The sequence below is a fragment of the Cuculus canorus genome, chromosome 2 (genome assembly GCF_017976375.1).
Source record: "Cuculus canorus isolate bCucCan1 chromosome 2, bCucCan1.pri, whole genome shotgun sequence".
In the NCBI taxonomy this organism is placed as follows: Eukaryota; Metazoa; Chordata; class Aves; order Cuculiformes; family Cuculidae; genus Cuculus; species Cuculus canorus.
The window spans coordinates 143,553,655-143,672,055 of NC_071402.1; the positions used below are offsets into that span (position 1 = coordinate 143,553,655).

Below are 118,401 nucleotides of genomic sequence, written 5' to 3' on the forward strand. Positions count from 1 at the left end.
GGTTAACCATGAGGCTGTGCCTTGAATCTGGCCTTACACATGGCTGTCAAGTGTGGGGGGCCCTCCAGACACAGGGAGCTAGGCTAGCAAACTAGGAGTCTCTTTGGAAGCTGCAGCAGGCAGTGCTGTCCCCTATTTCTGCTAAGAAGTAGAGGGCTCTGTGGGATGGCAAACCTGGTGACACCCTCAGACTGTGGAGCAAGCACTGGGGTTAGTAGCAGCAAAAGCCCCAGACAAACCACAGACCCAAAGAAACCCCAACCCAATCTATATTTGTTGCTTCATCTGGGAAGCAATTGGAGAATGCAGTTCTGTTCTTCCTTTTCTTGATGTGTTTTGTCCTAAGAATTAATGAACAACAATGTAACAGTCTTCAAAGAAGGATGAGATCCCAGTTCTTTCTACTTCCGTGTCAACCTCTCCAAAAAGCTGGAAAAATAAGCCCCTGACTGATGTTCTGGGGCTTTATTTTTTTCTAGCCACTCTGTTCCATGTCCATTTTTTATTGCATTTTTTAGAATTCCATCCCCTGGGCCATGTAAAACAAAGCACCTTCCGTAGGGCTTCTGCTGCACTTCAGCTGCTGCACGCAGCGGATGTGGGGAGGAGGAGGAGGGCTGTTGAGTTTGCAGGAGCCATGTACTCCCAGTGCCCCTTAACTGTGTTGGGGCTATGTGACCAGCCACAAGGGCAAAAGGGCTCCAGAGAGGGGCCTGGATGATTTTCCTGGGAATGACAATGGTGTGTAATTAGGGGGAAACATGTTCTACAGAAGAAGCTGTGCAGTTTGTCCTGGGACAGAGCCAGTGACTCACAACCAGGCCTTTTGGTTATTCAGTTTCATTCTAGTGTGTGAACTGTTCCCCATTTTGTGCTCTTGGGATCCAGGTGGGAACTCATGGCTCCTACAGGCTGCCTGGTTTCTCCCGTTCTCTGCTCCTGTTTGAGTCAAGCTCTGTGTGTTGCTCTGATTTGCACCATCGCTCCTCTGTTGCTCATTTTCACTTAACCCCAAGGAATACATAGCCAGAGATCCAAGCCTTACATGTGTACATGAATCCTTTTTTCTGTACAAACAGGAGTTGAAACATCTCAAAAGAGCCTGATTTTCCCAATTATATGGTAATGCATCAATAGAATCAACATTGATAATTTTGCTGTTATGTATATTATTCTTTTCATAACCATGTTTCTTTTAACTGAGTTTTAAAATCTGTTTTTAATATTGTCTCAGGATATTCACATCTTCGGTGTGTTTACTGGCCAGGGAATGATTCAGTTCTCTTTAATGTAGTATCTCAGATGGCCGATGTCTGCTCTACATTTGCAAAGTGAATGTGGATTTATTTGGATTTAACTTTAATAGTTACAGGTCACATTGCAGAAACCACTGCTTTGAAAAGTTAAGGATAAATGTTGGACAGTTGATAAAAATAATAATGATAATTCTAATTTTTCTTCAGCCACCTGTGCAAAAATAAACACGACGTGCTGTGTTATTGAATTCCCTATTATTTATTCCCTCTAGCGCCACTGGAAAGCATAAAGCCAGGTATTTTTACCACTAGTATTCTTCAGTATTACAGATATAGGGGTCAATCCATCCTTTTAAGTAGCTATCTGCAGAATGTTTCAAACCATGAGGAATATTTGCTCAAGTCTGCCTTTTCTGGACAGGGAGAGGGGAGGACATGTGTGACTAAAGTTGACGCAGTAACATGCCGGGACGCCGTGTTTCTTGGGCCATCTGCCTGGGACCTGTCTTCTGGGATTTGCTCTACCAGCCTCAACTCTTGAGCATCCCCAAATACCACAAAATATGAACCAATGTGGCAAGGTGGAGAGGTGTACATGGGCTGAGGGGATGGAGGGGGCAACTGTGAGGGGCTGACTCTGTTTACCATTTGAGCTGCATGCAGTTTTATGTGACCTCAAATGTTTCACAATCCCCATTCCTCTCTTCTGCAGCTGTAACAGGGGAATAATAACACTTCCTCCCCTTTCTCTGCTTCCTACTCTGCTTTTGGCACACGACTAATAGAAGAGAGCTTGATCTCAGTTGGAATCTATCAGTGCTACTGACATGTTAATAATACTAGCAGAAACGTTTCCTCTTTCCTTTGCACTGACAAAGCTCTGCACAGGGTAGCAGCTCCCAACATGTCAGCTCAGAGCGTATTCACTTTCAACCCCAAATCTGAGGCGTTTTCCGGAGACAAGACAGAGAGCATACAAAATTCAGACTGACTTTTAGGGTTATAAAAAAAGAGAAGCAGTCATAACATGCTTCATTTTGATGGCCATCCAGTTATTGCATAAAAACCTCTGAAATATCCTCAGCTTCTTGGCTGCTTGCATGGTGTAAAACCTTGTGCGGTTGAGTGAGAGTTTCAATGATTTTCTGTCTAGAAGCTCCCCCGGTAGATGTCAGGTCCTGGAGAGGACAGGCAAAGCTGGAGCATGTTGCCTCAGCAACACGGATGTAATTGAGGAGATTTTGTGTCTTGAAGGAAAACCCCAAAGTTAATGCTAGTTTCTATAGAAGTTGTACGGCATCAGGCACCTGGAGCTGCCCAGAGAGAGCTCCCTCTGGGACATGGGATCCCATTCTTTCCAGCTCTGCTCAGGAGTCACCCAGCAGCAGATTGGTTTCCCATAGAGGAAGCCTGAGAAAGTCTGAGGATAACATAAGGTTGTGGAAGGATTTCCTAAAGATGACTTGCGATTAATGCTTTTGGTCTGAATTTGAAAATCTCTTTCCTTATTGCTTTTAGTCATATAAAAACATCTCCTTAGTTGCTCTGGCTTTTACATAATTGATAATTTATAAATCTCTAATGACTTACAAGATTTCTTGAAGTTTTCCAATAATAATAAATACAAATGTTTATTCAAGCAGATTAAAAAGTCGGGCAGATCATATTAACTTGTTTAACTGCTGCTGATAGCTGTATTATCTCCTTTTCAGTAGAACTGAAGTTAAAGCTCTGTAAATAGTTTTAAAATACACAAACGCTATTCTAGCAGAGGCGAAAGCCAAAGACTCAGAAAGGCAGTTTGGCTTTCATAGTTATTGCCAGCCTCAAATGTCAATACCCAAGGAGAGGCAACAAACTCATACTCTGTGTTTTCCTCCTTGTGGACAGACTAGATGGATTCTACAGTGCACAAAACATGAGGTGTAGCTGTGTAACTCATGTACAAACCGTTACTATTTATTATTGGTGCGGCTGAGGCATGCAAACCAGTGGAGGAAATAGCTGGCACATCTTCATTAATTCCTTCTGGTTCGAAAGTAGTTTTCAGGAAGTAATTCTCCAAGACCTTGGCTACACACACAGTGCATTTATTTGGAGTTGGCAAGGGCACCAGAAACTATATAGTTCATAGAGCCCTCGTTTCTTTGGATCCCGAAGGTGTTTATCAAAACTGATTTTTAGACAGATTGGAGCCACACACATACACGGTACCACTCCTATGACACTTGCTCGTGTCTTGAAACACTTTAGGTTTAATTATAACCCCCATCCACCCTGTGAATAAGCTTCAGAAATTGCCCAGTGGCATTAAGGGTTGTTTTGAGAATGAAGAGCTGTCCACCTTAGCACGTCAAATGAATGTTGGCTTCGCAGGTTTGGTTGGTTTTTTTTTTTCTCCAAGTCATTTGAATGTAACTTATCTTTTCCTCTATATGGTGACTATTTGACTTGTGACCTCAAAGATACTTTTCTTGTTGCTTTGAGATCTAGCCATGACTAAAAGCAGAAGTTTAGATATATATTCAGACTTTTTTGTCTGAGAAATAGACTGAAAAACTTGAATCAGTCTCTCTCATGAGATGGCCTGATTTCATGCAGTACAGCAGGGCCAGAAATAACATGAGAACAGCTTTTCTCACAGTATTTCGGTAGTTCTTTTCTGGCCATTGCCAAAAGCAGGATGTGAAGACATGCATGAACATTAAAGCAAACTCTTATTAGAATAGTTCAAGTTCCTTTTGCATTGTGGTAAAAATTTGTGTCACTTTTTATTCTATTCAAACTATTTCAACCCTTTCAGTACTTCAAAAACCCATCAGTGTTTTTTCTTAATAAATCATTCTGCTACTTTAAATGTGATTTGTGGGTTTTCATCTTTTTTCGTTGTTTTTTTTTTTTTTTTTTTAAACACAGGCCAAAAATATGACAAAGTGCTCAGAGCCAAATTGCACATTCGATTGTACGCATAAATGTCGGCTATCCTGTTGGCTATCCCATTGGCTTTGCAAGCATTCTTTGTTTGTGTAATATTAACCATCCAGTAAGTGTTTGCTGGATTGGGACAGAAGCTGCCCTTGGATGACCAGGGGAAGACTGCAGCTGCCTTCAGTGGGGAAGTGCCCCAGGGCATTAGGACAAAATCAGTTTCAGGTTTGCATAATTAAATTGTTTCCTTCAAAGCTGTCAACAAACTGAGGTGCCTGTCACTTCACAGCATTTCCACAAAGTAGCAAAACAGTATAAAGTTACCTGCTTCAGCTGCCAGGGTAAACACTGGGAATAAGCGCAAGCACAAAGCAGGGGCACTGCCTGCTCCTGTGTGCCCCTCCAGTGTGGGATGTGCCTGGAGCAGGCAGCCCGTGCAGGGTCAGGGCAGATCTTGGTGCTGTGCCTGCCCTGTCCTGGCAGTGCCTGTAGTGGTACTTATGCCACTGTCATGAAGCGCTCCTGCAGCTTTTCAGAGCCATAGTCTAAGCATGCTCTCCCTGGACAGTGGCTTGGCCCCTCCTGGAGAGAGGCTCTCCACCTGCACCAGAGCCACGGTGGCATCAGCAGGGGTTATGTCCTCTCTGCAGAGCAAGGCTTTGTGCATTGTCTGAACATGGGTGCTTCTCAGGGTGCAGTGGAGGTTAGCAAAGCCTTGTTGGACTTCACCTTCTCCACTAGGTTGAAGCAAGGCAGTCTGTTTTAATAGACCAGGGCAAGCCTTGCTTGCCTATGTTTCCTCTTCTCCAGTTCAATAAGGGAAGAAACATGGGGCTGTGGTGAAGAGATTGTCCATGCAACACCTCCAGGGGTACCCTGCTGCCACTGGCAGGCTTTACCTGATGAGGAGCTAGGCACCTCACACATAAACGAGGTTCTCCAACCAGACAGAAAGTGAACAACTTTGGACTGCGCAGGACAGCAGTGGAACCCCAGATCTCCTTGACTGATCTGTTCACTAGCTGATAAACTCCAGATCACAACATATAACCAAGTGGTTGGCTCATGCACTTGGTCTTCATAAGAAAGCTGTCACCCCAACAGGTCTTCAGTGGAATGGGTCAAACCATGGTTACACATCGAGAAGAGACCTCCACTTCTTGTGCTGAGACTCTCCCCAAGGACAGCTGAGCTATCAGTGTCTTGCTCCAGATGGGTGAATCAGAGAGTAAAAATAATTGCCTGGCAAGCCACAAAAATCCTAGGACCTCAGATCGAGAGCATATTTTAGGAAAAGCCAAATCCTAGTAAAGTGTTTTTCTGTTCACCTGTCTCCAGACAATAACAGGGCTAAACCCACCTGTCTACAAACTATCAGAGTTGAAAATCAACTTCCTTCTCAACATTTGTTGACTCTCCTTCAGGGGCCTATAATATCTGCCTCCATGGGTAGGGATGCAGGTATCTGTGGAGGAACAGATGCATAGTTAACATACTGCTGGCGTATATTTAAGGCACCTTTGAGGAGGACACCCTCAATAGCTGCTGGGCCTCCTGTAGTTCAGTGAACTCAACTGTGAGACCTTTTTCAATGTTGTCAAAGCCACTGTCCTGTAAAAGGCTGTGACTGAGGTGTCTGTGCCCGCTTGGAACATGCCCTCCAAAAAAATAGGCACTTTGATTCATGTCTATGTTTATGTGGGAGACTCTCCACGTACTGAGCCATTAGGTCCCAGCTAAGGTAATTCTGTCTGGCAGCAGCACTATATAGTTTGCAATGAACATTTAGAAACCGGCCAAGGCATTTAATTTTTTACACAAAAGATCCAGCTTTTTAAGGTTCTTACCCATGGAGCTAATTCAAGCAGTCCTCATACCTCAGTCCTTCCTTGGATGGACTCTGCAGCCCTGGACCAGGTGGCTGATAATACAGAAATGCTGAAAATGCCTGGAAAGGACTCAGTCATGTCAATCGTCTCCAATGAAGGTAGCAGTCACAAACACATAGATTTGCCAAAAGTGCCTGGCTAGTTCCAAGAAGCCTTCATTTGTTTGCATTGCTAATCTTCCAGAGACTGGGGCTGCTCGGAGAGATATCAAGCCTTCTGTAAGCTTTCTTTTACCCCGCTTCTGTTGGGATCTGCAGGACAGCAGCCATCTGAGAAGGTTTTGGGAGACTGCACAGTTATCAGACTGAGACAGAAGGAAATCATCTGAGCTGGAGGCAAGGCAGCCCATAGAGCTAAACACACATTTTCATTCTGCAATTCCTCTTGCTTCCCCCATGGCTCAGCTGCTTGTCAAGACCGGCAAACTCAAGGCCCCGCTGTAGCAGGGTCTGGACAGGATGGAGGGATACCCCTGAAGCTGCATGCCCATGAACTTCAGTGAATGCTGTGACACGAGGAAGGCACGGGACTCCCTGATCATGTCGGGATCCCCCACTGCAAGAAAAATTTCTGTAAGGGTTTTTTTTAGGTTCCTTCTCATAGCAGAGTGAGGAGGGTAATCTGTATTGACATATACTTTTAAGGCTTTATGGAAAGGGGAGCAGCATGAAGGTAGTATATGGTGTACAGGGCACATGCCCTTATCCTGGGTGGAAGAAGCACTGTTTCATATGCCTCACTGTCTGGAATGATTCCCTAAAAGAGGGTTGTCTTTGGACCTGGCAATCTGGTTGCCATCCCACCATGTAGCATCCCCAAATCTTCATTTATCAAGCTAAGAAACTAATCTTTCTTTGCTTCTTAACAAAGTCCTTCCTTAATAAGTCATTCTTTTCACATTGGTCCCTTCTACATGGTGACCAACGTGTCTCCCAGCAGCTGATGATGCAGCTGCACCCATGTGGACCCTGCAACAAGAGCAAGGTGAGAAACAGAGTGTGTGAGTGCAGTTGCGTTGCCCCAGTGCGCCCAAGGCTGGACCATCTGGAGTACCTGCACATCAGTGGCAGATGTGAGAATCACTAGGAGTCACTTCTACATTCTTCCCCTAACATATTCCTTGGGCAGGAATGATATCCTTCAATTAGTCCTTGGATTTTTTTAAGCTATTACATATCACCTAGAGCTGCCCAAGGGAACTGTTCCTGATCAGAGCAGGCTGAGTTTGCAGCACATCCTCAGCCGCTAGGAGCTCTCCAGAAGCAGCCTACAGCCCCCTTTGGCTCTCACTCAGCTGTTTTGCCATCATTTCACTTGCAGTTATTTAAGACATGTTTATTCACATCACACTTGCTGCTGGCCAACTCAAAATGTTACCTGCCCCAGCAAAGTGAGATTTCACATATCTTTCTGCAAAACTTACTAAAACCTTGAAGGGATACCTGCAGGTGGCAGCCACTTTTTGTAACTGAACTCCTTCCACATTCTTATGACTTTGTACAACTGCTACTAGTTGATTACAGAAGAAAAAACTTGTTACTTTGTTGGCCTGTTTCATTTTAGAAATGTAAATCTGGTGGACTTTTGACAATTACTAACTTTCACATTGGATTAAATTCTTAGACAGTTTTATTGTTTCATTCTGCAGGGTTTTCCAGGGTTTTCTTTGGCTGGGTCAGCCTTTCTAAACTGCCACTTAGATTTGCTATGAAAATATATGCCTCCCTGCATTCAGTGCACAGCCTGCCAGATGCACAGTGGAAGCCCAGAGCCCACACTGCTTAGCAGGTCCGTGGCCAGCACTGCAGGGTGCTTACAAATCTCCAGTGGGCCTGTGGCACTGACAAACTCCATGAAGAAGCTCTGTGCTCAATCTCAGCCCTTTCAGGAATATAGACACTTACTTCAGGTTGTAAAGAGATGCGTCACAGCCCTAAAGTTGCTTCTGGAGTTTTGGCCAACACATTCTAAAGCCTCAGCATCACAGCTACTTTTTTGCCCTAGTTGTAATGATTGTCCATTAGAGGAACGGTGGTTTCCAGGGCATGAGGGTCCTATCTCATGTTGGCTTTCTCTGACAGAGACTCTGAGATTTGCAGTGTCTGAGGGTGCTGTGGGGCACTTGAGCCTGCATTTACACCCCGAAGAGCAAGGACGTACATGGTAGAGTACAGAGTATTCTCCTCTTAAAGCTGATATATATTTCAGTTCTTTGGGATGGTAACTGTGGATGTGGCAGTCGTGTAGGAGAGAAGACACATGATTCAAATTCAGTTCTAGCAAAAGTTAGAGTGATTTCTGTTACACATTCCTACAAAGTTCAGAACAGATTAAGTGGTTATTAGATATCAGTAATTGCAAGCAGAACGAAAATCATAACGTAGATCTCAGTAACTCTGTCGGTTTAGAAATGTCAACAGTAATAAGTCTACACTGATACTTGTAGAGTCTTAAGACTGGTGAAAACGAGCATGTCCATGCAATGGAAGTGTCTTAGAGATATGCAGGAATCTGCAAAGCAGCATGGGGGAACTAGAAGTAGTTCTGTCTTGATTTTGTTGTTTTGGTGTTGGTTTTTTAAGACTGAATTTGGAAAGAATTAGACCTCAGTTTCTTCAGGGAAATCACTCTTCTTTGTTTTGTATCTCTTCACGCCACATGAGATCAAGTGCTTGGCAGTCACCTATATTCATCAGTTGCTGTGCTGAAAAACATGCACCTAGTCATTACATTCTGGGAAGCATACCAAGGCTGGCCCACAGATGTCCGCTTTTTCCTAAATATTTTCCCTTTTACATGACACGCCACCACAGACAGTTGTGGAATGGGCTGGAAGGACACATCAATCTGACCATAACTTCTGCTTCTGAACATATTTTGCCCCTCATCTGCAAGTGCACATGGAATATTTCTCTCCAAGAGAATGTTTCCTCTCCTAACCTCACACAGGGGTAAGGACTCAGGACTCTGTTTTCCAAGTATTGTAATTAAAAAAGAAAGTCAGTCATAAGTGGGTTCAATGAAGGTCTGCAGATCAAGACTGACAGCTATGAGGACAGGAATTTTCCATATACTGGGCAAACAGAACACAAAAAGTGGCAATCCACTGCAGTATCACACCCGTTGTGACCAAGCACAGTTATCAAGGATGGTGTGACTTTGGTTATCAAACTGAAGCAACACTGATCTCTCAGAACATTAGGTGCCATTTTTTCTTTTGTTTGGTTGCTCCATGGAAAGTGGGCAGAAAAGACCCACTGGTTTAATACATAGCATCATCCACCAGCGGATCTCAGTTTGGCCCTAATCAATTCTAGTCCCACAATGAAGGTTTACTAAACTGCTGATCATCTACCACCAGCCTCCTTCTACTCTTTTTTTTTTTTTACTTTTTGAGTGTCTGTTTGTCCCAATATGGGTTCCCCCACCCTTCCGTCACTGGAAGTTTTAATGCTGAGTGAAAAACCACGAACAGCCTTTGAACGTGTTCTGCCAAGTCTCTTTACAGTACAATACTGGCAAGAGTGAAACACTGGGGCCAGGCAAATATGCAAGCTTCATCACATTAAAGGAAGCAGAGCAGCACAGTTATTGCATCATTCTATGGCTTCCCAGACATTGTTGTTATTTTTTCATTACTGCGACAGAACTGCACTTGGTGCTTTTTGCTGAAGAGCCAAGGAGGCCCCAAAAGGCTGTCGATTGGAGAAGGGAATGTGGCAACTGAAAAGACGAGTGGTTTACTGCTTTAATTTTATAGCACAGCCTTTACCATCCTGTGGTAGAGGGAACCAGCAACGTGATCTGTGTTCACATTTTTTTAAAAGAAGACACGTAGCCAGATGCTTAAAACTATTTGCTTGTTCAAGACAAGTTATTTGGAAATTTAACTACTACTGAATCAATCAACATTTTTCAGCAGTAAATCATTTCAATTCCATATCATATGCTTTTAATTTTGTCAGCATCTGTAACTTTTTAATTACCATTTTTACTAAGGCCTTTTTTTTCAGAAGCAGTACACAAATCCCTAGTTATTTTATCTGGGTATTAGAAGATGCGGTTCAAGAGTAGGCCATTGGAGCAAAATTCTGCTGCCAGAAGCACTCACTGAATCACCAGTGCCCTGTGTTGCTGTCCTGCATTCACCAAACCCCTTGAAGAAGTGGGGTCTGTCACAGCATGGCTGGTCAAAACCTTATCACCAAGACTGTAATGAACAATTTGCTCCTGCCAAAGTTTCTAGGCAGATTCTCACCTCATGAAGAGAAGCTTTGAAGGCACTCCAGGATCCTGACACAATGGTGAGTTGACTGAAAACTGCTGTTTTACAACCTATTGTTCCATGGTTCAGCATTAGTATAATGTCATTCTTCTGGCCCTTCTCCAATACGCACTCAAAATGACAAGCAAAGGTTCTGCCTGGCCAGCTACTATCTTGTCACCATGTCAGGATTTCCAAATGATGGAAGAAAATCTGTTAAATTCGCAAATATGATTTTGTGCCACTGGAGAAATGCAAAGGTGATAGGATTAGGCCACATCACATAATTTGGTATTGGTAGCCAAAGTCAAAACTTCCTTATGTGAGCTTTTGAACCTTTCAGAAAGAAAACATTTGCGCTCGAAGTAGAATTGATTACAGTTGTTGTAGAAGAAAGATCAAGCAGCTGAATGGTACTGTGCTCCATGTAGACTAGGATAAAACGCATAACTTGCCAATGACAACAACTGGAAAAAAGGGAGGAACTTGCCAGCTGAAAGGTATCTGGCAGATAGCACATAAACAAGTCGAGAGGATAAACACAAGCCATGGCAATGCTGTTCATGGAAATCCTTCCCAGCAAGTCATGATTATTAGTTAACTGATAACTAGGCAATAAGATGAAAAGCACATATGTAAAATTGCACTCAAGGAAAAAAACATAAAAATGGATGACTTTTGGCTGGCTTCAATAGGTAAAGCAGGAAAATATTGAAAATTGAGGAATGTCTTTGTTTGAGCAGAGGAGGGAACAATAATTGGTAACATTTCCTTCAGAAACGGTGCAATGGCTACGGCTGCAGACATGCTGGTCCTGGCATGTGCCAGATCACTGAGCAGCAGATGATTAGGTTGTCTGAATTGAGAAGCGGCCAAGATGTGACATTGCTTCCTTCTGTTGTTCTGGGTCCTGAGCAGTTTGTGGCAAAGCTTAAGTGACTAAAGAAGAGACAAACCACAATTTACAGTGGGGGAGACGTTAGCTTCTGACTCGGGAAATAAACTCTGCAAACAGCCCGCATGGAAACTTGAATACTGCTGCTGAAGAGACACGTTACACGTTTCCATCGCAGTCATCCTGCTGTCATGTGTAAAACAAAGATTATTTTTGGTGGAAATGTGCAAGGAACAACTATTTAATTTATTATGAGATGAAATTCTTTAACATATTATCTAGTTCAGCCTCCTGGGACGGTTCACATCTGACCTCCGGCATCAGCAGCTCATTCAATTCATTTTAAGAGACATGGAATGAAAGAGGTATCTTGCTTTCACACAAAGTGATCAGTTAGCCTAAAGCAAATTAGTGAGCCAATTCTCAAGGCAGCCCTGTGAATCTCAAGCTCATTTACTCACCAAAGAAAAGTTTTGGTGACGGAGCAAAATAACAAAGCCCCTAATATATCGCAGATCCGTTGCACCCAGGCTGTGAAGTTTATATTTCCCTTACAACTTGGAGACAATATTGTGTGTTAGAACACATGCACTTGTCATTAGCATGAACATTAAGAGGAAATGAACATAAATCCCAGATTCAAATGTGTAGTTTGAACATCCTGGGACAATTAAATTATTGATAATGGCTATCTGTCACCAAGCAATAAATCATAAAGTCATGGAGTGGTAGAAGAAAAGCTATCTTGCTGCTGACAGATGCGCTGACTGAAAGATGTGGTGGGCCTTTAAGGTTCCAGAAATAATTGCATGAAGGTGAAAGATTCGTCTCCTGCTTTTTTTCTCATCAACTATAGTATTTCCATATTCAAAACAACAGTTCCTTGTGACAACGTTTCTTACTTGGCCTCTAGGTTTTCTGACAATTTTAATGAAAAAGAAACAAAGCTGAAAATGAGCAGCCAGTGAAGATCAAGCCCAGATTTACGGTTGTTAAGTTGGAGCACGGAGCTCCATGCAGAGATGGAAGCTGGCTCCCAAAATTGTGAAAAGTGACAGACACTCTCTGCTGACAGCAACATCAATGTAAATAAACTGAAAAGAAACCCCTATTGCAAGACTGTGAAAACAGAGAATTGCATTGAGAAAACAAGGAGGGAGCAGACTGGCCGGGCGATGGCAAGTGAACAGGAGAGAGGCTGATCCTCCTTTTTAAGTCACTTTATTTTTGCAACTAGAATAAGACTCTGTATTGAGTTTGTACATCAAATTGCTCTGCACAGAATATGTTATAATATTGAGCTCCAGTGCTCCGTATAACTGTGTTTCCTAAGGGGCTACAGGCTTATGTTGAGAAGTACCAGCCAGTGGAAGAGAAAGGAGTGAAGGCATTTCTCTTCCAGTCATAGGAGCCGGGGAGTGGGAGCTGGCTGGTGCCCGATTATAAGCAGTGGGAATGCCAGACCTGGGCAGCTGCGGCTGCTCAAGTCAGTGCCAGGGCTTGAATAGGCTGGTGGGCACTGCCAGGAGGAGTGTGTGAGCAGCGAGTGGGACCCAGCTTTGTGAGGAAGCCTTTCAGAGGGCTGCAGTGCTGTGAAACTCAACACAGCTCTGTGGAGAAAGTGGAAGCTTTTCAAATGTACATGCTGTACTGTACTCCACTGCTTGGAGAGGCCAGGGATCACATTCATTTATTCGTTTTCCAGCAACTAAATGTCTTTGTATTAATTACACGGAATTCACCAGTTTTGGCCAAAACAGATTTTTATTTTTTCTTTAATAGTTATCCTTCGCCTGTACGGCGATTTGTATCAATTTCAGCATTTCTTTTTGTACAGAACTTAAAAACTGCAGGCATGATAAAGAAAATAGCACAAATAAATCAACTGAAGTCCGAGCTCTCAATGTAAAGACTTCAGATCAACCACCCAGAGGCATAAGGGGTACCAGCGTGAGTGAGAGTGGCAAGGTGAGGCCATTTCATTGTCAGGAACATGATATTTATTGTCCTGACACCTGTATCATGAAGTTAAGTTCACTTCAGAACTTATTCCATTTGAAATCCATACTGAATAGTCAACGCCTTGGGAGCTCATGTTAAGGACAACAGTTATTGTCAGGGAGTTTTTTTCCCTTAATTTCCCCTCAATAGCGTTTTAGGTAAGTAAAACTGTGATAAACTACTTGTATCCATAGCTTCTCTCACAGAAAAGACAAAAATAAAATCAAGTCTCTCCTCTTCCAAATGAATTTGGCAATTAGCATTTATTTCAGAAGTAATTTTGAGTATAGCTATGAAGCACATCATACTATAACAACTGTGACATGTGTATAAGTATATATTTATTCACAAAAACATACTAGGTCTATGGCTGGAAAATACCTAAGATAGTATTTACTTCGTCACTGGTTGCTGATGGAACTTGTGACAACCTTACGACCATGTTGGTTTTTACATTGATCAAAAAATACTACCTGGATTAATATTTTGACCTCCTCACTGTCAGCACCTGTGCGCAGCTTGTTTCCTTTAAAATACTCTCCACACCTTCCCTAAGGGCTAAATGCAATCTTCCTTTTTTAGAACTGCTTTATTCTAAATTGAAATTTTAAATGAACCTTCTCTGGAGGTTCTCCAGAGAAAACACAAATAAAAAGTTGGATTGTATTAGAAGCTTCTGTTAGCAGTAAAATTAGTTGCTTTGAGTAGCCATGCTAGCTAGAAGAAAAACAATTAACTTGCAAACTGCTTCCAAACCAAGAAAATTATTAATTACTAAGTAAAAAAATAATTCAGAAGTGAATACTTGACAAACACAAGTTATTTAAACATTTGGGTTTTTTTTCAATTTTGTCAGCAGTCTGTGCTTGTAATTAAGACATTACTGCTCTCAAGGAAATGCTTTAGTTTTATACAGTGGGTCTGCAATCTATAACATCATAGAATCATAGAATCACTTGGTTGGAAAAGACCTTAGAGATCATCGAGTCCTGCCATACCTGTCCAGTACTAAACCACATCCCTGAGCCTTCATCTACACATCTTTTAAATACCTGCAGGGATAGCGACTCAATCACTTCCTTGGGCAGTCTCTGCCAGTGCCCGATAACCCTTTTGGTGAAGAAATTTTTCCTGATGTGTAATCTGAACCTCACCTATGCAACTTGAGGCCATTTCCTCTTGTCTTATCGGTCATTGTTTATCCGATTACTGAAAGCAACTCTAATTCTGAATATAATTTTATCCAGAAAAATGAAGTAACTACATCAATACAATGTTGCCTTCAATTTAAAAACAGAAAAACAAAATAAGATAATGTGTGTATGTAAATGTAATTCTCCACTTTTCATTTACAGATGGTAAAACTAAACTTGAGTTACACACATGACAATTAAAACACATTTCACCAGCTACTTATAAAATTAAGCACTATTTTGTTTGATGTTGGTAGAAACAGGAAATTTAGAGTGAGATGTCTACTGCTACAGCTGTTTGCAGTCCTTATATAACACCAGATGTGAGATTGATGTATCTCTATTTTTGTCTTCTCCTGTGAATTGCAAGTGATCAAACAGGCAAAAACATAATGACAGTATGATTGGACAAGTTTAGCATGAAGGGAATTGTTCAAGACATTCATAAATCACTGCACTACCACACACAGTGAAGGAAAACTTATTGTAATGTCACAGATATGCAAACTCATTTGTATCTACAATGAATTTCAAATGCAAGTGTATTAATTCTAGAAAAAGGCTTTGACATCTTAACCAATAGCCTTTTGGAAGATGTGATGCTAAAGGACAGACAAAACTAGATGTGAGTGTTTCACAAAAACTGGATGCGACGAAGCAGTAATGTAAAACCAAACAATTTTCCACAGATTTATTTCTGTTATTAAGTTACCCTCATATAATGAGCTCTGGTATGAAATGCAGATGCTAGAAGGAGTAATAATGTACTTAAATGCAGTGCCATTGCAAAACAAGTGTGTTGGTAAAAGCTGCTAAAGCATCAGCCGTACTTAGCTTTTTCTATCGCTAGAGCCAATCTCCGAATGTTTGCTATGCAACCAGCTGCTGCCTCCTGCAGAGTTTCATCTGTAGAGCCTACCATAGCCAGTAGGAGCTAGTAAAAATGCAAAAGAGAAAGAGTATAAGAAAAACTAAAAAAGTATGCAATTATTTAAATAATATTCAAATTCTATCTAGAATAATTGCATGTAATTGCATGTATTTACTCACATACATAGCAAATAAAATATTAAAAATATATTAACAGCACTGTATTCTATATATGTGTGTACATATATATACTTTTGTAAACCTGAATTTATTAACATACACATAGAGCACAACACTTTATAATTTATCATATTTGTACCTGTAATTTGATAATTTCATATCTGATCTTCTGTTTATTGTATCATGCCTGTCTATCGGTTCTAATGGGCTTTTTTCTTGTAAGTCAAAATTGCATACGCTTTAATTGGAATTGTGCTTCGCCCCGAGATACACCAGTATATTTGTACACACTCAAGATTTTTAATAAACAAGGCATACTTTTTTTTGTTTTGGCCTTGATTGTGAAACTGTGTGGTCGGACCCTCGTGTCCCACTGACTGCAGCAGGTTTCTTTATTGTCACAGAAAACCACTCACATTAAATTCTTTGAGGGATACAGATCTGGGCATATCAGTCTTAAACATTTGCATGTAAAAGTAAGAAACAAAAGCTTAAAAAGGGCGCCAAACTTTTGGAGCCAATTCAGCTTTTCAGTCATGTGTAGTAGATCCTTTACGCTGGAAGTCATCCAGTTTTTTTCAGTGGAAACGCCCTTGGAGGAAGGTATTATTCAACACAAGGGTGGCATAAGCCAGGCTTTCATGATAAAACATTTTTATATATTGGTAAAACATTAATAACGGATTTGGATCTCACTTCCTCAGTGTGTTGCAAGTCAGTGATGCAACTGCAAATGCAATATATGCTGGAAAACAGAAGACTCTTGCTTAGCTTAAGTCAGTTTCATGCAGTCCTCAGATTTCTGAAAATCTGCCAAGCTTAGTGTGCATTCAGGTATTTTGAAGCTCAGACAGCTCTCATTAAAACCTGTATTTTCAGTCTACGGTACTTAGGATTCTGCGTTCACCCAAACAATGTCGAGTCAAACCACAGAGAAATCTGTTATCACTCAACTCTGGTGCATATTTTTCATACAGCTAAAATACTACATAAAATTATGAACTGCTAAATATAAAAGCATAAATTGAACGCAGACACCAAATTCGTATGCTACCTTTTTCTAACCTTCCTGCAATAGTGAGGCATGGGCCACAGCTGCACACATATGGCATTTGCTTATAAAGATCAAAGCGTTTTATACTTGAGGAAGTATTTGTGTTAGCCAAATGTACAAAACAAGCATCTTGCCAGTCACCTTTCACCCTTTGACCTCTACATGTAACTTGTAAGGGTGTCTGTGATGAGCCTGAATGATGTCAACAAGAGTATTATATAAATTAAGCATTAATAATAATTTTTTATAGTAATTCTTGTTATCATTTCCATTAACGTAATCAGATATCTCTGTATCAATAGCTAGACAAGAATTCTTGAAGTCTGAACACTCCTAGAGAGATATGAGACAGTTAAAATGACAGGAGCATAAATGATATGAGAAAGCTTTATAGTGTTATACTTTATATCCTTACATGCTATTTGCATGCAAATATTGGGCCAGGGGCAGCAACCAGAGAAGTCAGTGGAAGTCTCACCACTGACTTCAACTGGCAGGAAGACGAAGCAGCACATCTCTGTGTAGTATAAAGCCACTCTACAAAGCACAAAGATCACAGTGCAATCCTTATCAGATGCTTAACTTCTTTTTTTTTCCTTAAGAAGTATTGCTGGATGGAATTTTTCCACCAGCTGATTTCTCCTCAGCTTAAAGTGTTTCTTTGGGCGCCTCACAACTTTTTTGTACAATTTACAGAGGAAAACTGGTATAGATAGTTCATATCCCTGACTCAAAACCAAAAATATGTGTGCACATGCCATTCATATGGTGATTTTCGTAAAGCCATAGTTTTCAAATCTGGAGGCAAGGACACTATATGCCTTATATGATTATTCTCTGCATCTTCACAGACCCAGTGAAAGGCTTTTTCAGTGTGTGTGTGGAACTCAAGCTTTCATAATAATTTCAGCATGAGACTTGTTATCAGTTTGTAAGAGCAGAAGTTCATCACAAAACATGTTTTGGAGATACAGTATCTAATAGAAGTAGAGCAAAAAGCAAAACTAGACCTTTGCTTTTATTATGACTACACTAGGACTTGATCCAAGGTTATTTATTTCTTTTAACCAGCACTTCTTCTTAGGCTCAGAAAAATAAGGAAAATAGATATTTTTATGTCACTTCCCATGCAGAGCTCAATATTAAAGCCATAACAAGGGGGGAGGTGGGAGGGGGAGGGAAGGGAGAACTGTGCCCTTTGTTGCAGAAGTAATTTGGAAAATCGGCATTTGGTATCAAAACACAGCCTACTTACTACACAAGACTGGTTAAAAAGTACCCAAATAGATGTCTAAAGAATTAGTAGTACAAATGCAACCAATGCAAACAGCAATTTTTATACAGGTAGCAAATACTGACTTTTTTCTTTCTGAGTTCAGGAGATCAAGGATCAGTTCCTCTCTGATTCATTGTTCTAAATCACTTGCCAGTGGTAACATCCATACGAACTGCCACGTCATACAAAATCCTGTACTACACTGTGTCTCAGGATTTTCACAATACGACTTCAAAGAATTATTCTTGGAAACACAGCCTAATACAGTAGCTGCCTCTGTGGAATGAGGATATACAGCAGCATTTGTCAGTCAACCTACTCCTTTTGTGCTAACGAAGTGGCAGCTGAGGAGAAGATTATTGAAAACGCAAAATATTTCAATATAAGTGGATAAATCCATATTTAGGAATCTAACTTTGAAGATTTTTATATAAATCTTGTCTTAAAGGAAATAAAATTTTATTCTTTCTGTATGTACCAGGAAAGTTGTAATTCTTCCACTCTCTGACTGTCACTCCTTGACCTTTTCATGGGTTCAGTTCAATTACTGGCAATTTGGGTCATCCAGTTCAGCTATGGAAACATGTTCATAGACCATAACCACATATCAGATAGATTTGACAAATCCAAGAACTTTTTTTTATTCCAGTGCACCAGTGCAATATAACATGTTCTTTTTCTTGGTTCAATGCCCTTGAACTTCTTGTCTCCCTTCCCTTTTTACTGTTCAGGTATTGTTTTCTGACACATGTAAATGTTAGCAGATGTGAGAAGCAGTAAAAAAGCATGTGGTATAAATGCTTCTTTCTGGCACATAAGAGGCACTTTCCACAGACAGAGAAAGCATTTGCAGCACTATGTAGCCTTCATTTTCTGTTGGCAGGTATCTATATTCTAAGGCGACAGTCCAAAATTTTTTGCACAGTTAGCATGTCATACCAGCAAATAAGCACAAATACAAGCTGTTTGGAGAACGTACAGAGCATATGTAGCATTTCTGGGTTCCAAAAGCAAAAGCAATCCACAGCCAAATCATTTAAATATTCAGAACAATTAAGAAGATTTTGCTACTGCTATCCCAGCTTTAAAATAGCACAGAATTGTGATACTATATTAGGACTGCACAATCACAGAGTAATTCAGAATGGAAGCGATCTTAGGAGGTCTCTAGTCCAATGTCATACTCAAAGCGGAGTCAGCTACAAGGTAGATCAGGTTGCTCGGAGTTTTATCCAGCCTGATCTTGAAAACCTCCAGCTATGGAGGTGGCACAGCCTCTTTGGGGAACCTATTGTAGTGTTTGACTGTCCTTACAGAGAGAAAGGTTTTCCCTACACTCAGAGACTCATTTCAGTTTGTGCCTGTTGTCTCTCATCCTCTTGCTGTGCATCACTGTGGAAAGCCTAGCTCCATGTTTTTTATGACTGACCTCCTTGTAGGTGATAGAAAGCTGCTATTAAGCTTGCTTGAAGCGCTCTCTTCTCCAGGCTAAAACAGCCCAGTTTCCTTATTTTCTTCTCATAGAGCAAGTGCTTAACCATCCTGGTGGTCCTCCACTAATCCTTATCTTTCCCATATTGGAGGGCTGAAGTTGGGTGCAGTGTTCTGGATGTGGTCTAATAAGTACTAAGGGGACCAATCACTTCCCTCCATCTCCTTGCTGTGCTTCTGCCCATGCAGCCCAGTATTGTGTCTTCTTTCCTGTCAGAACACACTGCTGGCTCATGTTCTGCTTGCTCCCTACCAAAATCTCTATGCCCTTTCCAGGAAAACTGCTCCTCAGCCATTCAGTCCCTAGCCTGTATCACTGCAAGTGCAAGCAAAGTCCTTCTCAGGTGCAAGACTTTGCATTTCATCCTTGCTGAATTTCATAATGTTCCTGTTGGCTGTCTCCCACTCTGTCTAGGCATCTCTGAACGGCAGTCCTTACCTTGACTGTAACAAAACTGTGCCTCCTGCCCAAACTTGTGATTCGGTATCACTTCAAACTTTATAAGTACACAGTCCATTGCCTTCCCTAGGTCACTGACAAACATGTTAAATGGGACAGGTCCCAACAGGGATAGCCCTTTGGCACTATCCCTGTCACCAGTTCCCAGGTAGAGTACAAACTATTAACTACTACCCTCTGAGCTGGATCATCCAAACATATTTAATCCATTTAGTGGTTCACACATCTAGAGTATCATACAGCCTAACTTGGACAGAAGGATGCTTTGGAAACAGTGTTGAAAAGCTTGCTAAGGCCAAGGCAAAAAAATGTGCTGCCCAGGTACAGCATTAGAGGGGCTACAAGAAAGCTGTGAAGGGACTTTTTACAAGGCCATGTAGTGATAGGACAGGGAGGAATGGCTTTAAGTTGGAAGGGGGAAGATTTAGATTAGACATTAGGAAGAAATTCTTCATTATGAGGGTGGTGAGGCACTGGCACAGGTTGCCCAGGGACGTTGTGGCTGCCCCATCCCTTGAGGTGTTCTAGGCCAGGTTGGATGGGGCCTTGAGCAGCCTGGTCTAGTGGGATGTGTCCTGCCAATGGCAGGGGAGTTGGAACTGGATGATCTTTAAGGCCCCTTCCAACCCAAACCATTCTACAATTCTATGATTTTAAAGCAGAAAAAGCAAAGACAAGTTTTGCAAAAATAAATCCTGAATCTGACAGAATCCAAGATATTAGTGATGCTCCATATATGGGTACAATAACTTTTAAGTACTCAGTTTCCTTTGGTCACAGTCATTGCAGCTTCCAGGCTCATAGGTGGGAAGCAGGAAACATAGGAAGCAGTGATTTAGAAAATACAGTTTTTCATATCTTAATTTTTAAATAAAGGATTAGTCATGCGATATTTGTACAACAAGTTTTCCAAAACAGTGGAAAGTGTAGAATAATAGTGCTGGAAAGAGGTTGCCTTGTTCATATAAAACAGATAAAAGAACAGCCTATTCAATACTCTGGCGTCCTGCAAACATGAATGCAAACAATGCATAAAGAATAACTATAAAATAATATTTAATGCCCTTTTTGTGGCTTCTTTCTATTGTTTGCACTTAAAAAGATATTTTGTTTGATTTTTTTCTACTCAGAAGGAAATATGGACAAACTCCTTCAAATAGATTCATATCTATACTGGGAAGCTAGTCAGAGTTCACATAGAGCTTAACATTCTTGGAACTAAAGACATTTACTTCAGTACAACTGCGGCTTCTATCCGCTGTGCTGGTGATGACATCTCGTAGATTGACACAGCATTTCCAGTTGGTGGCAGGACTTGCCATTTTTTTAAAAAATTTAGATTTAGTATCTGACTTCTTTTACATGCAACATTTCCTAAAGGATGCTAAATTTCTAGCACTGTGATTTTCTAATTGTATAACAATTCTTTTCCAAAAAAGACATTTCTCACATGCTTTTTATAAATCTAACCTAAAAGAAAAAAATACTTTAAATAAAAGCATATGGTAGAAACTTATCCAAGAAAGTATCAGTCTAGATTCAGCCAGCATTTTGCTAACTTTCAACACCATATTCCACACTGGAAAATATTAAAGCACCTACTTTGAGTGTTATGTTACACATATTACTATGAAAATACTTCTCATAAAATCGGATTATAAATAATAAAACACACGTCATAATAAAAGCATAATGAAGGTTAAGCTAAGTCACTATTTCTAAACTAAAATTCAGGCCAATTTAATGATTTTCTTTTTTAGCTGAGTGAAACGCAAGACAACATGTGCCATGCACAGCCCCATAAGAAGAAGATGCTTGTTTAAGTTTTACAGTATTTTCTATTTTTTTTTTTTTTCTCAGGTGGCACAGAGAGTATAGATTTCAGACATAAAGCCCTGTATGCCAGGGAACACTCTGAGCTAGCAGATATAAAAAATTTCAGAACCAAGAAATTCCAGTAAAGGCAAAAGATGGGCAGGACAGACACCTACTATGCTGATACCCTCTCATATAAGTTCTCTCCTCCCTGGGACTAAAGTCAGAGCAAGCCTTGGCATAGCCTAGTTCAATCACTTTGAATGTAAAAAGGTGGAAACTGAAGCTCTCTGGCCATGGTGTGACAAATTCTAGTAAGATTGCACCTGATTTGTTTTCCTCTTATGCCTGTCTTTCCTCTTCTTTCTCCCATGAAACACATCTCATTCTGGCAGCCGTGGAAAAGAGATAACAAACTTTGGGAGACACTCAAGCATGACTGGGGCACGAGAGGGTGCAGAGGACGCAGCTTGGACTAAGGTACACTTGAACGTGGTGGCAGTCAGCAGGTTGGCCAGAAGCTGTTTCTTCTTTCTCTGCTTTCCCTTTCTCCCTCAGAAAACAAGTGAAAGTGTACCAGGGGTAGGCAAACCTCTGCACTCCCTGCAAACAGGTGCAGGTCACATTAGAATGAGAACAAACTTGTCTACAAGTGCACTTCCAGATATTAAACCGTGTCACCTATCTCAGGATTTAAAACAAGTGACTTGTCCTCTTGTTGGGACAAGAAAGTTGTTACTTTCTGCTGACTGCCTGTGACAAAACAGCTATTGGTAAGCTGAATCTCACAAAATGCTGGGACAAGGGAGAAAGACGACTACGGCTTGATAGACCCAGTGAAGTATTCCGACCATCTTATTACTGGTACCTTACTGTGAGATGTTTACTCTTTCTTTAGAATACGCAGCCTCAGTGAACTTGAACTGATTTTATGTAATGATGGGTTTGAAGTATAGAATCCTTCTGAGTACAGCTTCATTTTTTATGGCGTGTTTTTTTTTTTGTTTGGTTTTGTTTGTTTTTCCTACCTGCTATCTGTCCCTTTCTGTCTATTATTTTGTTTAGTCACCTCCTGTATTAGAACTAAGCCAAAAGGTATCTGGGACAAGGAACATATTTCTCCAACACATCTGAATTTTGCCTGCTACAATGGGGATAGCACTCTTGAAACAAAATCTGCTTTAGTTCACACTAATAAAGTACAAAATAAGAATATAGTTCTCATACTCTCCACGAAGGTTCAACATGGTACTGCATTGCTTTGGAAAAATACACACAACCCAACTGCCTAGCAAGAATTATAATACAGTACACATTTGAAGTACACATACATGCTTGCAAGTTTTTATAAATATATATAAAATATGAATAAACCCTGCATCTCTCTCTCCACCTCATCTGCATTAATTGTCTATTTCTAACAAAATTATTTAGAGGAGGATGACCCCCTTCTGTGCAAAGACATAATAAATGGGCAGAGAACTCTAAATATCAGTGACAAAGAGGAAGTAAAGAAAATGCTAAATGGTGAAACATTAAATACTTTTAGAACTGTAAACTTGCAGTTCATTTTAAAATACAGTAAGTTTAAAGTTTTTCCTATCTCAAGTTTTTACTTATAGGAATTCAGAAGGCTATTTCCAACAATTTCAGACATATGTCTAACTAAATAGAAACATACCATGCAAATGTAGTGTAGCTAAATAAAGCTAGTAAAAAAAAATATTTCTCATCTTTGTTTAAAAGGTACAATTATATGTAACCAATTGGAGGCCTTAAAGACAGATAGCTTGAATCTACATTCAGCTGTAAGAAGTTTGGTGCAATATTAAGAAAGAATTCAATCATCATGAACATTCCAATGTACAAAGAGTCTTATGGGATATGAAATTGATCCCACAAAAAGCAACAGGCAGATCTGATAATCCAGAAGTGATGAATCCCAGGGTCTTAGAGCATACTTTTATTTGAACCACTTTCTCTGTTTTGTTTTTATTTCATTGTAGTTTTCAAGAGAAGATTAACATATAAAAGGCTTTTGGTGGGATGGAGAGAATAAAGAACTTTTTCATAATCTCAACAGAATGACATTTCAAAAAAAAATTTCTTTTCAATTCTCTGGAGATTCATTTTATTAAGATTAAAACAGGATCCTGCTTAATTACCACATGTAATGGACATTCAAAACAGTAAACTTATGTCATAGATGTTCCTTTCCTTTCATAATTTAGTTTGGCTCAGCAACATGCTGAGGACTGTCCTTCCTTTATATTGCTTTCACCCTGATCAATCTTTCCTGTTTTTTATTTCCTGTTCCTTTTCTACACTTACCAGCTTTTTTCACATTTTGCTTTCTATTTCATTTTACAGGACCATAACTTTTAACCTCGCCTTTCCTCCCCCAAATATTACTGAGGAGGTAGTATAGGAAAAAAGAAAGAATTTCTAAATCAGTTTTCGTTTTCACAAATTTTGTTAACATTATTATCATTATGAATACTGTCATTTTGTATGTCTGTCTCTCTCTAACAGTCATATGAAGTTTATAGGAAAGTTAAGCAGAAGCACTTGCAAATAAACTGTCAGCAGCAAGTCAGAGGAAAAAAAAGGTTTAATCTGTCCATTAACCTCACACACTGAAAGGTTCTGCCTGACTTTCCAGCAATACCCTGAAATCACGATGTCTTTTCTCCCCCCTAGTTCATCTGACATTCCTGAAGTGCACTATAGTTAGTCTGTCTTTGAAAACAACACTGAACTGCAGCAAAGAGACCTCTCAGTTTCCAGGCTAGTGACAGAGTTTGCAATGTTTAGCTCAAGTTGTATCTTATCCCGAGAATAGGGTACAAAATCTGATTAGTATTTTAAAAGCATGATAGACCTACTTGTACGGGTGAACTGACTTCAAACTCTCTCCTGTATTCAATTCCAAGTATTGATTTTAATCTCTAAAGTTAATACAGCTTCAGGTCCAATGATCTAAGTGTATATCTCTGTGCCTATATATGATGGTTATAATCAAAACCAGTGGAGTGCTTTAGCTAGTAGACCTTACATATCAAAGTCTGGGGATATAAGAAGGATGTTCTTACTGTAGACCCATACAGTAGCATTTATTTCAAATAATGAGTCACGGTATTTTAAAGCTGGAGTTTTTGTGACATGCAAGAAGATCGATCTATAATCTCATATTTTTAGATATATGGTTGACGACACTGCATACATTTACATGAACTGGAAGATAAGTGGTATTGTTTGACTTATACTCTGGTTTTAGACCACTAAATGTACTAAAAAATGTTCATTTAGAATATAAATAAAACAAGAGATTGTATGAACACAGCTTAGCTTTATTCATACAAATATGAAACTCTGAATGTGATGAAGGAAGAACTGAGCTACAGCTGTTTGTGGGTACAGGTCTATGTAGAGTCCACATATTCATTCATATCTGTAGATTTAAATGTGTAATATCAAGAATTAAATATATATCATATCAGAAACAAAAATGAAAGCAGCACATGAGCACATAGTGCAAGTTACTTTTCAAGATTGTCAAACTGCTTCTTTTTTGTCATTAGAGAAAAACATAAGACAGAAATCATTGTATATGAAGGAGTCAACCTCGTGTAAACAACCCTAATTTCTGAGTCACTTGGGCATTGCTTTACGCACAGTCTGATATAGTGACCATAAAATATACTTACTTGTGCTGGAAACTTGTATGCTTTCTTAAAGTTTGTGCTGTGGAAAAACAATGCACACATTGTGACAGGTAAATGCTTTGGCTTTTTTTTGTTATTAAAAACATAGGGAGTGGCTTGAATTAGCACTTCATTCAGATCATGTCCAACCAAAGTATTTGTTATTTGCATATAGGAGTTATTTGCATATTTGCAGATACTTTCCAAAAAAATAAATAAAACATGTCCCTAAAAAGCACTCAAGGACTCACTCTGGTCACAAACTGCTTAAGTAGCTGCTGGATTTTGGAAGCTCCATCAGATTAGAGATTTTCAAAGATGCTGTGTAGCCTGCAAGCAAGCAGTAATATCTGATTGACCGACTGTAAGGAGCTAATCCAGTCTAATGACTGTAGGATTTGTGCTGATTGCACAATACAATGTAAAGAGATAAAAACAGCAAACAGACCTGTATTCATCCCACATACCTTTGGTCAAGGTAAGACAGTACGCAAGAACTGGTGAAAGACAGGACCTCCAGAGGGGAATTCTGGTTTTAAATGTTCTAAATAACTCCTGGAGATCTTCAATTGCAATTCATAACCTGACCTTCCCCTCACCCAAGTCAGGACAGAATTTTTATCAGCCTCATGACCCCTGCAGCCTTGTCAGGTCTGTAGATCTTATGCCAAAGTACCAAGCACTGACCAGGAATATTATCACTAAAGTCCGTCCCATAATCTACACATTGCAAATGGACTTCTTAGCATCTTTACCTTGAAAGTGACAGCAATAACGTGCTGTACTATTTAAAGATACAGCAGAGTGCTCTTTGAAATTGTGACATAAAAGACATTACAATGATTGGGGCTTGAAGCCAGTTTGAACCAAGTGATGGATTCTCCAGAAAAAGAAGAAAAAATTTTACATAGGTGACAGCAATGAATGCATAATTTGGTACATTAAAGACTCTCGAGTGACAAATAAGCTTCTATTTACACATATGTATACATCTATATATGTATGTATATAAATATATATATTGTTCTTTGTAATTCTTACATTCATCTTCTTTGAATAGCTCTTTACATACAAGGAAACTATTTTTGATCAGCTGAATGCCAAAAACAATTACCTGGCATTCTGCCCTTGTGCATTAGGCCTGGCATCTCTCAATCAAGAAAATGAATTTTAATATCTGACAATTTAGCTAAGACATTATTCCATAAACATAGAAATATTTTAATATTAATCTTTCCTATTATTGCCAAATTAGAAGAAAGAAACATTTCACAGAGTGTCCAAGGATAAGTCTCACGCAGGGAGCTAAAACAATTGCAAGAAGCTATTCTCTGTATTTCTGTGGTTTGGAAATAGTGCCAAGTCGGAAGGAAAAGACATTCTCTGCATTTTCTAAAGCAAGATAAATACAGAAAAGAAATATAGATGAAAGATGGAACTGCTGTCTATGGCCTCTGCCAGATTCCTTGGCTTTTTGGCACAGCTATTGAAGCTGGCACACTTAGCCAGTAGCAATCTTTTCCATTAAAAGGAGCAGCATATATTTTGGTTTAACATACTTGTTTGTGCATTTTTAAGCTTCAAAAATGTCTATTTAAATTTTTTTTTAATGATTCCTTCTGCACAGTTGGCTGCAATTGCACTTATTTGAAGCGGCTCATTTATCACTAAAAGAGCTGCAGGGCACAGCCACTGTTAAACAGCTCCAACAAACCTACAGCTTAGCGGGACAAGCATCTTTTTATAAGAGTAAAAGGTGTTCCAAATGTGCCAAGAGGAGCTTTGTGCCAGCCTCTAGGTTTGCTATCCAAGCGTTACTAAATTAGAGATCTCCTGAAGCACAGACTTTGGGCAAAGATAAGCTGATCTCCCTTAGGCTGCTGTTTTTTCCTGTCTGGGATCAGCCAGATTTTAACCGAACACTTGTTACATATCATAAACTTCAGTAATGTGAAATTTTGAAAAATCATTTAAATTCTGAACCTTAACGTACACTGAAGCTGACAATTCATTATCTTTGGCTATGGTACAAAAGCAAAATGTTTTTACATGTAAGCACCCCTATTTTATGAATGGTGAAATTTTGCTTATTAAAAAGGTAGTCTTACTAGTTTCTGCTTTCTGGAGTTGAAACTGCAAGGAAAATGTACACACCTAGCAGTTGCTAACACAATAGAAATTGCAGTGGCATAACATTGTCAATTTTCATTAATCCTTCTGAAATGAAACAAAACATACCAGTATTTCACTTAGTTTATGGAATATCTCTCTCATATCTGAAATTTTAATATGTGATGTGATCAAGACATTTGTTGGTAAAGGGACTGGGCATACTTTCTGTAGCCAACAGAATTGCAGAAATTTTGCCATCTAGTGCCCTCTTTCTTCATGTCCAAGAACTGTAAAAACTAATTCATAACAAGCAACAGGCATCAGCTTGGAGTATGTGCCAAACATGCTGTACCTCCAGCCTGAACTGTGGAGCCTGAATAGAGCCGACCATGACAGTTAAAAAGTGAGTTCTTCTCAAATTAAAATAAATATATAAATGTAAAATATGCAAATACATACTATAGTGCCCCAATAATAATATTATTGTGTAGATACATGAAATACTTTATTAATTTATAAAGATCTTACCTTAAACTTTGCTTAACAATGTAAAACTACATTCTGTATTCAATGTTCTCACCAAAGGCCACACAAACAAAGAAACAACCCTACATGCAAATTGTCCTAAAAAAGTAGGAGCCCAGTGCTATTGCATTTAATTTTCTAGATTTCAGATATATATGGTTTGTGCCAAAAAGTCTTTTTTAGAATGTTTTCAGTAGAAATCACTGAAAATTGTCTTCCATATTTTATAATTCACACCTATTTATTTTACAAAGGTGGCCTTAGGGAAGTCTTTTCACGTAAAAAAAATTAGACAAAACTTATTGTATGATAAGAAGACAGGAAGAAAACTGATGGATTAATTAAAAAATATATATATTCAGACATAAGAATACATGAATCAAGTCTCACTCTTAGGAGCATGAGTCTCTGCTTTGCCTGCCTTAATGTACCAAGCACTTGAAATCAGGCTTTCAGCATCCCTAGTGTCATTCCTATAAGCTACAACAATTGATATTCTGGAAGGCATATGTTAATAATTTGTAATATTGACAAAACAGAGTATTTCCACATTGTGAAAATAGAATCATAGAATCATTAATGTTGGAAAAGACCTCTCAAATTATCAAGTCCAACCATCAGCTTGACACCACAATCCCTACTAAACCATGACCCAAAGTGCCACATCTACATGTTTTTTGAACACTTCCAGTGAAGGACTCTCTACCACTTCCCTGGGTAGCCTGTTCTGATGCTTCATCACTCTTTCAGAAAAGAAATTTTTCCTAATATCCAATCTAAACTTCCCCTGGCACAACTTGAGGCCACTTCCTCTCATCCTATTGCTAGTTACTTGGGAGAATAGACCAGCACCCACCCCGCTACCACCTCCTTTCTGGTAGCTGTGGAAAGCGATCTGGTCTTCTCTGAGCCCCTTCTTCTCCAGAATAAACGGCACCAGTTCCCTCAGTCGCTCCTCATAAGACTTGTGCTCCAGACTCTTCAACAGTTTTGTTGCCCTTCTGTGGACACGCTTCAGAACCTCAATGTCCTTCTTAACTGAGGGGCCCAAAACTGAACACAGGATTCAAGATACAGCCTCACCAGCGCAGAGTACAGGGGAACAATCACTTCCCTAGTCCTGCTGGCCACACCATTTCTGATACAAGTCAGGATGCTGTTGGCCTTCTTGGCCACCTGGACATACTGCTACCTCATGTTCAGCTGGCTGCCGGACCAGCATGCTCATTTATGTTTTACTTAGGATAAACTGCAGCTATGGAATTAGCAGTAATCGTATCTTGGTTTGCTTGAACTATTAAATATGTTCAATACAAATATTTTATTTTTCTACCATTCCATTCTTATCTGTTTGTTCACCACCATCTTGTTGTGTGCTACATTTAAATTGAAAGTTTTCTGGGGTTGTCTTCTTCTTATGTCTGTATACGTTGCTGCCCAGTCAAAGTGAGGTCTTTATCTGCAATCAATGGCTTTAAGCATCATTACAGTAAACAGAAATAAATTAATAAATAGAAAAAAACAATACCTTGTACAATTCCATTATTTAATTAGCTCAATGCACAAAATTCAAGTCAAAGCATCAAAAGACCCTCATATGAGATACTGGAAATCACCTCACTAGAAAGATTTCCCTAAATGTTTTAGAATATTAATGTATCATTGATCAGGTGCTTACAAATGTAGAATTTCATTGGCAGGCACCACAGGCAATTTTTAGCTTCATACTTTACAATCAAAGCTACTGGTATAATTTTCATAGATCTTAATCTAGTTGTGTCTATGTATTTCAAAAGTATTTGCCACTTTCTCAGCTAGTGAATTCCTTCAGTTTTCTAATGAATCATATCTCTGCCAGACCTAGAGACTTCCATTGTGAAAAGAAATTATTTTGTTTCAAAGGCATTACAAGAAGAGTTAGTGTATTGGTCTCCTAAAATTTTCCTCTCTAAAATGATAAAATGCTTGATTTTGTGTCTGCTTTTAAATTTTTAATTATTCTTACAAAAATGAGAGCTAACTCATCTGACACAACAATTCAAATGTGATTTAATCTCCTGTAAAAAAAAATCAACTTACATGACAAGGTCTAAGTTTACTAGTGATTTACATAAAAAATATTACCTAATTTTCACTCCTGTGCATGAAGGCCAACATGCGACGGTCTAACTTGGAGAATACTTTCCAAAAAGACATGGAAATCAAAGTAGAAAATTGGCTGAATATGACCTTTGAGGGCAATACTGTGGCCAACACAAAAAATTAAAATCTCTGATGTTCAAACTGAGCTTATATAGAAAGAGGGAAGTTATGTAATCTGTTTTAAGTATTCATACGGATAATACTAGAATAATGAACTCTGTTCTGAAGTATATTGAAATTCAGTCCAAAAGGGAAGTTAAAAACACGAGACTTTCAGAACTGACACACAAATATAATTAAAGAATTAAAAAGATAAAGAATCCATCACAGATTACACTTGCTAACCTAATTAAAAAGATGAGAATACGACAAGTAATTTCATCTTACTCAGTAAGAATGTATCTGAGAACAGAAGTTATGTAGGGCTTCTCAGTATACTAAACAATAGTATCATACATGCACTTGCATAAGTTAAAGCTAGACAAAACTTAGGCTACAAATAAGGTGCAAATGCTTTTATGGGAAAGCTATTTAACTACTGGAATAAGTTGTGATGGCTCTAGTGGATTTTCCATCACTGGAATTTTTTCAAGTAAAGAGTCAGTGTTTTTTCTAAAATGATATACTCTATTCCAAACAGAAACAAATTGAAGTAATGTCTCTTGTTTGTTACAGCTATCTCCAGTCTTGAATTCAGGTTGATGCCTGTTCCTTAGTCTGAAAATTTCCCCTGTATTCTAATGTCCCACATGTCATTACTGAGTCTTTGAAAATACAAATCTCTTTCCAGCCACAAACCATGAATTTTTACTTCGGAAAGAAGAATATTTTCTAGTGTCTGGTAGAAAGAAAGCATTGATTCATCTGTTCACAGGTCATAACCATTGTTCTGCTCTCAGTTATAAGAACTGTGAGTACGGACTGGAACATAAAAGAAAAACTTCATAAAACTGCATTTCTAAACTTCCTCCAAAATTCACCCTATTTGTCTACTCAGAATTTCATATGGCAGCGGGACATACACCAGTATTTTGAACCTTTTTTGTCACATAGCCTTGCTTGAGAAAACTGAATGTATATTGGGTGCAGCCATGAATAGGTGAAAACTTTGAACGCTGGTTTTCTTTCACAACTGTGTGTATATACTTGTTTTGTGATTAACTGTTTGCAGTAGTGGCAAAATGTGAAATATGAGAATCTGGCTGAAATTACTTTCCCTATATATTTTTATTCCTGGTTTCTTGGACAGAAACATGTATACACATTTTGCGTAGTGAATGGTCAGAAAGTCTGATGGTCTGAGAAAGTCTCTGACCAGCTGTTTAAGCACTCCACAACTGTGTCATTCATGCAGAGTAAATGTTTCCCTGAAGCATCAGACTTCCTTCGCATGCAAACATAGCACATGAACATGTGCAGAAGAACACCTGGAATTAGGCATGTACTGCAACCTAGTCAGAACTATAGTAGCTATGACGTTAATCCAACTGGGCATGATTACTGAAACACCAGCTATCTGGTAAAAGGATGAAAAAATATCAGAGGAACCCAAACAAATTTTCCAGAAGTAGAAATATGGTTTGTCCTGGAAAAAGCTGCACATACCAATCCCTACATAAATAAAAAGTATGCTCTCAGTCAGCTGTTTACTGGAGAGGATAGAACAGTGACAATATCCAGACATTCTGTCATCACTGAGAAGCGTGGTGCAAAGATACGCAGTAGCCCAGACACAGTGCTGCAACTACCATCTCAACCTGTGCCAGGCAGACCAACTGAACAGATCAGGCAAGATTCAGCACTGTAGTGACTCAGCAACTAAAGCTCAGCAACTTGAGCAACTAAATCTCCTCCACCCAATCTCCTTGCCATCTAAGAATGCCTCTTTAGCCTTTCTGAAACTCCAGTAACTGATTCTTGGTGGTAATCTCTACAATTTCAGCATAGAAGTCAAGTTCATTAGTGCTCGTGGACAGGCCGGCTGTGCCATGAGCTGTCATGGTGTACATGTCAATCTTCTTTTGGTTCTGTTCAGCTCTTGAAACACAGAACAAAAGCACTCTGGAGAAACTATCATAGGTCTAACAGAACATATTTTCTCAGAGTGACCACGACATTTTATTTATTATATGGATGTCTTCACATAAGAACCACTATGTCTCACTGATCTAATATATTCTCCAAAAAGGCCTGTTTGTTGCTTCACTTTTGTTTTGCCACTCAGGTATAACACAATATATAAATATAAGAAAGTGGTTGGAAATATCACAGCAGGATAATTGCCCTAATTAAAACTAGACTTTATTTAGGGTTAGAAACTCTAGATGACCATAGGTATTGTTCTGTTGTGGGTGTGAGGATTCCATTCCCTGAAATATAGGGGCAAAATCAAACTACACACTTTATTAAAAAAAGGATATGCCTATACTGCAGTCACCGTACTAAAATAAGGCAAATCATCTGACACTGGAGTCCATGCTGCCAAAGCTAAACAGGTAAGAAAGCTGAAGATAGCTCAAGTGAGCTAGTTCTGATGACTGCTCACTGAACTTTCATCACTTTATGGCCTAGGGAGATCAGATGACCAAGGTCTAGGTTTTTCACAGTTTATTAACACGGATCTCTGAGTCATGTTAACTTCAACACATACACTGGTATTGAATTCTCTCTGGCTATATTCTAGTTAAAAAGAAAATATGTTTTGAAATATGCTCTGATATTCTGATTTCCAATTGTTCATATGTTATCGTGGGTCCCGTTAGAATTATAGAATAGTTAGTGTTGGAAGGAGCCTTAAAGATAAATTTAGTTCCAACCTCCCTGCCATGGGCAGGGACATCTCACTAGCTCAGGCTGCCCAGGGCCCCATCCAACCTGGCCCTTGAACACCCTCCAGAGATGGGGCATCCACAACCTCCCTGGGCAACTTGTGCCAGTGTCTCACTACTCTCACAGTGAAGAAATTCTTCCTTATGTCTAGTCTAAATCTGCCCCTCTCCATTTTATACCCATTCCCCCTGGTCCTATCCCACAAGCCTTTACGAATATGCCCCTCTCCAGCTTTCCTGTAGGCCCCCTTCAGATACTGGAAAGTCATTGTAAGATCTCCTCTGGGCCTTCTCTTCTCCAGGCTGAACAAACCCAACTCTCTCAGCCTGTCCTTGTAGGGAAAGGTGCTCCTGCCCTGTGATCATCTTTGTAGCCCTCCTCTGGAAACCATTCCAACAGCTCCATATCCTTCTTACATTGAGGATTACAGGAACTGGACACAGTATTTCAGATGAGGTTCTCACAAGAGAGGAATAGAGGGCAGAATCACTTCCCTCGACCTGCTGGCCACACTTCTTTTGATGCAGCCCAGGATACGGTTGGCCTTCTGGGCCGCGGAGCGCCACATTGCCAGCTCATGTGGAGCTTCTCATCGACCAGCACCCACAAGTCCTTCTCTGCAGGGCTGCTCTTGGTTCTGCACCTACAATTTTTTTTTTGACACAGACTGGAATTCATGCATCCAGGTTTGGTCTTAATGTGTAATCAGTATGTGACCAGGCTTTGCACCTGTACGTAAGATCTGGGAACTGCTCCAGAGTCCTAATGTTTAGACTTGCCCGTTTTATTATTTGCCCTTATGTTAAGGATTTCTTAAAGACTTAAAGGAATAAAGCTTTAACGACAGCTCCATTTCTACTTATGTTAGAACAAAGTTTCCATAAAATGCTATTTTAAATACCTGGATATTTAAAACCGACAAAATATTATTTATGAATTACGTTTTTTGGTTTTAGATATAATTACGTTCATATTCTCAAATGAAATGTCTGCAGCATCTGTAATTTGACACTTCCATGAATGTTTACTTGAATGTAATGGGAAAACAATCACACAGAAAAGTTAAATATGTGCATGTAGCTTACCTACTTATTTGTAGCCTCTTAGCTCTAATTATGGGATGTGTTTAAAGAATTTCTTCAGCTGGATTGATTTCTTGCAATAATTAATATCTTCTGATTTTTAAAAGTATCCAACTTGTTTTCAAGGCTTTTTACAATTGTAAATAGTTACCTCCTCACTGTTATACATTTGCTGGGTGAACCTGGGACTTCAGATTCTACACTATACACACTCATTTCAGTAGGACATGATACCAAAAGATAGTTTCTTGAAGGACCTGGGCCAGACCTCTTCTTAAAGATTTCATTATTCAGTACAATTTGACTGTGCATTGGCTGACAGTCTTGGTAAAGACCTCATCAACCATATAATTAGTTGATTAGTTTATCTGGAAAACCACGCTCCACACAGACCTCCATTATTTTTGATTTTTAGAGGACTAGCAAGAACTACTCCTTCAGGCAAATTATTCTTCCAAGGATACTTCTTTTTTTTCACTGCCAGCAAGAAAAATGGGCAGAGAGGAAATCAATGTTTCTTTCCCAGCTAAGTTCACAAATCACCCTCCTGGTTCTGAAGAGATTCTAGTCTATGAAACCAAACAGCTTATGGCATGAATCAACAGGTGCCAGCTTTTTAAGGTTAGAAGTGACTCCACTGATATTCTGAATCACTTCAAAAAATCTTTCCCCCTTCCAAAATACTTTCCAAGGCTTTTGCTATGTGATACTTAGCAGGTATGAAGAATTATGCTAGGTCCTTCATGGCAATATGCAGTCACAGGTGTTTTTATCTTAACACTCTTTAACCTCTTGATGATGTTAGGTTGCATTGTAAAGATTCATTACAGAATCAGTTTTGTTTGCAGTCAGACTGCTTTCCCCCAAAAAAACTGAGTTCTTGAGAACTACAGAGGAGGATTAGTCAAGACTCATGGAATTCTGAAATACTTTAAGGTATGTGGGATAGCACTGCATCTCTTAGTCACATACATTTGTAGCCCTGACCTAAAATCAAGTTAATTTTCTGTTCACAGAATGAATATTTTATTTCTGACTGATACTGAGTATGAATATGAGTATTTTATTTTCTGAATGAATATTTCTGAATGAATATAATATTTCTAAATGAAATATGAATGAAAATTTCTGAATATAATATTTCTGAATGAATATTTCTGAATGAATATAATAAATATTTTATTTCTGAGTGATTCTGAGTGGAATTCAGACACTTGATCCTAACACATCTCCCTAAGTGTCTAAACAGAGTGATTAAAACTGTTCATCTGACAGTCTTTCTTTTGAGATAGCCATCTCACTAAGTACAGCCATGAAGGATTCTGCCACGTTAGACAGGGTGACTGTTTCTGGATAGTGAATGGGAAAGCCCATTATCACAACTATGGCTAATTTCCCTAATTGAATATACCCTGGGTATAGCTCAATAAAGTGAAGAAGCTGGAGAATATTCCTTAATTACCAAAAGATAGTGAAGAAGTGGTTTGCAAAGATCAGTCATTATTTTCCACACTTCCTATTTATCCTCATTAACCACAGAATCATTTGGATTGGAAGGTATCTCAGGAGGTTATTTAGTCCAACCTCCTGGTCAAAGCAAGGTCAACACTGGTCTGAGTCCAGATTCATGATGGATTTGTTAAGTTAGGACTCTAAATTCCCTTGGATGGAGATTCCACAGCCTCTTTGGGGAACTGCTCCAGTTCTTCATTACCCTTTCCTTATATCTAGATGGGACCCATCAGATTCAATTTATGACCATTGTCTGCTGTCCTCCTACTATGCACTTCAGTATAGTCCTGCCTTTGCCGCACTGACAAATTTGTCTTAGATGCCCAATAGGCTGCTATTAGGCACTGCTGCCCAAAAGCCTTCTTTCTCAAAAGCTGTTAAGCTCAGTTCCCTCACAATTCTAATGTGCTTCAGTCCCATCTGTTTTCAAGGCCCTGCACTGGACTTGGAGCCCAAACCAAACACGGTACTCTGATGTGATTTAGTAAATTGCTAAGTCACCACCTCTTGCGATTTTCATCAATCCTCTATAATATATATCCCTTAACATATTACAGTCCTTCCAGAATATTGTCAATATTGACACACAGCTTGCATATGATGCTGCCTATATTCAAAGCAATTCTGCAGATTGTTTTCTGTTAAGCTGTTGAGAATCTCTGTCATTTTTGCTTTCACATCGTCTTACCAACAAAAAAACATGTTCCTCTGAGCACTGACTTGATCTTTGGGAAGAGAAAGCCAGATCTGGTGAATAGCGTGGGAGTTCATGCACAGTGATATTGTTATTAGGTAAAAACTGCTTCACAGACAAAGCATTGTGGGCTGGTGCACACCAACATTTTCCAGTCGAGGTTAGGAAAATGTCTATATTTTAACAGGCATCCACTCATACTAAGTGAAGTAATCAAGCTGAGCCTTGTCTCACTGTGACAGGTTAAAACATGCTCTGTATCCATCTCTTTGTCTCTTCCCTCCTACTCTTCTTGTCTTAGTCTTGTTTTCTTTGTATTGGACCTTGTATATTATTCTGTGCTGTATAGTCAATATACTGCAACTGTTATGGGAAGATGTTAATTTCCAGCACTATTCCTTTGTATCACTCTATCTTCATGTGTCCCCAAATTCAGGTACACTAATTTCCTAGGTGACTTTGTGCATACTTGACAACTATCCATTAAGACAACCCAATTTCTTTTGCAAAAGTCACTTGCGAATGACAAAATGCTGATGCAGTATCACTACCAGCCTAGGTCAAAGTCAGATACTCTGGAGGTGAATGTCCACATCAGACTTTCACTCTCATCAACCATCTAGCTGTAGTATCTTTAGCAATGGAAATACCATTCCCTAATTCACTACTGAACGAAACACTTTTAGGATAGCGTTCACAAAATCTGAGATACACAGAACCATTCAAGAACTATTTCAAATGAAAGATTTCTCCTTTCAACCAAATCCTTTTAAGAATTTGAACTCCAAATAAGAAAAATCTTCCACCTCACCTTCACCGCTCCATTCTCATGCATGGTTATACAGTTGTTGGGATCCTCTGACAGCTGATATAAAGCCTGAGCCGTAGCTCTATGAACTGATGGATCATTTGACTTCAAGTAACGTACTAAAGAAGCTATAGCCTTGGTCTCTCCAAAGGTAACTCTATTCCTCCCCCATGTGCAACACTGGGAAATGGCCTCTGCTAAGTGACGTCTTAATTTGTCATTGTTCTGAAGAATATAAAAACATAATAAATTAAAGAAAACATAATAAACAAAAAATTTCATAGGAAAGCAGAATTGTATTAACAAACAGCTTTAAAGCATCTCAATTTAACTGCAGTACAATTAAAAACTGGATAGAGCCGTAAGGCATGGCGCCTTATTATTGTTTTTGCTAGAACTGCTGTGAATTTTTATGTTATTTTAAAGGTGCTTTTAGAATGACTGGAAATTAGATAAGATTAGTGTTAAAATGTAACATGTAGGCCTATCATTAAGATTCTCAGCATGGTTCAAATTTCCTGTTCTGTTGACCCTTTGTGCTTTTTTTCATACAGCAGCTGTGAAAAAAAGCAATATTCAGCCGCAATGACTATTAAAATGAAGCTCATCTTCCAAAGCAATTTTAGTAGCAGCCACAGAGTGTTTTAACGTCCAATATACATCTCACAGAGTAAGGATTCTACAGCTCTTTCTTGTAGCTGCTGCCAAATGTACTGCTCTTGACAGAAACTTTTAGATGGGTATGGCATAGACTGACACAGGAAATTCAGGTACTTAGCATTATGTGTTTAGATGTTACTTACCGTGTTTGTTAGTTTGGACAACAGAGGGACGACTCCATGTTCTGTTATAACAGCCAAATTTTCTTCATCTTTAGCTATACCTGTAATGGCTGCACATACACTTGTTAAAACTTCCTTATTCTTTGATTTTAGCAAATTGACTACCAGTTCCAAGCCACCAACAAAGGATCGAACCATTTCCCCAGCATCCTAAATGAGAATCAAAAGAAACATTATTTTAAAGTATTCAATCTGTATTCATATGCAAATGTTAAGTAAAGAGATTGGCATGACATACTTATTCAAAACTGCAGCTATTGCTGTATTGCCTTTACCAAGAAATATGTCTGATTTGGAACTCGAAGCTCTCTTGATTGACATATGAGAGTTACATTGTTTTACATACCAATATATAGACATAAATTCCATGCTTAAATAAAAGTATCAAGTGTCATTTTAGATACCACAGGGTATTCTTTACAGCCTCAAGCTGTCACTCCAGAAAGGTTGACAAGTTTCCCTTTATCTGTATCATATCTGCCAGGGGTGCCTCAACACACCTCCGGGCATCTAAAACAGCAATAGACACCTCTGTTTAGGTCTCTCATACTGTCTTCTATTTCCTACATTAAGTCTGATAATTAAGACAAGAAATGGCATTGTTATTTTTTTGTAGTGATGCAAATAAGTATTCAGATATATTTAAAAGGGGAGGTTGCACAAGTCATGACCAGCAAATTATGAGAAGAACCATGTTGCACCTCAGAGTATGAACAGTCAATGCACAATATGTCCCTAAAAGTATACTACACGACTCTGGCAAAATGTCTAAGTACGCACCTAGAAAGAAATAGAAAACTAAATAGCGTGCCTTATCTTGACTACAATACACAAGATCTGGTCCATTTTTTCTGTTTTGAAGATTTTATAGTAAAATTAGAAGAGACCTAGAGAAAAATGACAATAATCATCAATAATCAAAGGCAGGGAGCTGCTCTGTAGAAGGAATGACTAGGCAATTAGGACACTCAAGGATGTAAAAGAGAATGAGTGTTAAGAGTAGAAGTCTACAGAATCTTGTGTAGGATGATCTCTTCTAGAAGAACAGGGAGCATCAGATGAAATTAGCAAGTGGCATGTTCAGAATAAAAGTTCTTTTCAAATAAAGTATAGTTAAGATGTTTCAAGTTCTTGAAAGCAGGACTGCACTGGCTGTTAACAAGTTCACACGTTCAGAAAAATTAACTAGACAAATTCACAAAGAAAAAAAAGCCATTAAAGGTTATTCAATATAAAAGTATTCCTTCTGATTTAGAAAGTTTCTGAGAACATAGATTTCTTGAAGGTGGAAGTACCATTCTGGGAGAGGAACCATGGCTATATGTTGCCCTTTTATTCCACCTTTCCTTTGGCATCCCTTGTGACTAGTAAGAGAACAGAATACTGTGTCAGTGAAACTTTGGTCTGACACAGCACTGACTGTTTTCACACACACTCCTGTGTTTATTAGTCAACTCATATTATCAAGAACACACTTACATGTCAATGTGGAAAACAGAGAAAACCAGCAGTTTTGGCACTGTGAGACTGAACACACAGGTATGGGATTAATTTCATTCTCAAGCAAAGAGGAACTGGCAGTATCTGATAAAGTGACATACAGCATAGAGTACTTCATGTATCCTCAAAAACACATAGAATATAAAACTAAGTTTAGTTTATGCACAAATTCTTAACTGATTAAGTTACATAGTCACTGACTTAATGCTGTACACCAAGACTCATTGCACTCGGTTAAAGTGAGATGTTTCAATAAAAATGTATCTCTTTTTTTGGTAACATGTTCCATCATGTCAGATTACATTATTCTAGACAATGTCTTTTTAGTTTCTACTCGAGAGGGCCCATCAATTACTTTAGTTGAGTAGACGTCTATACTAATCATAGATATTTGGATTTTATCAGGACTTCTTTATACAATCTATAATCCAGCCTGATATTTTTTTGTTAGTTTATTCAACTTCAGCTGTGGATCTGGAAGAGAAGTGGTTCTCTTGAGTTCTTTGTCTGATGAGTAGAGAGACCAGCAAATGACTAATTCTGGCTAACATAAGATTCTGTAGAAAACATAAGATCTAAGGAAGGCAAATGAAGTACTGATTGTGAAAAAGATAGGTCAGAAACCACTGTGGACAAGAGCTTCATATGTTTTTTTAAAGTTCATCTAACTTTTATGGAACTAATTACTAAAATCATGACATTAGAAGCCAAAATTGCGCCCTTTGGCAAAGGGTGCTGAAAACAGGAACTGAAAATAGATCAGAGAAGATTTTTTGGGACATCATGTGTGGCACAACTGCAGGTGATGACAAGCTGTTACAAACTACTGGAAAGGAGAGTATAGGATTGACCAAATGGTCAGCAGTAGCTTGTAGAAAAATATTTAGCCTGTGCACCTCAGCAATGGTAAATGGGCTGGTATGGAAAGAAAAGCCTGCAAGTGGAACTTCTTTCAATTGCTTCCATTAACAGTTCAATAGCAGAATTTTGAATAAAAATTACCAGATGCTCCCCTGAAACCCTTTTGGACTGAAAGGTCATAGGACTTCATGAAAGTGCAAACATGGATAGTATGAACTTTTATAGGGTTAGGGAGTGACCTTGAGACCAAGGATGGTTTTGATTATATTTATTTCTTTTCGGGGGCTGATTTATGAACAGTGTAGGGTTCAGATGTATTGTGTTAGCTTTGCTGAGCAAATCCATCAAAATCCTTATGGATCTGGTAAATAAAAATTCCAGAATCATAGAATCATAGAATCATAGAATCACTAAGTTGGAAGGGACCCACTGGGTCATCGAGTCCAACCATTCCTAACGCTCCCTAAACCATGCACCTCAGCAGCTCATCCACCCATCCCTTAAACACCTCCAGGGAACGTGACTCAACCACCTCCCTGGGCAGCCTCTGCCAGTGCCCAATGACCCCTTCCGTGAAAAATTTTTTCCTCATGTCCAGCCTGAACCTCCCCTGGCGGAGCTTCAGGCCATTCCCCCTCGTCCTGTCCCCTGTCACTTGGGAGAAGAGGCCAGCTCCCTCCTCTCCACAACCTCCTTTCAGGTAGTTGTAGAGAGCAATAAGGTCTCCCCTTAGCCTCCTCTTCTCCAGGCTAAACAACCCCAGCTCTCTCAGCCGCTCCTCATAAGACTTGTTCTCTAGCCTCCTCACCAGCTTCATTGCTCTTCTCTGGACACACTCCAGAGCCTCAACATCCTTCTTGTGGTGAGGGGCCCAGAACTCAACACAGTACTCAAGGTGTGGTCTCACCAGTGCTGAGTACAGAGGGAGAATAACCTCCCTGGACCTGCTGGTCACACCGTTTCTGATACAAGCCAAGATGCCATTGGTCTTCTTGGCCACTTGGGCACATCGCTGGCTCATGTTCAGTCGGCTGACAATCAGCACCCCCAGGTCCTTCTCCTCTAGGCAGTTTTCTAGCCAGACTTCTCCTAGTCTGTAGCACTGCATAGGGTTGTTGTGCCCCAAGTGCAGGACCCAGCATTTGGCCTTATTAAACCTCATGCCATTGGTCTCAGCCCAGTGGTCCAGCCTGTTCAGGTCCCTTTGCAGAGCCTCCCTACCCTCGATCAGATCCACGCTTCCACCCAGCTTAGTATCATCTGCAAACTTGCTAAGGGTGCACACAATGCCTTCATTCAGGTCATAGATAAAGACATTGAACAGGGCTGGACCCAGTACCGAGCCCTGAGGAACCCCACTTGTATCTGGTCTCCAGCTGGAGTTAACTCCATTTACCACCACTGTCTCGGCCCAGCCATCCAGTCAGTTTTCAACCCAGGAAAGCGTGCGCCTGTCCAGGCCAGAGGCAGGCAGTTTTGTGTCAAAGGCTTTACTGAAGTCCAAGAAGACTACACCCACAGCCTTCCCGTCATCCAGCAGTTGAGTCACTTTGTCATAGAAGGCGATCAGGTTAGTTTGGCAAGACATGCCTTTCATGAACCCGTGTTGACCTGGGCCTGATCACCTGGTTCTCCTTGCATGTGTTTCATGATAGCACTCAAGATCACCTGTTCCATGACTTTCCCCAGCACTGAGGTCAGACTGACAGGCCTGTTAGTTCCCTGGATCCTCCCTGCAACCCTTCTTGTAGATGGGCACAACATCAGCCAGCCCCCGTCTAGTGGAAACTTCCCCAGTCATCCAGGACCGCTGGAAGATTATGGAAAGGGGTTGGAAAGCACATCTGCCAGCTCCTTCAATAACTCTTGGGTGGATCCCCATCCGGGCCCCATAGACTTGTGGGTGTCTAGCTGAGCAAGCAAGTCTCTAACCACCTCCTCTTGGAATCATGGGAGCCTCATTCTGATTCTCTAACTCTTGGGTTTGTACACAGGGCAAACAACTTCCCGTACTGTTAAAGCCTGAGGCAAAGAAGGCATTAAGTACCTCAGCCTTGTCCTCATCCCTTGTCACTGTTGTTCCTTCTGCACCCAATAGGGACTGAATATTCTCCCTAGTCCTCCTTTTCTTGTTAATGTATTTGTAGAAAGATTTTTTTATTATCTTTCACAGACTAGCCAGTTTGATTTCTAAGCTGGCCCTTAGCCCTCCTGATTTTTTCCTGCACGATCTCACTTCACTCCCTGTAGTCCACCCCAGACACCTGTCCCTCTTCCAAAGCTCATAGACATTCCTTTTCTTTGTGATGTCTCTCAAGATATCCCTACTCAACCAAGCTGGTTTTTTCCCCGCTGGCTCCTTTTTCGGAACATGGGGATGGCTTGCTTCCGAGCTGCTAGGATTTCATTTTTGCAGCCCTCGTGGGCTCCCTTGCCCTTAAGGACTGTCTCCCGTGGACTTTGCTAACCAGCCTTCTGAACAGTCCAAAGTCTGCCCTCTGGAAGTTTAATGTGACTGTTTTGCTAATACCCCTTCTTCATCTCACCTAAAACTGAACACCCTATCATCTCAATATGGCTTTGTCCCAGGCATCCTCCAATCATCACATCCCACGCAAGGCCTTCTCTGTTCACAAACAGCAGGTCCAGGAGGGCACCCTCCCTTGTTGGCTCACTCACCAGTTGTGTGAGGAAGTTGTCTTCCACAAACTCCAGGAACCTCCTAGACTGCTTCTTTTCTGCTGTATTGTACTTCCAGCAGACATCCGGAAGATTGAAGTCTCCCACGAGGACAAGAGGTAGCGATCTAGAAGACTATCCCCGCTGTTGTATAGAAGAGCTTCATCAGTTGCTTCTTCTTGGCTGAGTGTTCTGTAGCGACTCCCATCATAATAATCTGCCTTCTTGTGGGCTCCTCTGATTTATAACCCACAGGCACTCAGTCCTTTCCTCACCGTAGTTTATACCCCGCATGGCTGCACTCCAGTTATACGAGTCATCCCACCATGTTTCTGTGATGGCAACGACATCGTAGTCACACTTGCCCTACAACAGCTTCCAACTCCTCCTTCTTATTGCCCATGCTGCGTGCATTGGTGGTAAATGCAACTTCAGCTGGGCTGCGAACCTTCGGCCTTCATAAAGGGAATAGAGTTCATTCCCGATTGACTGGTCCTTGGAATAACTAAACTTCACAGTGCCAGTTTCATCCTTACTGTCCCAGGTATAATCGCCCCCACTTGCTCTGAGGTGATGTACTGGCGATCCTTTCCAGCACACCATCTCTCAGTCACTGGAGTCCCTTGCAGGCTCACTCCCACTAGCCTGGTCTTGTCCCCCTCCCCCTTCACATCTAGTTTAAGCTCTATTTAAGAGCATAAGCTAGATTTTTCTAAGGACTTTTACGTCCTGTGTCTAGGAGGTCGAGTGTGTCCCATCCCTAGTGAGAAAGGCTAGGGGTGCGTGGGTCACCTCATGATCAAAGAACCCAAAAGCCTTTCTCCTCATACCAGGCTTGGAGGCCAGGCATTAATCAACTGTTTATCTCTGACCTCCTGCTTCTCATTCCTTAGTACTGGATGGAACTAAACACTACTTGTGCCCCAGAGCCCTCCAACGTTCTCCCCAGAGTCCTGCAGTCTCTCTTGATGGCTTTCAGCTTTCTGCACTGTAAGTCATCATTGCCTATTTGAAAATACATACTAAAGGGTAATAATCTGTCTCCTTTACCAAGGAAGGAAGTTTTCTAGTACATCCTTCACTGATGCCCTCGGTAAGCAGCAGGACCTCCCTGTGGAGTGGGTCCGGTCTGCAGATGGGTCCCTCTGTTCCTTTTAGAAAGGAATCCCCTAAGACGATCACTCTCCCCTTCTTATTTACTGATGGATGTTTTTATGGTCATCTGAGGATGGTGCAGCCTAGGGAATGTTTCTAGGCTGTGGGAAGCCATCTTCTTCATCCGTAGGGATGGGTTCCACCTGCAGCGCTTCAGAAGATGCTGCAGTTCATCTTTTTAGTTCTGTGTCTAAATGCCAAAGAGATTCAGCTGTGATGTTTCCATCTCACAGAAAGCAAAAGCAGTGGGTAGGCTCTTCAGGAACAAACCATTTTCCACCACAGACAGTGCAGTTCTTGAGACTGGAAGGGAGAGTTTAAAGCAATGTAAGTGTGAGTGTCAAAACCAGAAGCCCAGCATGGTGGAAAAAAGGGTAGTATCCTAGAGCAAGCTTCATGCTGAAGTCCTCAAAACCCAGAATGAACAAATAACAGAGGTCCTTACAGAAATTAAAGACAGGATCTAATGTTCACGCAGAAGGAGGAAATACATGTTTGTGACTCAGAGAAGCAGCTGAAAGAAACAGGGAAGGAAGGGCAGTGCTCCACCACTTCTATTGCCATGCTGTAGCTGCATGTAAGGGAGGTGGATTAGAGCATGTTTCCCATGAATACACCAGCATAAAAGTTTCTCTATCATTGCTAATGTATACATATGACAATGTAAAAGTATCTAACAATCACTTGAATTAAAAAAATGTTCTTTATATCAGTGTTGATGTCTGGCTTAAAGTTTTAAAATTTGACCAAAGTGGGCTAAAGTGGGTTACAGAGCAAGATTTCTACACAGAAATTTCTCATTTATATATATTAGAAGGCTAGACAGCTAAATGAGCAGACACAGGAGAAGGAAAGAAAATGAGATATTTTACATTTACTTCAATTCCCTGAAACTTTCTACAGTAGTGTAGAAACTACCTTTTGTCCTAAATATTGGTTCAACAAATAAGAAAGACTTCTATTCAACAGGTAAACTCTACAGTAAAATGCCTAAGATTTGAAAGGGGCCCTGTCATTCATGAAATGGTTCTGCTTTTCTGCATGGTTCAGCTATGTATCATTATTATTCATGAATCTTGAAAGACGTTTCATGAAGAGATAAGATAAACTACATAACCATCTTAATTTTAAATTTTTCTACCTGTACACACTTTCTTTCTGGGTGATTATACCCTACTTGTTACATTTCTCTTCTGACAAGCTTATGCTTTCCATGTTTTGTAAAGGAGTACAGTCCAATTAAACTGATGGAATAATACATAATCCAGCAGTAAGTGAAAAAAAAGAAGTTTCAGTAATCATCTGCGAAACCGCTAAACACAAGGACAGAATCCTCTACCAGTGCTGAAAAGCAACGGAAAGCTACAGAAACCACATGTCAGGAAGTTTCCCAATGTGATTGGTGGGTGTAGCCTAGTGATCTGTGCCAGACAAAGAGAAAAAAAAACAACAAAAAAGCAAAGAAACAAGAATCTGAAGAACAATGAGCAGGACTAAAATGAGAGCTTTAAAATCCATTATGTTGCTTACAAGATCTCCTCTCCTCTTTTAAAAGAAATTTAAACAAATGCAATCTTTATGGTATTCCTTAGCAAAACCACATACTTGCTTTTGTACAGTAACCTTCTACTTTTTTTTTTTTTTTATTGGAAGATGTGCACCTATTATATACAATTGCTATACTTTAAAGATATTTAAAGAAGAAATTAAATGAAGTTGTGCCTGTAATTGTGAAGATCTGGATTAAATTCTTTTGATTATATATTGCTTGAGTATACATGTATTAATGATCAGATAGCTGCTCGCACTGTAAAATCTAAAATAATTTCTGTGATTTTAGTTTCTGAATCCTCTTGAGCATTTTCATTTATACTTATTTTTGTAACACAAGAGAAGAAAATATAATGTGGCTTTGGAAATCTTCTTTGCACTTTTTGTTTTCACATAGGGAAAAATACAGTCTTTAAATTCCACCTTTCTAAATTAATTGACATACAGTTTTTGGGTTTTGTGAGACTTAACCCCAAAAGTTTTGTCCTTTCCAGCTATTACTGTGTGCTTTCATATCTACCCGTAGTCCTTAAACTTTACTGTAGAAATGTAAATGCCAATGTCTCAAAGTCCGGATAGTTTAGTATTAGGTAATAAACACGATTTTGATACTGAGATTGAAGTGGGAAGTGTTCCATTTCCAGCCCAATACTACATTTATCCTTTGGTATTACATACTGCAAACACTAGTATATTAATATAGCCATTAAATACATTTACTTCTTTAATGTTACATACGAAATGATCCTACAAGTGTTTTGAAAAGCTTAGAGAACATCTTAGATGCAGCTACACAAAAACAACCTGAAAAGAAAGGAAGAAGCGGCATTTATGTGGGTTTTAGGTAATTTACTCCCTCTTACCTATTGTGACAAAAACCTTACTTCTTTCTTAGTTGTTGTAACAAGGCTACTCAGTTAGAATAAGGCAGAAAAAAAAAAAAGTAATGGGTAAAAAAGTAAGTTAAGCCTAAGAAATGTCCTTATAGATAAAAGCACTGACAAAATCACTCCCCTAATAAGCAATAAAATAAATAATTTTATTATATAACGTTCTGAGTGTGTGTTAATGATAACTTGACTGCTTCTGTTTTAATAATATATTCTGAACTGAAACAAAGTAGAGGCCAAACACAAAGACATTTGAAGAAGTAATAAGACATTTAAAAATCAGAGGGCGGGAAGAACGCTTTACAGTATTAACAGGAAAATATCTTCATTATAAGTCTCCATCATGACAGATAGGAAGAAATATAGATAGTGAAACTACATTTTAAGTGGCTGAAGAAAAACAAGGAAGAAGGTAACAGGATTTCAATGCCTTCACATGATCACATCTTCTAACTAGTGGGCAAAGTTTATCCTCAGAAAGTATGATAAATATTTCAAAACTGGATTCAAAGGGAGGAGTTTGCAATCACATCAGTAACAGCAAAAAAAAAAGGTATCTGGCATAGATGTTTAGGGCCAGCAAAGTTACCTGTTGTGCTAATAAATGCCTCATTCTGCTGCATTTTTAATCACATATATTCATCTTGTGAAACTGCATGACTATTTGCAAAATTTAGTTAACTTTCCCTTTTCACTTTATTTCTGCATTTTGCTTCTGCCAAGAGCAGAAATACTGTGAGACAGACCAACTTTACCCATAATTTTTTAATTAGGAGCAGAAAGCATTATGATATTTGCAGAAAGACAGACTTGGAAAAATCACTTGATCTTTGCAGTATTTATACAAGGAGAGCATTTGGGTTTTTTGAGTTTTCTTGTCATCGCATTATATGTTTTTTTTGTGGTTGTTTTCATTAAGTAACTGAAGTTCATCAGCCTTAAGTTGAGACATACAGTTCTTGTAAAAGAACTGCTGAATTCTATTGTAACTGAATTCCTTTCTTATGCCTTCCAAAGTGAATACTGTTTCTTTATTTGAAAGATTTAAAGCTAAACACTGTATTACAAACCCACATTGTGTTTATCTTTCAAAAATACTCCACTCAAAAGATAAAAGTTTTCTCCACTAAAACAAGCTCAGTATTAGACTTTTAGAACATCTTAAAAAGCTTAAGTTGTCAAAGCTAATTTGTCAGATTGAATTGTTTTTGCCCCAAAAAAGTGATGCCGTGGCTGTGCAAAATAAACTTAAGTTATCAAGAGTCATCTTTAAAACTACCTTTTTCTTCAATGAAGGAAGCTGTCCATTTCCATCCCCCATGACCAACTGAATACTTATCACTCCTAATGCACAGCCTAATTTTAAAATTCAAATAAGGAAACATAATAGATATATTTCTTTATTATAGCTGTTCAGTGAGAAATGGAAACATACAATTTATATAATGAATTTCCATAGTTTTCTTATTAAGAAGTAATAATTTTCTTGTTAATAATAATATTAATCAAATTGCTTTATATTTAAAGGCTTATTTATTTCTGCCTATACAGCTGTGGAGGCTTTAACTACAGCAGAAGTGATGAAGAAACACTTTGTGAGATGAGACTACTTCGCTACTATCACAACTCTTCTGTGTTAGGAAAATAACAGCAGAAAATCAACATGCATTTGCCTGTCCTTTTCACCTCACTGAAGCAGCTAAAGTCAGAGCAAAAAAGCAGAGCACCTTTACGATGGGTAAGATTCTACTCCATTCCTGGAAGAGCAGAATTCCTTACTCCTGGCTCTTCAGGGGATCTGACCACTGTACAGTTAAATACTTGGCAAGTGCATTGCTATCAGTAGTTTCAAGAAACAAAAGCAAGTCCATTAGCCAAGTGCACAGCCCAAGAAAGGATGCAACGCAATGTTCTCTAAAGACGGTAGGTAGGGGAAATCTAAATAATCAATCACGCAACTTTCAGTAGTCCCTTTGTCTATTGGTTTTCTTACTTTTCAGTCTGGTAGACTACACCTACTTTCCTCCTCCTCACAACTCTCACTGAAGTTCAGTCCTGAGTAAAATACCAAAATCCTAATTTTTGTTCACAAAGTAGTGAAACTACTAATATCAAAAGTCCTTTGAGGTCACGGTAGAGAAAATATCATTATTTCCTTTAGATTATTTTTTAAAAGCATTTTAATAATGGAACTATGAGAAATAGATAAACGAATAATTAGAAAAACTAAACATTATTTCCATTGGATTTGGATTGAATTGAATCCAAGTAAGTGTCTAGGCAAACTTCTTGTATTAATATATTGTGAGATAGCATCACTAACACATAGTTTAATACTGTAGAGACACAGGACAGCAATATTGGAATGTTCTGAGGACATTCTAGCTAAAAATCTATGCAGTGACAACACAAACTAATAAATTGTATGTAACAATTATTGTTTGTGTCATTGCAACTCTAGCAGAATTCCATAAATTACAGTGGTATATGAGAAGTAAATAATATCATATTGTACCACTTAGAGTACAGACCACTGAGAATCTGAAAAGCAAGCGTGAAGTAAAAAATATGTTATAGTTCAATCAAAAGCTTCTGCGCTAGATAAAATGATCGCTTGAAATTTTCTGGTTTATATTATACAGCAATGAGACACAATGATCTCCCACGCTCTTTTCTTGCCTTAAAAATCTATAGAAGTCCACATGGCAAGTGAGATGGAAAAAAAGGAAAAAAAACGTGAGGATGGACAAGGAGAAAAAAAAGAGATGAAATAGAAGAAATGTGAGGAGGATGGGGTTTAAAATTTTTCTATAGATTTTTTAAATCTAATTAGCAAGCCTAATTTAAAAGTACAGAAGCTACATGACAAGCTGTTGACTAGCATGTGTAGCTATTACAAACTAAGCTACAAGTAAAACCGGTCCAATGCTTTCCAGTGGAACAGTATATCCATCAGAAAATGCTAATGGAATGGAACCAAAAATCTTCCATAGAACCACAATGCTTCTTGAAAGGTTTTGACAGAAACCAGGCAGAAAGGCAGGCTAAATCACCACCATGCCTTCTTCATCTTTTCTCTTGTCAAGCCAGATGGCTGGTGAGTAGCTGCCAGGCTGATTGGCTTCTGGTTTTCACACGAATCCCTGGACTTCTTGCCTGATGGGCTGCCAAACTAAGCTGGAAAGCCAGGTCTCCAGGAGCTCCTAAGCTTTTTGGCTGTTTATGGTCTCCAAGCTCTCAGGCAGCTGCTTTGCATGCAACTTAGACTTGATGGGCCCCAGTGAGAGAGCCAGGTTTTATGCTCCTAGTTTCCCAGCTTTCAGGTTATGTGTTTTAACAGGAACTGGACTCCTACAATTTGTACACATTAAGGACATCAGGGGAATTTACGTCAGTTCATTCAGATTTTCAGAGTAAGATGTCTATAGGAGGCCCAAACAACCCTGACAGTTGGATTCACTACACTTCTAGGCAGCCTGTGATCAAAATCATTGGATAGGCTGGTTCATGCAATGGCAAGTGTGGCAGCCAGCTATGGATTCACAAGCCAAGCTTGGCTTCCTGGCTTCCTACAATCTTCAAGATCCTGGTGCTCTGGGAAGGCCTGAGGGAAAAGCCAAAAAATTCCTTTTTGTTTCTTCTATAGTACTCTTTTGAAGGTTAGTCCATAACAATGCTTAAATTTTGGAAAGTCTACATGCAGATATCAGGGATTAAAAAACTGCTTGAAAATGAGATCAAATATAGAGAAGTAAGTAATGATTGATGTTAAAAACGATAATGTCTAGAGAAACGAATAGGAAAATGGAAAGAGAGCAGTAGAGCACTAAGTTTGAACTGCCAAGGTTTCTGTATAGAATTTCAAAAAGCATAGCAAGGAAAACAAAGAAACTGGAAAATGCTGTACACACTTAAGCAGAGAATTTTTACATTATAGGTTTAACCAAAGAATGGTAGGAAAACAAAAAAGGATTGGTACTACTTAAGTAAAATTTTTCAAATACAATCCAAATTTACAAACAGTGTTTTATACATACAGTTACATTAAAATTTCCATAACAAGAAAAGTCTATATAAGAATCCTAAATAGCATGAATCATCAACAGTGTATTTTCCACTCACAGGTTAATTGCAGACTGCTAGGTGCAGGAGAAGACCCTTACTCGGTATACAAGACTTTTTCAAGAGTGAAAGCTACTTGACCTTCACACATACCAATCTCATGTCCTTTGCCTATTAAACCTGGTATAGTTTTGATTTGTGGGGATTTGGGGGTCAGCACGGACATTCTCCTTCCCTGAATGTGGGAAATAAACAGATAACTTCAGATGGCTGATCATCCTTCATTACACTCATGAAATTCCACTGCACACTTGAAAGAGATGCAATAACTTGGGGGGCAGGCAGGATCATACTTTATCAGAAAGGTGTGAGATGTTATTTTCAAGTGCATTTTAAGAGAATAGAATAACTTTCTCTCTCTCTTTGCTCAAATACCCAGCCTCAGTCTGTTTATTTAAATTATTTTGACAGACTGGCTTCCTGGAATTCTTTAAGAAAGCCTTTAGAGCTGTAGCTATAGCAAAGGCTAAAACTGAATCTTTGAAAGTTGAAAAGTGATATGCAAGCACAGACAAAGGACAGAGAAAAAAAACGATGCCTGACATTACTATTCCTACTCTAAAATATGCACTCAAGACTCCACTAAATATTAGCATGGAAAATAACCTCTACAACCTTCTCCTTTTCCCTTTTCCCTTGCCCTTCCTTTCTCTTCAAGACATACTATTGAAAAGTTACTCTGTGAGGAAACAAGTGTTTTCATACAAACTCAAGCTGGCAGCGTTCCTCTTATTTGCACAATCGCTTTGGATGAATTTTATCATAGTTCAAATAACATCTTCATAGAGTTTCTCTAAATTTTTCTGCTGGGCTGATGTATGGTGGGAGAACACTATAAATACTGTTTTTTAAAGACACATCATAACCAAATATTGCTGCTCCACCATCAGCAGAATTGAGTGGATGTTTCTTAGTCATTTCTCATAATCATTTGTGCTTCTTGGACAGAGCACTTACACTTTGTCATTACCAATGTGCCTGTAGTAGTAACTTTTCCTTTTGGAACTAAGGAACTAATTAATATTAATCTGCTACTATCAAGGTAGTTCCTTTGAATAAATTACATTCTTGTCTCTTTAAGTCTTATAATTTGAAGAAATATATTAACTAATTTTTACAAAATCATGAGTTATTTGTCTAAGACTTACAAGTACCACTCACAGGTGCTGTGCTGATTTTCTCAGGAGAGTTTTACCACTCAAATTATATCACTGCCAGCCTACCTGTGATCTCTTGACTCTACAAGAAATTCTTAAGGCTAAAAATATTTAGAACTAATGCTGGCATACAGAAGTGGTGATTGATATCAAACCAACATTATGGCTGCCAGAGCTGTAACAGTTTATGCACTACAGTGTACAATTTATATCCTCTGTTTAAAAGTCTTAGATCTGTCACTGACCTATATCATATGGCTATAACATACAATATAATTTAGCTACATCATACTGATACAATTATATTCTATGGGAAGTACTCTGAACCAGCTACCAAAATATAACTGTTGACATATATAATCTAGGGCTGTGGGAACTCGGGTTTTGCTCTCTATGCCATTAACTTCCTGTCGTAACAGCAGGCAAACTAGTTAGACCTAAAAGCCCAATCATGTCTAGCACCTAAACATCCTCAGAATTAACATCTTGGCTTTTCATAACTCATACACCCCTAACTGTAAAACAGAAAAGGCAGACTTTACGATCTTAAACAGATTGTGGAAAGAGTAAGTGCATGGGGGATAATCATGTACACACATACTATGACAGTAACAGCTCTAAAAGCAGGACAGATTACCTTCTCAGATTTTATAAATATCAGAGAAAATAACATTTAAGTTGGAAAAGTCTGGCAGAAAAATGGATGGTACACCACATTGTTATAAAAAATTTGTTTCTGATACTGACGAGTTCATCTACAAACCTCCGCATTACAGAAGAGAACATCTACAGCTTCCACAGAACATAAAAAAAAAAACCAAATCCAGATTCAAAGCTCACAGCTATTTGAAACACAGTTTGCAGTCCCAAGTACAGGCTTGGAAAAGCCGGAATGCACATAATCCTTTTAAAGTCACATACTTATTCCTGCTTTTGAATCAAGCACTGCAGAAACCAAACCGTGCTCCTTGGAAGATCATGTAAATTGTTTGCTACTATTAACTTTGAAGAAAAAAATTCAAAATTTTGTTTAGTTAGAAATAGATACTGCACTTCCACAGTGTGGCTATAATCGGTGCTTTATACATATTTCTCTCCATTCAGTGTCAAAGGAAAGGGTATTATTGGTAGGTTTGTTTCAATGTGCCACTCTGCCTCAGTCTCACACAAAGGACTCTTTGTGGGGTCACAGATTAGCATTTGGGCAGGCAGCCAAGAGACATGAAAGGAGGATGACTACACTAAGGATGTACATAGCTTACACTCATTGAATATCCAGGGGGAAAAAAAACATGAAAAAAACCCAAGTAGTCTATAGTTTCAGTAGCTGTCCTCTATCCCCTTAGTTTTTGAAAAAGTGCTTTTAACAGAAGCTCTAGCAATGTGGAGTTTTACTCTGGCATTACAGTATTACCTTAGTACCGAGATAAAGTAAAATTTAACATTCAGTTATAACAATATTGTTCAAGAGAGAGTATAGTCATTTCTTGACAGAGGAGATATACATGCACCCCATCATTAAGTAACAAAAATCTGTATTATACTAGACTGTATGTTAAAAAAAAAAAAGATGGAAAGATAATTCAGAATAACCAGCATGTTTTAAATACAAGCAAGCCACCCTCGTAGCAATTCTTGTGAAGGAACAGAAAATGCTTAAGTTTCAAAAATCAAGACCAAATGTTCTCGCTGTACTTTCATCCATATTCTGTATCTACATCCACTCATCTATATAAACTAACAGCAAACATGCAGCGCTCAGTTTCAAACACTGCCTCCAAAGGATGCTAAGGATATGTAGCACTTTGAAGGAATTCCATTCTTTACATAGTCAGGATCTCAAACAATATATGTGAGGATATATATTTGAGGTATATTAGAGAGAACATGCATAAGTTGCATTAAGTACAGAGGTAAATTAGAAATAGAAGATGTTACTGTACAAGGATTAAGGATAAAAGTCTACTTAGTATTCTAGAAACTTTTAAAAGGAAATAAAACCTTCCTCATTTATTTTACCACAGGTCAACGGTAGGAATTCACTGAAGATAACTTACAGCTTACACTCACCATTTTATCTCTATTTGGAAACTGACACAGAATAAATGAATAGCTTAGTGAATGAATAGCACAACAACCAGTATTCATAACTGGCACTTTTTGTTGGCAGTCTCAGCAGAAAATCTAAGGATTACATTGGCACCAAGTCTGAAATACGCTCTGAAACCAAACTAGGGTCTCTTGAGAACATAGCTGAAGTACCTCATAGTGGAGAACCACTACAACTACCAATGCTACTTACATCCCGCGAGTAGAAGCTTTCTGTTTTCATCATTGTCAGATTGTGAGCATGCTTTCTTTAAGAACAGTAAATTTGGTCATGATAAGTTATTAAAATATATTTTCCAAATACAGTAAGCACTGTAAAAGCAGAACAGAATGCTACAATGAGTTCTAGATGGAGGTCTATTCACTTTTGGAAAGTGAATACATCTTTTTTTTTTTTTTTTTTTAAGGAGTTAACAGAATGATAAAAAGAGAGTGCAAGTAGGAAAGAGCCAAGTATTGCTAGAAGCCACCCAAATATAAAAATTATATGTAAGTACATTTATAACAAAATTATTATTTTAAATACTTTCATACCTTAGCATTTTCAATGCAAGGACAAATAGCCCAAGCTGCACTTGCTTGAACATCTGGATTAGGATTTTTCAACAATGACCATAACAAACGAACTCCATCTAAACGGTCAATTATCCTATTGAAAAAACCAGACCAAAAAAAAAAAGAGATAATTAATTATGGAGCAGACAATGCTACATTTTAAATTATAACAGTTTGGTTTGAACATTGCTTTAAGAAATATTACTATTATTTTCTTTAACATACAGTTTTGATTTTTATAAGGGCTTGTGTTTTATTTCCAGCTAATCACCATCAACATATTTAGTAAACATTGCTTAGTAAAGCAGATGGGGGTGAACAAATGATGTAAAGATGGAATACGTTTAATAATTAAATCTCATTAATGTTGCTTACTTTTTTCTCAGCACTGTCATTTAAATTGCTCATAAAAGATAAAGTAAAAAACCCTACATTATAACCAGAACTCATATAAATGTGAAAACAAGCATGTGACTTTTTAACGATCTGCATGCAAAGTGAAATCTGAATTCAAGCATACTGGCTTCTTTCATATAGTAACAAACACTTTCCAAAACAAATATTTATGCCCAAAACTATGTACTTAACTTTTTCTTCAGTCTATGTTTAATGTATTTACCTTACTCTATGACATATTTTAAAATACTATGTTTCTAATCTAGCATTAGAAATTAAAATGGTCACACCACAGTGCATCCTTTGTTGGGTACGAATAAGGTGTAACTTGTTTCCCATGCGTTCCTTACCAACAAGACTAACACTGAACACTGTTATAATTACTTAAACACACTGTAATCAAAGTATCTCCATGACTAGCTGAAAAATGAATTATCATCAGAATCATCTCTACACCATCTGCGTTATGTTTACATATCAATCAGGCTTGGGGGTCATAATTTCACATTAGGGTCCAGCAAATACCTTAAACGGAAAGGAAGGTCAAACAAAACTTAATAGCGTTTACAAACATGCCTTTCTTTTTTCAAAAAGATATGTTAAACCCAAAGCAGATGAGCTGAAGATAAAGAAAAGCAAATGTACTCTCATTTTCTAACCTCAAAAGTAAAAATGTAATAGTATACAAAAAAATCTACATCTTTAGTGTGCTTACAAAATTGCACAAAATATCTCATCTGTGTTCACAATAATAAGTTTGTCAGGAACCTTTTAAACTAATTCTAAAATCAGCTTTGTATGTAATCCTACCATAATTTAAAGCAGGAAAAATAATTAAGGACATAAACTCTGTCTAAAATAACTAAGGATTTTATTCATAACACTTTTATGCAAACAGGTTAAACAACTTTGCACAAAGCTATGGTTGAGACATTTTAAGATATTTAATATCTGTTAATTTTAATACAGCTTACTTTACATACTCTGCTCCAAATCAACTGCAAGAAAGTAATCATTCGAAGGCCAAATTCAGAAATCTTAATGCATCAAAATAAAACAGCATGACCAAAGGCTACACAGTTACATTTGTATGTTCAACATAGCAAGGATGACTTAAGTAAAAGCTTCAAAACAAGGTTTTAAATCCCTCCAAACTCCCAGCATATTTAAGCAATTTTAACATTACATTCCTGTCATTTCAGAAGGCACATGGATTTTTTTTCCTAGATTGGAATTAATTAAAAAAGAACCCATGAATCCTTCTTCTAGTCAAGCAGAGTACTGACCATCTACCAACACAAGGTACTTCCTCCCAAGAGGGGCTAAATATAAATGACCCAGCTCCAACCAGTATATAAAAACCAAGAGACAGAAGACAAACACTGAGCTCAGATTTTTCCACCACACTTAAAAAACCAACCTCTAGGCTGATTTATCTTTCCCTTCTATTTTCTTTTTAAAGCTTCATTTTCAATTTAAAGTTTACTTTCATTTTCATTTCAGTTTTCTTGTCTTCCCTCCATCTTTTTCTCACTCCATGATTCATTTTCTAAAAAAGAGTTTTGCCTTTTGCTTGATGACTAGACAGACCAGTTGCCTTACATCCAAGAGAATATCTCAGAACATCTGGAAGTGTATTCCTCCACCCATATAACACGTACAAAATCAAACTAAAAACCAGTATAGCAAAACAAACAAACTTCCAATGGAAATTGCTCGTCACTGATCATTGCATTCTCTCAGTTGCACTAGATTAACTCAAATGAAAAGAATTCTACATACAAGAATGATGCTCTTAAATTCTCATATTGGAAGACTCCTTAGTGCACAATCACCATGCAAGAACAAAACCTTTTATTTTCATCTTGCTGAAAACATATATTTTGCCTATTAAAGAAAGCATTGATAAATGAGTTACTAATCCTTTCTCAGTTCAATTTTTTTATCTTTCTATGTTTTCACTTCACAATGTAGCAGATGAAGAAATTGGGTGTTAAACAGGCACACCTGCTATAAGAGTAAAGGGAACGCTAAAATAAACGTCCATGAAAAATGCTTCCTCTACAAAAGTGCTTAGATGTTAGTTTCCTTTCTATGTGAAGATTCCTTTTTAAAATGGACAAAAATTCACATTCAGGTTTCTTTACAAATAAACAAGAAGATGGGAAAATAGGCCTATAATGCTTAAGATTTCAGCTCTGATATCATTACACTGAACAATATTTTTATTTGCTTTTATTTATACTTTTTGTATTTAATTTTCTTCCCAAAATTTCTATAAGATTATTAGGAGGATGCTGTAATAAAGCTACTTACCACAATAATACAGGCAATCATACCTTAAAATTTTTTTTAAGGCATTCAATTCTGCCTTGATCCCTAGCTAGCACATTAGTGGTTACAGTCACTTAAATTATATATTTCATTAAAATTAGTTGACATTGTGATGATAAAATTGAACTACAGTTAAACTTATTAGAACAGCCACTCATGGGACTGTTAAAGGATAGTTCTTTTAATAAAGACAGAGAACGTTTCCTTTGAAAGCTGAAGGGAATCTCATAAAAGCTGAAAAAATACAACATTTATCTGATATTAAAAAAAAAGTTAATATATAGTAATATTTAAAAGTTCAAATATTTAACTCCTTTATAGAATAGCTGAACTACATGTACATTATGTACCTAATGTATAGAATGCTACTATCAAAATCTTAACAAGCATGAAAGTCACCGAAAGTAGAAATGTAAACTTTATTATAGGTAATTGCTGTCTTGTGTTTCTCTGTAAGTACATAAAAATATATAGATACACAGAGCTAAGAAGCAAGATTCCAGATTCTGAACTACTGTTGCTCTATACCTTAACACAGCAGAAGTATCTCACAATACACCTGGACCAACATGGCCATCGGCCACCTCTTCTGATTCAAAGCTCTGTGCCTTATCATAGACTGTTCTTACTTGATGACTGGTACGATTTAGAATGAAGTGTAAATTACTCTGCTCCTCAAAATAACCCAAAGTGCTTGTACTGGCAGTGAGAAATAGCCGGAGTGAAGAGGCACTGCTGCACTGGCCAGACTTCGTTAGTGCAGAGATGAAGGGGTATGCCGCTGACATCACTCCTACAAAAAGGCAACTGCAAGGTGTATGAGCAAAATATCTTCCTTGTTTCCACACAGAACAGCTGATATTTGGTGTATATAGAATATGTCTTAGGGGCAAATAATTGAAATGCAGTTATACCTATTCAAAGATTACTGGAGTGTCTAGGACAGCCTCTGGGAAATCTCAGGTTACAGTGAACTGGCATTGGCTATTTGACCAGTGCAGGTAATTTAACAAGATGATTTTTTAAAATAACTTTTGTTGGCTGTTTATAATCAACAGTTGTTTAATAAAAACTTTTCACATTACTTCATTTAAGAACCTTGATATCACGACACCATTGAATATCACGACACCATTGAATATCACGAGATGTCTGTGCAAGATGTAGGTAACAATACCAGAAATTTATTTTGGTTTTATGTATATATAGAAAAGCTGTTAATCTAGAATAGTACTTCTCTTTCAAATTCAAACTTAATATTGAACATTTCCAGTAGAAACGTCAACATGAATTGCTTGAACACACATGCACACATAGCCTAGACATCTGTTTGTCATATCTATCATCTTTTTCTGTTACAGTATTATTTGCCAAAGCTTATGAGAAGTCTAGTTTAATTGCCTGCCAATATAGACCACAAATACAAATGTAAATAAAGTTATACTGACTCGGTATTGTGCTCACTGGTAAGATTACAGAGTTTAATTCTGGCAGAATGTAATCTTGTCTTTTTTGAAACCACAATTTAGCATGTTTCTTAAAACTTTCACTAGTTGTTGTAGACTACTTTCATAAATAGCATTATATACCACTGACTCAAACTCCATCTGTTTGGCTAAAATAATTGTACATTTTAGTTTGTAAGATTCTAAACCCTCAGTTATGAATGCCAGAGATGAAGTCTAAAGGTTTTCAAATGAAAAGGACAAATGAAAATATAGTGGCTTTCAAGGAATATGCCCTGGTCTTCTGTTTTTAGTAAGAGGAAGAAGAATAACTTGTAAAAAGTTCCTTTAAGAGACAGATATACATAGAAGATGTGCAGTGGCATCTCTGTTGTGGCTATGTAGCTAACTTAGAATGGAGAATGGCTTCATGCTGTCCACGTAATAATATGGAAGTTCAATCACACAGTAATGCTTTTTTAAGAAAAATCAACTTTTTTTTTTTTTGCTCTGAGGGAAGCTGGCTGTTGTTCTTTATTTTACATAGCTCAATAGTGACAATAAATATCACTTAATTGCTTGAAGTTGCCTTAAAGTAAAGGCTTGGTGCAGAAAAGTACTATTGTACTTTCCACTCAGTACCTGTAGAAGTTCAAGTGTCAACTACATGACAGAGATGAAATATATAAAAGACACATAGAAGCTGTAGATTCAGTTATGCTCATCTACTAGTCTTCTCTCTTAGTCAGTGCAGGCTTCTTCTGTAGAACACATGATGAATGTGTAAAATTTCCCCCAGAAGTTAAATGCACTGTTTCGCGGAACACTCAGTTTTTCATTCCTTTTATTAATCTCATCCTCTTCATCACACACCCTTGAATCATTCACAGAAACTCCATGAGTTCCACTCTTGGTTTGTACGGTTTCCACATACCAGCTGCTGCAAGTATAACTATATTCAAATAGAAGACTGCTTAACTGAATATTTAGTCTCAAGTCTCCACACTTGTTAAGCACACAAGCAGCTAATTAAATGAAGACTATCATAGAATCATAGAAACATAGAATAGTTTGGGTTGGAAGGGGCCTTAAAGATTAGCCAGTTCCAACCTCTCTACAATAGGCAGGGACATCTCCCACTAGGTCAGGCTGCCCAAGGTCCCATCCAACCTGGCCCTGAACACCTCCAGGGATGGGGCAGCCACAACTTCCCTGGGCAACCTGTGCCAGCGTCTCAACATCCTCATAGAGAAGAAATTCTTCCTTATGTCTAGCCTAAATCTTCCCGTCTCCAATTTCAAGCCATTTCCCCTAGTCTTACCACTACATGCCTTTGTAAAAAGTCCCTCCCCAACTTTCCTGTAGGCCCCCTTCAGGTACTGGAATGTTGTCATAAGGTCTCCTCGCAGCCTTCTCTTCTCTAGGCTGAACAACCCCAACTCTCTCAGCCTGTCCTCGGAAGGGAGGTGCTCCAGCCTTCTGACCACCCTTGTCGTCCTGCTGTGGACCCATTCCAACAGCTCCATATTCTTCTTGTTCTGAGGATTCCAGAACCAGACACAATACTCCAGGTGAGGTCTCACAAGAGAAGAATAGAGGGCCACACTTCTTTTGATGCAGCCCAAGATACAGTTGGCCTTTCAGGCTGCAAGCGCACATTCCCAGCTCATATAGAGCTTCTCATCAATCAGCATCCCCAAGTCCATCTCTGCAGGGCTGTTCTCAATATATCTGAAAATTCTCAATCCTTATGAGGGCTTGATACTCTGCAAATTCATAAAATTTTGTCCCAAACAACCTGTACTCTCTCCTTCTTAAAAACAAGGTGGACTTTGTTCATCACAATTTTAGCAGTAACTTGTTTTATTTTTGGTGCTTATACTGACCACATTCCAATATGAAGTTATCCATACCAGATTCTACAAGTGATAGTCCTGAGTACTGGAACATGTCTGAGGTTTCATAAATATCAATTCATATCTATTGGCTTTTAGATTTCTCATTTGGTTTACAAAGTTGATTTTGTTAGATCAATATATTACTCTAAAGGCTGAATCTTAGTGAGACATTGTGAAAATTGATTTCACTTACGTATACTGTTGTGCTACATGGCTAACTGTTCATACAACCCGTGTTTACAGTTATGTACCATCTAGGCTTTTGCCACTGAGTGACAGCCAAAGCATGAAAACAAAAGCCCTATTCAGGAAAAGAATTCCCTGCACTGCTATATGAATATCAAGTGCATTATGCAAATCAAAACTCTCTTTCTGACATTCTTTATGTATAAGGAGGGAAATATGCCCAGAATCTTGAGGTAAATATCCCTGTAAGAAAACAGTAAGCACAGTAATATTGACCTCAACATTTAACTGGAACACTTAATCATAAAACTCAAGTGTCTTTGTAAGCTGTACAAATCTACATCACAAAACCAAAGAGGGTAGCCACTCTTTCAGTAAAAAGACTGTCTTTTTCTTTGGTTTTTCAAAGGAATAAGAGGGAACAAAAGGGCCTAAAAAAAGTCCCAGTTCATACAAGAGATGTTGGAGAGGGACAAAACAGAGAAAATAAAAATAATACTCTACTTTAAAAAATCTAGAATGATATTTCATGACAGTAAATGTGCACATTTCCTTTTGGAATTAATTTATGTAACTTAGGCTGTTATTTATAATTTCAGAATAGATGTAAAAGGAGAAGGCAAAACAGGTGCCTACTACACAGTACTTTAAAATGTTGTTCTGTAACTATGAATTTTATCTTTAATAAAAATCAGTTTAGGAAAGGTTTATTTGATTTTTCCCAAAATGTAAAGCTTTATATTCTATACACTTCCTTAATCTATCTATCTATCTATCTATCTATCTATCTATCTATCTATCCATCCATCTCACATTTTGCAGTAGGATAAAACTAACCCACACAGGCTAGTAGAAAACAAAAAATAAAATTCCCTTTCAAGTCAGATTAAACTCGACTATATTTATGCCAGAATAACTCAAAAAAAATCAATATTTAAAAAGCTGTGAATATGAATAGCTTACATCATATTTTCAGGTTCTATTGCACAAGCTCCTACTGCTTTGGTGACATTCACAAGTAGTGCCTGATTAGTTCCAGTAAGTAAATTCACTAGAGGTGGTATTCCATCACATTTACGGATAGTAGCTCGATTTACTGGCTCTTGGCAACATTCTGCCAGTGCTCCGATGACATTTACAAGTACTTCTTCAGACTGGTCAGTGAGCAGTCCCACCAAAGTTTCTATGGTTTTGTATTCCCGAAATCTAAAATACAGAAATAAACTCAAAGTTGTTATTTTCAGTATGCTACTGTTATAAGTTTTATTTTTTAATTAAAGTATAATTATAATTGAAGTATGATGTTTAATTTCTGTACGTAAAGTATCTTGAAGAAATCACAATACAGGTAAATCATTTCAATCAGTGCTTGAAAGTGTGACCTATAGCATAATTACTTACTCTACCTTTTTAAATACATTTCTCCAATTTGGCTATCTAGGAATCTGCAGAGTCACTTGCGGGTTTTTAAAACTTGACATGTGGATGCAACATCAATAAAGAGCTGAAAATATATTGGAAGACCAGCAAGTACTGTGGCAGCCAAACTTCCAGTACATTATCCTGTCATGTTAACAGTAGCACGGTAGTGGTGAATCAGACCCTTTCCCACCTCTCTGGACCAAGGCATCACCATACCTTTCAGTAAATGTTAGCCTTTAGAGGGTTGGCCCTGGCCAGTTCTATACTTGGTTTGGGCCTAATAACTGCATTTTCCTAAGGTCAGACCTATAGTTCTAGTACATTTCTGTTACGCTATGTTAGGTTACATTTTGAAAACCAAGTAACTGACAGAAATTTGAGTTGACGGCTATGTTAATACTTCCCTCATTCTTCATAGCATCCCATCCTACAAGCAGATGCATGCTAAAACTCAGAAGTTCATTTTTCAGAACAAGAATTTACTCTTCCGTACCTGGGCTGCTTTCGAAGTTCATTTTGTTCAGAACTCAGAAGATTCTTAACATTAAACAGACAATGTAACTTCTTTTCATATCTTTTCTATGATTCACTCTGACAGTTCCACTTGGTATATCCAGTTAGATCTAACCTGCACATTAGCTAATAATTATGCTTTGATTTATAACTTTGTGTAAACACACGTAGTTCCTCCCCTATAATTTCTTAGATGGTACAGAATTCTCATTTGTGTCTCCCTTACACCTCCCAGCCTCTGGAAATGTCTACCTGGGCTAGCTGGGCTACTCTGTATTTTCCAGGAATCTGTTGTGCATGTGGCTTTTCTTTCACAGAAAAAAAAAAATAGCATTTTTGAGATTCTGATGGCAGAACTGGAACTGTTTCAATAAAAGTTAACTTTTCAAGCTGGTTTATTGGTAGAGCATTGGTATATATTGGTATATATAAAGTTACTGAGAAATAAGACACTTAATTTTCCATTAACCAAGTCTTTGCTTAAGGAGAAATTTTGCTTACTATAATTTGAGAGTATCCCTATGATGTTTTTTCAAGATAAAACATGAACAGGATGAAAACAGGAGCAGCAAAGCAAGCAAACAATTTTTTTAAAACCCTGCTTTTCTCTGGCTACTTTATCTGTGTTGCGTATCAACTGCTTCACAGACCGAACAATATGAGCTGGCTCTGTGATGGGCAGGCTACACTCTGACAGAGCTGTTGGCTCAGGCCATCTTGTGTTCAGGAGCAGTACGGCTGCTGGCACACAAACTGGAATCTAAACCAGTCAGGCCTAGGCACCTGTATAAGCCCATTGCTGAGTCAGCACAACATCTCAGCAATGTACTTCAGGTGTAGGGAACACTGTGGAGTAGTTCAAAGACAATTAAGTGGCCCTGCAGGAGCCAGCAAGGTTTGTTAGTTCTAGCTTCATGCCAGACTCAAGCTCATCCCTCCAGATCTACTTACGTGCTTTCATATTATCCCCCCTCCCTGTTCTGCAGTGCCCTCCCATCTTGAGTTTGGATAGGGTTTACTGTTTCAGACTTAGCACTACATAATACATTCAATCAGCTCAAGTCTGGAGCTGTGCCTGACTAGTAACCGTCATGGAGTGTCAAGCACTTGCCAAAGATATGTGAGTAGCCCAGCAAAAATCTGTTTGCATTTGGACAGAATTATCAGCTACAGCTATACTAATAAATAAAACAGGCGATGGCTCATTCTCTAGCCCTCAGGACAAGAAGCACAACATCGCATCCATATGGCTAAAATCTCTTATCCTCACAATCCAGGGTGGCCCCACCCATTCTGCCTAATGGAAACAATCTGTTGCCTGCACTGTTCCCAAGGAGCGTCTGGGCATTGTCTGGGAGAGTGCTTGCTGGCACATGCTAAACTGTGTAAGGGACTGGTGCTAGCAGTTAAACAGTACGGGTAATCATAACATAGTGCCTGCACCCTGAAAGCTTTGGCCCTGTTTATTTGACCAGTACAGAGTGAGTCATTCAGTTGATCTCATCGCTGATTGATCCAGAACCACGATGCCTCCGTGTAAATACCCAAAGCCCACAGAAAAGAACGACATATCCTTCTGAAAAGCTAGGTTACAGTGCAGTCAAGAGTCCCAAAAACATTATAGGACATTACAACAGTGGTAGAGTATGTGAAGACCATGGCTCTGTACACTAACACTTTGGGAACTCATTTAGGACAGTAAAAAGCCAGACTGTAAATCCTTATTACCGTATTTTTTCTGATTTTCATCCAGCAGTTATTGATCATATCTGCTTGTCCATCAAAGTACACTAAAATTAGGGCTGCTGTCTCTTAGTCATACTCTTCCAGACTATAAATCTTACATTCCTCTGTATGGGGCAATAAGCTGTTCTATGAAATGTGGAGGGCTTATAACTCCTGCTGTCACAATCTCAGACAGTCACTCAGAACCCTGTTACTGAGAGGTTGCAGGTACCTATGATAGCATTCTCATCACTTAATTCCACTAATTTAGAAGCTGGGTCATAAAACTAAGCTATTTTTATGATCCCTTTCTGTAATTAAGGAGAGAGGCATCTAGGCCAATAATCCTAGACTCTAGTATATTTCTAAAGCAGGCGTACCTAACATGTATTGGGTTATCTACCCTAGAATGAGATAACTTGCTCTGTCTCTCTTGATGTAAAACATTAAAGTTGAGTGTGCTAACTACTCTAACTACCATGCAGCAGTGACTCCAGTTTGTAAGCTACAGAGAGGAGTGAGGATATCAGATATACCCATGGGTCCAACATTTAGTATGTTCTTATACACCTCCTGACTCAGTGTCCTATATCTGAACTATTCTTTAGAGGCACCAATTATCCCCATCAACTCGTAAGATTCAACACTGTTTCCCCTGTACCCTGATCAGGTCAGGTGGCAATTTTTAAAGTACTATAAAACCTAAGTTGAAAGACCAACTGATTATAAAACATGATTTTGAAGAATCATGACATAATAATTTTGAAAATAGTAGTGGGCCATGAAATCAAGACATGATAATGCAATAAATGTTTGCAAAATTAAGTTGTTACTTTGACACATTTTCTCCACTGATTGCACATTTCCAGATGGCTCCTGTCACAGCTGCTAAAAGTTGTTTGTTTTCAGAGTTACCAAGCAAAATAGATAGTGGTTGTAGACCTCCATGCTGTCTAACCAGGTCACGTGTTTCCTTATCTTCTGCACACTATACAAAAAAATTAAATATATATCATGTAAAATGTGTAAAATTATGGCTTCAAAAGCTAGGTGTATTATGTTGTAACTAGTAAACACCAATACAGAAGAAAACAAATATTTTATTAAGGCATCTCGGTATGCTAACAACTCAGAGAGTTTGACAGTAAATCACTTCAGTATACGCAGCAGTTCTCATATTGTCACATTGTACACGTTACAGGCAAACAAACACATAAAAGCAAAGCAGCTCTTTGCACAGTATTCCCTGCCTCTCTCCATTGGTCACCTGTGCAATTTAGGGCTTGCATACAAGAAAAGCAGGTAGGAACTTAATTACAATAATAAATACGCAGCTAGAATAGTCTTAGAAGGATTAAGTCAAAGACCATAAACATTTTTATGAAGTAATTTCTTACATATTGGAGAAATAATATAACTAAGAAACATTGAAACTGACAACCACCTGAAAACAAGGGGCTAATACTGGCTCTGATCTACTGATTATAATAATACACCTACCTTAAATATTGCACTTGCACAAAGCATCTGAAGCTCCTCATTTTCACCACTCAAATTTTTTACAAGGTTCTCAATCATTCCTTCTGTCCTTATTGCAAGTCTGTAACTTGGCTAAAAAGATAAATACATCTTTTAAATCCTGTATATTAACAGTCAAGAGCACTAGTCACAATAATAATACAATGCTACAATTCTAGGCCCTGTTATGGAGAAGCCTTGTACTTTATCTTAAGTGTTATCTGCATTGCCTTGAAAATGCTATTGATGTTTTTAAAGTTGATCAAGTACTTAAATTCTCTGCAGCGCTCTTCCAAGGACTGGTAAAACCAGGTGCTGCAATGCCTACATTGTAGCCACCTAGATTAAACAGAATTCAGAGTTTTCTGAAAGGTTGCCCTGCTAAGAACCAAGGAAGAAAAAGATACTTCATAATGGGATCAAGAAGTACCCACTCATTTCATTGAGAGACAGCCCAAACAATGGATCTATTCCTAAAACAAGGCTAAAAAAAACATGTTCTTAGAATAAAAATGCTTTAGTGATATTTTATTCCAGATTTTAACCCACAGGCATTGTAACAGGGAACCATTATTTAAAAGAGAGGAAGCATCTGTGTAAGAGATGCATTTAGTGTTATTTCCAAATTTGTCCAGATAAGAAACCCTCAAAAAAAATCTGCCAGGTCTCACGGAACTCTCATAAACCTGAGCAGCTCAAGAAGCAAATTTTGAAAATATAAGGAGTTTTATAACAAAAATCTTCTGAAAAATGATGTCTTCCATGTCTCACATTCACCAAGAGCGGTCATGCATATTTTTGGCCTTAAGTGCAATGTACCTTAATTTTAAATAGGATTCCACAAATGGAGAAATAACCACTTATCTTACATGGCAATGGTAAAAATTACTTGTATTCAAATTTAAAAACCTAGTCTACTTAAAGTTGTGAAACTTGCCAAGAAAATCTGTAGAAAAATCACGTGTTCCTTTCTTCTTTTTGCAATCGATCAAGACTATACCAAATTCCTAAGGACATTGTAAACCATACTGTTCTGCACTGCATTGGCCACATTTGCAGGTTAGCTTTGTAGAATTTAAATGTACTGACTAACCAGAATATAGCATCTTAAGTTGCAAAATTCATCAAGTATAAGGAAAAAAAAAGAGGAAAAAAAAGGTGAAACTGATTAAGAATTTTATTTCTATATTTTTTCTTTCACAAATTACTCCCAGCCTTTTAAGTAAAAAATATGTGATCTTTACTTCATTAAAGGCTGTGACTTTCTCAAAAACAATTCGATGACGCAAAGCATTCACGTCCTGATTAATTCACTGCCCTGGTTTAAGTTGCAGTCACACGTAATGCTTCCTATTATAAGGTAATTGTTTTGATTATGAATTTTGTTGTCATGCTGTAATGATTAGAAATAACTTAGCTATATCTTTATTTACCTCTGATGCACATTCTTGTAGTGTCCCCACTACTGGGGTTAGGATATTTGCATGTGAACATTTGAGCCATCTAGCTAATAATGGAATGCCACCAGCTTTACGGATTTCTTCTTTATTTTTGATGTCTTTGCTGCAGCTCCAGAGTGCCAAAGCTCCACAGCGTGCTATTTCAGTATCTGTCGCTTGATACGGTGTTAGACTGGTTGATCTCACTGAACTACATTCCAACAGGCCAACCTAAAAAAAATCCATTTTTTTAAATTATCTACAGGGAAGTTTGACATTATACTGCTTTTTAATGATAGCAAACCCTACCACAAGAATCATGCACAAAACATATGATGTATTTTTTGGACAAAAATATGCACATGAGAAGGGTACAGATTTTAATGTCTGCTTACCAATTTCTTGATTCCTCCATGCTGCCTTACTATCCTTCGTGCTTGTTTAAACAGAGCAACATTAGCAATTGTTTCAGCTGCCAAACATTTTAGATCTTTATCTGGAGAGTCAAGGATTTTCACCATGATCTCTAAGCCCCCAAGATCTGCAATTGCATGTCTGGTCAGTGTATTTTGACTAATTTCTTTCAAGATTTTTAATGAACCAATCTAAATAACAAAAGATAACCAGAGTTAAACATTATTTAAGTATACATAAAGAGAAAAATTCTTTAAAATGCTGGGTTATCTAAAACATTTTGTATTTTAAATTGAATCAGAACAAAATAAGGAAACAGAAAGTTAAGGAAATTAGTTTTTTTCCTTAAAAAAAAATAGGAAAAGAAATAGATTATATAAAGCTGAAAATTGAAAAAAAAAAAGAAAAGGCATATTCATTGCTTTATTCAACAAAGCAACTTACCTGACATTTAATTTCTTCTGTATCAAGTAAATTAATTAACACTTCAAGACATCCACTGTCTCTAATGGCCAGCTTACAAGGTTCTTGAGCCAGATTGAAATGTCTCATAAAACACAATGCTATTACAGTAGCTGTTGGATTACCTCCCTAAAATAAAGCAAATAATTCACAAATATGTAAAGTGCATTTATTATAAAACCTAAGCTTTTCTGGTAAAACTACTACTAAAGAAGAACTATGATAGATTATTTTGATTATATAGTGTTAAATAATGCAGACGTAGTAAGAAATGGAATTATTGACAAGTCTGCAAATGGCATATAGTTTGAAACAAGAGTGAATAGCACAGGTGACACATTACTAATACGGCTTGCATTGACTGGAGTAGTAAATTAAGCAGTCAACTATTGTGCATTTTGTATGAGTGTTTGTAGGTAGAAAAAGAATACAGTGAAGACGCAGATATTTCAGAGAAGCTGTTTGCATTCATTGCATTGGTGTTCACTCTGTAAGAAACCTAGAGATTCCAACTGGAATCTTCCATTGTGGAGAATGGAGAACATTTCAGGAGACTTTTGCTGAAACTGAAGTCACTGTAGAAAGTTTATAAAAGACTTTTACTTTGTGAATAACAAATTGCCATTATTAGACAGCATTCAACCAAGTTACAAAGGAAACAGGGTAAAATGTTTAATTGAGTACAAGTGGCATGTAACCTCTTCCTTCAAACTGCCCGGTTACCAATGTCTTGGGAAAAAGTAAGTATGAGGTCAACCTTGAAAAGAGTTCAAGGCTTATCCAAGGCCTTTTAGACAAAAATCTGAGCTGCACAAATTGGTAGATTGAAATAAAGAATATAATTAGCAGACATCTTGTCTGAACATCATGTTCTTGTAACAATATGACACACTTAGAGTCACCATGAATCTGTTATGTGAAGCCTTACCTTACAAAACCTACCACATTTGTGGCAATGGTGATCTAGTTAATATGTCTAACTGGACTCCATAAGGATTTTTACAAAGTCCCTCTCTGATACCTTTTAAAGAGAGGAAGGTGCAATATTATAAGAGGAAAGGTCATTGCATGGATTGAAAAGAATGACTAAAACATAGTAAACTGAGTAAAAGAGCAAATAATCCAATAGAGGGATGTGATTTAGTGGTGTTCCACAAATCTGTGTTGAAGTTTTTAAATTCAACATACTCATGAACACTCTGAAAAATGGAAGGATTAGTTATGTGACAAAATTTGTGAATGATAGTATGATTCAGGGCCAGTTGTAATGAACTGCTAAAGATGTTACTAAGACTAAGAGAGTAATAAAATGAGAAGTGATACACATCAGAAAAACTCCATACATGAACTCAGGTTTTCAGCTGACCATTAAAAGTTAGAAATATCTTGGGGTTAGGGTAGATAGCAATCATAAAAAAAAAAAAAGTAGAAGGAATATTAGGACTTATTTGGAAAAAAACATAGTGAATGGAGACTGCCACTATGTCATTGTATAAATCCATGGTTCACATCCACCTTAAAAACTTCATGCAGTTCTGCAGTCTCCATTCCAGTAAGGATACTATAGCACTGGAGTTCCAGAGCAGAGCAGCAAAGATAATCCAAGTTTTTTTCAGTCTGGAAGAGGGATGCCTGAAGGGGTATGATAAGAGGTCTACAATGTTGGGGATGGCATTTTACTGAACGTCAGTAAAAATATAAATATCACATTAAATTTTCAGCTCTCTGAGCTAAAACCAGGTCAGGGCTTGGAGACTATTAGAAAGCTGTGTGTTTGCCCTGTTCTGACTTTGCCCTGGGCATTCATTTATGGTCCTAGATTTCCTCTGCCTTGCTAGAACGTGAACAGAGTTTCACACTACTATGAGTTATGCAATCAAATTTCCCATATTTGTGGAAATCAGAGGTCAGGACATCTGGAGTGCAAGGATGAGCTTTAACCACAGAAAACTTCCATCCTGATTATTATGTCCTCCCTACTGTTACAGTCAAGTTGCTGGGATACACTGTCTTTTGATCTGGCCGATACACTTCCTTTTATGCCTAAATTTAAGGTCATAAACTTACAAATAATGAAAAAAAAATACAGTAGCTCAGTGTAGGAGTTCTATCCTGGAAACCAGAGCATAAGAAAAGACTTGGGATGTTGAATAGGAGTTTGAGATTATAGTGTAACATTTGATTAATAGTATGAGTTTTGAAATATACAAGTGATAGTGCTCAATAGGAACACTGGTATTATTTTTTTTTCAGGCACTTCTGCAACTATTACTAAAATTCTGTGTCCTTTTTTTACAGTTCTAAAAGGAAAGTGAAAATATGGAGATGATTCAGAGAAGACATATAAAAATGACTGTAAGCCTGGAAAATAGTTTCCTTAAGACAGACATGAGAAGAACTATTCAGTTTATTAAAAAGTAAATTAAGGTATGATTTATTCATAGTGAATAAATAAATCTATGAGGAAGAAGAACGTGATCACAGAGAGCTCTACAGTCTCGCACAGTGGTTTGATGATTAGAAATTTAAAGTACTAAAATTTAGATGAGGAGTAAAGTGCAAGTTTTCCATTGTGTGGTTAATCATCCTTCGGAAGAAATTACTTAGAGTGATGATAAGTTTTCCAGCAGTGCAGAATTTTCAGTCAAGATTGCATGTTTTTCTAAAAGATAAGCTCTATTTCAGACACAGCTACTAGACTATAAGCAAGAAAAAGACTGAAGAATACACCCTGTGGCATGCAGAAAGTTAAACTGTAAAATAACAATGGATTCCTTTGAACCTATAATACAGATTTACTATTACTCAAATCAGGCATGTACCCGGCTGCACAGAAATTAGGCGGGCTGAGCCACCATGTAGGTGCAACAGAAGCTGGAGTGCATGAGCAATGCCAACTGGTGCTAATGGGGAAGTCAGAACACCTAGTAAATCAAACTACAGTCTCCACCTCCCACATGCCCCTGAATTCCAAGGAAGCTTCGGCTCCCATCCAGACTTGAACTGTGCTGCCCAAGCCCACCTTTTTCAAATGACACTTTCAAAACTGTAAGGGGCTTTGAGCCAACCCTTTTCAGAGGAAAATATTTTGCTAAACTGTGCACATCAGACTGAAATACAGAATACTGAAAAACTGAGTAACGTTTGCTAGTATGAAACAAGTAGATCGAAAAAAACCTGAACTTTTGCAGCATATTTCTTAAATATAGAAACAGTATGACAAATGCAGTAAAAAAGCCGTTAAATTAAAAATGCTTTTCAGGAGACACCATAAATATAGTATAGAATCACAAGTCAGAAAATACTTCCAAAAGGAAACTGATAAAGTTACAGATCAACATCATATATTATACAAAACACTTCTGCTCCTCAATAAAGAATATGTGGATGGCATTTCATAGATTTTTACTTAAATTTCTTGTAACTATACATATCCACAGAATTTCCCCACAGAAAACTGGTTTAATATATAGGTCATTTTTAAACATCTGTAACATATACTGTCCTAAAGGAAGAGCCCTACATATTTTTCATGTTATCTCTTTTTATGAATTATTATCATCTTGACATCAGAAGAAATTAAACATCTAGCTTAAGAACATATTTTGATCTATTTCGTAAAGTATGTCCTAAGGAATAAAATATTGTAGAAACTTCTCAAATATTTTCCTAGAGAAATCAGCCTATCCACACAAGTCAAAGTCTAAATGATTTTTTAAAAAAAAAATCCATAAGATATCATTCCAAAACTACACCAAACATTATGTAGCACAAAAGGACCATGAGCCGTCATTTTACGAAGTTTGTGGTCTTTTCATATAGCTTAGGCTTTCAGTTTGAATTTGCTTTGCCTTATAAAAATTTTGCAATAGGTCTTCAAAGAGGAAAACTTGTGTTTTTATTACTTTACATAACTGTAAGGAGTATATTGCTAATGTGGCAAGTGTTGTCTCTTCTTTTAAGGAGTGCTTCTCCTACAGTGAAACTACATTTGTACATACTGTAGCAATTCATAATTGACTTATCTGACATGTATGGCATATGACATTTAATATGGACCAGGTTTTTAAAAAACAAACAACTTTTAATTCTCTTATATTAAATAAAAAATAGAAGCGTATAATACATATATATGTATTTTATTTTGGGGGCTTCAAAAGTGCATGCCATTTGAACAGTTTTTAAAGTAAAACCACAATAAAATATTTTTCATATGTGCTGAAGAATAAGTTCTACAAAATAAAAAATACTACTGATGGTTTCAACAACTATTTTTTGTTTCTTGAAGTTATCATTATAATAAGTCTCGCAGTACTCACAGCATAGATTTTAACATGTATGGAAATAGTTACCTCTCCATTAAGTTGACATAAAATCTGCATAATATTGCTATACCATTTGAAATCTGATACGGTAGATGCAAAATAAACTCTATTGGCAGATCAACAGTCAATTTTAAGCCTTGAAATTAAATGCAGATTTCGTTTAAAATGTATGTCTTCCTATATGATGGTATAGTGTAAATATCCAGAATTTAAATGAAAATAAAAGTGCCACTGCTACACTATTAGTAAAACATCTTCTGTGCAATATATGCATAATGTCCCTATTACAATGATCAGAGCTAATAACTGAGAATCAAAGAACTATATTGAATGTGTAGCAAAGCTTGTCTTTCTTTTGCTTTTGTTTCTGAGGTATTTAACAGACCACTTCTGTCATACTAAAATGTACAGATTAATCTAGTTAAAACTTTTAATGTATGTATACAGAGGCAGCTGTTTTAGACAATGATAAGACTGAATATGAATTTGCTACCTGTGAGTCCATTCTCACCTTCTGTGATGGGAGGAAGAAAAGAAAAAGATGTCTACGAGACCTTCCCCATAAATTTCTTCATTATAGTAGGGCAGGGTGTAGAGCCTGCACTTATAGTCTTTTCACAACTGAAAAGGGCATTTCAGGAATGGTGAAAGCTACAGAGGTGTCTTAAAAATGTAAAACGAGATCTAATGTACAAAAGAATATCAGCCCGGCTAGTTTGACTGCCTTCATAATATAGATCAAGTTTTCATCCATTTATTTTTGTGTACCACAAAATAACTAGCATTTTACTAACACAGACTTTGCACCTCTTTGGGGCATGAACTCAGTCTTAATTAAAAGATATCAAGAAATAGGAAATCTAAAAGCTAACAATCTTTACTGTTAAAATAATGATCTTTCCTGACTTCACCACATTTTTTCAATATGATTTGAGAATTTGGATACCAGGACAAGACTCACTGCTTCTAAAAGCAGTCTTGCTAGTGCTGTAAAACAAGGTAAACTTTACTTTCCTAAGCCTACTCACTGGTCTGGATCAAGAAAAAGCATTCATTGTCTTTACCACAGAAGTACTTAGTAACTGTTCAGTTGCTTGCATGCTAACTTCTAGAATTTTTAGAGTAACTGCTTCCAGAAGACAGCCCTCACGGTACTAGTATGTTCTGAATTTTGTGTTCTCATCTACTCAATTTTGCACCTGAGCATCACAAAGCACATTTGATCTGCACAAAGGCACCCCACCAAGCAATTCAGATTTGCCTTTGAAAGCCTGTCTTGTTATTCCGCATAGATCACCATTTCTGGTTTTCAAGAGCGACCTCATATTCACATGCAGAACTCTGACTAAAGAGTTGAACAGTGCTAGGTTTAGTCACTGCTACACTAGAAACATCTCTATGTGGTGATGTTTCTCCAAATACGTACACAGGTACTGGCTAGTCCATTCCAAACGCACAGAAAGATCTAAGACACACAAACTTTTGGCTGCATTCAGGCCCCCTTTTCACTGGCTTGTTTAGAGTCCTATCTTTCTCCACTTAAAAAATCTCCAGGCCTTCAGAAATTCTTCCTTAGGATCTCATGGAACGCTTTTGAAGTATGCAAGTATCTTCTGACACTTTCTGGCAGAACCACATTGAAAGACCATGCCTCTTCCCCACCCCAGTGCTTTAGGACCTCAACAGCAAAGGCTCCTCAACAATAGAAAATGGTAGAAAATAGCTACCTACTTAGTTGCTGGTGCTAATGTTTGTTAAAATTAGTATTTATGGCCATCCTAGGACTTCTTAAGCCACAAGAGATTTCTGAGAGGGGGTGAACAAGGGGACAGGGACACCAACAAAATTAGCTACAGGGATATATTTTAGTATTCTTAGATGTTTCCCCATTTTCTGTATAAGTTTATTAAATGAATTTTAAGGTGAAAAGAACTTTGGCTTTGTTCATAGTTTGCAGGCATTAGCTCTTAATGAAGCTGAAATCGTACTGATTCCAACCGTAAGTCAGGGCAGTTTGAACGCTGGTTGCCCAGGATGTTGCACAGGTACAATAATGTTTTTAAATGGAAGTGTATCAAATTGCAACTAAATAAAAGCCAGTAGGGGGTCAGAAATTCATTCATTGTTGTTATGTAAATTCGGGAAACCAGAAGGCATGATGTAATGGGAAAGAAGGAAAGAGGAAGTTCAGAAGAGTCATCAGTGCCTTAAAAAAATTACACAAAGAGTATAAAAGCAAAAATCTCATTTGAGGTTGAAAATAGGAAGTGTAGAAAGAGATTAATCAGCCAAGATCGTGAGCTCTTCAGTTGGCTGGAACTCAGGAAGCATACAGAGAGTGAGAACAAGATCAAGTAACTCAGAATGTAAATAAATGAGTAACACAAGCACATAAGGACACAAATCAAAATATAACTACCAAGGACACACAAGTTGAAATCATCATTTTATTTGATACTTCCGTAAGAATCAAGAGAAAACAGTTAGTTGACAGCAAACTTTCAACAAATGTGATCAAGAAGGCTAAAAGCATTGACAAGTCTTTTTTATGCATTAGTCTTTACCATGCTCTAGTATCAATGTCAATAATCATAGAGTAAATGCCTATTCTAAGGACGTCTAACTTAGATGTTTTCCTACTAGCTGAGCTTCGTGGAATCCACTCTATGGTAATGACTGAATTGGTCAATGCCAAAGACATTAGTTTGCAGAACCGCAGAAAAGAATCTGGTATTAATAATGGATTGTGACATAGATATTACCTATCAAAATCACAATGATGTCAGAAAAAAAGAAAAACCTGCACAGAGAGGCTTATAACCAGATTTGTAACTGGTAAGATACAAAAAATTACCCTTCAGTTTGGCACTGATGAAACCACAGTTTAAGTATCATACTTAGAAAAAGATAATGACCAACTTGACAAGGACCAGAGGAGGATAGTAAAATATCTCTAAAGTATGATTTACACAGAAATACTGAAGGAACTGAAGCCGTTTACTCTAGATATGACTAGAATAAGAAGGTGTTTTAAAGAATGGCTATAAAGACAATCACCTGTTCTCCAGGTCAACTGTGGGTAAGACAAAAGTTAATGGGGTTAAGTGACATCAGTGCTGATTTGTGCTAGGTATTAGAAAACACTTTTTAATGGCAAGAATATTTGAATTTTGGAATATATTGCTTATAACAGTTACGAAGTCTCCATCACAGGAAAGAAAAGTTAAAGAAATATTTGTCCAGAAGACACATAAAGCATTGATACTGTTTTGGAGGTAAGCAGATGGAGAAAAAGACCTCCTGAATTCTGCCCTAGCTATATTTTCTTTTTTTTTTTTTTTTTTTTTTTTTTGTGGTGAAGGTATGACCACAAAATTCTGTAAATAATAGATGATTGAACCCTAACAGATAATACGATCATAGATAGATGCAGGCTTAAGATTTCAACATCACATATCTCATATTCTCAAACCACTTATTAACAAATACAAAGCTTAAAATTTTAAAACTGTGATCTCAGTTCAGTAGGCTAGCAAAGAAGATACGAAATTCCCTCTAGAGTCATCTCTGGAAAGGGTAAATACCAACTGATCTGCCAGCAGGCAGAAATATTAGCTTTTCAGTTAGCTGAGACTGTACAGGAGACCTATGGAATATCTAACCTGACACAGTCCACTTTATGGTGTGCATTACCCTGTTGCTTTTGCTTGAACGCTCTGACATCATACATGGCATAATTATGCCAGTTTGACTGACCTTCCTACAGCAGGGACCTGCATCAGAGTTTAGAATTGTCACAATTTGACATTACAGAAAGGACGACTTTATGAGAAAGGCGCCATTCCTGCCTGCTACTGGCCACATGTCATTTTCCAGTATCCTTGTTCCCCATTTCAACTTAAACCTAGAGGCATCATTGGAGTAAAAATAATAAAAGAACTAACACATAATAAAAGAACTAACAAGACTATAAAGAGGACGATTCCAAAAGTGTGGCCCAATTTGTAGTAAAATGCACATACATGCATGGAAAAATATAGATATTACGATAAAGTTACAGGGCATTTCCATTTTCTGAAAGAAAGAAGGATGAAAATATAAAATTACACAGCTGTTGGCTCACAAAGATCTCTATAAATATGCTACCTATTCAGAGTATTTTTATTGAATTATTTTATTTGTATGTGGATCTAGAGTGAATGTGATTGAAAGTAACCAAAATACGAAATATTGTTTTACTTTGCATGACAATGTCAAGGATTTTTTTTTCTGTTTAGACCTATGGCTGAAATGTATCTTGCCACAGTAAAAGTTCATTTTATTTACTGTATTAAGTAAATCCTAGAAAGATACCTTAGTATGCACGTTTGTGATAGAATGCCTATGAATGAACAATAGGAAGGAAAGTTGCTGGGTTTGGGCAGTTTTGTCAATCTTATGTACAGTAATATCTTAGTTTTGTTATGAATATATTTTATCTTGGTAGCAATAACAGCATTTTTGAAAATACTAAGACTGAACATACAAAATCAATATATTTTTAGAAAGTACTGAACAAACAGAAAAGTTTATATGATATTCAAAAGAAAGAATTACAGGAAACTTTATTGTTATACCTGAAATTATTTAATTAAAATTCATTAATGGAATGAAAAAAACGCCTAGAACAATAATACTGTTTAAGTAGACTCACACCTCAAATTACTATTAAAATATTTCCATTTTTATAAAACTACAAACCCCAAATTAAGCACAAACAGAATTCTTCATTTACACCTTTGTAACTTTTTGATTTTCCGTTGAACTTGATTCTTTCAAATCACAGACCATTTTGTAATTTTCTGCTGGAAAACACTTCAAAATTTAAATATATTTTAATAAAGTCCAGTAGAAGACTGAATATTGTAGTACAATATCTATATGCTTCAATATGCTTCAGCAGGGCAGTTTTTCTATGCTAGTGTACCTCTACACACTCTGAGTTTTGTTTTGGTTTAAATACTAGTTCAAATTTTTCACTTTGTTTTATAAAACATACAAGCTGCAAGTTGTTAAAAGATGAGTTGTGAGTTGGACAAATATAACTGAGTTATGGAAAAATTCCCTGCCCCATTTCCTGAATCTTCTGGCACTTTGGCTACAGCCTGGCAGTATGTAAACCATACAGATCAATATAACTAAAACCAGTGGAAAATCACAGGCACCACAAAATCTAAAACATTCACACTGGACTGAAATCATGCACAGAAGCTTCACAGTTTTAGTTTCAGATTAATATCTGACCCTTCAGGGGCAGAAGTGATGTACATGTTATGACCCAGACACAGTGAGTTTAAATTGTCACCATACTTGATGAAAATGAAAATAATTTCCAAACAAAAGAATAAGTCTATTATTTTCTGAGTGAACCAGAAGGGTTTGTTAGGCAACTGTTGATTCCCTCTTGAAAACTCTCCCAAGACATATATCCATTCCATTAGCTTTCCTTTTCTGATTCATCATAATTGGAGGTAAGAGTCAATGTAGTTCATGTGCAAACATATGAACTTTTACTCCATTGGACTAGGAATGGTAGAATGTTTTTCCCGGTAACTTCTCAAACCTCAAACTTGGAGAGAAGTGAAATACTGACCCAAAACCCACAGAAAACCCAGCCAAGGTAATATAATAACTGAACAGTGCAAGTTTATCTTCTTCGCATTTGTGAAATTTTCAGTTTAGGAGTGTATTTGTTCCCCAGTTGCATCTGGACAATTTTATAAAGACAATGGACCACACTCTTTTCAATTCTAGATACATTTGGAGAGAAAAATAAGAAGATTGTAATGCACACAACAAACCCACAATTCCACTGTGATTTCTAGATCAGATCACTGCAACAGATGTAAATTTGGGATTTAATATAATTGATACACCAGAAACTACTGCTACTGCACAATGTCAGCACTCAAGAGAATGTGTGAGAATGACTGAGGTGATTCCAAGTTTTAGCTCTGGCTTAGGTTTTAGTTACCACAGGTGACCTGTAGTACCTTTGGTAGCTGTACTATGGTTAAGACTTCAGCTTCTCTGGCAGTGTGCCTTGAGGTAACTGTATTTATAGAGTAAGTCTTAGATTGTCCCAAATCTACTCCATAGTCTCCTAATGACATTCCAGCATGAATGAGCTCCGCTACAGCGAACATCCTAGACTTCCTCTGCCCACTGTGACCAGCCCTTTTATCACATGCAAATTGCTTTACTTAATGAACAAATCATGAACGTCCACCATTCTTCGTCAGAAAAGGCACTCTCCTGGGTATCATTTTATCTCTCCAGCATTACATTGCCTTCACCTACCACTATCACCAACACAGATGGAGCCCCTGAACAGTTGATTTACCTCTGCATCCTTGATGACAGGGCCATGTTTTTGTAAGTGACAGGCCACACATTTCTTCAGCCTCAAATGAAGGAAGATTTCTCACTCATTTGTTTAGATTATGACACACTGAATCTCAGTCACTGTCCTGCACTCCCCTCACTTTCAGAAGAGGCTGCCCTGCAGAACAGAGACTTAAATACTTGGTAAGTCACACACAATAGGGGAGTTGTGCCATTCAGCACTCTCTGGTACCGAAATGCAAAGCTTTCTCCATGCGTACATCTGTGGCCAGAAGGTCAGACAACTCCCTCCAGAAATGGCCATGCTTACTTCTACCACTAAGTAATGAATCATTTTGGGGTGGAAACTCCATTGCCATATTAACTGTAACAGCAGCGTGCACGTCATCATACCTATATTCAGCCCGCCTGACAAGCCTCAGAAACATGGCCAACAGCACTCACAGCTTGACAAAACATCAATTTGATGTTAAAGACGACATTCATATTCCATCTTGCTGCCTGCCCTAAAGGGATAGTTACTATGTATATAAAAAGACTAGTCTCTCTGTAATAACCCAAAGCCTGGAGGATCATCATGGACACTAAGACAGGATACAGTGAATGTGCACCACAACCAAGTCTTCAGCATTTGTGTCTTCTTCAGCCATGGAGGACACGAGTGCTGGTAGGATGTCTGTATTGTTGGTAAGCCTCTATACCCTACATCATCAGGAGTCTACAGTTCCTGCAAAAACAATACAATGCCATCAGCTCTTGCAGGCTGGCTGGAGCGATATGTTCAGATATTTCCTCTCAATATGATTGATTTTATAAAAGTATCTGAATGCTCTGTCCTAAACAAGGCTGGCTGCAGACTTGAAAACCTCTGCAAAGCCCTCAAAGAGCCCTTTTATCAAGTTTGGGAATCACACTATGGCATTCATAGTGGGCTATCTCCTTAAATTTAAATGTTAATATTTGAGCACAGTCACCTGCAAACATTTTTTTATATAGCCTTCTACCTGACGTTAGTCTTTATGTGATTTCTTTCTTCCCTTTTTGCCTCAGCCTCTGGCTGAAGTCATGGTACATGAATCACAAGCCCTTGAGACAAATTTACCCTACAGTAATCCTTCAATGGCCTTCAAAATGTCCCTTTGGCACGTGCACTGAACATTCAGGTCTCATGGTGTCCTTGAGCTATGCTTGCTCCAAATTTCCTCCCGTCCCATAAAGAAGCCCTTTATGCTGTCTATGCAATCTCCCTCCTAAAAGATACCAACCAGCTAAAAGATATCAACTGAACAAAAAATATTCTTTCAGGAAAACTGCTACATAGGGCTAAATTTGTTTTGCAAGAAAAGCAACCAAACAGATATATTAGCTATATTATGTGCCAGTACAGATAGGAGAGGACAGCTAGCTGGCTTCATATAGACCAAAATAACTCAGAAAATCAAGACATAAACTTAAAAGCGATTCTTGGGTAAAGAGAACAAAAATGCTGTTGCTCATAGAACAGTGAGTAACTTCGAGTTACGACTCCTCAAAGAAAGGACATGTATGTTCTAGTGACCAGAAGGCAGATAAGGTCTTTCGCATCTATGAAGAATTTATTGGATTTTTGACTTTGCTTTTCTGATTGGTCAGACAACATCAACCTATGCCAGCTGTCATAGAATCTCCACATGTTGCTGTTTCTTTTGTCAGCTAATTCTTGCAAATTCCTTCCACATGTTTACTTACTCCTGCTTTTCTTCAGAATCCAGACAGCCTTTCACTCTGTTCACCAACATAGCGTCAGATCTGTCCCAAAAATGTGAGGATACTTTGCTGCCCACCCCCTGAAGAGCTCTAAAGATAGTGCAGCACATGGTGATAAGAAAGTAGAGAGCTGTGCAAAGCCAGTAGGTTGGATCTACTAAAACTAGAACCAAGACCAACCTATAGGTTGCTCATCACACACCTCTTGTCTATGTAAACAAAGCTCAAGCACAGTCACCAAGCTGGCTAGGCATCTAGCAGATGCCCATCAACTAATCACCCCATTAACTGAGGACTACCAATTCATTTCTAACACCGTTACAAAAAGGCTGATCTATACAAAACACTCCAAGGCAAAAAGGCCAGAAAGCATGCAACCTCGTATTTCCAAATACATAAAGAATCTGGAATAAGAGTACTCCTTCAAAAGACTTCACATTACACTCACTGATGACTTCAAATGCACAAGACTGTGGGGATGGAAATTATCTGTCTAAATTCACTCACCTACAGCCATCCTACGTTCTTGATAATTAAGACCAAGTCATCTCAAACCATCCTACGTTCCTGTTGAGTCAACGCCAAAGCTGAAAATGTGATCCATCTCATTCTGCATTAGATGCTTAAAATATCAGATGAATCACATCCCAGAAGTGCCTGTTTTTCCACTGATCATAAAGGTAGCCTTGAATGCCCAGCTCAGTTACAAACACCTACTCTATTTACATTTAGAGTTAGGTGAGATGGATCTCAATCTAGGTACTGCTTTCATGTTTTGGCACTAGAACAAGGATATAGCTCCCTCCCTCGTTTTGGCCACTTCATCTGAGGAAAATAAAGCATATGTATTTTTTAAAAGAACATGCAGAAATTAGCAGGAAATGAGGACTGAAAGAGAAAAGGGTCTAGGACTGATTTTTTTTTAAAAAAAAAACAAACAGCACTACTGTTTTTTTAATTTAACATTAACACTGGTTAATCCTCACTGCAGACTTGGAGATGCGACATATGCTGCCCACAATGCAGATGTACTACTGACCTTGTGTGACAGTGTCAGACCTGCCTAAGTAATTTTGATTTTTGTATAGCACTTGGCTCACAAAGAGAATAAAAGCCATAAAGTTATTACAGCTATTTTATTTTTATGGATTAAACTCATTTGGGAAACCAGTGGAAGTGAATCTGTTCAGAAGATTTAATGATCTTGGACTAGAAAGGACCTGTGCCTGTACAGACTATTGGAGATTGAGCATGCTGCTGAAGTTTCGTAAGCACTGAGCACATAGAAAAGACATTATGATTTGAAACCAGCTAAAAAAGATTTTGCAAGAAAAACAAAATGATACCAATAGTTCATGAAAAACTAAGAGGAAAACGTTCTCTGGAGAAATAAAACAAACCTGAAAACTGAGCTTAACGAGAGCATAGGAAAAACAAATATAGATGACAGGGCTGAAGCACAGGCATGGTTCTAAAGTAACTGTGTGAATAATAAGCTGTGATTAAATTGAGCCTAGACCCAACATGCAACACTTAAAACCAATGAAGAATGCTGTTCTCACTTCTTAAAACTCTTTTCAGACACAATCATATTCCAAATCTTTAAGAAAGCCAACAATTTGCATGATTTTAAAGCTGTAAGTCAGACTGAGACAGCTGTGGCAATTTACAATTACTTTAGAGGTATAGTAGCTATGGTGTCAAAACAGTAGCTCATTAATTTAATTACCTGCTTTTACAATAGGATAGACTCCTGTGAAAGAGAAGAATCAAACATCAGTTATTTTACACTCTTTTCCTCAGCCTTTAATTTTTTAAATGCCATCTATTCTTTCTTGACTGTGTTTGGTTTTTTGTCTTCTTTATTTCTTTATTTCACTACTTCTATCTTGCCTTTCATTTCACCAGCTATGAAAGTCTTAGGAATACGCAACCCTAAGAAATTAAACCTCTACACAGAAATTCATCAGAGTTGGTGTTAATAGCAAAAAAACCAACTGTCCGTTAAGAATTTATGCCTCTTGTGACGTGGAATGATTGTTTGTACAGTATTTTGAGCAGAGAGCTATGCAAGTGCTTCAGAGTTGCCAATTATAATAATAACTTGAGAATTCACCATTTGCCAATATGTCCTACCTAGTAAATTTATTGTAAAAAAGATTCCATTTTCATAGTTAGCACTGGCTAGGTTGTTAAAAACGATATGTCTTAAATATAAAATGCAGTTTTCCCAAATTTTTATTCCCTTTTTTCATTACTCACATTCTTTATTGATTTTCTTAAAACAAACAAACAAAGAAAGAAACAAACAAAAAAACCTTGGCTCATACTAGAAGATGGTAATGAGAGATATTTATGAGCAGTGGAGAAAGGAGTGATATGAAGACTGACAGGTTTGCCAGGGCTAACAGGTTAGCCAAACATGTGCCTAGAAACACTAGTAGGTGGCACATGATTATGCCTCATACATTCATTATTTTCTGAAAAATAAGTCTACCACTTAGCCAAAATACAGCAAAAGTTATCTTTCATCTTGATCTTTCAGTTCAGTTGAATAGCATCCTTCATATCACCCTACCATACACTTTCATGAGGGAAAAGAAAAGATTTGTTGTTAGACACTCCACTAATAAGGTCAGGTGAATTATCTGCAAAACGATGCATTACGCATAGCAAAATTATTTCATATACAAAAAGAACATTTATATAGGCTTATTTTGTACTTAACAGCTAAAATATAATCTCATGCAAGGTTTCCTAATGTGATATTATGAAGAAAAAAAATAACTCTTACCCACAGATTGTATAAAAAATACTAAATGTGCAATATATTTCCAACGCATATTAGATACCTGAAGTGCTGCTGTTAGATTCTATTACTTGCCTCTATTCTGCATCTAGGGCCGAATTTCAAGATAAGAGATAAATTTCTTTTATAATTCTGTGCATAAAATAATTCCTAAGTTGAGTACATGGCTGACCAAATTTATAATTTTTATGTTAATCATCTAAGCATCCAATTATAGTTGTAATGTTCTACCCAACAGTAACTGTTCCTGGGAAAACGGAAGCAGAGTGAAGAAATAGAGAGGTAACTTTCTCAGAATTGGTATTTGCAGTTCTCTGTGTAGTTCGTTGTTCAAGAAAATCCATAAACACCAGAGATTTTAGATTTTCTATGATTAACAAAAAACTTTCAAGCAGTATTATAATGTGTAAGATAAGGAAACAAACAACTGGTATTTTAGTGGGTACTCTGTAACACTAATACTATTTTTTCCTTGCCTTACAAAATTTTAAATTGCTTTTTGTGTAGTTTCACTTTAAATTAACTAGCATTTGAAGATCCATTTTATTCCTGAGGCTAAAACATTCATGTCTCTTTCAAGGTTCTGCATTTTAGAACAAAACATAACTACTTTTCTGCTAATCACAAAATGCAATCCATTTCTTAATCCATGCATAGCTTATAATGTTGATTTAAATTTTTACTATGAGTACTAATGTAATGTTAATAATTTGGAACATTTCCAATGCCATTGTAGTTTAAGAAAGCTATACTTTTCCATTATGCATTTAAAAATTACTCATCTATCCTCTATTTCATACAAATTTTGAGAAAAATGAACAAGCCACATTAATGTCTTTGCAAGCGCCATGAATTTATAATTGGTTCATATAAAAGAGTTGCTGTCTATACCACCTCTTAAACCACAGGAGGGCAGAGACTGCTACACAATTTTCATTTACACAAGAAAGCAGTAATTTATTTTGAAATGCTAGATGTTTTCTATCACAAAATTTTATGAAGTAGGTATCTATTTCTCAGATATCTAAAACCTTAGATCTCAGCTATGACAAGTTTCAGGGATAGATTTTGACTGTCTTTATATCAATGCATAGTAGGGCAGTGCACAAGCAGTTGTTGACTGTCTCCTCCTTCCCCTCAAAGCAGAGAAATGTCACATTGCTAACTTGCATACAAAGTGCAAAAGAACTACCCCCGGCCCACAGAACTGCTGTCTAGGATTTGATCCTCAAATGCTCTGAAACAGTCTCCCTGTTTCTGTAATAATTTGGACATTCCTTGTCCATGTTCCTACCTTTCATGCACACATGGGTTTCTGCACGCTGGTTTGCCCCAAGCCCCTAAATTCCAACCTCCAGATGTCTCCCTTTCTTTTCCTGGGGAAGGATGCAAGGAGGCTCCACCAAGAGCTAAGGTGCAGGATCTGAAATGAAAGCTTCATGTAGATGTCGTTGATAAACAGTATGGGACAGTTTGGCGGAGCCTCCTTGCATCTTTCCACTGTCTATGACTCTGCTTTTCTGCATTTCTAACCTGTACCTTTCTTCCCCAAGAATGCTAGTGCTGTCCACGTACAAAAGAGCTCAGCTAGGGATCCACCACTCCTTCCTGCAAGCCAGCATACATCTGCATTTCCATAACTGATAAATTGGAGCTTTCTGAGAAGAGGACATAATATCTGCGCACGGTACAGCAGCCACACTGCATTTTGCTGGATCAGCTCTGCTCACACTGCAAAGGGGAAGTAGACCTGATGGACAGTACGTCTTGCCCTGCCAATATGCACTTCAACACATGCACTGTAAGAACTAGACCCATAGCTTTCATCTCTTAAAACTTTCATTTCCTTGACCCGATTGCCTAGAAATAATTCAGGACTTTTAGGGAGAGCTGGAGAGAAAGAAAAGGGAAGAGGGAAAGACCAGGAAGAATATTCCTGTACATTCCTGCCTTCCTTGTCTGTTTGACATCTTTATGTAAAGTAAGCCCAATACAGGTGGGCCTCCTGCCAGCTACAGAAATATTACTTGAACGCAACAGTGTATCCAGTGCATCCAGTTCTATCTCCTGATCCAGTCAATGAGATTTCACGGAGTGATGTGACAGATGTCCTCCCTTCCCAGTCACCCACTGCTATGCAGCACCAAGGCACACAGGCACCTGGGAGATGGTGTTTAAGACCACACTTGGGACGCATCCTTCCTAGCTCCTGTGCAGCACCATAGCCTTTCTCCAGCTACTGGGCCTGGCACAAGATGCAATCAGCTGGGGAGAAACAGCAAATTTGTCCATCTATGACTCCAAATTAGAAAAGAAACACAGTGCTATTCTGGGAATTCGGTCATTTGAACTGCAGTAATTCAAAATAGATATGAAAGCAGTGGATATTTTATGTGAGGTGTGAGACTATCCAGGTAAGAAACTGAAGGAAGAATTCTGTCACTGACACGGTCCTGCAGAACTCTATCCAGAGCTCACCCTGGCATAGGGTGACATATAAATCACACTCTTACAGGTAACCAAAACTGACCAGCACAAGAGTGTAAGGGATAAAAGACTTATTCAGGAGACAAGTTATTCCTGGTGCAGTCACCAGCCCAAAGACACCTCTCAACACCTCAAGTTTATCTTAAGGTAATCAGTGTTCAACAGCAGACGGCACAAAGCATTGTGCTCAGTTCCATAGTTCTCATCTTGGTTTTGTTCTCTTTTTGGTTTTTTTGGGTTTTTTCCCAGTGAGCAACTCCAGCTCTATTGCAAAGAAGATTGGGCATTTCTATATGATGTTCCCCATTTCTAGTAAAAAGATCATTGTGTGATCCCTTCACCCTGTACAGAAAAAAATTTTCACATGTAAAATGTAGCCCTTCCTCTACAGATTTAATACATCACAAGCACTACTTTAACAAATAATGTGAAATCTGAAGCAGGCTCTCCTGAGTGAATCTCACTGTTACAAACATCAACAGAGCACTTATTTCCAATTTTACCTACTCTTGCTCCTAAAGACACCTAACACATTACCATGGCCAAGCTCACTGATCTACCTTTGCTGCCCATTCTTGATTCAACGAGAAGCTATGATGAGCACACATGATCTGTCTTCTGTTTCACAGCCCTGGGAAGCTTGAGGGTAATACAAGAAGCCAGACCATAGAAGCAGCTGCTTCCCAGTGGAGCAAGTCCAACATGGCTGTTCTTTCCAGAACGGAGAGGGAGAATAGAGAAGGGCAAAAAGTCAGAAGGCAATTTCCCCTGCTCTGGAATTTTCTCTCCATGAAGAGGTATACAAATTCATAGCCTACAAACACAGTTCACAGGACCTGGCAAGTTTGTTTTATACAAGAAGCTACCATCTTTTCCAGTTTTAATGACAATCTAACATTGGTATAAAAGCTAGGTAACTTTCAGGTTTTATGGAAATTTCATGTTTTCAAATTGATCTTTATTATAGAGTCTTGCTGAACTGTGATTCACATTTACTTCAGCAGGCATTCAAAAAATGGTTACATCTACAAATTATTCTATTTCCAACTTGGTATCTCAAACATCTATTATTTAAAGCATTTTATTAAAATTTTAAGATGTGCAATGTATATAACCTTTGAAGACACACAAGCCCTCTGAACTTGTGCTTCTATATAAATATGCTTGTAGATACTTAAATATTACAATCATAAATTTATTTTTTCTTACGTTACATGTGTCATGAACACTTGCCTACACGAACAACAAGAATGCCAAAAAAATCTCCTCAGTCTGGCCAGAAATGCAGTATTTATACTTGAATTAAAATGAATACCATGTGCAAGCTAAAGTAGCACTCCATCAATAAAATATTTCAACCACTGTCTGTGGTATGGCACTGAAGCATCTCTTTTCAGCTTTATCTGACACTAGGGATTTCTTGCTTTACGCAGCTAAGAATCAACAGAGAACTGTTTTAATTATATCTTCAAGTACTTTGCTTAGTTTATATCTAATTTTAAGAACTATTGTAAGACTCGGGTGTACATGAATACATAAACAAGTATACATCTGAGCTTTCATAAGTTTTTCATATGATGGAATTTTGTATTACAAACACTTCTTAACAGGTATTCACAATTTGATCAAATATGCTTCCTTTTCTTTTTCTACTTCTAAACCATTAACTAATTTTTCTAGTTGACAGCTGAGACAAAATAAAATATTTCTAAAACACAGGAGTGTGAAAAACATGTTTTCCTATTTGCTATTCTCACTCTTCATTCAGCATGGTTTCATGCAGATGTAGATCTGCCTCAGTATTGAATGAAATCCAATACAAAAATCTAAACATGACTATACGAAGGATCTAGAGAGGAGTTTGAGAAGTATGTAACCTGGAGAGAAAAGTCTTGTTGATAAAGAGGGTGGTCCATAGATGGGCCAATGAAAAGATTTCTGGTAGTTCGTCAACAGTAATGAATTTCACGTATCCTCTCCAGGAGTACCTCGGGCCTTTAGTAAAAAGAAGCATGGTTGTTTCTCTGAGCACTCAGAAAAGTACAAAGAGGTAGTCCATAAGACAGACGGAAGCAAGCACACTGGACTGAAAGATCTGAAAACAACACTGTAATTACACGCAAACCAAAACAACTGTATCAGGCAAAATGTATATATTGTGTGTTTAGAGCTAGTGGATAGCTCAGCAAGCTACAAGCTGAATGTTACACCAGATTATGCTTACAAAGGGTTGTATTAGCATAGTCAAAAATACAAGCATATTGAGGTCCAATCTAGAAAAGATAATCCTTAAAGAACTGTAGAGAGAGTTCTGTTATTTATTCTTTTTTATATCTCCTTTACTACAACCATTAGCATAGGTTACACACACATAAACTGCAGATAAGCAGTGTCAGTGCATTGAAAACTGTTTAAAAGACTGAGCTACTCCTCTAACAACAGTTAAAGGACTAAAAGGAGCCAAAGCTTTGACTGTTTTTCACAAGTATTGCTGCTGTACCAAATACCAGCACCATCCTTTTATCAGTCGGATGCGTATACTCCATAGCTATACTCCGAAAACAAAATAAACCAGTGCTTTTATTAGTAACTTACAGTACATAAGTTCCAGTACAAACTTGTAAAGGAATTTCTCCTGAGGGAAAAGCATAATTAGTTTTAGAGTTTTCCAGAATAGTAGAGGGTTGCTGGTTTTTTTACGTGTTTCGGACACATAGAATTCTAAATATCTATATTTATTGCTTCCAAAAGATTTTCAACAAGTCTGCGTAAAAAAACTTCTTTTGTTTTAGAGGATGCCTTTTTATCATACACTTTTTTGTCCACTAACAGCATTTATCCAGACACATGACTATGTTAGAACTACTTCAGTCATGCATTAATCACAGCTGATGAAAGATTTTAGGCAAGTATTCAGTTTTAATAAAAGCTCTTGAAAGTTATTATCCACATAAAGCAATAATTTGGAAAGTTTCACCCAAAAAAGCAAAACAGAAATCAAATAATTAATAAAGAAATTATACCATCTTAAGTTTTAAGTAACACTGAACAGATGGTTTAATCTAAGGGTATATATAAGCCAGAAAAAGCAGACTGAAAAACGCAGGAGAACTGGGTATGTGATAGGGATGAAGTCCACAGTTCCAGGATTTGAACATACTACATAGTAGGGCTTTTCTAAGATATATAGACGTTGAAAAGGATGAGGAGCTGGTCTGCTGTCCTCAGATGTAGAAGGTAAAGAATAGCTTTTCTTAAAATAAAATTTACTAATGCTTCTAATTTACCTTTAAATATCTTGCAAGTTTCTGAATTCCCCAGTATTCTGATGGCAAATCAGTGTTTCTTTCATGACGGCATACAGGCTGTTCTTCATCTTCCTCAGTCTCTGAGGAACTTTCACTAAGTTCTTCAAACCTGACTGATGTTTTACTGAAAATAAATAAACAGCATCACCCTCTTTGAACAGATACAAAGTAATATGAACAAGCATATTTTAAAAAGGCATGACAACACTGTCTAATAACAGAATTAGAAAAATATAACTGATATTTCCAAATACTAAGTATGGTGATAATTACTGTAAGTACAGAAAATAACAATAAAAATACAAAAAATCAGAAGAACGAAAAATAAGTAATAGATACCATTTTGAAGCTGGTTGCATTTTAACAGATTCAGAAGAAATGCCACTGTCTCTCTTTGTGAGTTCCGGAGACTCAGCACTACTTCTTCCTTCTTCTTCAATATCTTTTTTTGCAGCCTTGTCACTAAAATATTTGGGTTTATTTTTAAACAAATGTTATTATATATAAACGTAGAACAAAAAAACCTGTGGTTGGACATATATTCGTACATATGAGCTCATGAACCTGCACAATAAACTTTATTAAAAGTATGCCGTGTCTTACATGATTAGTTTTCCTTTAATAAAACAGTAGAATATTAGAAAAATTATATTATGCTGACCTGTATGTGATACAGGTCCATCTAACCTAGGATACCATCCAACCACGATCAACAGCAGCTCTCTAGGTAACACTAGCAGAACAATGGTAGAACAAAGAAATTTTTTTCCGGAATATTCTTCAGTAAATTGCGATTCAGGGAACTTCTGATCTTCTTTGCATTAACACTTTTGGATGGATTTTTCTTCCATGAATGTGTATGACTGCTTTTTGAATTCACATAAACAAATTACCTCTCCTATCCAGTGGCAAAGAATTTTAGAGCTCAGCCATGTGCTCTATGAAGAAATCCCTCCCTTTGTTCTGACCTGGTCTCTCAGGTTCACTTTCATCTGATGCTCTTTATTCTCCTATGAGAACAGACAGTGACTATCTGTCTTATTGTCTCCCAGTCATCTTTTTTCCAGGCAGAAAAGTTATAGTCTGACTACTTCTTCCACACATTGAGCTGTTCCACAGCTTTGATCATGCTCAATACGTTATATCTTGCTTTCCTCACATTCCAAGAAAATTCCTAGGCCTAGCTGGGAACAATCATTTTTGTCCCTAATTTACTATGATGTAAAAACAATATGTCTTATTGAGCTTGGGCTGTTCATACTATCACAGACACAACAATAAATGTTACTAAAAATTACAGGCATTTTCACTACATCAAGACTCTTACAATGACTGTGGAAAAAAAATAAACTCCTGTTTCTGGAAAACCACATTTTTTCAACTGATGACTTTAGGTCACATCCAAAATCTCTTAAAATGTTTCTTGTAACATGTCAAATTGGCAGACTTGAGAAGATAACTGACTTCTTTTTTGTAGCATGCCAGTAAAAGCCTTTCCTTCAGATATTCTTCCTCCATTAACACAGAATCAAGAAATATGAAATCAGAACATCAGTATTCTGATTTCATAAGAAAAATTCAACAATATCCAGTATATGTATGCTCTATTTTTGAGTGTCCAAACTTTGAGATAATCTCATTAGTGAAGATTGTTGCTAAGCAGAGCTAGAAAAGCAGCTCATGTAATGTGAAATCATTAAAAATTGGTAGTATAAGTAAGAGACATTTTGATTTTCCATTTTGGATCTCTTTTGCCTCCCTCAGAAAATGTGTTTTAGATTAGATTGTCTACTGTGTCTTGCTTTAAAGGGCATTTTACACCAAAAATATGGTAATATTACAGTCCCGGAGGGCCAGTATTGCAGATGGCTGCATAATCTTTCCCTGCCTTGCTGTGGACATGGAATAACGTCATCAAAGTTGTTGCATGACACAAGAGAACTCACAAATCTCTTCAGTAGTTGTACGCTTTTCTTGAAAAATAAAAAACAGTAAGTGTTGTTTTATTGCTTCTAACTCAAGATAATAATGCAAACATATAACATGCAGTCCAACTCCTAGCACAGATTAGAGAGATCTGCAGGAATATTCAATTATAAAGGTAACTACTTATCTGTGGGAAGCAAAAAGCCTAGAGTTCTTCCACTGTATAGTTGGTTCTAATTTCTTCTTGTCAATGGATCTCCTTCTTGCTGCAGAACTTTTCATTTTCTCACATACAGTCTTTTCTGTAAAATCATAGAGGTTCTTGGATTGGCCAGAGACCTTAGCATCAGCTACTTCCATACGCTTATAAGTCTTCTCAGATGTTGTTTTTTTAAAAATATTATATTTCTAACAAAAGAAGGAGACGTGGTTTGTCAGTAATTTTGTTATATAAATAATGCATATTAAAACAATAATACATAAGCACAATTCCAGGATGCTGTGCTTAAAATTTTTATGACTTAAACATAGAATTAGATTATAAGCATAAAATCAGATTACCTTGAAAAGAATGAAACATTAATCTGAAAAGCAGCTGTTACCATGTGCAAATTAAAGTTTTTTAAATAAACAAACTAGATTAAATTTGGAACTTCCAAAACACACATGAATATCAGGAATATCAGGTGTTGTCCAGTTTCTAATATGATAAATAATTTGTGGCAAAAGCACTTTTATAGAACGTAATTCTAAATGAGTTTTAAGATCTATAATTGCAGCCAGTCACTCTGCTTGCAATGGATGTTTTATATAAAAACTATTTCCCTCCACAAAGGATTTACAAAAAATTCCCACAAAAAATAATGAACATAAAACTGAAAATAGGCTATGATAAACTGCTAGGCTTCAGTTCCAAGTAATTTAATTTGATATAGTTTAGAATTCGTATAAACACATTCCATTTCAGTTTCTTCATATTCTGTCTCTCAGGACAAGACACTGTTGAACAAGTCACATACAAGGACGGAGCTGAGTGGCACCTACCAATCCTTCAGCTGTCTATGTCGAGCACCATGGCTGATCAAAAATATCCAGGACAGAAAGGACTCTTGTCAACTCTTATTCTTTATTGGAACATTTTCAATTTTTAGAGGAAAGACAGTATACTTATTATTATTATTGCAGCTGTCACTACCAGATAGGTGAAGACATTCCTTCATGTATCTGATTCAAGGCAGTTTTAAGAAGACTGTCACAGTATGGTCTGCTTTTGACTACTCCCTGATATGAATCGGCTGTTCCAGGCTTGCTGACCCAATTGTCTAATCATAAACTAACTTATGCTACTCTCTTATTCTGAAAATGCATTCGAGACAAGACAATTTAACACATAATAAACTAGACAAATTACAGGGGAAGTGATGCTGTAGCTTGACCAGCTAAGTACATATTAAAAGGTATGTTTCCTACAGCACTATACGCCAACACAGCAGATGCACATTAGCTTTAACAAGGCCAAGAAGATATTACAAAAGTTAATTGGTTTTGCAATATTTGTGTAAGTAATGAATTTTTGAAGCTCTCCTCTCATCAGAAAATAAATCAGAACAATTTCCAGTCATTATTTATTTCATGTAGGCAACCTTGGAAATACAGATGTTGCTGCTTTGCAGAGTTCTAGAGTAGAGAATATTTTCCCTCAAATACAAATGCTCTGCAGTTCTACAATATTAACTTCTTTAAATTCTAGTTTTAGAATGTAGAATGTACTAAACCAGCTCTTTAGCAAGGCAATAGGATATAATATTCCTAAACCACTAAAATGGTGCAATTCATACTCTGCAGCATAAACTTATTTACACAGTCAGGGAATATTAAGTGATTTACATAACAACTGAAGGAAAATAGGATAAATTCTAGTTATTTACTCTTATTTAATAAGTGCACACATTTCCTGAATATCTACAGTATAAAAACATAAATCCAGTAAAGAAAGGTACATTATTATTGATATTAACATTAATCTAAATTAGCGTTTAGGATTGAAAGTGTAAAAAAATTAAAAATATTAACATATTTTACCTTTCACAACCATCAAATTAAGCCAAATCTCTTGGAAAACACAATAAACCAGTAAATATGTCTAAAATAATACATATATTGTCACATTTATGAAATGTAAAACAACATGTAGTTGTAACATTAAAGAAATATTTGCTGTGTGACAAATAAAACATGTTTCGGAACTTATTGCACATTCATTCAGAATAACTTACAAATTTAATTCTATTACTATTACTACAAGCTACTGGTTTTGCATACAATCTCAACTGCTCAGTTCTTTCAGAACTGTCAAGTTCAATATCTCAAAAAAAATAACAATCCTACATCTCAGAAATTCAGAACTAAACGTAAGTAAATTTCCCTGTTAATGAATTCCTTCTTGCAATAATTAAAATTGCATATAAATAACCACAATAAAACTCATGACAGGTTTTATCCCATAACGAATTTGACCACCAAGCTATTAATCTGTTATAACCACCCTAGAAATCTGAAAAATTTTTTACCAAGAATGATGAAACAACTGAGACCTTAGTGGCACTGTGTGATTTTAGATAATATAGAGCTCTAAATAAAAGCTAAAACACTTCCATTTTACAGTGGCTGAAGCAACACATAGTGTGTAAGCTGAATGCTTAACTCTCAGCTCTGATATTTAAATCAGGCATATATTGTAAAAAAGTCGGGCTATTACATATATTTGATTTACAAAGAATGAAGATAAAAATGAAGTTTTTATTACAGAAAAATATTGTCATAAAAGTTGACCTTTTCCATAAAAATATCATATTTTCCTGCTTTAACATTTCCAGTGCTCCACAATGAATAACACCAGAAGATGAGCAAAACTTTTTGCGCAAAAACTAGAGGCTGAGCTCACATGTTGAACTAAATCTCATAATAAAGTACGATAGAACAATATGTGAAATGGTGTATTACCTCCTATTTTTAGAAGGAACATATTTAGTAGAAACTGAAACAAATCCAAAGAAAAATAATAAATGGATTTCAGAGTATTTGAGATCATTCCCTTAATAACAGATTTATCTTTGATAAAGGATATAAACGTTCAGCCAGGTCTACAATGTAATCTTACCAATGTATGTTTGTACAAATTAGAATATATACCCAGTATCAGTAAATACATACCTGTTTAGCCATAGTTTCTACAAATCTAGGTGATCTCTCCCTTAAAAATGTGACAATATCTTTATATACATTGCTTTTTCTTTCATAGTCAATGTCATTTTTACCCTTTAGTTGACCCTTAAAAAAGAATAAATTTAAAAGTATTAAGTGTTGCCTTACAAAGGTAATTCAAACTGCATCACAAAATAGTGCTAAAGAGCACAGAGGTCATACTGTAATGAATTAGGTACAGAACTCTCATGCTCAGCAGAGTCCATCACACTTCAACAATGCTTTGTAAAGATGCATGGATCATCTCCATGAGTCCCAACAGAAAATCAATATTTTACATAGGATTCTGCAAGTAATTATCAGTCAATTGTACTGTGTGTAGTTCCACTGAAAAGTTTATGGCTTATGGCAACATCCAAGTAAATATGAGCTTTCAGTGCAGTATGGCAGATGTGTAGAAGGATGAGAAAATAATATGACCTGATGAGTCTAGACTTTATGAGATTCATGCAATAAAAACATGATAAGTCGAAATTTCTCTGGATTTTTAACTCCTAGCGAACCAGTTTGTGGAGGTACGCCTGACAGACATCAGTCTCTTCAAAATTAATGTAAGAGCTATGGTCACTGCTTAATAGGCATAAGGGACTATTTTGCCTAAATAAAAGCTAGGTGTAAGGAAAAAGGTAACCAAAATGAAAAGCAGAAGATATAAATAATTTCTAAAAAGCTTCCAATGAAAGGAGAAGGAACTGCTTATCTTTATAAAAGGACAAAAGCAAGCTACATTAGCCACACACAACAGTATTGCACCTCAGACCAAGGGGAACGAGGCAGTAGAGAGGCATTTAGTCCCACGCTTGTTTAAATAGCAATAGTGTGAAGGACTGGTAGAGCACATTTAAAGACTAAACAAATACTGCTAGCCAAAAGTGGAGAATGCACTCCTAGTATAAAACTCACAGAAAAAGCACTCAAACACATGGGGAAAACATTTATTACTGTCTTCTCCTTTTGTACTGTCGCACTAGCCCTGCCAATCTCTCAGCCTCAATGCTACTACCCTAAACCTCACTGTACTGTGATTTTAGCACATAAAAATTTATTCATTACTCCATGGTATCCTTTATTATTACTTACTCCATTTAAAAACACTCCTTCCGCGCTGCAAGTGATACACAAAGGATCAGTGTCATGTGGTTTGATGACTAAATAACAAATTTCTCCATGCACTTGTCTCCAGGGAGGAGCTCGGCATCCATTAGAGAAAATGTAATCTGTAATCAATTAGCATTAGTGCTTTTATCCAGTTTAAAAGTATTTTTAATAGTTATGCTTGATGACTAATATAACATGTTTACAAACCAAATTCCCAAAACAATACTTTATTCATAAGAATTCACACTGTTCAGAATCAATCATGCAAAGCTCTGCGACCCATGGCCTGATCCAGCTAAGAACTGTGCTTAGCACTTTTCAGGATAAGGGGCTCAGTTAACTACTTCTACTTCCACTGAAGACATTGATATAAATGGAGATTATTTGTGTAATAAAGGCTGAGGAATAGCATTCCATATCTGAAAATACTTTTCATTTTACTTACTTTATAACTTTAAAGTAGAACTAAACACTTTTATTATTTAAATTAATCCAGCAAATTTCACACAGAACTCAAATACTTTAGTATGGGTATATATAAATGTGAGATATAATCAGATGTGGACCTGATGTATATTCCAGTGATTCCATCACTGTATCTTCTTCGTTCCCAGAGATTTTCTTCAGAAGATTCACTTCATTATTTATAGCATCTGGGTTTAGTCTTATGTGTCTGCAATTAATGGAAAACAGTCTAAAATGTATTCATCAAAAGGATGTACTCAGAGAAACAAAGAGACTATTATACTATTTTTAATCTTTTGCATTGAGTGTTAACAGCAACAACAAAGATCTGGAAATGGGTCACCTTCCACTATTTTTCTTATTTCATTTGTTAGTTTAGTGACGTTTTAGTTCCATGGCTATCAAGAAGTCCCTGTAACTATGAAACAGACTCAAGGCAACACTCAATATGCTGTCACGAAGAAATACACATTTCCTTGAAAATATTTAAACGTAACTTTATTGTTTGTAGAAATGACTTAAATTCGCTACCAAAACACAAAACATACACAATAAAAACCCCACACTCGCAGGCACACACCTGCATACCCATATCTAGAGCAAAATCTTCAGAAAAAAAATGTTTCTTCAATAACTTAGTGAACAGTGAAAGTTATTTCAGTATATTTCTTTATGTTGCACCAAAAGCACATGTTATGGACTGGAACCAATCTGATTTAACAATAAAACAAAAAAAATGCACTGGCTGACATGTTGAGCCTCCACTTGAAATGTACTTACTCTGAAATGTGTTTCAAAGAACTACGAAGCAGTTGCAAATCCAGCTGGCGAAGAAGAAGAAAGATTTTCATTTTCATCACTCTTTCAGGGTTACTATCATTTTCCAGTTTGTCAAGTAAATGCAACAGGGACATTTCTTGTCCTTCAACAGTCCCATATTCAGGACCAAGAATTTTCACTATAGGTTCTCTGTTAGCTGTAAATATGAAATGAAATCATATAATGTGATACTATGTCAAAAATTACTGGGCCAGACAAACATTTTTTATTGCAATTGCCAAGTAATTTAGATGCTAGTAATTTACAATAAGAACTTTAATATTGTGCATACTTATTAATAAAATAACTCTTTCATAAGCCCTTTGTAATTTGAAATGCACTTTAAAAAATATGAAAACATTAAAAACAAAAAAAAAAATTTCAAAACAAACAAAACTGCTTTTCATAGCAAAGGTAAAGATTCATTCAAGCAAGAGGTAATTATTAAATACTTTATCAACAGCTCCCTTTCCAGAAAATATGCCTGGCTGATAACCAAAACAGGAAACCAATGGGTTTAACTCACTGAAAATTGATCATTTTGGAAATATGATTCAGTGTTAAAGAACATATTTAAAGTTTTCTAGCAGCATTCCCAATGGTCCCATTACTTCCTCAGCTATGCCAGCTGTTCTTTTGGTAAACAGTGACATAACTGCATGTCAATGGGTTTTCCAAAAACATTTTGCTCTGTTCTGGCAAACGAAGTCCCATGCATCTGTGAATACCTCCGCATGATACCCCGTCCATATTATTCTTCCTTATTATTCTTGGGTGATCACTGCCAGTGACAGGACCCTGGCATAGATGGACCTGAATTTTGATCCAGTATAAGCATTTATATTTTAGTACTGTAGATGCGATTTCTACTAGTTTTAACAAAGACCATTACAGATCTCTTCTACCCCCACTGAGAGGAGGATACCCAGTTTAGCATACCAAGACCTTCTTGTCAGTTTGAAAAATATAGGACTGGAATATGACACAGTAAAAGTACTTGTACCTATATTATAAAATCCATTGTGAGAAGGACCTGGAAGTGCTCACTCTGAACCTTGTGCAGGCAAGAATGTCTTAAGAATGTAAGTTTTAACTTGGTTACTTTTTAAGGATGTAACATTTTCGAGGATTAAATTACAAACACAGGAAAAATTGCTATTAGCCTCCAATAAGACATCTTTTTTCAGAAATTTAAACCTACTGTCTTTTGCAATAGTGGGTATTAGTCAGTATACATTAATTTGTACATGGGTATTAGTCAGTTTATATGAATATGTATATGAGATTCAACAGTTTGATTTTAACATTGTTCCAGATTACTGTGTTATTGATTTCCCTGAAAATAAAAGAAATAAAAACTTCATTAACTTATGGATCAGCACCTTTAGCCTCCTTAGTGAATCAACATCCTCTCATACACTTAGAATGAAGGCATGCCTGTTTTCACATTTCAAAAACATGACTTGAAAGAGAAGACAAACTTTTTAGAAGAAAAAGAAAGATGAAAAAAAAAGAAGAGAGGAAACCTTCAAGGCATGTCTGTGCTTCCATTAACTTTTTTTCCATAGCATTTTGTAGGAAACGGGACAGCTGGTCAAAATTGTGAACTCTGACAGTTGATGTTGTTATAGAATGCAACAGTTGGCCATCTTCACCTTTGTCTTCGGACTGAACAGTTGTTTCACTAGAGAAATTAAATTATAACTGTTTAAAATAAGAACTTCAATAAAGAGCATATTTTAGAGAAGAGTCTTGAGTGTTATTCAAGCTTCACCTGATAAAGCATGAACAAGTTCTTTAAACAGTACTTCAGAAAACTTCCAAGGTAACTCAATTTATTCACTGCAAATCAGCAGGCAGATGGGCTTGAAGGAGACTGCGATCCCATAGGAAGCTCATGCTGGAGCAGATTTGCTGGCAGGACTTGTGACCCCTTGGGGAACCCACACTGGAGCAGTCTGTTCCTGAAGGATTGCACCATGTGGAAGGAATCCACACTGAAGCAGTCTGTGAAGAACTGCAGCCTGTGCGAAGGACTCATATTGGAGAAGTTTCTGAAGACTGCCTCCCATGAACGGGAACTCATGCTGGAGCAGAGGGAGAGTGTGGGTAGGAAGGAGCATCAGACAACAAGATGTAATGAACTGACTGCTAGCCTCATTCCCTGTCCCCCTGCACCACTGTTGAGGGAAAAGACAGAGAAAACTGGGATTGAAGTCAATTGAGTGTGGTAAGAAAGAAGAGATGGGAGGAAGGTGTTTTAAGATTTCATTTTATCTCTTATTACCCTCCTCTGACTTTTGATTTGCAATAAATTTAATTAATTTCTGTGAGTCAAGTATAGTTTGCCTGTAACAATAATAGGTGAGTGATCTCCCTGTCCTTATTGTAACCCATGAGCTTTTCAGGGTATTTTTCTCCCATTGTCCTGTTGAGGAGTGACAGAGCAGCTTCAGTGGGCAGCCATCCATGGTCAACCCACCATATGGGAGCCACTTCTAACACTGACAGAAATCAGTGTTAGTCACTATTAGAAGTACATTGCAAAAAGTCTTAGGAACAGTGCAAGTTGTGTAAATCACCAAGTAAATGGGTCTGTATAAAAACAAAGATAGAATAGTCTCAAACTCGAAAAAAACCCTACAAATTTTAACACAAAATTTTCAATACCTATCAGCAAAAACCCCACCCATTTCAGCCTCCCAAATACACTAAGGCTATCTTTATGCTAAATGAGCACAGTTTTGCTTCATAGTTCACCTTCAACATTTCAAAACACACTGCAGTTCAGACTTACCTGAACTCATAACTCTCTCCCCCTCCAAATACTGAATAGTCCAATTGCGTTTCCCACTCAAGAGGCTCTCTGAAGACAAACGCCGCTTCCTGAGGATGCCTAGTGCTGAAGTTGACTGCAAACTTAACAATTTGTTTTAACAGACTTTCGTTCAAAGGAGTGATTTCCAGTGTTTCAGTTCCACAGTCAGCAATGGTCCACTGAGCTGCTTTTGACAATGCCACTCCCATGGTCTCAACTAGTATCAAAGATGTAGACCTTTGGAAAGAAAAAGTCAGAGAATCATAAAATCACAGAATAGTTTGAGATGGAAGGGACCTTTAAAATCATCCAGTTCCACCTCCCCTGCCATAAGCAGGGACATCCCACTAGATCAGGTTGCTCAAAGCCTCCAACACCTCCAGGGATGGGGCAACCACAACTTCCCTGGGCAACCTGTGCCAGTGTCTCACCACCCTCACAGGAAAAAAAAAAATCTTCCTACTGTCTAATCTACATCTACCAAACTGAGCTCTCAAGTAGTAAGGACAATATGCTGCGGATGCTATAATTTTAAATCATAGAACCTAGAATCCTAGAATAGTTTGGGTTGGAAGGGACCTTTACCGTCATCCAGTTCCAACCCTCCTCCCACCAGACCAGGCTGCCCAAGGCCCCATCCAACCCGGCCTTGAACACCTCCAGGGATGGGGCAGCCACAACTTCCCCGGGCAGCCTGTGCCAGTGCCTCACTACTCTCATAGAGAAGAATTTCCTCCTTATGTCTAGTCTAAATCTGCCCCTCTCCAGTTTATACCCATTGCCCCTCGACCTATCACTACAAGCCTTTGTAAGCAGTCCCTCCCCAGCTTTCCTGTGGGCATATCTAGGAATTATTAGATTCTTTAAATCCTCTAAGTGAGAACAGAAAAAGAGATCTCACAAAAAAAGTTGTTGCCGCTGTTCAAAGGGGGGATGGACACACACATCACCCGGCGAGGCTCCCCGGGCGCCTCCTCTAAAGGGCGGCTCGGGCGGTGTCCGGGGTCGGCGGAGCCCGAGGCTGCGGGAGGACGCGGAGGGACCCTGTGCCCCCCCAGCCCCGGGACGCGCAGATCCCGGCGCCCGCCCCCGCTCCTACCGTGCCCGGACCGCGCCGCTGGGGACGCGGCCGGCGCTGCCCGCGTTGCCGTGAGCGCGGCAGCCGTTACCAAGGACGCGGTCGCCTCTGGGCGCTGCCGGGAGAACCCGGCGGGCGGGGGAGTGTAACCCAGAGCGGGGCTGCGAGAGCGGGCACAGCGGTGGAGGACCTCCCGTAGAGCTGGGGCAGCTGGGGTGGTTCAGCCTGGAGGAGAGAAGGCTCTGAGGAGACCTTATAGCGACCTTCCAGTACCTGAAGGGGCTACAAGAAAGCTGAGGAGGGGCTGTTTACAAAGGCTTGTAGTGACAGGACTAGAGGCAATGGGTATAAACTGGAGAGGGGCAGATTTAGTCTAGACATAAGGAGGAATTTTTTCACTAAGAGGATGTTGAGGCACTGGCACAGGTTGAACACCCTGGAGGTGTTCAAGGCCGGGTTGGATGGGGCCCTGGGCAGCCTGAGCTGGTGGGAGTTGTCCCTGCCCATGACCCGGGGGAGGGGGGGTATGGAACTGGATGATCTTAAAGGTCCCTTCCAACCCAAACTATTGTATGATTCTGTGATTCTATCATTCTGTGATTCTATCATTCTATGATCTAAGCAGGTTGGAAAACAATTGAAAATCAGGAAGGGGGACAATAAGGAATCAACAGATTTCAGTAATGGGAACCCCAAGGGTATGAACAACACACTGAAGTATATTTCTATGATTCTATGAACGGGACGGGTTGTTCATTGCTGCTGTGGCAATGCCCTGTTATCCAGAGAGTCCCTTGAAAGTCACTGGGGCTTGAGCAGGGGCTCCTTCGCAGGGCTGGCACGGGGGGAAACGCACATCTCTGACCTGGAGAAGGAGGCTGGGGGCCCGCAGAGGGATCGGACCTGGGGTAGGAGATGCTGCTGGGGCAGCAAGTGGGTGGTGAGGAGTGAGTGGCAGGGTGTGGGGTGAGTGAAGCTGAGGGATGGGGTTAAGGCATTTCTCCTTAGAAGGTAGGAGAAACTGTATTTAATAGAATCATTGAATCATTAAGATTGGAAAAGACCTCTAAGATCAAGTCCAACCATCAGCCCAACACTACCGTGCCTACTAAACCATATCCTGGAGTGCCCCATCTATGCGTTTTTTGAACATCTCCAGAGATGGTGACCCTGTCACTTCCCTGGGCAGCCTGTCCCAAAGTTTCACCACTATTTCAGTTAAGAATTTTTTTCTAATATCCAATCTAAACCTCCCCTGGTGGAACTTGAGGCCATTTCCTCTTGTCCTAGCACTTGTTACTTGGCAGAAAAGACCAGCAACCACCTCGCTACAACCTCCTTTCAGGCAGTTGTAAAAAATGATGAGGTCTCCCCTCAGCTTCCTCTTCTCCAGGCTAAACAATCCCAGTTCCCTCAGCTGCTCCTCATACGACTTGTTCTTCTGACCGTTCACCAGCTTCATTGCCCTACACCAGTTTCATCGCCATAATAAAACAGGCTCTATGGTTTCCATGTGGAATTAAATAATGTAGCGATTAGTGTTACTTTGCACAGGAGTTTAAAGGAAGACCACCTTTTAGCTTGAATTTTAGCCAGTGTAGCTTAAACCTTTCACTAGCTTTCAGTCATTAGAAGAAAACAGCTTTAATTAATAAGGTTAAGATTGACCACATTTAGTTCTTGAGGCAGCATGACAGATTATACTTGAAGTGCTTTTTGTTAAAGAAAATGAAATGTGAAATTAGTGTTTCTTGAAAGAAGTAGAGGAAATATGTATGGGCAGTGCCAATGAATAATGTCTTTTCACATACTGAGGGCAACTCGAGACTATAAACATGCAAGTAAAGCACCCCAAACAGAATGGAAATTAATATTATTTTCTGAGTCCTGCTGTTGATCCATGATGTAAATGAGCCATCACTCTGGATAAATTTTTAAGTTATAAAGTTGCTCTTGCAGTCCCACCTGACTGTCCTATTTTTTGTGCCAGTGAGCAGGTAAGAACTATATTCCCTGACTTTCCCTTACCACCTGTAAATCTCCTCCACACAGTTCAATTATCTGTGTCCATAATATTTTCTACTGTGAGGGTGATGAGCCAGTGGAACAGATTGTGCAAAGAAGTCATGGATGCCCTATCCGTGGAGGTGCTCGAGACAAGGTTGGATGACACTTTGAGCAACCTGATCTACTGGAAGGTGTCCCTGTCATGGCAGGGAGGGTGGAAATAGACAATCTTTGTCTCTTCCAACCCAAACCATTCTATGATAAAAATGGGATTCTACCTAGGAAGGAGTGGTTGCCTGTTGCACACTAGCTGAGATTAGGAAGCTAGGTTCAACTTTCCAGTATATATGTGGTTCTGGAGACCTAGGAAAATATGTCCTTTCAAGTACAGTCCAACAGAAGTGCCCATCTGTTCCAGGACTGGTGAGTTAGTGTAGCAAAGAGTTGTTTTGCCAACTGAGAACTCAGCTGGCTAAGAAACCTCTAGTAATGAGGAAGGTCATGGAATGTATGTGGGATGTATGTCAAAGAATAACAGTGTGAGATCAATACATTCTTTTCATGGAGGTGATTGCCCATATACATTTTACTTACCGAACTTTCAAGCAGTAATTGTAGATAAGTACATGCACAATAATGACTTAAGAGTAGCATTGGCTTTTCTTGTTTCACTGCACAACTCAGAAAATAGAAAATGAATCATTTGATTAGGTGAAAATGAAAGAGTGTTTTTAATAAAAAGCCTGGGTAAAGACAATGCAATTTCTTTATGGAATGCTATGTATGAAGGCATTTCCAGAAAAGATTAAATATTTTCTTTTTTAATGAAAGAATGACTATTAAAAAGTTGAATTTGATGGGCAGAAGGTGCAAGCAGAAAATGTGAAAGGGAGTAAGAGTATCCCCACCATGGGTGGTGGGCAGTGAAGACAGTGAGTTTTCACACAGTGCTGAGTATTTTAGGCAAGAAGTCGGTGGAGTAAGAAATAGAATACCTAAATGAGATCGCTCTGTTCCACTGAACAGCAAGAAGGAAAGATATTTCAGTGGCAAAGATAAATGGGATGATTTGCCCACGAAGAGTATGCATCTCCAAAGAGTATGAAGCTCCATAAAAGGAACTTTGCTAACTAGCTTAGGCTTAGTTACCAGTGGAACTTCCTGTGGGGATAGGTAAAGCAAAAACTGAAAATGTAGAACATCCTGCAAGCCAGCAGTGAGGAATGCTGCTGTGATCTGGTATTAGAAGCTAATGGGCTATGAATGATCTAGAGGTTGAAGGTGCTTTCCCCCTTTCTTCTTTGTAGTGGGCAAATCCTGAGTTTATAGCTCAGCTGTACTCACAGGAAGACTGTTATAACTCTTCTGAAGACTAGAGACCATCTGATTTAATTTCTAATGGCAATTTGTATGACCAGTTTGTGTCTGTTGGTTCTTGCACCAACACTCATCCTTTACCTTACTTTCAATGGCTACATTTCCTGCTTATATTTACATTCAGTTTCTGAGTTACAATATTTTTCTCTTAGACTTCAGTTTGCTAGGCTAGGAAAGTTTATTTCCTCTTGTCTCAGCCTGCAAGTTCTTAGTTTCTCTTACCATCTTAATATCTCTTATTTGCCTGTGTTCCAGTCTGACCTTTTTTTCATAAATAGATTTGACACTGTTTCTAAGGACACTTCACCAGGACTGTTTACAATGGCATTGGTAGTCTTCATCTCTTTTGGAAGTTCCTCAGCTACTATATTCTAGGATGGCATGTTTTTCAGATCATACTAGGGATTGTTGTCACCTTGAAGTTGGATAATACAACCGATTTTTAATCCGTTACTTCTATTTTCAGCTGATGAGTTTGTAGCTTTCTGCAGGATTTAAGCATATGGTATTGCAGTTTGCCTTTATAAAATAAAATTCATTTTTTAAAGAAAAAAACTATTTCTAGCACACAGTCTCTATCTTTTGGTCCCCATCCTCTTCCTCTTTCCAAAGTAATTTTTGAGCCTGATAGCGAATTTGAACCATATTTCATAGAGAGTTGTGGTGTTGGAAATAATTAAGCTTCTATAAATTTTTTAAAACCTGAGGTAGCTGAATGGGGGGGAAAGGAAGATTGATGCCCTTGCTGAGGTAAAGGCAGGCATATGAAGCACAGATCGTGTTCTATAGCAACCGGCCGGCCAAGTGTTTAATTTGTACAGTGCTGGCTAATTAGATTATAAGCAACCTCAGCCTTGCTCAGTAGTGTTTGGTGGAGAAGGTAGAGCCCAGAAGAAAACGTGATAAAGCACATAATTCCATGACAAATCAGGTCTCATTAATTTTGCTGCTCATTTACTCTTTCCCTGATCTTCAAGTCAGATGAGAAAGTTATGGAGCACAGGGCAGTTTGCAGGTGCAGGGACTTCCAGGTGCTGCCTGTTCACACGCAAGTGCCCTGCCATGCCTGCCCATCTTGCTGGGTTCTGGGAATGGTGTTCTTCAGTGATAAAATTTTTCACTCATTCCTTTATGTGATATGAACTATTTTTGTTCCTCCTGTCTGCTCATAGTCTCTGTGCTCCATAGTCTTTTGCACATTTGCAGAGACATAATGGCTGTAGCAAGTCATTGCTGCAGCTGTTGGATTGGTAATTAAGTTCTGGGTGATTCTCTTGGTTGCATTCAGGCTTGTCTTGCTGGATGACAAGAAGTCATGCCTTTTTACATCAGCTGCCACTAAAAAATAAGCATTTATGAACTCCCTCACTTAGCCAGACTGAATGATATTTAATGCCACCTTTCGCTTTTATGAGAGTTGATTGATCAAAGCTAGTAATACCTCCTGGCACGAGAGTATAAATGGATATCTTAGAAAAATTTGCCTGAAAGCTGAAGTGTTAAGCAATCACTTAAAGGATTATGAAAGTATTCTCTCAGTGACTCAAAATCAGCATGCAAAAACTTCCAGGCAATAAAGTCATAAAGTGTTCTCAAAAGCAGCTTACTCAGGAACTGGGTCCACCCAGAGATGGCATTCACACCATGTTTGGCTAATTCTATAAAGTAGTAGTAGTACATTTATGTACTAGTGACTTTTTACTGTAAGTTATTTTTACGTTTTTAATATAAAAGACATTTCATAAAACAGTAGGTGAAATGTTTGCTTGAGCGTAGTCAAAGATGAGATCATTTGTTACTGGCACAAAGAAGTGGGGAATATGAAAAATTTGTTAACATAGAGAGAAGGGCAATTGGAAATTTTTTTACAATCTCAGCTGCAGCCAAAATGTGTAAGCATTTTTTCATGTATATTTTTGCTCACATTATTGTAGCATAGGGTGTAGATTATTACCGTTAAAGTAGAATAATAATACAAGTTGTAAAAAACAGTTGTAGAGGGTTATGTAAAATAAAAAGCCATTTGAGAAAAATAATAGTAGCTATTCTTTCTGTTAAATAGCAGTTTAGCTGATCAGCTTCATGGGCAGTTTGTCAGACAAGTTGAAAACCAGAAGAAAGCAAGATAATATTTGTTGATTTCCTTTTATTGTTCTTTAGCTTGCTTTTCTTGCAACATTTACATAATTTTGGCTTTCACAAAACAAAGTCCTACAGTTTTGGTGAAAAGGGCTGAGCTAGAGAAATAAAAAAAATCCATACATTTTCATTTTGTATCAGTACAAATGCAATGTTTAGGTGCCTAGATTTGTTAATGAACATTTTTATGTATCTTAGTTTCTTGTAATCCATTGCTAGTTTGTGGTTTGGAAAGGCAGGGCAAGAGGCAACCTACATGAGAATGTAAAAAGAGGGAGACAACGAATGGTCATGTCTTTAAGCATGATTTTGTGGAAAACAATTTTCAAAACCTAATCCTTAGAAAGCAAATTACTACTAATTTTTCACTGCATCTCTGATATCTGTGTGGTAATCTCCTACTTACCTCTTGTCTTCTGAGTTTTATGTGCTTTAAAAAATGCCAAATGATCTGAAGTGAGGCTTTTTTAAAGACTGGACATTATGCAATACTCTGTCTTGTCTGTTAGACATTAAAAAAATAGAGAAGACCGCTTTTCAAATGGCACTTGATGCAAGGGACAGAGGTAAGACATGTTATGAGTGGGTGTCTGGCAGAGAGACAGTTACTTCAAAAATCTTTGAGGAAAATAAAGGGTAATATTTTGGTTAATAAGTTATAGATTAGCAATATCTGGATAGTGCTTTTCTGAGCAATGACAATAACAGAGATTCTGCTGTTCTTTTTAAGAAATGGCTTCCAGATGGGAATTATGGTTTACAGTCCAAGACCGAATGTTTTTATCAGTAAAGAATATAATATTTCTGAGTATGAACTATGTTACTAGGCTGTGCTTCTCTCTATTTGTAGGTGGGTGTTTGTTTCTTTTTGTTCGTTTCTGTTTAGTGCTGCCCAGGTCTTTTGAATATTTCCAAGTACAATTTGGGAGAAATAACCAGTGTGGTGCGATAAACCGGTAACTGTGATTATGTCATAATGATATTTGGAGTACCATGTTAGAAGACTGTGACTTTGAAAGATGCAACAAATTTATTCATATATTTTCTTTGTAGCATCAGAACAAGAAATATTACAGATTAAGTTATCAGGGGCCTTAACATGGTGGGATATCTTTTCAATGAAATTTAGGCTGTTTTTCATGGGTTCGTTATACCTTAGTGGGAACAACTACATTCAAGGACTTTTCTCTTTAATTCCTGCATTATCTTTCTGCATCTTCAACCTCAATTCGTTCTTCATGTCATATTTTTATCTTGATATTTCTGCTATTTAAATATGTGTATGTAATAACACTGAAAGAGAAAGCTTCAGAGAAAGATATTCTGGAGTAGAGTCATCTAAGCATATAAATAAATTTTGAATTGTTTTGAAATGCGGACTTTTACAGGAGGAGTCACCAAATTATTGACTCCATTAACCACCTTAATTTGTTCATGTACTGATACAACCCTTTACACACTGAATGGATTAATGACTGATTCTCTTTATGTTTCTGATTGATTCTTCCTTGCATAAAACATTTATATTTTGTTTAATTTTCCAGGGAGAAAGAATAACTATGCACTTTGATATCTATATGAAATGCTTTTTCTAGAACTAGTTAATTATTCTGAACTTAATAGTATGGCAATTCAGTGTTCATAGAAGCTACATAATAACTTTTAAAACTTGCTCATTGGTTAGTTGAATTAGTTTTATGAGTGGATTATAACTAGAAAGTTAATACAGTTTCTGTATGGCCATCAGAAAGATACAGAAGGCTGTTAAGTCTTCAGTGTCAATCAGGCATTCTAATTTATATCATAAAAATTAATGGAACTACAACATTGATATTTTTCTCCAAAGTAGCAGAGATTCAATTAAAACAAAATCAAACAAAAGCATAGCGTGTGCCAAGTGGTCTGGACAAAGCGGTAACCCTGCAAATTAAAGCACCTTATTCTAAGTCAAGGCTATCCAGAACTACTCTTCAGCTTTGCAATTTAGAAAAGACTTCGACTTTCTACCTAGCAAAACAAAAAAAAAAAACCCTGGCAAATTATTTTAAAATGTAGGAAGTAAAATTGCCAGCTACACTTATTAGTTAAATGTTTAGCCTGTGGTGCTAGACATTTGAGATAACTTGATATTAAAAGTAATGCTGCAGATCACTGTCTCTTGTGCTGTGATTCAAGACAGTAATTTTAGTTATCAAATATAAACCCTTCTCAAGAGAACGCTAGTGACATGCCCAAATGCCTTCTGCTTTCCTAGTGGTTTCTAAAAATTGCCTCTTTTTCAAAGGGAAAAAAGGAGAAAGGATTGGACTGTTTGTTTTGGGGTGGGAGTGTGAAATGGAGATCGTTGTAAAATTAGAAATAGAATGTCATAAGCAGTCTCCATTTATGGATTTCTTTTTCTAGAGTAAAAATGAGAGGTATTGGTGGAAAGTATTTTGGACTGCAACGTGATGATATTAATCAGGAAAGAGTTTGGCTGTTTCATGAAGAGCGGTTTCTCACACTAGGTGCTAATACAAACATGCAAAAGACACTACATTGTTAAAGAGAATTTAAAATCCTTTTCTTTTCACGTATTCAATATCTAGTTATTACTGTGCTAACCCCATCTCACTACTTAGTCAATCACCACTAGTAATTCTGGGTAATTCCCTGCATAGTTTTTATGAAAAGTAACAAAAACAGTAAAAAAAAAATCCAAATAATTTCCCCCGTTATATAATCAGAAAGCAAGCCAAGACTGACATCAGGGCATTTTCTCTTCCTTGTAGGTCATTTTAAGGCAAAAATTCAAACACCTTGGAGCAATCACTGGTTTTGAAGAGACTGCTTCTATCGTTTATGGTGGTATGGTAATATTATATGGGAAAATGTGAAATTGAGAGAGGAATGGAGATCAGAATAAAGCCAAATTGCTACAGGGTTTGAGCAGTAAGTGGCTGTAAAATTAATATGGAGCAACAGTTGGATGTTGCAAGGCTGAGCATTAATCCAGTGCCTGGTAGAAAAATAATTTATTCATCTAACTTTCTGTTTCATGGTGATGGCACTGTGCAAGCGATTAAAGAAAACAAAGTAAAAAAGCAACTGTCCCTGTAGTCCACAGAATATATTTGATGATAGTGACATCTCACTCAACTTGGATGAAAAATAAGTCCGTGTATGAAATAAGGATTATAGCTCCATTCCAAATCCTTTTATAGTAGAACTTCAGATTGGGGAGGAAAGTTGCCTTTTTATCAGAATTATTTTTATTGAGAGAAGCAGAAATGTGTGTTACATATACATGTCTTCTTGCATAGTGTACATTCTGATACAGTTAATTCAGCCAATTTTCTGGTATTATTCTCAAGATCTGTGCCATGGATATTAGAGTCTTCCATACGGGTACATTTTTCCTCTGTTTTTTTTTCCATTTCTTCATTTCTTCTGTTTAAAATCAAGCATTTTAGTTGAAATTTAGAATCATTGAAGTTGTTTTAGAGGATCTGAAGCTCTCCCACGTTTTGGTAGTTAGTTGGTTTACTGTAGAAAGAGTTGCATCTAGCTGTTACATCTTTATTTATTTTTTTTTTAGCTCGAGCAGAGATGGAGATTATATCTATTTTTAAGAAACTCCTCTATTCTTTTTGCATCCAACTTATGCATAAATGAATATTTTGGTTTATTGCAAGAGCTGTTGACTTCCAGCAAGCTTTCAACTTCAAGTGTAAAATCTGGGGGACGAAGCAGGCCACTTGTGCAAAATGCATGCGCACATGCTCTGTTTAGATTTGAAAGAGTAACACTGAATAGCTTGAATGTAATTTTTCCTAGAATATCAAGTTAAAATGTATTGCTTTGGTATGGAAAAGGTTGCTGATTATGTCAAAATACTGTCTTACTGGGTAGGTTGAAATAATTTATTAGAGATTGAAGGGGATCCTGTCCCTATTGAGAAATCATATATGACAAGACTTTAGTGTCTGCTCCCCTTGCCATCAGGAGATTCCTGACAGTGATTTTGTGGGAGGAAAATTTTGGTCCAAAACAATACTTTCAGATAGCAAACAGTTAAATTTCATTTTTACCAGGCTCATTCAAAGAAACCTAGTACCCTTGACATTCTAAAACATAGTTTAGTTAAATTAATGACATTTATCTGCTGAGCTTTCAGTGTAGAAGGTTTGTTATTTGTTCTGATTTTGGTAAAGCCTTTCACACTGGAAATAAGGGTAGTCTTTGTATGCCAGGAGTCAGAAGTAATTAGGCTTAAGATTCTGAGCAAATCTACTACCAATTAGCTCTTTGCTACTGCTGTCAGGTAAATATAAGCACATTTAAGCATAGTAAACTCAAAATTATATGCTTTAGTGATTAATTTATAATGGTATTTTATCCTTTTGATATTTTGGTTCAGTAACACTACTAAATTTGAGGCAGTGACATTTAAGAGTTAATAAAAATTTTGTGCCATTAAAATGAATAAGTGCAGAGTAAAATCTGAGGATACGAATCTGCACATTTTGATGCTAGCCGTCCTTTGCATCTCCTGCTAGATATGCTATACCGCACAATGAGTACAACATAGAAATTGATGCCAAAGCTGGCTCATGGACTGGGAGCAGGCTAACCTATTCGTGCGATGCTTTGCCAAAGCTGATTTACTTTGCTAAAAACCAGAGTAAATTAGACAGTGTGCAGCATTAAGCAGTGTGGTTAAAACTGCTTCCAGTTACCCACGCTGGCTCCCTTTGAGCTGCTTTGGCTATCTCTCCGCAGCAGCGTGTTGTGCAGCACAGACATGCCCTGACTAAAATTGATGTGTGTGAAATGTTATTCATGTAAGGAAGGACTGACGGATTGTACCCATCCTTTCTTCTTCAGAAATTCTGTCTTCAAATACATGCAGAATGTACAACTAAGTATGTCTTAAAATAACTACAGTCTAACTGTCATTGCATTTGACCTCAGAAATGTGATTCTCTGAGTAAACACAGAAAATGAAGGCACCGCAACTGATTATAATTAAATAAAAGTGGCTAAGCACAGATCTGTGGTATAAATAGATGTGTTATGGCTGACAGTTAAAGTTGGAGTTCAGCTTACGTGTTAGCCTTTGCATTACTCATGTAAATCAATGTTACAAGAGAAACCTCATAATTTACCGCTACCCATAAAGCATCCTCTCTGTAATCAATAGTGATTCCTATATGGAATTACTGTGCCGAGCAACCTTTCTTCCATCCATATCCTCGGCATGATTGCTGTATGGTTTGGCACCATGACAGAAGAATATCCAGTGAGCTCAGTAGTTTTCTGCGTGGAAGGATTTAGCTGTCCTAATTTGGTACAAAAATTCCATTCAGTCTAAAGTAAGCAAAACTGGAATTAAATACTTCAAGTGGTGAAGAATTGAATAGAATTTTCAAGGAGGAAATTCTTTGCAATCGCACTGTATTGAGACTTTACAATTAAATTCAGCTTATTTTTTTCCTATATGGAACAGAATACAGTAATTAATTATACTTGGTGCTGCCTGCCATGCTGATAACAGTAAAGGATGATCTGGTAATTTTTTTTCCTCTCCACTTTCGGTGATCACTATATATGCTGCACTTGGGACTGAGAGCAGACCATATTCAAATGAATCTCAAAACGTTTCACGGCTTTCTGATTATGTGAGCATACCTCGATGCACATACAGACGTGCTGTGCTTGGCTCATCAGTCTGCCGAACAGGAATGCTGAGTGCAGGGGTATTTCTGGACCCCTCCACTCCTCTTGGGAGCCTGGGGTGCCCATGTGGATGCAGGTCGCTGAGGCACTCCAGGCACAGAGTGGAGTCAGAGCCACAGTCCCTGTCTGATGGGATTCCCTTCTACAAAACAGGCTGAAGCTTAAAACAGTGCGATGGTGACTGAGGCATGCAGGAACCTTAGTCTGCCGTAACTCACCACTTTACGAGACAACCCCACAAGTTCACGTGCAATCACCAAGTGACTGTGAGCCCAGGACATGAGCAAGATCCTTCCTGGAAGCAGCCAGTGGTGTCAGTAAGTCGTAGGTGTGCTCAGGGCAGCTGGATTGCAGAGAACCCCTCAGGGAACTGAGTGCAGACTTGTCTTTTAATGGACTTAAAAGAAGCTGTAGCTGTTAAGTTCAGAGTTCGGTGTACTCACAGAAACTGAAGCTGTGGCCCTTAGGAGACTGAGAGGACCGAAACAGCGGAGCCAAGTGAGTTCAGATTTTACAGTCACTAAAGCAGAGGTTTTCTGAATTGCTTTTGTGGATTTGGATTGCCTGAATTCAACTTTAAGTGCTTTGTGTTCATCCTGAGTGTAAGGCTCTTGGTTCCAACAAAAACATAGGCTACATCTCAAATAAACAAAATTCAGAAAATAATTGGTTTTCCATTTTAGTATGTGTTCGCAAGTACTAAAGTAAAAACATCCTTTAATTTTCTAGTCACCTCTGTAACTAACACCTCTAGTGGAACCTCTTCTAGTTACATAAAACAGGCACTTGCAAATGTCATGTTTTATAAAGCTGTGATTAACTAATGGAGGAATAGAAGAGTTTTCTAATAAAATATGGTAAACATGCTAAATAAATGGCCCTTAGAAAAAAATCATAATTCTCCTTGGCATTGGATTACAGCATCACGTAGTGACAAAGTACATTTAAGCTGACAAAGTACTGCAGAAATCGGTGAAGTTATGTGCTTTCCTGTTCTCGTTGTTCCATTTCTCATATGAAAGCTACTTATTTTTTTCTTTTCTCTTCTTGATACAAGGATAGATGTGTAATTATATGCTATACATTTTTCATATAATTTGTGATTTATAAGGTACAACACATAACATAAACCATCGTGTTTTGTTTTTAGAGTTAGCAGAAGAATAATGCTTCACTTTAAGATGTATCTTCCCATGAAGTGTCTTATGTGTCTTTTTCAACTTTTACCAACAGAACAGTGTAGTATTTGTAAAGTGTTATCTTTTTGCTGTAAAATATTAAGACTATGGGAAAACACACAAAGGCTATTGAATGTCTAGCAATTGCTTTGCATATAATCGGTAGAAAAATACGTGTACTCACAATATTGCTTTATTTTTGGGTTCTTCAGTGACTGCTCAGTGCTACAATAGAATAATATCTCCATACAAGAGGCAAAAACCCCAAGACAGATGGACTGAAAAGTGCTAAGTACTAACTTTACCATTATAATTCTCAGATTAGCAGAAGTATGTTAAACTCAGCAATTGTTGACAAATATTGCATTTGTATTTAGCTTGAAATTTGCTGCTTTTATTTCAGGTCACGAAAGGACAAGTTTAAGAAGGACAAGCCCCTTCAAGCTATTCTCCAGCCATATAAATTGAACCCTTGATGATTTATCATTCCAATCCCTTCCTCCGCTTCTCTTGACTGCCTTGCAGAGACGCGTGGTGCCCCATTTCTCAGTATTCATTGCACAGCAGTGCTTACAGTCACAGCACAGCTCCCGCTGCTTACAGCTTGCAGTTGCAAGTGCTCAGCACTTCTACAAATTACACTCCACTGTACCAAGCACCAAGAAAAACACAGTTAGCAACCACATGTGCAAAGTGAGTAGCATCACACAGGAAATCTGTGGTAAAGGCAGGGGTACGATGCAATCCCCCAGGGCTGTACCAATGCCTTAATCATGAAAACATGTTCTCTTCTCCACAGTCGTCTGCTTCATTCACTACGTACTTCGAATGGCTGCAACAAAGAAAGCACAGATTCCACAGACCACGCTCGCTTTTACCATGCAATGATTTCTCCTCCAGCACAGGTCTTTTCACTATATAACACAGAAAACCCATGGAAATCTCTCTCCGCTATCAAAGGAATCACATGAGAGTTCTCTCACCCTCACCACTCACATAATCCACCAGAGCCTTTGTCCCTTTGTCTGCCTCTTCTGCCACCGTAAGATGGGTGCACTGGAGTAACAGGATTCCTGATCCAATTCCTGCACTTAATCAGGCCCCAGATTGCAGCAGCAATGAGCAACAGGATCAGGGAAGGCCATTTTGAACGCCAGTAGCCCCGAGGCTGGAGCATGCCCAGATATTTCATGGAACGACTCTGGCAGGCCCGTTGCACACAGGTGTTTATTGGCTTGAAGTAAAAATCAGAAATACCAAGAATAATTCATCCACCACTCAGCTTTTCAAACAGAACAGGAATGGGCACAATGCGCAAATCTAAATGGCAGATAACAGCAGCTATTAGCTAACAAGCACACTTTACTCACGGAATTGTTTGCATGATGAACTTTTTCTTTTCCTGGATTGAACCCACTTTACTATGAAAACTGATTATGCATAAAGTATTGTCAAAGACACGTAGCTGAGCAACCATATAACTCCTTTTTTCACTAATATCTGTCATCTTTAACAGAACAAAAGATGCTGCACCTAACTGCAGTAAGTACAAATTTACTCCTTAGAAACATGATTTGCAGTTTACTTTCATTTACATCTAAAAGCTATCCAAAAGCAAAACAGATCTAACTGAATCAGAAGTAGCATTTTGCACTTACATTAAAGATATTACTTTTCACACTAAAATTACTTTAAGAAGCAAAGAACTGCTATGTGTGGAAAAACTGAATGAGAAATATAAGAAACTATTCCAAAGAGGTTTGCTACGTTGCAGACCAAAAGCTCTGCACAGCCTCTCCGTGACCTAGACCACAGCCAGCTCCGCACGATTTATTGCTTATCTTTAATAAAGTGAAATCCAAGTGCCTTTTCTGTTTTGTTACTTCCATTTTAACACTAGCAGTAGCAGACAGACAGATAAAGTTTAGTTTTAGCCTGGGAGCTAGACAAAATACTTCTAACATACATATGTACTGTTACAGTCTGACTTATAAATGCTCAGCAGTAAAGTCAGCAGGATTTGAGCACTAAAACTGGAGAAGAGTAAATGGAAAGAGACCCTGCCTTAGCTGCAGGCTTGTGGTAATAAGGAAAAGCGCTCTTGACTGCTCTTGGAAACTTGTCATGTAAGCGAGCGAGGAGAGAGGTCAGGCAGTGACAGGCTACTCTTTCAGCATGAAACAGGGGGGAGGGGGCACCAAATCTAAACAACTAAGAAGTTTGAAACATGCATTTAACTAAAAATGAATGTTAATAAAAGACATTATAGCCATTATTTATAAATGTAATCTGAAAGTACCATAGCTTCTGGCTTCCACTCAGATGATGTCTGGCAGCACGCTGTGTATCATCCACAAAGCATCTTCCAGAATCCTCAGCACCCTGGCTTTAGGGATCGCTCTAAATCTCACTAAATTCTAATGATTCTGATGTCATTTTCTAAGTTTAAAGTGTTCTTTCAAGTGACATCAATCATGACTCAACGGAGCCTCTCCTGCCATATATGACAAAGGCTCCTATTTTTAAACTTTCAGACAAATACAGCCTGTATAACTTTTTTACCAAAAATACGTCAGCTCAAATATCACTATTCCGAGTGTATTCTGTTCTTTTGGGATACTTGTCAGCTGGCCTATTTTAGGTTTGTAAGAAATTAGATGTTTTTCTAGAAGTAAAATAACAGACTTGGAGAACGGAGCTTCCACCTTGCATTATTAAAAGAATTAATGATAATCTGTGGTTATATTGTCAAGAAGCACAGAGACTAATTGCACAGAGCCAACTATTCACTCAGCATGGTGGTTAAAATGGATGAATGGATAAAAATGATTTGTGTTAGTGCCTGCAGTCTCTTGTAAATGTCAAATACTTTCTCGACATTCTAAAACCCAGCCTGTACAGCGAAAGTGGGAGAGTAGCATTTCATCTTAATTTTAAATTGCATAAAACTGATTATCTTCTTCTAGCACTCAGTATTTCACCATTTCATGATGACCTGAGATGCTGCTCATAACTAACTGGCTATACTCTTTCAACTCATCATGTCTCTCATTCTCTTTTAGCAGAGCAGTGAAGATTTTACTTCAGATAACTGAATAAAATTTTACTTCCTGTATACGAAGATATTTACAGATTCCTTGCAACCAGTTTTCTCACTTGGAGAAATTGTTAATATTCATCTCCTCTGTTTCTAGTACATGGCAGTCTTGCTGTTCCCATTAATCCCAGTCACATGTATGTTATCTTCGTGCATTTTAGTACTGTCCCTTCAACTTTTTACTGTTCACTTTAATCACCTTCAAAGAACACCTGGACATATTCTCATCTGCCCGTCTGCAGCACATTCACAAAATGTTCAAATAGAAAAGATTTATGGTATTTCCTTGGTTCACCCCATTTGTGTACTTAGCGTACATCTGTTAGACTCTTATTTTTTTGCTCTGCTGTAGCAGAATGATGCACAGGTGTAATTGAGCTGACAAAAGTGTTAATATTTTTCTAAAACACATCACTTATATTTAGTACAACTGACATTTTACTCATTGTTCTCGTTAGTAACCACATTTATTCCAAAAGAATTGTGAAATGAAATCATCAAAAAGCTACCAGCTGCACAAGTCTTCTGAAACCTCTGTCATCTCAGTCTGTCTTACACATTACAAAAACATGCAGAAAGGCTTAAAGATAGTTTAAAAAAAAAAAAAAAAACAAAAAAAGAAAGAAAGAAAAGGAATATCCAGGTGGCTTTTTAACTGTGGAATACAATAAAAAAGAGTTTGGAAAGTATTACAGAGAAATATCATAACGAAAAAACAAGATATGCAGTTTACAAGTTGAGATATATAGTGCTGTGCCTTTGCTTGAGCCGAAATCAGTAAAGCAGACAGAGCTCACTTTATACGGGTTCACTAACTGCTCGACACTCTGAGTTTACAAATGTCTGACTGGCAGCTTGCAGGTGTGCTGATCAACACTAGGAAATCTTCTAAGGCTTAAGGTTAATTAAGGTTAATTATTCTGAAACACTGTTTCAGAGATTTCATTAATAATTGCCTAAAGTGACAGAGATGAATTGCTGCCTCCATTTTGGGAGCACTTGGGAAATGGCTTAAAAGCGTGTGACAAGATTTATCGAGGACACATTGTAGGTGTCAAAGAAATGAAACCCTGAATGGACAGTTAAGCAGGAAAGGACATGCCAGTCTAAAACAATCCTACAATTTGCATTAAATAACTTAGACAAAGAGTCTGCCGAGATTTATCGGCAACACATATTTACTAGCATGTGCTTGGCAGGAATTCGATGCATTTGCATTGAAGTTCACTCCCAGATACCTAATCTCAGATATTAATCCAAAGATAATAACCAGACAGCTCTTACACGTTTGATTACTCACCCAAGTATTTATCATCTTTGCTGACTGCATCTTATCTCAAAGCCAGACCCTGAGTCCTGAGAAGTCATCAGCTTGGTTCCAGGGTAGGAGCTGCCAACCCCACTGTGAGGAGTGTTATTGAAGTCAAAGGGACCACACATGAAACCAGGCACTAAAGTTCAACAGTAAAAGTCAGCAAGACCTGGCATTAGATTACAGGGTTTTCAGAGCAAAGGCATTCCTAATTTCCCAGGCACAGAAAGACAAGAGCTAAACACCTGATATTGTTAAAAATGAAACTTTTCTACTGGCTTCACTAGCACCACATTTTTATCCACTGCTATCCCATCTCTGCCACACTGTTCAACTGCATGAACAATCCCGTGTTTTCAAGCGATGCAGATGAAAGTCACTTGAGGCTAACTAAAGGAAGAGTTCCTAGTATCACTCTTCAGGAGTTGCAGCGATGTCAGCTATCTGCTGCTATTTCATACCTGTCTCATACACATAATACAGAAAGCAGCAGTAGCCGTTGGGTACTCATCATAAAGCAATCCAGACTAAGCACTTTCCAATAACACAAAGTGAGGTAATTTACCAGGAACAGAGGGCGTTGCATTAGCATAAAAAAAATTCTAAGTTATTCACAAGATGCTAGAAAAGAAGGAAGAATCATCAATCCTGAACACTGGAAACATGAGGATCCATAAGGATTTTACACAATGCTAGTGAGCCCAAGGCAAGTAACCACTGCTCTAAGCAGAGATGTGCAGGGAGCAGAGCAGCAGCATGGCCTCTCTGCAGCGCTCTCTCAGATTTAGAGAAAATCTAGCCTCTTGTTTTCTGATTTGATTTTGCGACGGACAAGCTACTGTAGCTGGGAGCAACCCAGGAGATTCTGCACAATACCTGAGCCTGAGTGTCCT

General features: G+C 37.9%; 1 protein-coding gene across 2 annotated transcripts; it reads right to left on the bottom strand.

Annotated features, from left to right (window-relative positions):
- Positions 1-13,062: 13,062 nt before the first annotated feature.
- ODAD2 (outer dynein arm docking complex subunit 2) lies at positions 13,063-116,697 on the bottom strand. 2 transcript variants are annotated; one of them, XM_054060614.1, is made up of 20 exons: positions 115,399-116,697; positions 99,582-99,839; positions 98,311-98,468; positions 96,746-96,941; positions 96,067-96,173; positions 95,483-95,619; positions 94,352-94,468; positions 91,324-91,546; positions 89,552-89,687; positions 89,192-89,336; positions 68,136-68,282; positions 67,673-67,882; positions 67,272-67,508; positions 65,821-65,931; positions 65,154-65,308; positions 61,624-61,866; positions 54,381-54,495; positions 37,784-37,972; positions 36,984-37,205; positions 13,063-15,360 (listed from the first exon to the last, which is right to left on the bottom strand). In XM_054060614.1, the coding sequence occupies exons 2-20, from the start codon at positions 99,809-99,811 to the stop codon at positions 15,247-15,249; spliced, it is 3,192 nt and encodes a 1,063-aa protein (XP_053916589.1). In that variant the 5' UTR covers positions 99,812-99,839; positions 115,399-116,697; the 3' UTR covers positions 13,063-15,246. The 2 variants fall into 2 exon arrangements, with proteins under 2 accessions (XP_053916589.1, XP_053916588.1); XM_054060613.1 differs by lacking the exons at positions 91,324-91,546; positions 94,352-94,468; positions 95,483-95,619; ... (3 more) ...; positions 99,582-99,839; positions 115,399-116,697 and adding an exon at positions 90,106-91,294 and having other exon boundaries at positions 89,552-89,674.
- Positions 116,698-118,401: the final 1,704 nt, after the last annotated feature.

What these genes read in the sequence shown, in the direction of transcription:
- ODAD2 (XM_054060614.1), bottom strand. Translation starts at nt 99,811, where the DNA reads ATGGGAGTGGCATTGTCAAAAGCAGCTCAGTGGACCATTGCTGACTGT. An exon ending in TACAAGAATGTGCATCAGAG is followed by an intron (nt 65,932 to 67,271) that starts GTAAATAAAGAT and finishes TTATCTTTTTAG; the next exon opens with CCAAGTTACAGACTTGCAAT. An exon ending in CTTGCATTGAAAATGCTAAG is followed by an intron (nt 37,973 to 54,380) that starts GTATGAAAGTAT and finishes ATTCTCATTTAG; the next exon opens with GATGCTGGGGAAATGGTTCG.